This window comes from Oryza glaberrima, chromosome 12 (genome assembly GCF_000147395.1).
Source record: "Oryza glaberrima chromosome 12, OglaRS2, whole genome shotgun sequence".
Taxonomy (NCBI): Eukaryota; Viridiplantae; Streptophyta; class Magnoliopsida; order Poales; family Poaceae; genus Oryza; species Oryza glaberrima.
The window spans coordinates 2,096,584-2,236,667 of NC_068337.1; the positions used below are offsets into that span (position 1 = coordinate 2,096,584).

The 140,084-nt window shown below is 43.3% G+C and overlaps 14 protein-coding genes, 3 long non-coding RNA genes and 3 pseudogenes across 22 annotated transcripts; 6 read left to right on the plus strand and 14 right to left on the minus strand.

Moving 5' to 3' along the window:
• Positions 1-1,106: 1,106 nt before the first annotated feature.
• Positions 1,107-3,051, minus strand: LOC127757639 (uncharacterized). Its single transcript, XM_052283205.1, has 2 exons — positions 2,840-3,051; positions 1,107-2,425 (listed from the first exon to the last, which is right to left on the minus strand). Exon 2 carries the CDS (start codon positions 2,402-2,404, stop codon positions 1,652-1,654), a length of 753 nt encoding a protein of 250 aa, XP_052139165.1. The 5' UTR covers positions 2,405-2,425; positions 2,840-3,051; the 3' UTR covers positions 1,107-1,651.
• Positions 3,052-3,494: 443 nt separating this feature from the next.
• Positions 3,495-5,316, minus strand: LOC127756633 (uncharacterized). 2 transcript variants are annotated; one of them, XM_052281988.1, is made up of 4 exons: positions 5,168-5,316; positions 4,913-5,085; positions 4,550-4,751; positions 3,495-4,467 (listed from the first exon to the last, which is right to left on the minus strand). In XM_052281988.1, the coding sequence occupies exons 1-4, from the start codon at positions 5,177-5,179 to the stop codon at positions 4,393-4,395; spliced, it is 462 nt and encodes a 153-aa protein (XP_052137948.1). In that variant the 5' UTR covers positions 5,180-5,316; the 3' UTR covers positions 3,495-4,392. The 2 variants fall into 2 exon arrangements, with proteins under 2 accessions (XP_052137948.1, XP_052137947.1); XM_052281987.1 differs by having other exon boundaries at positions 3,499-4,467; positions 4,550-4,754.
• Positions 5,317-8,722: 3,406 nt separating this feature from the next.
• Positions 8,723-14,111, minus strand: LOC127757975 (uncharacterized). 3 transcript variants are annotated; one of them, XM_052283570.1, is made up of 15 exons: positions 13,849-14,111; positions 13,587-13,743; positions 13,130-13,281; positions 12,947-13,051; positions 12,726-12,853; positions 12,342-12,629; positions 12,004-12,182; positions 11,378-11,421; positions 10,946-11,023; positions 10,717-10,848; positions 10,508-10,632; positions 10,163-10,432; positions 9,903-10,039; positions 9,259-9,342; positions 8,723-9,169 (listed from the first exon to the last, which is right to left on the minus strand). In XM_052283570.1, the coding sequence occupies exons 2-15, from the start codon at positions 13,625-13,627 to the stop codon at positions 9,073-9,075; spliced, it is 1,860 nt and encodes a 619-aa protein (XP_052139530.1). In that variant the 5' UTR covers positions 13,628-13,743; positions 13,849-14,111; the 3' UTR covers positions 8,723-9,072. The 3 variants fall into 3 exon arrangements, with proteins under 3 accessions (XP_052139530.1, XP_052139531.1, XP_052139532.1); XM_052283571.1 differs by having other exon boundaries at positions 8,724-9,169; positions 12,369-12,629; XM_052283572.1 differs by lacking the exon at positions 13,587-13,743 and having other exon boundaries at positions 8,724-9,169.
• A 5,670-nt stretch (positions 14,112-19,781) lies between these two features.
• On the plus strand, positions 19,782-21,989 carry LOC127757927 (uncharacterized). The gene has a single exon (XM_052283519.1). It carries the CDS (start codon positions 19,812-19,814, stop codon positions 20,463-20,465), a length of 654 nt encoding a protein of 217 aa, XP_052139479.1. The 5' UTR covers positions 19,782-19,811; the 3' UTR covers positions 20,466-21,989.
• LOC127757349 (uncharacterized) lies at positions 20,604-21,911 on the plus strand. The gene has a single exon (XM_052282855.1). It carries the CDS (start codon positions 20,604-20,606, stop codon positions 21,909-21,911), a length of 1,308 nt encoding a protein of 435 aa, XP_052138815.1.
• An 848-nt stretch (positions 21,990-22,837) lies between the features above and the next one.
• On the minus strand, positions 22,838-24,030 carry LOC127757136 (suppressor of mec-8 and unc-52 protein homolog 2-like; annotated as a pseudogene).
• A 1,239-nt stretch (positions 24,031-25,269) lies between these two features.
• Positions 25,270-29,287, minus strand: LOC127757138 (uncharacterized). 2 transcript variants are annotated; one of them, XR_008013376.1, is made up of 4 exons: positions 29,128-29,287; positions 27,452-28,100; positions 27,305-27,346; positions 25,270-26,806 (listed from the first exon to the last, which is right to left on the minus strand). It is a non-coding gene; the product is annotated as an uncharacterized LOC127757138 (long non-coding RNA). The 2 variants fall into 2 exon arrangements; XR_008013375.1 differs by having other exon boundaries at positions 25,270-27,346.
• Positions 29,288-34,045: 4,758 nt separating this feature from the next.
• Positions 34,046-36,579, plus strand: LOC127757137 (uncharacterized). The gene is made up of 3 exons (XR_008013374.1): positions 34,046-34,417; positions 35,574-35,956; positions 36,193-36,579. It is a non-coding gene; the product is annotated as an uncharacterized LOC127757137 (long non-coding RNA).
• Positions 36,580-36,701: 122 nt separating this feature from the next.
• Positions 36,702-42,232, minus strand: LOC127757131 (uncharacterized). The gene is made up of 2 exons (XM_052282567.1): positions 41,511-42,232; positions 36,702-37,286 (listed from the first exon to the last, which is right to left on the minus strand). Exons 1-2 carry the CDS (start codon positions 41,788-41,790, stop codon positions 36,991-36,993), a joined length of 576 nt encoding a protein of 191 aa, XP_052138527.1. The 5' UTR covers positions 41,791-42,232; the 3' UTR covers positions 36,702-36,990.
• A 19,553-nt stretch (positions 42,233-61,785) lies between these two features.
• On the minus strand, positions 61,786-62,686 carry LOC127757130 (uncharacterized). Its single transcript, XM_052282566.1, has one exon. The coding sequence runs from the start codon at positions 62,596-62,598 to the stop codon at positions 61,819-61,821; it is 780 nt and encodes a 259-aa protein (XP_052138526.1). The 5' UTR covers positions 62,599-62,686; the 3' UTR covers positions 61,786-61,818.
• Positions 62,687-64,113: 1,427 nt separating this feature from the next.
• LOC127757134 (uncharacterized) lies at positions 64,114-64,869 on the minus strand (annotated as a pseudogene).
• A 778-nt stretch (positions 64,870-65,647) lies between these two features.
• Positions 65,648-66,533, minus strand: LOC127757132 (probable E3 ubiquitin-protein ligase RHC2A). Its single transcript, XM_052282568.1, has one exon. It carries the CDS (start codon positions 66,324-66,326, stop codon positions 65,760-65,762), a length of 567 nt encoding a protein of 188 aa, XP_052138528.1. The 5' UTR covers positions 66,327-66,533; the 3' UTR covers positions 65,648-65,759.
• A 1,339-nt stretch (positions 66,534-67,872) lies between these two features.
• LOC127757351 (uncharacterized) lies at positions 67,873-68,938 on the plus strand. The gene is made up of 2 exons (XM_052282857.1): positions 67,873-68,054; positions 68,677-68,938. Exons 1-2 carry the CDS (start codon positions 67,873-67,875, stop codon positions 68,936-68,938), a joined length of 444 nt encoding a protein of 147 aa, XP_052138817.1.
• A 1,938-nt stretch (positions 68,939-70,876) lies between these two features.
• On the plus strand, positions 70,877-74,748 carry LOC127757129 (protein TRAUCO-like). The gene is made up of 2 exons (XM_052282565.1): positions 70,877-72,550; positions 74,294-74,748. Exons 1-2 carry the CDS (start codon positions 71,581-71,583, stop codon positions 74,566-74,568), a joined length of 1,245 nt encoding a protein of 414 aa, XP_052138525.1. The 5' UTR covers positions 70,877-71,580; the 3' UTR covers positions 74,569-74,748.
• Positions 74,749-74,964: 216 nt separating this feature from the next.
• Positions 74,965-77,204, minus strand: LOC127757133 (structure-specific endonuclease subunit slx1-like). 2 transcript variants are annotated; one of them, XM_052282569.1, is made up of 3 exons: positions 76,954-77,204; positions 75,956-76,062; positions 74,965-75,441 (listed from the first exon to the last, which is right to left on the minus strand). In XM_052282569.1, the coding sequence occupies exons 1-3, from the start codon at positions 77,175-77,177 to the stop codon at positions 75,278-75,280; spliced, it is 495 nt and encodes a 164-aa protein (XP_052138529.1). In that variant the 5' UTR covers positions 77,178-77,204; the 3' UTR covers positions 74,965-75,277. The 2 variants fall into 2 exon arrangements, 1 of the variants encoding a protein (XP_052138529.1); XR_008013373.1 differs by having other exon boundaries at positions 75,296-75,441; positions 75,867-76,062; positions 76,954-76,993.
• Positions 77,205-78,678: 1,474 nt separating this feature from the next.
• LOC127757128 (suppressor of mec-8 and unc-52 protein homolog 2-like) lies at positions 78,679-85,997 on the minus strand (annotated as a pseudogene).
• Positions 85,998-103,584: 17,587 nt separating this feature from the next.
• On the minus strand, positions 103,585-107,803 carry LOC127756788 (meiotic recombination protein DMC1 homolog A). The gene is made up of 15 exons (XM_052282161.1): positions 107,496-107,803; positions 107,281-107,388; positions 106,311-106,402; positions 106,093-106,164; positions 105,961-105,999; positions 105,734-105,791; positions 105,603-105,648; positions 104,981-105,026; positions 104,831-104,892; positions 104,663-104,729; positions 104,489-104,581; positions 104,339-104,407; positions 104,168-104,246; positions 103,918-104,082; positions 103,585-103,676 (listed from the first exon to the last, which is right to left on the minus strand). The coding sequence occupies exons 1-15, from the start codon at positions 107,713-107,715 to the stop codon at positions 103,630-103,632; spliced, it is 1,263 nt and encodes a 420-aa protein (XP_052138121.1). The 5' UTR covers positions 107,716-107,803; the 3' UTR covers positions 103,585-103,629.
• A 3,075-nt stretch (positions 107,804-110,878) lies between these two features.
• On the minus strand, positions 110,879-119,412 carry LOC127757487 (long chain acyl-CoA synthetase 6, peroxisomal-like). The gene is made up of 23 exons (XM_052283003.1): positions 119,104-119,412; positions 118,537-118,597; positions 118,384-118,461; positions 117,831-117,902; positions 117,661-117,742; positions 117,398-117,503; positions 117,244-117,320; positions 116,773-116,817; positions 116,582-116,668; positions 115,227-115,316; positions 115,053-115,132; positions 114,854-114,947; positions 114,078-114,166; positions 113,857-113,945; positions 113,542-113,671; positions 113,332-113,450; positions 113,064-113,187; positions 112,892-112,978; positions 112,050-112,153; positions 111,886-111,971; positions 111,579-111,665; positions 111,396-111,482; positions 110,879-111,322 (listed from the first exon to the last, which is right to left on the minus strand). The coding sequence occupies exons 1-23, from the start codon at positions 119,261-119,263 to the stop codon at positions 111,227-111,229; spliced, it is 2,130 nt and encodes a 709-aa protein (XP_052138963.1). The 5' UTR covers positions 119,264-119,412; the 3' UTR covers positions 110,879-111,226.
• A 1,472-nt stretch (positions 119,413-120,884) lies between these two features.
• Positions 120,885-124,286, plus strand: LOC127756436 (uncharacterized). The gene is made up of 7 exons (XM_052281769.1): positions 120,885-121,119; positions 121,236-121,309; positions 121,551-121,659; positions 122,074-122,156; positions 122,308-122,466; positions 123,692-123,793; positions 123,877-124,286. The coding sequence occupies exons 1-7, from the start codon at positions 121,059-121,061 to the stop codon at positions 124,024-124,026; spliced, it is 738 nt and encodes a 245-aa protein (XP_052137729.1). The 5' UTR covers positions 120,885-121,058; the 3' UTR covers positions 124,027-124,286.
• Positions 124,287-134,731: 10,445 nt separating this feature from the next.
• LOC127757951 (uncharacterized) lies at positions 134,732-136,832 on the minus strand. The gene is made up of 3 exons (XR_008013565.1): positions 136,765-136,832; positions 135,646-135,698; positions 134,732-134,887 (listed from the first exon to the last, which is right to left on the minus strand). It is a non-coding gene; the product is annotated as an uncharacterized LOC127757951 (long non-coding RNA).
• Positions 136,833-140,084: the final 3,252 nt, after the last annotated feature.

The window sequence follows — 140,084 nt, forward strand, 5'->3', positions numbered from 1 at the left end:
CCCTCCCGCCGGAAGGAAGGAAAGGGAGAGGAGGGAAACGAGAGAGAGAGGGGAAGGAATGAGTGGTGGGGAGAGGATAAGATGGTAGAGGAAAAGATAAGATAGGACTTAGATTTTTTTTTAATGTATTTTTCAGGCGGACCACTTAAGAGATATTTTCGTAGGCAGACCTCTTAAGTGGTCCGCCTAGAAAAAATGATTTTCACAGGCGGATGACGAAAATCCACCTCGGTTTATATTTTCGTAGGCAGATATTTGGCTGCGAGGATCATACCCGTGTGGAAAAATAAAAGCCCAATGTCGCTAAAAGTCGTCTTCTAGTAGTGGTAACGCTGACCAAATAGAGTAAGAGAGTTTTAAATGATTGCCCTTTTTAATGAAACGTGCACGAAATGTGTGTGATCAGCTTCTTGTTGCATGGGAATCATCGGAGTCCATTTTGAATTACATGTGCAGGTATTGCATGGGTTCTTTATTTTCCAGGAAAGATGAGCATGCTCTACTTATTTATTTACATCTTATATAATTGGACTTATTCTATTTTCACAAATTTTTGGAGCAAATTAGGGATCACAACTTAATTTGGCTAATGTTGATAGTCTGGATTTGAAAATGTCCAGTGGAGAATAATTTAAATTCAGGGAGTAAATTGTGCAAACGTGAATGTAATCCACTAATGACTTGTTGATTGTTATTTTTTAACTAGATGCCGATGGTGATGTATAATCCAATCCTTTTCCTTTCTCACCAGCTGTTGCAACGATCAGGTGCAAGTGCAACAAGTAGCAATCTGAATGTTTATCTGTGTTGAGCTCGAATTAGGAGGGACTAGAAAAAAAAGAGGATCGAGGAGACGAGGATCATATGTCGGAAGACATATAGTATTAGATTAGAACAGCTAATGACAGACTGACAGTGGGCCACACATCATGTGTGTTTGCCTCATTAGAGCAGGTACAATAGCAGGCTATAAGCCAGCTATAAACATATTATAAAGAGATAACAGATAAGAGAGAAGAACAGCGGGCTACAGATCTGTAGCCAGCTACAGCACGAACTCCAAGATATAATGTGTGTATAACAAGTGGGACCAGATAATTATAGTATAGTAAGCAACTATTGTATAAATTGGCTATTACATTAACTATAAATGTTTTGGAGCTAATAGTGGACTATACTATTAAACTTGCTCTTACGTTACCGGTAATGACCATGCAAGCACATGGTAGCAAACAATACTGGTAGTTTAATCTTCTCTTTGACAGCTAAAAACTTTTAAATCATATAGCAAAATCACAAACAGTTTGAACCAATATTTCCTATTCAAAATATACGATAAAACAAATCTAATAATAAGCATATCTGAAGATCGCTCGATATTTGAATTTGGTGATAATTAAGACAAAAATGAACTTTTTCCAAACAAAAGACCTCAAGTCTGATAAATTAATTACAACCGATCGGTACGAATGAAAACATATAAAGTCTGCAGAGCCAACACTTTGCGACAAATAAAGTCTTACAGTACGATTAAATATGACTGATTCAAGCCAAAGTACTTAGCAGACAACTAAACTACGGCAGAAACAGTTTAGGGATCGCGACCAAAAACTATTACTGTTCATCTCAGGAATCATGCTCCTTTTTGCTGTTACACTCTTCTTTCAGTAGCTATTTTCTTCAGACCATTCTGCCAGTCATTGTCTTTTACCATCGACCTCAAGTCTTGCTGAAGGTTGTTAACACGTATAGCAACCTTTAAGAAATATCCAGCGCGATAGAAAAGATCTTCATGAATAATCTCTTGACTACCATCTTCCTTCCTGGGCTTCTTGGGCCAGAATTTATACTCAATATCATCAACAACGATCCCTAAAACTTGCCCATTCAGATTAAAAACTGGACCTGTGATTAATCTGCTCACAAGGTTCGGACTTGTGTCTCCATATCGGCATGCGAAAGTGAAATAATCCTCAGAACCTTTGTACACACTTTCAGAGCTATCGCTTGCTACTTCAAGTGACCTATGTATAATAAAACCGGGCATGTTGTGTACGGAATATTTTGACTCAGGGGCGATAGCAACCGCATATGAATGATCAACATCACCTTCAAAGAACTCCACCGTCTTGGAATTGGAATGATAATCAGTCATCAAGATGCATAATTCACATTGTCCGCTTGCACTTTCTTGTACATCTTGTTTTAAAATGAGGGATGCTGACTGTTTAAAACCATCGGAGAAACGGACAGACAGATTCGCAGCAGATGAAGTAATTGAGGACTGGGTGAGTATGAAAGTTTTTTTTATATCACTGAAAATAATCGAACCAATACAGTAATAGTCGATCCGTCCGACTTGTTCCACTTGGAGAGACATGTTTGAAGACCCTACGAAATTCATTCTCCATATTCTCCATTAGTCCTATACAAAACAGAAAATCATATCAACTAATTATCTCATAAACTAACAACACAATAGCAATTTATCCCAAAAGCAATATTATATATTAGTCCTATACAAACAAAACAGAAGATAAGGTGCTCTCTTTGAGCTCGCGGAGTCCCAAGTCCCAACCCCAGCCCTTGAACAAAGAACACTACAAGGCGCACCGCAGCTCGCCGCATCCGGCAGGTGCCTGTTGGTCGCGGAATGGAGTTTTGAGGAAAGTCAATGGCCAAATATAGTTGCTACACACAGATCTACGGTTCTTCATTGAAATGCAGTTTGGGGGGGGGGGGGGGGGGTGCAAAATTAGAGCAAAACACCATCACAAGATCAAACACCCAAGCTGAGAAAAGAAAATTAACGAAGTGATGAGTGAAGAGCACAACTTACGCGGCGGATTGACCTCCTTCCCTGTCTTCCGCCGAAGCTATCTCTCCACCGGTGAACTGAAACTTGGAAGAGAGGGACGGTGGGGAGGTGGCGACTACACAGATGGCGGCGGGGCGAGACCGCAAGACACTTTAGGGTTGGTGTCTCCGTGCCTGAGGGGCGTCTACCTTTACACTCTTGCCGTATTACATGAGTCGAGCGGGCGTTTTTTACCCGACGACGATTCAGGCTTGTGTGACCTGATCGTGTTGATGTGCTTCATTGACATTTTGATATGGCAAAAGTCTATCCTAACTCCCTCAAATAGGAATAACTTTATTTTTGCCTCCCTAATCTGTTGCACCTTATTAAGCCCCATCTTTTCGCTTATACTTATGCTTATCAGTCAAAATTTGAATTTTCAATTTTAAATTTGGATTTGATTCTGAGGATTTTTCATTGAACTTTATTTTTCAGCATTTGCTTTTAGATCGCTAAGAACATGTATATAAAAGTTTTTTTTACAAATTAATTTTCGTAGTCAGCTCCCTCAACAATAAAAACCGGGTATAATACCTCCTCCCCTTCCCACCCCCCAAAAAAAAGAAAAAAAAATCGAAAAGGGTGCAACTCTTCTGATGTGTCACGTCCTCGGAAACGTCCTGAGGCTCCTCAAATGAGGGTCGTCACTGTGAGTGCCCTTAGATTTGGCAATGCATGACCGGCAAAATAGTGGTGGCCTGACATATATTGGCAACTCTTATCACAGAGGGGAGAGCTACATCATTCACATCCGACGCTTAAACTCTTCAGAAATTCTCAGCAAACAAAAGATTTGCCTTGGATTCTACAATCTACAATTCTACATTAGTGCACGCGGTTAACCATCCATACTAATAGTGTCAACTACGAGAAGAGTGTCAGCTGAGTAGATAGATTACCACCAGAGCAACTCACTTATAAATGCATTACCCTTCCTGTTCATAAAGCACGGGCATAATTGACGGAGCCAAAAATTTAAAGACTAGAGCTAACTTGGGGCTTAACTAATACTATCCCCATTCCATAATGTATGACATTGGTTAGTTCAATTTTAAACTAATCAATGCCAAACAAAAACAAATAGAGTAATTCACTTGTAAATGTATTAGCCTTCCTGTTTATAAAGCACGGGCAACGGAGCCAAAAATTACTATAGAGACTGGGTTTAACTAATACTATCACTGTCCCACAATTTTTCGGAGCCAAAAATTACTATAGAGACTTAACCTGGGTTTAACTAATACTATCACTGTCCCACAATTTAGAAAAAGTTGTCAACGATAACTTTTTTTTTGAAGGAATTCTAGCTTTAAAAGCATGCAATAACTATCCGTAAGCTGTCCATCAGCTGAAAAGAACAAGATCTAATAGCTAGCTAACTATTGATAATTTCAAACATTAAAAATTACATAGACAACATATTCCCATGGAAAGAGGACATCAATAAAAATAACAAACAACCATGGGCGATTACATTAATAGAGTCTACACCCATTGAGTCCACATGCCCTTGCAATCCATAGCCAGTCCAATCAATCGTCTAACTCTGAATCATTTAGAGGTTTTACTACAAGTTCTATCATCTTCTCAGTGGTTATTGCAGCATCCTGAAAAAGGATGTCATAAAATATAATTAGGTGACAAGCAACAGTTAAGTGACTACCTTAAAAAAGAGCAGAAACAACTCACATTTGGATGCAACCAATTCTTCAAGGCCATGTGAACAGTAGTACTTGATCGAGCATACGCAACTTGGCTATTTGTAGACATTGAATATAGTACTCCAATAACCTTATCATCAAACATCACTGCAGATCCTGAGGCGCCATGTCTTGCAGCGGCACTGTAGACAACATCCTGGCTGCCCATCATTCCATTTTGGTTTGCCGGTCTTCTTTAAAACAAATAAAAGATATTAATGTGGCTACTATATAAGTTAGTATAAACTAGACAAGCTAACAAAAAAATAACAAAAAAAAATAATGTGGCTACTATATAAGTTAGTATAAACTAGACAAGCTAACAAAAAAATAACAAAAGAAAATAACTCACATGACTGATCCAGGAGATACTGAGGGGTCCAAGTTTAAAGCAAACTGTGACCCAAGGATATATCCAAGCTGAACGACATTGGCCCTATGCGCCACACCTTCTAAATCACCAAATTGAAGAATTGGGCATTCTCCACTCACTCCATTAACTTTAATAATTGCAAGATCATAACCCTGATGCTCATATATAGCAGCTCAGCAACATAATCATTTGTGTCCCTAGGTAGTCTGACCTTTAAAGCACCAGAGGGGTTACCTGAGATGACATGGTAGCATGTCATCGCAACATAACTTTTCCTTGTTTTACCAATAATAAAGCCAGTGCCGATGCCATCTGATCCCCTTCTGATTAGCACCACGCTTTTATAGTGGTTACTAAATGTCTCTTGAACTTGTCGCTCAATATCCATGGCAACTCAACTGCAAAATAATAAATCCCAATCATGAACCTATAGTGATGTTCATTTTAAATAAAAACGAAATATGAAAAATCAAAGAGGCGCTACAACTAGGAGCAAACATTTATAGATTTATACAATAAGACAACCTTTTGAAACAAAATAATAAAAAGAAAGCAATTAGCAGCATAGTACTGCAACGAGAGAGAGAGAGAGAGAGAGAGAGCTGCTGCAACAGTAGAAATAGCAAAAGAAAAAAAAAACAGCACAATGATAGAATATTCAATGTCTTAACCAAAGAGATCTCGTTGTTTGACCCTCTATATGGAGGTTGGGATGCAAAAATCGCAGCACTGCAGCGGGTCGTTGAGAGTTATGTTGGTCGGAATTCCCAATCTTGGATTGCGAGAGAGATGTGATTGGATCCCTTCTTGGCCTCTTCTCTATGTTACTCGGGGATCCATTTCCATCTCACTTTGTACACCTCCTACCGTACACCCTCCCTCGCTCTCTGGACAACAACCACAATGGCTGGGTACTCTCGCGCCACCCAAATCAAAGACCCCGCTACCCAGATGAGCCCGCCACCACTAGAGCGAGCTCCTCCCGGTAAGACAACCTGTGGGCTGCTGCTTAGGGTGCTAACATCCGGCAGTGTTGGTGCGGTGCTCAGTTTTTGCAAGTGTGCATTAAACAAAGTTTGTGCTCCATTTGATCCAGAGGAAGAGAAGAAAAATGAGAAGGGGAGCAGAGCTAGCAAAGCTAGGATTTAAGGAGTAAGGACCCATGCGGTTTAACTTCCTTGCCAAAGCAAAGCAAAGGTTTTCTTTTTTTTTTTTCTGTTCCACCCTACTCCCTCCGTTCCATAAAAAGTTCATCTTTGCCTCCTTCCATTTGTCCCAAAATAAGCTTCTCCCAGCCCGATCCAAGCTGCAAGCAAGCGGATCTACAGGAGTGAGCTGCTCACCGCCTGATACAAGCTGCAAGCAACTGGATTGAGCTCCTCTGGTAACCGGACAGAGACTGGCATAGCCAGGAATTTATGGTTGACTAGCCCTACATCACAATTTCACATTACATGCCAAAAATTTTTGAACATTGCAAGTATAAATTTGGTAAAAAGAGATGCAAATATAGCAAATAACATCTTATAAAACAAATAATCGACTAATGAAACAAGCAAGTTCAAAAGGTACAAATAATAAATATAGACTAGCCAAATACCTGTGCATTACACCAGATTCAAAACAGCAACAAACAAATTACATCCGTGTTGCAACAAATATTAGCTTCTTTGTATTAACAAACAGAAAGAAAAATGGCATAGTTTGTTTCAGTATAGATAGATGACTCCAATTGTGCTAACAATATGTCCTTTGATATGATTACAAAATATGTACTCTTCAATGAATTGTGCTGTCTATGTCATTTTAAATTACAATTAAAACCTAAAAAGTTTGTGGGTTTTCTTTAGTTGAATCAAGATGACAAAAGGTAAATCAATATAAAATTAAAGAACTTTAGTTTATATAGTACTTCAAATACCAGCTAGAGAGTAAAGACTACACAACTATTCTACAGAAGTACAGAAAAAAGCTGACCAAGCACTCAGAAACTTATACTAACACCATGGCCCATATTTCAGTGGTGGTGGTGGTGGTTGGCAGAACCACCAGCTCATAGTATAGAAGTATAGATAGTTCAACAGCAATATCCCCATTTCTCTTCATGTTTTACCAATCCTACAAACTACAGCGGCAGCAAGTCAGCATCCCATTCACTAATCACAGATTAGCAAATGGTAGTGGCAATTGGCAGAAAGTTCAAACACAATGACTAAATGGGAATAATGAAGCTATGAGCTAAACTGCTAGAGGTATAACCTGCAGGAGCCGGGTCGCCGTCTCGCCCGCTGGGAAGGACTTCACAGCTACTGAGTCCCACGAGCCGGCAGCCGTAGCGCAGAGGGCAGAGAGCAAGAGAAGAGGCTAACGGCGACGCCGCGACGGGCAGAGGCAGGCGGCACTGCGTCAGTCAGCCGGGGGTCCGGCTGTACCGCTGTCCTCGCGTCCCGAGCTCCCAGCGCCAGCGGCCGCGTTGGTCTGTAGCTGTGCCGATGCGGGCGCAGCGGCGGAGGTCTGCGCCTCCGCAGCTCGGGCCGGGTGGACGATGGGATGGGGGAGAGGCGGAGTGGCGGAGAGAGGAGAGAGGCGAGGAACGGCGGCGCCGTCACGCGCGTGCGAAGCATCAAGCAAGGACGCAGGCGGACGGCGCAACGCTGTAGTAGTAGGCCCTTGCCCTAGCGGCTGCTTTTTGCCCCAGTAATTGGGCCTGAATATGGGGTAACCCTTGCAGCTTGGAGGAAGAATGGAGGAAAAAGTATACCCAAGGTCCCTCATCGAGTTGCAAAATCGTCTCCAACCGTAAAACCATCTATACCACATCTCTCAACTTGAAAAACTGTTCACCTTCCATCGATATTTTTGATACCGGTTTTATCCGGCGTGACTGCTGAGTTAACGTGGATCTATATGGGCCCCATGTATGAGGATGCCACGTCATCTCTCTCTTTTCCCCTCTTCTCTCTCACTTCTCTTCTAGTCTAGGTGGGCAGGCCGGCCGACGGGGTGAGACGGGAGAGGAGGAGGTTCGGCGGCCGGTGGCCGGCGACCTGCGATGCGGCAGCGGCGGCGACCACGCGGGAGCAGGCGGGTCGGGCGCCAGATCGCCACTCAATTGTTTGCTTCTCAATCAGTTCTTTGCTCCTCAATCAGCCCTTCAGTCTTCGTATTCTTTGCCTCCAATCCCTCCTCAATCCAAATGCAATGGCTGCCCAAGCATCATGAACTCATTGATCTGGAATATCCACTCATTGATCGATGAGAGGTGCACAAGTGCATGGATAGCTTCATGCATGTCACCATCGGCATGCAGCGCATCGACGACAGTGTCGTTCCCACGATGATGCCTTCCACGGGCTACGAGCTCACCGTCCACGGTCACCCTGCTGGGATTCTGCTGGCATCACTTCAGTATCGCCGGCTAGGGAATCAATCACGTACTACTACGAGATAGAGTCAGATTCTTGCATTGCTTCGTCGGCGCCGCCGTGCTCGCTATCAAACTCAGCGACCGCTGCTTCATCCTTGCCATCTCTGACGACATAGCGGACTAACCCATTGTCCATCTTGCTATTGGCGCAGCAGCGGCGAGGGTGGCCTTTGAGGAAAACGTTGATGAATCCATCAATTTTAATTAAATGGAACGAAGGGCCGTTGGCGTGAACAATTCAATTCAGCCGCAGATTCATCAATTTTAATTAAAAGGAACCAAGGGCCGCTCGCGTGGACAATTCAATTCAGCCGCAAAATGAAGGCCCGCGCGATTAGTCTTTCGAGACACATGCAGAATACGTAAAACTCTTGAGAAAAAACTGAAACGAAATAAGTACGTGCAACTCTTGTGATGAAGGGAGTACAAAGGTTGATTACATATTTGTAGCACAAGAAGGGCATGGAAGACCATAGGCTATATGGCCCATTACAGTGCACGCTCGGACGTCCATCACTGGTCGGATGGCCCTCGGGCAGTCGGGCTCAAAAGGCAGAGCACTTAAACACTACTCAGAAACATTAGTAATAATTTATGAAACCAAGCACTATAATACATGCAACACTAACTAGACAATAATCATTGTGATAAAGTTAGAAACTAGGTCTCTCGACGTTAAACAGGTTCACAAGATAGTGATATGGGGATCAATTCAACACAGGATGGCCTCTTGTCTTCTTATTTTAGCTGCAAGTTTACGTTGGACCAGATCCTCAGGAAGAGTCCAATACGGCATAGGAACCGGCCATCTGCCATTCAGTAATTTGCCCACAATGTAATGTTATCCACAAATTTGTACGAATATTTAACGTGATAGTAGTGTAATGCATCATAATACCTATCAGGGTGAACACTATCATCTCCAGCAATCTTCCAATCAAGCACATCAGATGGATTACCATGGCTATGTTCAGCAACAGCCCTATCAAACACAACAAAGAATTCAATGGAAAATTATGATTTGACTGAACCTGCTTCAACAACAATTCAAAATTAATTGTTCTCACAAGTATTACAGGAGCACGTCCTTGAAACATGATAATTTACAATATCCCCTCTGTTTACTTGGATCAAGTTTTTGGCTTTTCAAAGCCAACGTGGCAGAACTTAAAAAATTAACTTCACAAAAGTCACCAAAATGTTAATCTAGTGTAATATTATGATAATTTACTGCATCATTTTATACATTCAAAACATGAATTTGTACAATATCCCCTCTGTTTACTAAAGGATCAAGTTTTTGGCTTTTCAAAGTCAACATGGCAGAACATAAAAAATTAACTTCAAAAAAGTCACCAAAATGTTAATCTAGTGTAATATTATGATATTTTACTGTATCATTTTATACATTCAAAGCTTAACATTTGAAATAATTACTATGGTCAAAGTCAATTGGTTTAACTACATGTGAACATCACTATTTTGTGACTGGAAGGAGCACATCATCAAAGCATTTGAATAACCAAAAAGATCTAGACATACCCTTTTGTCTTAAAATACTTCAGGATCTCGCGAATCTCACACCATGATAGGAATGCGGTGCCTTCTACACCCTCATCGTAGAAGTTCATGCCAACAAAGGTTCCATCGAAACAAAGAAGAGGCCCTCCAATGCCAGCCTATCCAGGTGAAATGGAGAGGTTATAATTGGTAATGCCAATCAAATAATCATAGTTAACTCATATTCTGATGCAACTATTTACTTCAACTGTGTAGTAGACAAGAAAAATAGAAGCTGTTACCTTAGTGGTTGTACATCCAGAGTAACTAAGAAATTTGCAGTCATGTGTGACAACAGTGGGAAATTGATGCCCTCTTGCAGCCATTAATCTGCCAGATTCGAAGATACGCCCTACAGCTAGTAATTTCCGACAGTTATGCCCATAAGGTTGAATTTTCACTGGTTGGCGAACACAGTGATCCTTCACACTGACTAGAGCAACATTGTAATGTAAATTATAATGTTGTACTGTCCCTACGGTGCGCAGATTATTTGGAAGTAACACTTCAATCTGCAAGCGACACAATTAAAACTCTTAGCAGTTCATCAAATGAACAGGGATCACAGAATATTTAGAAGCACCAACCCTCAAGTTTTCAGCAATCCTGTTTTCATCACTAGAATCCCTAAGTAAGTTCGCTGAAGTCAGAATAGTGGCACACTCGTTCCATTCAATAAAGAAACCCGTGCATGCAAAAGTTCGTTTATCTCCTGGATATCATAATTTTGATCATTAGTTAGTTATGATTAGAGTACAAATATGAAACCGTAAACAGCACAATACTGAAAAATCACCGTTGAATGAAGCAAGTGCGACAGTATTTTCGCATATGCTAGAGGCAACATCTTCACTTAGTTCACTCCAGACACCTTTACCAAATATGTCACCAAAAGGCTCTTCAAAAGTATAAGCCAAAATCATGCCATCTAGTTGAACATACCAAGTAAAATAGTTGTAAGTGGTACAGTAAGTACAAAAACACAATGCATGAAACTGTCACGATATTTACAGGGTTTTACTTACCTTTCGATTTTGGGGGCTCAGGATAGCCCAAGGATTCTAGATCCCCGTATCGATCCTTGTTAAGAACATCTCTATGTACTGGCGTATCAATATCAATAGTGAGTGATTAACACTAATATAGTATATGATAAGATTCAACTAAAATTCCACACATAATATAAGTACAGACGATCAATATATGATGATAACCCGAGTTGCAAACCACAATATATTGATTCTGCTTAACAATCCCATGAGCATAGGGTAACAGTATTAACTGATTGTCGCTAACTCCATGACAACCGTAAAAAGCTAAGCCCATCGATAGTTATCACAAGAGTGTAAGTGTAAAACCTAAAATTTACACCATTTATGTACAAATACAGAATATTAGAAATAACGATGAATTGCATATACCAAAATACTAGAAGCCTAAAGTATCACTGTGCTCACCTTGATGAGAGCTAGGCATCTCACCGCTGGGACTTTCTCCAACCCTGCAGAAAAATATCAACATGAGTAGCCAAAAGTAAAATTTATCAAACCAGGTCCAGCACAATTTATATGCAACACCAGCATGAATATAATTGTAGGAACAAACAATATAGATAAAAGAGGACCTGGAGTAGTATGGATATAAATATTTCAAGAAAGCAAGAGAATTGAACAAATGTTATATAAAACCTCCAGTGTCTAGAGGCATCATAATTCATAGCAGTGTGACCACTAAATCTGGACAAAATGTTCCTTTCTCTAATAAAATTAGACAAATATCATTAAACATTGAAACATGTGACTAATCTAGTACAGGGAGGTAGTGTTATGTGCCAATAGGACAGAGAAACATCTTGGTATAGGTGGGAGAGAATCATGTTGCATTATGGGAACATAACACATTGAAAACTGCAGAGGAACTACAATGTCAGAAAACCTACAAAAGGAACAACACCCAACTATCCAGATTATAGCAAAACCTAGTCCCATAAACTGTTTGGCATAAAGAACAGCTAAATTCATTAAATCACGTATGGCAGGGAGAGAGCAGGATATGTGTCCCATTCAAAATATGCAAAACATACCAGACTTCCTTCAAAGCCTCTAACCGCGCAGCAAATCTGACCTCATGATCGAGTATACAATTCACAAGCTGGTCAAGAACTCTATCCCCTGGCACAAATACGGTTCCCTCGGTAGTGAAGGAAAGGTTCATGCCAAGAAAGTCCCCATCAAAATCAAAAAGTGGCCCACCTTCATAAACCTGGCACCAAACAGAACAGGATTACAGGCAATACTAGTTGCATTGGACAAAATAAAGTGAAATGGAACAAGAAGATATGTAGGAAAAATCATCATCTTATTGCCTCAGAGGTATAAAACAAAAGGGATTAAATATTTTTGTTGTAGTGCAAGCGTGTACCTCACAGTAGTAAAAGAAAAGGTGTACCTCAGAGAATTTACAAGTGGACGACATAAGATATCCATTGTATGATTCACCAATCAATACCCCACTTGTGGTCATTAATTTGCCAGAGATATCACGGCCTAGAGCTACTACCTTGCTATGCGGTACAAATTTCTGAACATTGTTGAAAGGCACAGGACGAAGATCAGGTAAGTTCTCCACAATGACAGCAGCCATGTTGTGATCTAAATTATATTCTCTCAAAAACCCTATGACAACAGTGTCTTCATGGTGCACTTCAACCTATAATGAAGAATCAGGTGAAGAGTAAGCAATGATCACAACCAGTCAACTACCTTATGTAAGAAAAAATAGTAAAGGATGATTAGCAGCACCAACCTTCAAGTTATCATGATCTTTTCTTGCGTCATTAAAAGCTTTAAGCAAGCTTGCTGAGGTCAGCAATTTTATAACATGTCCATTACGGTGTACAGCTATGCCCAAGCATACAAATAACATTGTGTTTCCTACATAAGATTGTGATTTAAATCATTCATAATTAGCGGTGTTTATATATATGCCTGGAAAAGTAAGAAGGGTATAACAGCACATATAATCACCATCGTGCAGGGCAAGTGAAACAACACTTTTGGACAGATTAGATGCAACTTCTCCACTGAGCTCACTCCAGAAGACACCTTGATTCGATTCGCAGGGCAAGTCACCTAGTTACATACAACACAACCGTGAATGCTCAGCAAGAGATATAAGAGACATGCAGAAAAGAGGAAGGACCAGCAAACCTGAAACCAAGGACTCAGCTATCTCTCCTTCATTGCAAACTATGTCCTCCTTTATTCTATGCTTCTTTGAATACGTCATGACAAAATCAGTTTTTTCATCCCTCTTCAAGTTACTTCTGAGATCATAACGACCGCTCCGCATCTTCTCAGCACTGAAGCATAAGTTTTTTTAAAAGAAAAAAAGGTGCAAAATGTGGATCAGAACAGCAAAGCAGCATCATAAAACTAACACGGATTTACTAATTAAAAGGTCACAAATATAGGTTTTATGTCAATGATGATGACTTTCCTGTAAGATCCAAAATCAACTTTACAAAAGTATAAAAGAGTAAATACTCTTCACTCAATGAGTTTGTTGGACAGGACTCAAAACAGTTACCAGAAAATATACAAATTTTAAAATCCATAATGTCATTAGAATTAAGCACAATGTTTCCTTGCAATATCTTTTTCAGACCTCCAATTCACAAGGGGTAGATCCGTAGATGTATCGGGCATAGACAACGATAATGTTGATAGGTGTCTCCAAATATTTTCTTAGCTCAACTATTGAAATTTGTACCAGCCAAGGGCGGGGCCATGGGGGTTCAGTTGGGGGAGGGGGCAACCTAAACCTAGCGTCCAAATGATGAGAAGATAAGGCAAAAAGAAAAGGTGTGGTACAACGAAAGCGAGGGATGAGAAAGAAATAGGATGTGCGTCGGTACGGGTGTGCGCACCGGAGGGCGGAGGCGGAAGCAGCACGACGACGGCACCGCTGCTCGCCTGATGGAGATCGGCGGAGGCGGCGACGAACTCGCAGGAGATGGGAGTCGAGGCCGAGGGAACGGGTAGATCGACTTGGGCGCAAAGATTCAGAGGCGAGAGTATGCGGTGGACGCCGTCGGCGCCGCCGCTCCCGGTGATGGAGATCGGCGCGGGAGCCCGCGGGTGAAGGGGACGGAGAGGTCGACCTGCCCCGGCTCAGCGGACAAAATGGTTCTTATGTGCAATAAGGTCCCTCGTTTTAACATCGAGTTTGATTCAGATCATTTGTAAACGATAAAGTCCATTTTAACCCCCCACAACTATTATGTTTATCTAAAACACGTCCTTTAATTTAAAACTGGATTAGCTACAGTTCGATGGTTTGGTCCTTGCTGCCTCGTTTTCTGTTTATTCATCTGATTAATCTCCATTATAACCTACGAGACAAAGTGATTAAGTATATGATTAACGAGTAATATGCTGCATATGCATTGGAGCAGTGTTGTTGTACGCATGGAGCCCGAGCAATTACCCGTGGTGCCCGGCCGCTGCCTCCGCCACTGGGTATGGGTGTAATATTTTACCCGCGGACACGTCCGTCTGAAATCTAAGAACATAGCGGGCAATAGTCGTATATTATTATTTTTCACAGATAACCCATGCCTGATAACCCATGCCTGACCCGATACTTTTGTATTAGCTAATTTTAGCCCATCTCTTCATTCTTATGCCCCTTTCTCTTGGCCCATTAGCCATATACAAACCCTAAACCTAACTCCCACTTCGCATCCTCATCTTTTCGCTTATATTTATGCTTATCTGTCATAATTTAAACTAGTATGGTGGCCCGCGCAGATTGCACGGCTAGTACCGTTATATATTTTTTCACTTATTAACATATCTATTTTCACATTTTATTATTAAAATATATTAAAAATGGCAACATAATTTTTAAATTCTATATGAACTTGACCAAACTAACCAATGTGTAGTATTCATGTTGTATTGTATATATGTGATAGTTATAATTATTTTTTAATTCCTTATTTTAGTTACTCCCTCTATACCATAATATAAGGCATGATCAAACTTGACACGGTCTCTAAAACTATTTTTTGTCTTATAATTTCTCATATACTATAAGGTTTGTAGTAACAAAATTATAACCATTTGAAAGTAAATCCAAATGTTAATCCAATGATATAATTTTTAGCAAGTAAAATTCAATTTATATTGTACTAAATATTGGTCAAAATGTTTTGAAGGTGGAATGTTAAAATGCGTGGACGCCTTATATTATGGGATGGAGGTTGGAGGGAGTATTTCTAAATTATATTCCTATATAGACTCTAGAGTAGTCTAGACTCCTCTTCCAATATTTCTTTTTTTTCAGTTTCAAAGTTCTCCTATATTCCTTTTTTTTTAATTTGAAAGTTATGTTATTTCCATATTCTTTATTTTCAAATCCCGAATTACAATTATTTTTATATTGATTCTAAACTATTCTTTCCATATTCCTCATTTTTAAATTTCAAATTTCGGTTATTTCTAAATTGTATTCATGTATGGACACTATACTCTTCTTTCAATACTCCTAGTTTTTAATTACGACTTTCAATTATTTCTAAATTGTATTCCAATAGGTGCTCTAGAGTCTAGACTCTTCTCTCAATCTTTTTTTATCTTGAATTTTCGTTCTTTTTTAATTGTATTTCTATATGAACTCTAAGATATACTATTATTTTTTTTAATTTTTGACTTTCAGTTAATTCTAAATTTGTATATGGACTTTTGACTCTTCTTTTAGTATTCTTTTCTTAAAAAAATTGAATTCCACGAAATTGTATTCCTATTTAGACTCTAGACTCTTCTTCTAATATTTTTTATCTTTAACTTCGAATTTTAGTTATTTCTTTATTGTATTTCTATATGGACTCTAATCTCTACTTTTAATTTTCTAATTTTTTTATTTATTCTGATTTTTTATTATTTCTAGTTTTTATGCCTATATGGACCCTAGTCTCTTCTGCCAATCTTGTTTATTTTTAGTTTTGATTTTTTGTAATTCTAAATTGTATTTCTATATGGACTATAAAGTCTACTTTTAATTTTCTTATTTTTTTAGTTCTAACTCTGTTTTAGTTATTTCTTTATTATATTCCATATGGACTTTAACTCTATATTTAACTTTTTTTCATTCCAAATTTCAATTATCTCTAAATTGTATAACTATATGGACTCTAGTCCCCTCTTCCAATATCCCTTATTTTTTAATCCTGAATTTCAGCTATTTTTCAAATTGTATTTATAGATAGACTATATTTTTTTCTTTTCTCCGAGTAATATGAGAATTTATAGGCTGTGAGAGCAAACGTGGAGGCTCCTGTATTTATATGTGGACTCTTTTTTAGTTTTATTTAGTTTAACTTATGAATTTCACATAGTTTGAATTGTATTTTCTACTTTTCACTTGAACTCTCATTTTTTTTCTTTTCTAAAAATTGTATTCTTAATAGACTCTCTCAATTACTATTTTTTTAAAAAAAATCCATTTTCTATAATATTTTTTGAATCTTAATTATAGGTATTTATAAATTATATTTATACCTATATTATTTTGAGACAAATTATAGAGGCTAGAAGTTGATATATTTTGGGACGGAAGGAGTATTATTTAGTTCTAATCCAACTTCAAACTATTTTTATATAATACTCATACATGAACAATTTTTTTCATAATATTTATTTTCTCTCTCCAAATTTTAGGTACTTATTCTCTTAATATTATCTATTTTTTGCCTAAATTGTATTTCTAAAGGTACTTTTATCTCAATATTAATTATTTTTAAATTTTAATCCGAGTTTCGGATATTTCTAAATTGTACATCTACGTAGACTCTTCTCTAATTTTTATTTATTTTTTTATTCTGAATTTTAGATATATTGAATTGTTGACCACGTGGTTCTATTTGGACTCTTTTTTTCTCTAATTATTATGGATTATATTATGGGAGTTTCTAGGAAGTGGGAGCTAACATGGTGGCCCTTTTTCCTATTACATTAAGATAATATAGATATATGGATAAATACAACAGGGGAACCGTATCCTCTGACATTATATAGTAATGTCACAGTGTGACATTCCTTAATCCGCTCCATCCATTCTAAATCAACGGCCACATATTAATTGCTATCTAACTAATCAAATTAATTAACAGATTATGTAGGTGTGTACTTAATAGGTGGGAAGGAATTTTTTTTTTGTTAGCACTAAAGCAGTATCCTCATCTTCATTAAACATTAACCCATCGGCTTGTATATTCAGAATTGCGCCGTTCTGACGGAGATACCTAATTATCATCATGTGCTAGTAACTTGCGGATTCTTCCACCAGTCAACAACGATGTTTGTCTCTTGAAAATGCAATATTTGATCTAGGGACAATTTATAACTACACAATCCACTAATTAGTTTGATTAATTGCATGCCAAATAATCTATGACCGTTGATTATGGATGGTGTGGATTGAAAAAATGTCACACCATAACATTACTGTGTAATATCAGAGGATACGGTTCCACTACAACAGGAGTCTGCACATCTGAACCCGTCATCAGAGATTCGATTTGTTGCAACGGAGAGAATAGAGATAAACAGTGAGCCAATATTGGATAGTACCTGTCACATACATGCACGCTTGTGATTTGTGCTGTACACGGTTACTGTAGCCAGCTTAGGTAATTTTTTTCTTCATTGTCCAATCGGACATTGCACACATAAAACGTGATTTTTTTTTCTAAAAGGAAAAAGAAAGATTAGGTTTTCCTTTTTTTTGTTTTGGACGGATTGTCCGATTCGAGTTTCATAATATGCCTTTTTTTTTCTTTCTTCAGTTTTTGACTAATCCTAATCTAGTTCTATTTTTCTTTTTTCTTATTTTTTGGATTAATGTGAGAATTTCTAGGCCGTGAGAGCGAACGTGGAGGCTTCTTTTTCTATTACTTTATAGATATAATAGATTTTCAACCTTAAATTTAGAGTTCATTCTGGGTTTATTTTATCGAAGTTTATTTTTCAGCCTTTAGTTTTAGATCGTTAAGAACATGCATATAAAATTTTTATTTATAAATTATTTTTGTTTATAAATATGTTATTTGGCTTATTCCCCGACCAATCGACTAGAGCAAATTCTACATAAATATCACTTACATTACACATGAACAAATATTACGTCAAATCTGGTCATTATGGTCAATACCAAGCGGAATTTGGCCGGAATTGGCCAGTATTATTTGCACCGGGAGTATGCCGCTCGCTGTATACCCTTTTAATTAAGAGGTCTTTTACAGTGCTTGGAAGGTACCTGAGGTACCTCCTTAATGAAGTGTTATCCACCGTTAATCTTCAAAGGGTAATTTAGGAACAAAATTTTTTACACTGCATAAATCCATTCACCAGGAAGGCAAAGGGTAATGGGTACTCGAGCAGGTCGATCATGCACATTGATGAGACAATCAAAATCGATCGAACATCTTGAATGATCGAACTAACAGCAAGGCAGTCAATCTCATCTCAGGTTCGGATCATCAAATTAATCAGAAGTTTCAGAAGCACAAGGGCCTCAGGCTGTCAGGCAGCCGAGATCACAGCTACAGGATACGAAAGAAAAACGACACCAACTGACCAACTAGTGATGAAGCGATCAAGCGAACAATCCAATCCTGCAGATAGATTGACCAGATCGATCACCGGAGATCTCAAATCAATTGACGCGGCCCTAATCAGAACACCTCCTCCCGCGCCATCCGCCATGGCGATCATGGAAACGAGGTCCACCGCTTTTGCCATTTACCGAAAAATAATTTAATGAAAATCAATTATTATTTTACCCTTTCACCTTTCGTACGTGGCCCACTCCTTTAATACCTTTTTTCTAGTACCTTCTCTCTCTGTCCGTTAGATCATTATTGATCAAGGATTCTAATTAATTTAAAGCATTCGAGAAGATCTCTTTAAGATTATAGGTGGCGAAAGGATACATACTGGCTACTCCGGGCAATACATTTATGTTGTTGAGTTCGTTTTAGAGTTTGGCAATGACAATTTCGTGACACAGAGAACGAGACAAAACCATTATAAACTTACTTTTGTAAGTTTATTTGATCTTTCGAAGAAATAACAGTTCTTATAACAAAAAAGTTACACACGCCAAACATCCCGTGGGTTAAAAAAATGAAGATATAATATGGTATGATTATACGTTTGCATTGCTTGCTGATGCAAGTAGGGTATATTGGTATGCACTTCCTTCGCTTCAAAGGCCGTGTTTAGTTTCAAAGTTATTCTTTAAACTTTTAACTTTTTCATCACATCAAAACTTTTCTACACACAAACTTTCGACTTTTCCATCACATCGTTCCAATTTCAACCAAACTTTCAATTTTAGCGTGAACTAAACACACCCAAAATGTAGATACCTTTTGGGTTTAAATATGAACTACTCCGTTCAAACCTTCATTTCAAAATGGAATATAGATGCCTTTTGGGTTTAAATTTGGACTAGTAGCAGCATATACGCTCGGTGCACCATGGACCAGGCAGGCTGCAACGTCACTGTGCAGAGTAGAGTACAGAGCAGACCAATAGGCAACGGACCGAATCAACACACACATATCAGGTCAGAAGATGCGGGTTCACTGTTCCATGGGGACAGGGCATGGAGGCCAGCTGCAACGAGTAAAACAGTGACACGTAGCTTTGGCACCTCGCCCAACCCAATGTTTCCTTCCTGGAGACGGGGGTGGAGAGTGGGAGAGAGAGCGGAGAGACCAAGCCGAAACCCCAAAACCAAAACCAAAACCAAAACCCGGACCCAGGCAGGCGGAGAAAAACCAAGGACAAGGAAACCCCTTCCCTTTCCTGGAGAGCACGGGTGATGGAGAGTGGAGAGAGCAAGCCGAAACCCCCAAAACCCTCCTCCACCTCGCCGCTGCGCGCTATGTCCTCCGCCGCCGGGGACCACCTAATCCTTGGCCCTCCCGTCGCGGGCCTCCCCGTCGGGAATGCGTCGTTGTCAGCCGAAGCGGGCTCCACCTCCACCGCGGGACATGTCGCAGGCGCGGAGGTCGTCGAGCACTTGCGAAGTGGCGCCTTTGGCAACCCCTGCCTTAATTTCTTCGCCCTCGTCGACAGGGACACGCCGCCCCAGCACCTCCGCGACCTCCTCGCCGCCGCCTGGGAGCACGATGCCCTCACCGCGCTCAAGCTCGTCTTCAACCTCCGCGGCGTGCGCGACAACGGCAAGGGCGACAGGGAAGGCTTCTACACCGCCGCGCTCTGGATGCACCAATACCACCCACGCACGCTCGCCGGCAACCTCTCCGCGTTCGCCGAGTTCGGCTACATCGAGGACTTCCCCGAGCTTCTCTACCGCATCATCCACGGCGCTGATGCACGCAAGGTCGCTAAGGCCAAGTCCAAGGCCTGGGGGGGCGACCTCGCCAGACTGAGCGGCCGGAAGCGCGCCCGCGACGACGACGACGACCCTACGCCTGCGGCGTCTACCGATGCGGTCCAGGTCCAGCCCTAGCCCCAGCCCCAGCCCCAGCCCGACCACTTGCTCACCGACGCCGTCAACCTGGAGACAGAGGATGTCGTGGGGGAGGCGCCGGTGAAGGGCAGCCCCAGCAAGAAGGTGCTCAAGGCGGCCCGCCTCGCCAAGTTGGCCATGAAAATATACCATGAAGATGACAACTATCGTCTCCTCTTCAACTCCATCACCAGTTTCTTTGTGGACAACCTCCGCTCCGATCTCGAGCACCACAAGTCCGGCAAGCTGTCCAAGATCGGGCTCACCGCCAAATGGTGTCCCTCACCAGACTCGTCCTTCGACCAATCCACATTGTTATGTGAGGCCATCGCTCGCGGTCTCTTTCCACGCGAATCAGACGCTAGCTACGCCAACATGAAAGAGGAGCATTACATCTTCCTTGTGCGCCGCCGTCTCCGCCGCGAGGTTCTCGTGCCGCTGCGTAAGGACCTGGAGCTGCCCGAGATTTATATGTCCAAAAACCAATGGTCTGATCTGCCTTACGAGCGCGTGGCCTCAGAGGCCATGAGGATTTACGAGCACTTGTTCAAGAAGCACGATGAAGGGCGCTTCACGGCGTTTCTCAAAGACCACAAAGATAGCCGCGAGGCCGCCAAGCACAAGGCAAAGAAGGCGGCGCCCCAGCCACCCCTTCTGCAAGACATCATTACCTCGCTTGGCCTGGCATCGCATGCCAGCAACATCAAACGAAGGGAGGATGCTGCTCAGCAGTGGCGCACTTTGGTCGATCATCTCCGTGGGAAGGGATCTCTGTGCAATTGTATGGCGGTCTGCGACGTCAACAAGGGGGGGCTGGTCAAAAGTGAAGGCCAGAAGTTGTTGAAGATCTGTGTGGGGCTTGGATTCTTAATCTCTGAACTCAGTTCGCCTCCATGGACGAACTCGGTGCATGCCTTCGCTTCAAACTATTTCCCTCTTGTGCTTTCTGTTGGCAGCTATCGGGAAAAGTTGAATTTTATTCGCCAGATGCCTTGCGAAGAGAGGTTTAACCTAAAGAAGGTGTTTGAGGGGATAATTACAAGGGCAGTAACGAGTGGTGTTACCCCGGACAATATGGTGAAGACCATATTCATATTCACAGACAAGTTTTTTGAGAAGGCATCAGTGCGTCCGGTTGAGCTGATTGAACATGAAGATTTTAATCCATTGTCGCCGCGTCCGTGGCATGAAGAATATCGGAGGGTGTGCGAAGAATTCAAGAGGGTAGGCTTTCAGGACGTGGTACCTCAGATCGTACTGTGGAACCTTAAGGGGCCACGCTCTGCAGGCTTAACCGCAACTAAGGATGGAGTCATGACACTTAGTGGATACTCGGATGAGTTGATGAGATTGTTTCTTGAGAACAATGGGGTGGTGGAGCCGGAAGATGAGATGCTTGATGCAATTGCTGGGGACGAGTACCAGAAACTTCAAGTGATTGATTAGGATAACTGGTCTAGAGGTTTGAGATTATGAGTGACTAGGAGATCTATGTTTATCCTGACTCAGTAATACCTTTTTTGTGTTGGATGCATGAAATGTGACTTCTGTTCGTGCTTAATTAGTTTCTCGTATGCACTCATTTTCATCTATTTGTTTAAATGCAATGCTCCATTTGGTTGCGGAAGTTTTAGTTTTTAGAAGGGATTGAGAGTATGGAATGACGGTTATTCTATTTAGTTTGAGGAGCTACAAGTTATAGTAGAATAAGGATGAAGAATTAAGAAAAGAACTCCATACTCTTTAATAGTAGTAAGGTAGGGGGTGAGAGTTGAAACGAAATTAATTACTTACTTCTTTAAGTTTCCTAAGAAAATCTTAACCATATATTTTCACTTAAAATCCCGTCTCTATCTCAATTTGTTCGCATCATCTCTACCAAACAAAATAATAAAATTAAGAATCAAATTCTCTTATTAATCTCACCAATTCTCTCATCTAAACTCTTAATTCTCTTCCCTCGATTTATCAAACAAGTTCTTTTCCAAGTGTTCCTATACGCGTCACTTCTGATATGGGTGTGACGTTTGTTCTTATACTAGTATTATAATTTGGTGATAGTGTAGTCTGATTATCGAAGATATGGGTGTGCTGATGTTTGTTTTTATGCTACTTGGTGATACTGTAGCTAGTCTGATCATCGAAGAACTAAAAACAAACATTTATATCTTAACTCAGTAATTAGCATGGCTCAGTTTGCTATAAACGGTGATTTTTTTTTTACTGAAACAGAAAAGGTTAATTTACATCGACCAAAGGAACATCACGATTTTGCAAGCCAGCTGAAAATTAATGCTTATATCTCAAGCTCGTCTGTTTGGACAGATTAGGACCTGTAACCTTACGGGTTGACTGACACAAAGTTACTGCAAGATGGTGATTAGACAGAAATTAACGATAGTTATACTCATTTGACTTTTTCGCAGTATTGTTTTTCCATAACTATTTATGACAGGCATCTTCTGTAAATATTTTAAATGACTTACAGAACGCATACATTGTCATAGAAAAAATGGACATCTTGGTAATGTTTTTATTTCATCATAGAACAAAGCGAATTTCCTACTGTTCTATTATAAAAATGGAGATACCACATATTACCGCTGTTCCAGATCGAAGGCATGGTCATCCTCATCTACTTCTGTTCCAGATTGAACTGTACAGGGCCAACCTTAAATGAACGCTGGAGATTGCAACCGCCAGGTGTTCATGGCACTGTAATTCCCAGTACACATACAACTTTACACCTCCCGTGGGATAAACTAACAAAAGTGGCTAATAGCTTCTTCCCACTAGGTAGATCATCATCATAAGGCCCGCCATCATCTGTTTCATGATTCATCTTTCTCGCAAGTATCTTATTAATTTTGTGGAGATCATTTGTGAGCTTCTGGTCCTTGTTCTGCTTCCTCGTCTTCCTGCAATCCTGCATTTCCCTCCAAACAGGAATGCAGCCTTTGGCATGGCTTCCGGTCGTTATATTTGGCCCACTCCTCAGTCCCACCTATGCAATAGTACAACACTTAGAATGAGGTATGGAAATATAGGGCAAAAGATGAAAACGGTATATCAAATATGAGCTCAAGAAATCCGCACAGCAAGGGAAACAGGCAAAAGGTAAGGACAGATTCACAGAATACAGTACCCATGTCCATCTTCGACTAATCATCCTCATCATCGCTCCCTGAAATAAAATTAGGATCTTTCTCCATCCAGTGCATCCTCTTCCCTTAGCCGCTCAAGCCTTCAATTATCATGTTTGAAACAGAACCAAAGAACTCTTTATCTGCTTGAGTTATCAAGCTTTGGTTCCTGGGATATAGATGGGTCTGCTTTGTTGCATGTACTGTTCCGTATAGGCCATCTGTTGCTCACCAAACTGATAGCCTGACAACTCTTCTTGATATCCAGCAGTTACCATTCGGACTTGAACAGTATCGTTTCCAGTGACATCAGAAGAGACGTTAACTTTTATGAGATACAGGTCAAGATAGCACAAACTAATAGTTAATGGCAATTTCAGTATAAGATCATGACCATGGGCAAAAAAATATTTAGTTTGTATCAATCATTCAACGTGCATAGTTCAAATTTAATTTGGTTTGTCTCAAACTTCCAACATGCAAAATTCAATTTTTACATGTAGCATTGTGGAACCGAAGTTACTGAACATTAGTGGGATTACCGGTTGTGGCCAATCTTGAGCAGGGTCAGATGGTGGGACGGGCTTGTAGACAGGTTCAGCAAAACAGGATTGCTTCTAATGGTTATGTGGAGACTCATCCATACCTTCAGAGACAAGGCTGATTTATTTGTTAGCAGAATAGTCAACTTCATCTCCAACAAAATTGTAATCTTCATCTTCTCTAGCAATAGGCTGTTTCTCACTCCTGCTGAAATATGAAATTATTATTTTGAAGGGGTGGTGGCGACAGCATATGCTTTTGAACTTGATGTTTCAGAGTAGAACCTAGTTTGGCCAGGTCCAGCTACCTCATCGTAGTATAGCAAGCATAACAAGAATCAAGATACCTAACTTCAACAAGCAAAGCAAGTGTATATGGATGAGAAAGTACATACATTACAAATAAATTAAGCCAAATAATTAATTAACTCATGCAGAATATAAAGCAAACGAGTAAGATATGGCCATAAATTATTCGTTAACAGAACTTGCTTCCCTGTTTCCCTGAATCAGCAAAGAACAAAGCTAGTAGGACTGTAGCAGTACACAAAATACCCAAAATTGAACCAGCATCGAACAAAGCCAGTAGTAGTACATAAATACCAGGAGTTTAATTCTTGACAGAAGATTAGGGAATAATTGAAACAAGACTCAACCATCTTGGCAAAAAGTATAAAATTATACTTTCTATATTGCTCAAAATATAAACACTCAGATTCCAAACAAATTATTTCAGTATATTTTCACATACTCTCTTAACCAAGAACATTTTCCTATTGTCAGTTAGTTTTTTAATCAACTTCCGCTACACAAAATGCATTTTAATTTTCAAGTAACATACCTTGAGTCCCTTTCCTTTATCTTTTTCTTTAAGACTTCCCCAGATGATCCAAGTCAAAGGTATGACATGATTTTAGCAATCCTGTCAAGTACAGAACCATCCACACTGACAGTAACCATCTCCCGAAGAAGCAAGAAGAATGCCGAGGAAAACAATAATATTCAGGAAATCTCAACGTGGTATATGATGTATTTCCATAATACCTCTGGAACAGGGCAATCAGCTTTGCTCCTGTGAAGAGTTGTCGGAATATCATTGGTAAGTCCATCCTCCTGGTTTCATTAATGAAATTAATCACCCTACCACTTAAACCAATAGTTCAAATCAAAGAAGCGAATGATGATTCATATCTTTCTTCTCTTGTTTGCATGTTATGAAGTGAAGTGGGAGCTTGAGCATGTTGATCGTACTGCACTCCAGGTTAAAGCAGAGAAACAAACAACAAAACACATCATAGAATGCAACATAGTCATGCAATATGAGTACTGTAAAAGCCAATAAACACAAGCAATGCTATCATTTACATGCTAGTATAGAATAGATAAATTAGAAATTGAAATAGCAGTAATGTTTTTTTTACAATATAAAAGCACCATGGTTAGTACAGATGAACATGGATGAGTGATGAAAATAAAATGAAGGAAAATGGGAGAAGAGCCAATGCCTATAATTTGCACTTCGCTCTACATGACTATTCTGTCTGCAGTAACATGTAATCAACCACACACTCACGCGCATGCAATCATGTAAGCACTAAAAATGGGAACATTTGAAGGAGCTACCATATTGTAAATAAATGTCATGCGATCAGGAAGAAGCATTTCATTTAACTTTATGATGCTTTGTGGCTTTATGATCCATTGATAGACGTAGTGCAATGAACCAAGAATGGATTTAGTGTCCATATTATATTATATGGTCCATCACATAAGAAGCAAACATCAATTAAAACTAAAAGGAAATATACCTTTACAGTTGCCGTGCTGAATGAGATGCCTGATCTTCTTTTGTTGCCCTCAACAACACAAGTGCACAGGCTAAATATATAGACCATCTACTTAATAACTAACTTACAAAGGTGTCTGCGTCCAGACAAGGGTGAAGGACATGAGGCGATAATTTCATATTGGTATAGCTCAAATCAAGAGATGCATGCAACCAATTATTGTATTATTCTACAAGGTGGTAATGATGATCCTCACAATAGTGTACATGAAATAATGTTTCACTAAGAATGATCCAGCAGCCACTGTAAAACATATGTCTCATTTTTATCACTCGGAACAAAAATAAAGAAGGCATTAAAGAAGCATCACCATACAAATCCAACTACTTAGTTGTGCATAATGCTCTCAAGAAACAGGTTGGAAGAATCATGAATAACAGAATAATTTGGCTTGGCAGTCCAACAAGAGAAAAATGGATCTCTCTTAATCACCTCCAATTAAAGAAAGAGGACTGGCCCTAAAAGAGGTTGACAACTTGTTGTGTCATAAATAAACAATGGAATCAACTCCGTAATTTCCTATACTGAAGAAATATGACAGCAGTAATCACTCTTACCAATATATTACAGCATTTGAAATGAACCATGAATCTGACAGGTTGTCCACAATACTATGGATTCTAAACTATCAAGAAAAGGTATGATCAAATGGTATGGAACACTGAGACTAAAACAATAGTATGGTGGGGAGTACCTTGGCTGTGTATCTTTCCCACCCTCTGTGTCAGGCCTACTTTTCTATTTCACTTAGTACTTTGTGAAGTAGAGCATAGTCCAATCCAATGACCAGATGTGTATTTGCATATCACCTTTAAAACACAAAAGGTGAAAATTAAATGTCAATCAACATGGTAGTTCAAGCATCTGAGTCTTCATTTTCACAAGAATATATCATATGCTCTTAGAAAAAATGTCCAACTACAGTATCCACCATTAATATTCAGCTCTGCATAACTGACTGACTCGGTCCAAATACCAAGTACACACTAGCCCCTGATATTTCAAATTAAAAGGAAGTTAACAATCAAGCGAGTGTTCACTCTTCATAGTTCATATTCCAAATAAAAAATCTGGAATTGCTGCAGTATGTGGACATAACACAGTTCCAAAGAAAGATTCAATTTCTCATTTCCACAGAAGTCAGAAGCAACTATGTCATAATTTCAACCACTCATGCACATGTATGAGAACATGTCTATAAAGTACAAACAAATAAAGCAAGAAAAAAAAAGTTTATAGCATACAAGCCAAAGTGACTCCTTGTCCCCAAAAGGATGAAAAGGATATAAGACTGCTGCACAACCAACCTCCAAGATATTTGTTTTTCTCAATAGATATTCTGTGTGCATCTGCAAGTTGTAATACCAACAATTGCTGAAGTTAGAGTTCCAGAAGGGCATATGATAAACCAAACAAAAAAAAAAGTCAGACAAATGAAACCTGTGGCCAGTAACCTTAAATCAGTTCCAGGAGGTGCCACAGCATGAAATGAACCAAGCTCTGTATGTTCATACTCGGGGTTATCTCAAGGCACTCCTTAGCACGATCATGATACCTGGGTGTCTCTGGTTCTTCCTTTTTTTTTACCAGGAAACAGTAGGGGAGGCCCCTACGGTATATTAAAATTATATAAAAGAGTAAAGATTACAGGGAATTTACAAAATGTCTATCCATGATTGAACAAAAAAATTTTTATCATCTCTAAGTCCAACTAAATGTAGACTTAGGTCTGCCTTGAAAGCTCGCTTCCAGCTTGAAGTGGTAGGTAAAACGTTGTTGAAAACTAAGTTATTCAGGTGTTTCCAAATATTCCAGGCAGCAAGAAGAAAAACTTCCATGAAACAAAGATGTCCAAACAGTAGCCACTGATGCAAAATCATATCATGAAAATTCAAGTTGAAGTCCCATTGAAAGCCAATATAATTCCAGCAAGCAGAACTGAAGTGGCAGCTGGAGAAGAGATGTTCCATAGTCTCCCTTTGCCCAGCTTGACAGGATTGACATAGGAGAGAAGCACTGGGAGGTTTGCAATGTTTCCTGTCAAGAAGATCCATTGTGTTCACTCTGCCCATAATGTTCTCTGGTTCTTATTTCTTCTCCTCTCTGCATGGAAAACCAGGGAGAGCTAGGTTAGCCCCACTAACCTAATATCGAACAAGAGAGGAATGTCGGAAGTAGTTTGGTTGCATCTGATTTATCAACAATGGGTTCCCATCATAGCAGGGTAGTGCCAGCGAGAGAAATCATCAAAGCAGGGAGTGATGATTTTTATTGACCGCAGAAAAATGATATGGCACTTTGGTGGCCAGGTTTGATCTCTGGTTTAGCCAGGGTGTGAAGAAATCACTCTAGGTCAACGAAAAAGAATCTCATTATCACTCACTACTTGAACATGACTACAGATTTTGCAAGCTTGACTTGAAATGCTGCAAAAATGCATGAATTACCTCGTTACTACAACGGATCTGAGTACAAACAGCTACAATGGATTTGAGTACCAACTACCAACAGCCGCATTCCCCTAAGTGTAGGGAAAGCATGGGTCCTAGATATTTCCCAAACTTACTTGCAACTGCAAGGATCACTTCTTCAACCAATCCTTTGAATTGATTGACTCACTCAAAATCATCCATCCTGGAGAATAATAAGTAGTCAAATGTAGATGCATGTGTCATGATCGGAGGAAAGGGTCAAATTATTTATTAACAAACAACTGGTCACTATAAAGGTTATGTGTTCCAGCCTTCTCAAAACAATTAGCATTTGTTGATATTTACAAAAAGAACACAATGTGCTCTTTTGATCATCATAACTCCACGACAGTAAATATTTTTTTCTAGCAAAACATGTGTTTCTCCAGTCCTTAGATTTACCGCTCCTAGATGTATGAATGAAAGTCAATCAAAAAAAGACATGGGTATGTCAAGAAAAAAAATCCTAGATTAGTGCTCAGGTATAGTATTGTCATTCACATGAGCAAGACAAACTACAATCTATTTTATTGGCAAAATTCAGAGAGATCACATCTAAACATCTTGTAAATGTAAATTTTAACCAATCCTTTGATTTGATTGACCCAGTGCAAAAAGAAAACAATGTAAAAAAAGACAGATCAAATTGGCGGCAATACCACTGTTTTTGTCGGATTGTGGAGGGTGGACTACCACATGCATTGTAATTACACCTCCTGGAATTTCTACTCGAACACGGGACTCCACAAGTGTCCGGTTATTCTCCAATATCCTTCCGGCATTAATGAGCTTCAGGTCATTGACAGTTTTTGGAGTTATTTCCTTGTCTGTCATAAAAATGGCAAGAACAATCCCTTGAATAAAATAAATTTGGAATCCAATAAGGATAACAAGTATGAATTATGATTAAGTGAAATCTTTACAAAATTACAAAAGATCCCTTGAATGCAGGTCAATCTGAGGACCTCCAGAAAACATTAATTCTCATTCATAATCAATCGAGTGTCTCAGAAAAACAGAAATTGCACCATTTTCAAACTTCCAGTTGTAATTCAGTGTGTGTGCAGTCAATGAGGGCAAAAGTACTGCAGGAGGAATATCTTGTTTGCAGATACTTGTCTAGTTTACTCAGGCAGGAGCACCTCACCCAAGCATTGCACATCAAGAAAAGAACCCATGTCTAAGTGTGATAGTCAGTTTTTTTTCTCTGACAATTGTTGATCTATACATTTCCTCAGTTATACAGAAAATCAGCGGTCCAATGATATCAATGTAAACAGACACCCATTTATAATCAGCATCTTTTTTTGGCAAAACATCAGCCAGACTGTCATGACCCGAGGACATGAGTACATGACGGGATAAACACTGCCGGGAAGATAGCCGGGCGGCGTCGGCTCCTGGAGAAGGGATGTAGATTTAGGCTAGGGAGAAGAACATTGTTGAGAGGGAGAGATTAGACTAATTGATATTCGTTGCTTAATGCTAATAGACACAATCCCATCCTTATATAGATGGTATAGCTTGACCCCTAAGTAAGGATTCAATCTAATCTTATATCTAACTGAACTAATAATCTTATCTCTAACTTAATTGATATGGGCTGATCTAATCTTATCTCTAACTGAACTAATAATCATATCTCTAACTTAATTGATATAGGCTGCCTATGGGCCTCTGTCTTCCGGCCCAATGACCATGACACAAACAAAAGGTTGCTATTAGCTATGCAAAAGATTCTGCTGCCTGTCAGTAACTTCAGTGTCCCACATGAGAAGATAAATGGGGCCCTTGCTGATCATTATGCTTAAGTGTACAAACAACCAGATCAATCATGTGTTCGGTAGTGTCAATAGAAATACAGCTGTGGTTGAAATCATGATAATCACTTCCGTGCTGATGGTTTCACGCAAAAAAAATGATACATTAGCAATTGGTGTCCAGAGTTCATCGTTGCCGACTAGTCGTTTACTTGCGAATGGCCCAGCAATCATATTGACGCAAAGGAGCAAATATATGTTAAGTTCCATAGGGCTAGCAGAACTTACCTTCAGATAATGTAGGAAAGCAAATAGGTACACGAAAAGCGCATAATACTGTTATAAAACATGGCATTGTGCCATCTTCTTTGAGTCTTTACTCGAATTAAATTTGAAAATATACTGTTCATTCATTTTTTTTAGAAATATTCAGGATGCAAATTGTTTTGCAGAAATATACCATCGATCTCGCACAACCGTTGCGCAAAAGGGCGAGACCGCGCAGTCTCGCGGAACGGAAGAGCGGTCTCGCTGATTGAAACAGCGACACTGTCTCACTGATGCAATGATCTCCACTTTTTAATTAGTGATTAATTACCTAATTAACTATTAACTAATAATATTTAGTGACTAATTATCCTGATTAGTGATTAATAATTAATTAATTAATCGCTAATCATGATAATTAATCACTAATTGAACCGGTGGCAGTCCGGTATCGCTATTTCAATCAGCGAGACCGGCTTTCCCTGCACGATACCGCCCGCGATGTCATGCTCAATGGTCATGTGAGATCGACGGTATATTTCTGCAAAAAGATTTTCATCACGAATATTTCTGAAAAAAAAAGTATGAACAGTATATTTTCAAATTTAATTCGTCTTTACTCTACATAGGGCAAAGGAAGACGACATTGTTTCTTGTTTGGCCCATCATCGCACTTATTTATGATCTGAAATTCCGAATCATTGCCTAAAATGTGTCTTTCCGGTTCTCTGCCATATATATTCTTCCCACAATACAATATCCAAATTCGCGAGGTCAAGGTTTTTTTTATGGATGATGCAAGTACACTCAGAAGGGGAATTATCAAGTTCTAGAACACTGTTGAAGCTACGGGGAGAAGGACTAATTGCGCGCTACTCAGTTGGTCAGAATGTCCATTCAGAGAAGGATAAATTACCGATTTAACAGTCATCGGACACGAGCAAAACCACAGGAGAGGGTAGGAACAGGGAGGGAAAGAAACGCCCACACAAACACCAGGCGAGAAAAACGACGGCAGATCAGGTCACAAGCCCTAGTGTTTTCATCAAATCAAATATGCAGCAGATCAGGTGACAAAATCCATCTACTCTATCAAGAATCTCCTGCCTGACCTTGCGGCCACCGAGCGAGGATGAACTCCTTGAGCGCGGAGACGGTGGTGGAGAAGGCGGGGGCGCACGCCGGCGTGTGGAGGGGCCGCCAGGGACGCTACGGAGGCGTGGGCGCGACATGGAGGGGACGCGTAGTCGGTGCGTCGCGAAAGTGGCGGAGGCGGCGGGATGAGAGTGTGTGGGATGGGGACTGGGGACAAAGTCCGGATGCGGAGCGATGCGCGTCGGGGCCTCGGGGGAGCGAGAATGCTACCTCGCTAGGGGCGATCAGATCTGATTCTCTTTCTCCACCTAGTTTTCTTTTTTTTTTTTTTTGGCACCGCATTACTTTCCTATTTTAGTAAATTTATGCATCTAAAGTTTGTACACCTCAAATTTACACATCTCCACAAATTTTTTTTAAAAAAACAAAAAGTTAGAAAAATTTATATATAGAAATACTATATATAAAAAATTGAATTCAAATTCAAATTTGAATCGGATATGTAAACTTTGGGTCTATAAACTTTATATGTATAGAGATACTATATATAGAAAATATTTGAATTCAAATTCAAATTTGAATCGGATATAATTCAAATTCAAATTTGAAACGGATATATAAACTTTAGGTCTATAAACTTTATATTTATAGAAATGCTATATATAGAAAATATTTCAATTTAAATTCAAATTTGGATCAGATATAATTCAAATTAAAATTTGAAACGGGTATATAAACTTTAGGTCTATAAACTTTAGGAGTATAAACTTTAGATGTATAGAAATACTATATATAGAAAATATTTCAATTCAAATTCAAATTTAAATCGGGTATATAAACTTTAGGTCTATAAATTTTAGGTGTATAAACTTTAGATGTATAGAAATACTATATATAAAAATATTTGAATTCAAATTCAAATTTAAATCGGATATATAAACTTTTGACTTATAAACTTTTGGTCTCTAAAGTTTAGATGTGTAAACTTGAGGTGTATAAACTTTAGGTACATAAATTTACTAAAATAGAAAAGTAATGCGGTGCCAAAAAAAAAAGGAAACCAGGTGAAGGGAGAGAGGGGGAGGTGGGGAGCGAATCTGATCGCTACCCCATCCCCAGGGCGATCGATTGCCTATTAGGCGTACCCTCGGGGGAGGCGTGGAGGCACGGATCAAGGGGATTGCGTCAAGGAGATCTGGTCTATTTGATTCGAAGATCGGCTGGACAGGATTGGCCGTGCCTTGTCTAGGTACGAAACAAAACGTAATGAGATAAGAGTATGTTTGATAGAGTTTTAACTCTTAAATTTGAGATATTTAATTATTTGTCACTCCTATAAGTGGTAATTAATAATTTACCACTGTACTCATATATGTCACATATACATGATGGCCTATGCGTCATTGACTCTAAGTGGTGGCATGCTCGTCACTACGACGCAGGCCCGCAGCAAGGGCAGCGAAGCAGATTTGGTGGCAGCGGCAAGGAGGTCGATGGGCATAGGCAATGTTTGGCGATAGCCCTCTCCTGATCCAGTGGTGCGACGACAAGTAGGTGGCGGTGCCCTCCCGGGCCTTGCGTCGCTCCGTCATCCCAAGAATCTGCAAGAACCCCAAGATGCAGATTAAAAAATCGTTTTCTTTTACTGTTCTTGAGCTAGCAGAAAAAAGATTCGGGAATGGTTTAGTGTTTGTGAGCTCAGTTTGCTAACAACGTCAGAAAACGGTTTAGTGTTTGTTGTCCTCGAGAAAGCCCATGAGCAAGGTGTTGAATACAATAATGTTGGGGAGCACACTAGCATCCCCAAGGAGGACCTCCCGACAATAACCGTCGAGATGATACACTAGATGCACTCACTGGTGGGAAGGCCCACTTCCTGCGCCATCTCGGCGAGCACCTCCTTCTGAGACGCCAGCTCATCCCGCAGTCCACGGGAACGTCGCCGCCGGCTGGACTTCGAGGAGCGCCGTGGCCGTGTGTTATATGCCGCCCTCTCGACGGGACGGACAACGCCAAGACGGTGCTCCCTCCTGGCATCTATCCCCTGTCACTCGCAGGGAAGAGGCGAAGACCTGAGAGAAAGAAAGGGTAACTGATACGTGGGTCTGATATTTATTTTTATTGTTTTACTCACTAACATATGGATCCTATCTAGGTTTTTTATTTTTTAGTGTCACGTCAATACCACATGGGATGAAGATTAAGTCAACCCGCCACGTAAGTGCCACGTATGATGACACCGCTATTAATTCACCAAGGGACTCTATTTGTATCGGTTTTAGAAGTTGGGGGATGCGTTATACCCAGTTTTATGGTTGAGGGGTGAGATTCATCCAAGGGCAAGACTTGTGGGAGGCAAAATAGACTTATTCCTAGTAAGTAGCACTAAACGACCAGCCCACAAGCCCTAAACAGTCCGTGGTACCCTCCCTCCTCGAAGCCCACCAGACCAGCGCACACGCACACGCACACGCACACTACACTCTCTCCCTCGCCCCTGAACCGAGCGCCGCCGCCTCTTCTCTCGTCTCGTCGTCTCCCTTTGCTAGCTCCCCCCTCGCGGCGAGCAGGCGGCCGGTCGGCGGTGCCCAGCCCAGAGTGGGCGCAGGCCAAGGCGGAGTCTGGGCACGCGCTCGTCAACTGTTCCCTCCTCATTCGTCTCCATCCATCCATGTCTGGATATGGTGCGGCCTAGTGACTGGCTGCGCGGCGGAGGCGCTGGGCCCCTACCGCCTCCAACGAAGTCTCTCGCTACACGCCGTCGTTCCCTTGCGCTTCCAGCACCGCCGCCTCTAGCCCGCCTCCTATGGATCCGGCGCCAGATCCGGTGAGTGTTTACTCATTTACTAGAAAAATAGACGCCCCAGTTGGCGCCGGTTAGTTTATGGCCCTTGCATATTATTTAGAGCTCTTCTATAGCACAGAAAATAATTTGTATAATTTTTACATGGGTTAGTTATTTTTGTTACTATCTAACTTAGTTTAATTCCTACAGAAAGTATACACTAAAAAGACGTGTTAATGGATTGTAAATCAAAATAACATAGTAATAATAATATATGCTTGCCATTAATTTTGTTGGATTGAGTCTCTTTAAGTTTGACAAATAACTATATATACTATTAGTAAAAATAAAAGGAAGGATATGGTATCTCGAAATTGCTGTGATTTGTACTTTTCTATATGTATGAGAATCTATCGGAAACTAAATATTCTTAAAAAAGGATTTTTAGGAATGCAAAGTTTGATACAATATTGTTACATAATTTATATCATTTAATTTTGTTGTTTATTGTTTCTTTCTAGAAATATACTCTCTCCTTCCCAAAATATAGCACATTGGCCATGTCCAAATACATTAGTAGAAGTTGCTATATTTAGGGACGGAGAGCGTAGTATATTATAAATATAGTCATCATACTTGTCTCAATTTCTGAAATTAACCCATATTATATCGTATTTATCTACCATCTTTACCTGTAGTATATCTTATTTGTCGAATGATTTTATGCGTTATGTACTTTTGTTTTTTCTTCTTTTTCCGTCCATGCGCAATAAGCCCATATGTGTATATTGGGCCATACGGTCCTAGTAGAGAGAGCAGCCAGGGCCTGCCTTCTTTCTCTCTATGTTTTTTTTTCCAATGGTCAATATGTCGTTCCACCTTCCAGATTGATCTAGAGTGACCAAGTGCGAGAGACATGATTTCACCAAATCTCTTGCAATTTATAGTGCCAAATGGACAAATAGGATGCCAGCAAAACTGTCGGCTTTAGATTAGTAGATTTATGCTTAAGTCAGGTGGATCCCAGAATCACGGAATCGGCAAGTGTTTCTATGGTGCCTTGGCTACCCCCCCCCCCCCCCCCACACACACACACACAGAATTGAGCATCCTGAGCAACTAGTGCCTACTACAGTACCGTATTATCTAATTTGACGGGTCACTACATAAGTACATAAATTGTCTGTTTGTGCCCCAGGTGTATAATGGCATTTATAGAAGTGTGGTGAACATTGCCATCGAAAAAACTCCAGAAAGAACTATTCGGCGAAATGGTATTATTGTGGAGTGTGATCCGACCTATGCATATATTGTAGCAGATGCTCGTGCGTTTGAGGGAAATATTGCAGCTGATAAAATCACGGTTGACTTTCCGGGGGAACAATGCATAAAACCCCTTCCCGAGCACTGTAATATTACAAATGGATTGGTTGGAATCTATTGCTGTCCGGGTGATGAAAAGTTCAATACCGATCTTTTTAAGAGGGTCGAAATGTGCAATCAGCCGCTTCAGATGTCCGAAGCAGTGTATGTATATAATGGCTTATATGGGCAACTAATTCCAGGAAATGTCACACATATGTATGTATATCATCCCTGTCATTTTCAGCTTAATCAGCAGATTATTTGCTTCGTGCTTTGAAAAATACGTTCTCTCAAAAAAAACTTCTATTTCATTGCTTAACCACTTGTTTTAAACTAATATTTGTTAAGTTTATTTTTCAAAATATTTGATTTATTATCCATATAATCAAGTAAATAAGCTACAGCAATAGTCGTCTATATAATAATAAAATGCTGATTTTGTTTGTGCTCAGGACATTGAATGGACATGAGTTCTCGCACAACTGCGCAGTGAGTGTTTCGGCAGAGTTCGGGACTCCGGTGATCAACAAGAATGGAGAACTGGTGGGGATGAATTGTTCACTTTCATATCATCTTACTGCCAGAAACATTTCTGCATTAGTGGGTACAATTAGGGATATTCAGAATACTCTACGGAATAGAGTGTAATTACTAATGGGAATGAAATGTTTGGTTTCATATAATCATTGCCTCTGCCAAAAACATTTCCGCATTAGTAGGCACAATTTGGAATATTCGGAATACTATATGGAATACAGTGTAATTTCGAATAGTCTTGTGGTTAACTTATTTAGCATTAGATGAAACCTGTAATCCGAGACTATATTCTATCTCATGGATTTTATTTCTCATACTACTGTTCACCTACATTTATTGCCGATAATAAGAATGGAAAAAAAATCACCATTATGGATTTTTTGCCGTGACATTCACAAATCACAATGATACGTTCAAATATTTGAAGAGGGTAATTTTCTTACGAGTGTCTTCTCATCAACCCTCGCTTTGATGGAGAGAATTGTGTTAGGATCTAATCTAACTAGAACAATCACAGAACAGCAACAAGATAGATGGCAACGATTACTGATGTATTATGCACCAATCCAACAGGATTGAGCCTTCCGCCGCCTTCGCCACCAGATTGCCAAAAGTTGTCTCTCTAGTTCATCCCCAATTCATATATATAGTTCTCTCTCTCTCGCTCTCAACGTACAGCATACGCGACACGCCAGCTGTTACAACGAATTCAGTTACACGGCCCACTGTGGCCCATGGTACAGTGGGTTGGGCTTGACAGTCCTTGAAGTGCGCCGCAACGCGGGTTGATGGTCCATAACTCCTCCCTGCTCTGCATCTTCAGCTTCAGCTTGCATCTTCTCATCATCGTCTTGCTTTGCTTCCAAGCTCAGTTCTTCTTCAGTATCTTCCTCAGCACCGTCAGACGACGATCTGACAATCCCTTCCCCTTGAGTTTTGGCTTGTCCCCAAGCCAAAGCATTAGGAAATCTGGCCTTTAAGTCATGCAGATCCTCCCAGGTAGCTTGTGCTGGAATAGTGTCAGACCAATGAGTTAGAACCTGGTGAACAGTATGGTTACCTTTTTTTGTAAGACGATGATCCAATAATGCTATAGGATACTGGACAGCAGAGTAAGCTGGAGGTAATGGTGTTTGCACTGATGACTGGAACCCCTTTGCTTCCTTTAAAAGCGATACATGAAAGACTGGATGAATGGAACTTGTAGCTGGCAACTGAAGTTTGTAAGCAACAGTACCCAACTTTTCCAGGATTTGAAATGGTCCAAAATATTTGAAAGCCAGCTTGTGATTCGCTCTAGGGGCCACTGAACTTTGCACATAGGGCTGTAACTTGAGATAGACCCACTCACCCACTTGGAAATGTCGAAAACTTCTTTTCTTATCAGCAAAAAATTTCATTTGTTGTTGTGCACGATGCAGATGTTGTTGAACTAACTGTTGCATCAATTTTCTGTCATGCATCCAAGTTATCAACTCACTGTTGTCACAGTCCCTGATGCTGATCCCAAAATGGCGAGGTGGATATCCATACAGGACTTCAAATGGAGTTCTGTCAATAGCTGAATGGTATGAGTTGTTATACCAGTACTCAGCTAAATGCAACCAAGAAGGCCATTTAGAAGGTGCTGACTGGACAAAGCATCTCAAATATATCTCCAGGCATTGATTTACTCGTTCTGTTTGTCCATCTGATTGAGGGTGATAAGCAGAACTGTAATGTAACTTAGTGCCAGATCTCAAAAATAACCGCTCCCACAATTGGCTTGTAAAAATTTTATCTCTGTCAGAGATGATAATTTGTGGAAGTCCATGGAGCTTGTACACATTGCTCATGAAGGCCTTTGCTACATCAATTGCAGTGAAAGGATGTCTCAAGGGTATGAAGTGGGAGTATTTAGAAAATTTGTCCACTACTACTAAGATGCAATTGTAGTGACTGGACCTGGGAAGCCCTTCAATGAAATCCAATGATATAGTCTGCCAAGCACCTTTAGGGACTGGTAAAGGCTGCAATAGTCCTGGATACCTTGATCTATCCGGTTTTGCTTGAGCACAAATTTGACAATTGGCAAGTGTTTCCTTAATTTGGGATTTCATTCCATTCCAGGCAAATAATTGTTTGATTCTTCGGTAAGTCACTGGAAATCCAGAGTGCCCTCCTACTGGACAGGCATGCATCTCATTAATGATTTTAAGTTGCAAGTCAGGACTATTGCCTATCCAAATCTTTCCCTTATATCTCAAGACTCCATGCTGAAGTGAAAAATGAGGCTTAGAATCAGGGTTAAGTGTCAGGGCAGCAACTAACTGAGTAGCATGTGGATCAGTATCATAGCTCTGCAAGACTTCCATCAGCCATTGAGGGACACACTGAGAAATAGCATTGAACTCTTCTTCAGATTGCTGTGGTTTTCTAGAAAGAGCATCTGCAGCAGCATTAGTACTACCCTTTCTGTAACAAATCTTGTACTGTAAACCCAGTAACTTTGTGAAGGCCTTATGTTGCCAGGGGGTGTGGAGTCTTTGGTCTGATAGGTGCATGAGACTGTGGTGATCAGTGAGTATTATAAACTCAGCATGTTGCAGGTAAGACCTCCAGTGATCAACTGCCATGATCATTGCTAGGCACTCCTTTTCATAAGTGGACAGACCTCTGGTCCTGGGACCCAGGGCTTTGCTTATATAGGCAATTGGGTGCTTGTCCTGTGATAGTACTGCACCGATTCCATAGTCACTAGCATCAGTTTCCACCACAAAAGTTTTCTGAAAATTTGGTAAAGCCAAGACAGGAGCTGAGGCCAGAGATGTCTTAAGAGCCTGGAAGGCTGAATCTGCTTCTGTACTCCAAACAAAAGGAACACCCTTCCTTAAAAGATTGGTTAGAGGTTTACTTTCCAGACCAAAACCTTGTACAAATTTTCTGTAATAACCAGCCAATCCCAGAAATCCTCTCAACTTCTTAACATTGGTAGGAATCTCCCAATTGAGTATATCCTGAACCTTTTGTGGATCAGTTGCAACCCCATTTGCACCAATGATGTGACCCAAATAAGATAACTGTGACTGAGCAAAAGAGCATTTGCTTAATTTAACCTTCCACTGATGTTGCTGAAGTAGTTGTAAGACTTGTCTGACATGAGTCAAATGTGACTCAAAATCTGGACTATAGATCAGGATATCGTCAAAGAAAACCATGACGAATTTTCTGAGTACAGATTTTAGAGTGTCATTCATAGCCCCCAAAAATGTTGCAGGTGCCCCAGTCAAGCCAAAAGACATCACCTTATATTCGTAGTGCCCAGAATGAGTTTGAAAGGCTGTTTTGTGCTCCTCTCCCTCAGCCATTCTAATTTGGTGATAACCTGATCTTATGTCCAGCTTGGTAAACCATTTTGAACCAGATAGCTCATCTAGTAGTTCCTCCATCACTGGAACTGGGTATTTTGTTTTGACTGTAATGGCATTCAACTTTCTGTAATCTATTACCAATCTGCAAGTGTGGTCTTTTTTCTTGACAAGTATAGCTGGGGAGGAAAAAGGACTTTGGCTGGGTTGAATCACCCCAGACTTGAGCATCTCAGCTATCTGCCTCTCTATTTCATCCTTGAGAGCAGGATTGTGCCTGTAAGGTCTCAGATTAATGGGTTTAGCCCCTGGAATGAGGTTAATGCTGTGATCACAAGCTCTTCTAGGAGGTAATTCAGTTGGCTCTTCAAAGAGGTCAGCAAATTCTAACAACATAGGTTTGACTGAATCAGGAATAGTGCTATTCTCCTGTATGGCCATATTTTGTAACTGGATAAAATACAACAGTGAACCCTTCCTGTTCATGCCAGATAACTGGTTGTGTGTTATATGAGAACACTGTGCTGGCTGATTAGTGATTCCTTGAATTCGAACATCCCTTCCCAGGTATTGGAATTCCATCCATTTTTGAACCCAGTCTACCTTCATTGGGCTGTGCATTGTGAGCCTGTCCATACCCAATATGGCATCATAATTTCCCAGGGGTAGCAGTCGGAAATTACTGCAGAAACTCTGTCCCTGCATCCACCAATGACAGTCAGCAATTTCCCTAGTGCACTGCATGACACCTCCATCAGCAATTCTAACAGTTAGAGGTTGTTGCAACCTTCTAGCTCCCATCAACTTAAGTGCAATTTGTTCATCCACAAACGAATGTGTGCTGCCTGAGTCAATAAGCATGATCAGTTCCATTCCCTGCACCCAACCATTCACCTTGATAGATTGATTTGATTCAGTTCCCCACAGAGCTTGTTGAGATATGGTCAATAAAGTACCATGTTGTTCTGGTGATGTTCCCAATTCAATGTTATCAGAATCACTGTCAGTTTCAGGTTGTAACACTGCCAACAGTTCTTCCACTACATGAAGCTGAACTGTAGTTGCACACTTATGTTCTTTACCCCACCGTTCTCCACATACAAAGCATAGTCCCTTGGACCTCCTATAAACCCTCAGAGCACCCACCTTATCATCTTTAGCCCTAGCAGATTCAGTGCCCCTTCTGTCTTCAGATTGATTCAAATTGTTCTTAGTATGCTGAGTAACTCCCACAATAGGTCCAATTCTATTTGTTTTGAGCATAACCCCTGGGTCTGACCTCCTGTAATGACTGGCCTTAACACCTTCTAGAGCTTCCTCCTGCAGCAGGGCTATGGCACAAGCAGAATCTAAATCCTGGGGCCTCTGAACCATAACCACTACTCTTATCTCATCTTTCAATCCTTCCACAAACTTGGTGACAAAATAAACAGGAACTAATGATGAATCATAGGCCATTAGTTGGTGCATTAACCCATCAAATTTTTCCACATACTCACTCACTGACCCAGTCTGAGAAATATGAATCCATTGGCGAATCAATGCCTGATGCCTATCCTTAGCAAACCTGCTACACACCAATTCACATAACCCCACCCAAGTAATTCCCTGCAGTTGAGACCTAACAGATTTCAGCCAGAACGCAGCATTGCCCACGAAATTCAGAGTTGCAATTTTTACCCAATTGACAGGATGTGTGCCATAAACTTCAAAATATTGCTCACAATTTGATTTCCACATCTGAGGGTTATCACCATTGAATTGTGGACAAACCATGGGTGGAACATTAGCACTAATGTCCATGGGAATTTCACCTCCTTGATCAGACTTACTAGAATTGTTTCCAAAAGTAGAAGCAGAGGAAAACAGGTGAAGATCTCGCATACCAAATGGTGTGGTCGGTTTCGGATCAGCAACCTTGCCCTGAGGAACTTCTTCCTTAACTGTCCTCTGCATCTGTCCCTCCAAGCGGTTCACCTTGAGATTCAGCTCGAGCAACGTCTCGCCCAACTCCTCCACCTTCTTCTCAACCACAGGAATTCTGGATTCCACTGTCTTCTTGAGCTCTTGGTACTCCGCCCTCGTACGCTCATCCGCTTCCACCCGCTTCTTCTCGTTCCCCTCCACCAACTTGAGCAACACATCAAGCTTCCCATCCGTATCCATGGCGCTACTCCTGGATCTGAGGCCTGAACTTGTCTACTCTCCGAATTTCGCTAACCTGGAAGGGCAAGTTTCCTTTTCGCGGAATCCAACCGAAGTCGGTTCCAATCCCTTCCAAGGAATTTTACAGCAAAATCAAGAGGATTCGAGACAAATTGAGGGCTCTGATACCAGATTGTTAGGATCTAATCTAACTAGAACAATCACAGAACAGCAACAAGATAGATGGCAATCGATTACTGATGTATTATGCACCAATCCAACAGGATTGAGCCTTCCGCCGCCTTCGCCACCAGATTGCCAAAAGTTGTCTCTCTAGTTCATCCCCAATTCATATATATAGTTCTCTCTCTCTCGCTCTCAACGTACAGCATACGCGACACGCCAGCTGTTACAACGAATTCAGTTACACGGCCCACTGTGGCCCATGGTACAGTGGGTTGGGCTTGACAGTCCTTGAAGTGCACCGCAACGCGGGTTGATGATCCATAACTCCTCCCTGCTCTGCATCTTCAGCTTCAGCTTGCATCTTCTCATCATCGTCTTGCTCTGCTTCCAAGCTCAGTTCTTCTTCAGTATCTTCCTCAGCACCGTCAGATGACGATCTGACAAATTGACATTCTACTATTATCAAAATGAGACTTCGCCACGAATATCACTCTCAACTGGGGACTTAACCGTAATATTATTTTCTTTCAATTAAAATAGTTTTGTCCCTATTTGTTGATTAAATCATCAAAATATCTCCATCCTTTTGCGTCAGCAAGGTAGCAGTGGCCTGGGAGGGCAGGGTTCATGCTGCCCCCCCAGGGGTTTTTAAGTATTCACCACTCTTACGGAAAGACACTAAGACACTCTTCCAAATTTCTTTATATAAATGCCACAGCAGAGAGAGCTACTCTTTATAAATTACCAAATTTACCTAATTAAAATGAAATGTCAGCTTTGCAAGTATGAAATGAGACTTAATATGACTCTTTTACCCCTAGGTCAAATCAAAGTAATACTATTTATCATATGGGAGAAATTATTATGGGCAAATATTCGTTAGAATATGAGAGAAATTATATACAAACATTTGAAAAATATATTATTTATTATATCTAAAAATAATGTTATCATGGACCTGTGAACATGTTAGCTTAGTAATATATATTGAACTAGCGTGGATGCTTCGGTTTTGTATGGGCGTGACCATGTTAAATCTATTATTATATTGTGTTGAATTTGTTCAAACGAATATTTGCTCATGATAACCTTTTTTTTATATATATGATAAATAGTGTTTTTATATGATGGGCTATACCCGCAGATGGTATTTATAGAGTGTTGTCGAAATAACAACTGTATACGTCGAAGGATGTGGTTACTCAACGATGGTTGGAAAACAGTAAAGTGTATTAGATAGAGAATTTTTCTTGGGATCCCCTTTACATGGCCCTAGGGGTCTATTTATATCCTTGTTACAGGCCCCCCTATTAGGGTTTAGGTTTTACAGGGGAATTTACATGGTTGCTCTTGTGAAAGGGACATTTACATGGGTATACAGTGTCATTGGCATACATGGGCCTCTAATGGGCCTGGTTGGCGAATGCCGGCCCAAAGGCCGGCCAAAGCGGCCAGGATGGCGAAGTCACCCTCCTTCGGCGGGCACCCTTCGCCCAGGATGTACAGTCTTCACCATGGGGCTCCATCTTTTGCCGTCCTCGTTCCATTGTCTTCGCCATGTGGCTTCACCGCCTTCACCATGGGGCTTCGCCATGCGCATACATTATTCCTGTGGTTAGTAATGTGTTACAGCTTTCACACTCTGCGAATCGGCGAAGTTGGTATTATTCTTTCGCTGGGCCGGGTTCAACAGTGATGGGCTTTCCTTCGTGGGCTTGTCACTGTGCGGCCTGGTCAATGGGAATTTACCATTTCGCCTACCCTTATGACACGCGGCGGCTCGTGGTTGGGTGGAAGGTGAACAGTCGCCTGGGTGGGCTATATATATCTCCCCTTCCACTTTTTCACCGCCGCTCCCCCGTCATTTTCACCGCAAGATCACTCTCTTTCTCTCTCTTTTCTTCACAGCGCCCTTAGAGTCGCTAGGTCGTTCGCCCGTTCACCCTTTTCGCCACAGCGCACGCTTCTCGCCATGGCTCCTCGCAAACCGAATCTGGCCTCCGCGACGGGCCGCGATCCCGGCCAGATCGACAATGACAACACCGCCTTTTTAGGGGTTTCACTTGTGGATAATGACGAGTTGGCAAAGTTGGTCAGCTCTGGTGCGGTGGTGGAGGGGCAAGCTTTCGCCCCGGGGAAGGCCGTGGTGCCAAAGCCCGGCGACAACCGGACGGTTGTATTCGCCGTGTTCTTCAAGGCAGGGCTTCGGTTTCCATGCAACGTACTGTTGCCTGAGATCCTTCGCCTTTTCCAGGTGGAGCTTCCCCAGCTGAGCCCGTCGGCGCTCGTCCGCATCGCCATCTTTGACTGGGCGTGCCAGACCGCCGGATTCGAACCGAGCGCCGACCTCTTCGGCACGGTATTCTTCGCCACTGTGAACTCGAAGACGGTGGTCACCCCGGCCGGGACGAAGAAGACTGTATTCGGGAGCGTGAACTTCAATGTTCGCCCCGAGCGCTCCGATCTCTAGCCGGTGAACGCCACCATGTCGAAGTAGGATCACCATTGGATGGCAAAGTGGTTCTACCACTCCATCCCCTTCGAGGCTGGGTCTGATGCGGCGAATGCCCTCAGGTGGCGACGCGGGCCGATCTCGCCGAAAAGGAAGCCCTAGGTCGTCGTCGATGGCGCCATGGAGGCCCGGTTCGTTCTGCTACGCCGGATCTGCTCTCGCCTCAGCTGCCGTGACTTGGTGAAGGAGTTCTGCATGCTTCACATCTTCCCCCTTTCCCAGTCGTGGCAAGTCGAGATCGACCAAGACGAGGAGGTCGACGGCTTGCCGAAGCTTGTCATGCCTGCGGGGGCGAATGGTGAGTCTATGCTTAACCATACTTTTGTGCTTCGCTCTTTTTCCCGGTTTGACGCATGATATAGTTGCACCTTTCGTCCTCGCAGTTTTGACTCTTGCACAGGCCGACACTGAAGCCCGAAAGATGATCGGCGACGTGTCGGTCACTGAGTTCAGCCAGCTGCTCATGCGGCAGGCGGCCGGCCGGGTGAACCGGGTTTATGGTGGCGAACTGCCTCCCCGGGCGAACCCCCACAGGACCGATGACGATGCAGGGCCTTCACGCAAGCGGATGCGCGGGCAGGTAAAAAGGACCCCTCATAAGCGAAGGGCCCCCGACTCCGACGCCGATGACGAGGAGACCATCGAAGATGACGACGAAGAGGAGGAGGGGGATGTGGGGGAGACGGAAGCTGTGGGCGAAAAGGCCGCGGGCGAAGCCGCCGACAATCGCGCCGAGACGCCCGGCTACACTCCAACCCCGAGCCCCGAGCCTGTCGAGACTGGGGTGGAGTCGAACTGCTCCCCTCTCCGCCAAAAGGATGTGGAGGGGGCGAAGGCGCTGGTCGCGATCGCTACGGCCAAGGTGGTGAAGGGGGGTTCGATTAAAAAGACCTCCGGGAAGGGGCTCGTCGATGTCGGTCGCGTCTTTAGTGACGACGAGTCCTCGGAAGAGACCCCTACTTCGCCCGCCTGTCGGAGCTTGGGTCTTTCGACCGCTCCCGGCGTTAAGGTCGATGCGGGCAGGGCTGGTGGGAGTGTCGCCGGGGCTTCGGCCTCAACCGATCTGGTTGCAAAGACCGCGGCTAGGGTCTTCGGCAGCCCTGTTCGCCAGCCGGTTGTTTCGCCGCTCGCCCCTAGGAAGGAGAAGAAAACGGCGGTCGAAACATCCATTTCGGATTACTCCCTTGCCGTGCCCCACTTTGCCCCTGGCGATTTCGAAACCCGGGCAGAACTTATCCCGTTTGTCGAGGGGGTGAGCAAACTCGTTTCTCCTGCTGGCAGCTCGAGTCTGTTCACAGAGCTGAACGAGTTCGACGAGGGCTGCTCTGTCGTCAAGAGCTTGGCGGTTCGGGTACGTAGCTTGATTGTCGTTTTTTATTTTGATCGCCACCTTTTGACACCTTGTCTTTAACATTCGCTCTATCTCTCTTACCTTTGAACCAGATCCTCGCGGCCCACTGTTCGACCGAGCGAACCATGCGGGCTCGTCTTGATGGTTTGAAGAACCGTCTCCGAGCCAAAGACGACGAACTGGGCCGCAAGAGCCTGGAAATGGAAGGCCTCGCCCACGCCCTCAAAGAGACGAAGGCCGAGAACAAGCAGCTTCGGGCTGAACTGGAGGAGGGGAGTGAGGCGAAGGCGGAGATTGAGCGCCTCAAGGCCGAGCTCAAAAAAGAGCAGGCTCATTACGCCGCTCTGACTGACTACTACAACTTTACCGAGCCGAAGATGGAGGCTCTTCGCCAAGAGGTCATCGAAGCGGAGACGAATGCCAAGAAGGAAGCGCAACGGTTCGCGCGGGAGATGGCGAAAGCCACCGAGTCCGCAAAGACCGCTTGCCAAACTCTTCGCCTCGCCCTTTCTGACATGGGGGTGAGAATGCGCGGAGTCCCTGGCGAAGGTGCTTCCGCCTTCGACTTGTCCGAGTGGACTCAGCAGGCCGGCGGTGCGGTCTCGGACTGCGCCACTGCGTATGGCGACAGCTGTGCGCGCGTGTCCGCGACTTTCGCCTTGGGCCTTCTGCAGTAGTTCGGCTGCGAGCACGTCGCCGAGTTCCCCAACTTTGCGAAAGGGGACTGGGAGATTAGTGCGCAAGACGTTTCGCCCGCTCTGCGAGCTTGGCGTAAGCAGTTCTGGCAGAAGGACGGCCGCTCCACTGCTAAGGCGTGCCTGCTCGAGCAACTGGCAAAGGCGGAGGCGGCGAATCAAGGCGAAGAGCCAACGGCCGGCGGGGGCGGAGGCGATGCCGAGGATCACCCAGAGGTGTGAGGCCCTCCGCCTGCTTTTTAGATTTTGTGGCTTTATTTTTGTGTTCGTCGTGGAGGGCGAACAATGTATATTTGGCCGATGGCCCTCTGTCCTTCTAGTTGTAGCCAAAAGCGGCTTTTTTAACATATGAAATGAACGACCCTAGTTTAGCCAACTGTTGTGCTTGAAGCCTTCGGCATATGCGCCTGTATTATTTTCACGTTATCTTCGCATTATTTTCGCGTACGACAGTTTTTCCATTTCGCCCACTTTTTCATGTCTTAACTCAGCGTTTTTCCTATTTGCCTTTGCTGTGCTATTTTATCAGGGTGCTCGCCGGAAACTGTGTATTCGGGCCCTCTTTGGTTATTGGCGAAGTAAAAACGAAAAGTTCATAGCGGTGAAGGGTTTGCCGAAGGTGCGGTGTCCGTTTCGGCCAGTTTACCGTGAGATGATAATCAACGGCAACAGCTACAAGGTTTTGAAGGTTGCCAGCTGGATGCGGGCGCACCCCGGGCGAACCCTGGAAGACTACGATAGTGTCCATACCGAACGTCGGGAGGATATGGTTCGCTTTTGGCGAAACCATCAGAAATCCGATCGTCAGGAAGCAATCGCCTAGCGTCGTTATAGTCTAGTTTGTGTTTCGCCCCCTTCTCCCCTTAGGGTAGTGTATGACATTAGTAGTGACGACGAACCATGTTCGCCGAACCATTTCTTAGGGAGTGGGGATTGCTTTGGGGGCGAAGATGTAATTTATTTGTGAGGTAGGCCGTGAAGCCGTTGCTTTCTTTGCTTGTACCATGTTGTATGGCAGTATTCTTCGATCATTTTTCCGAAGTTAATAAACGTGTGTTTTATTTCCTTTTCGCTATTTTTCGCATTGGCACCTTTCGTGCTTTCGTTAGGTCGAAACATGTCGGCCCTTTGCGTATATTAGCGAAATAGGTATGCTGACTTTTTAGCTTTCAGCTTCCGCTTTCAATCCGTGACATTTCGTGCTGAGAGCAATTACGTTTTCACATGGATTGAGTATAACGGTGTTTGGTTGGTTTTTTTCGAAACAAGCTGTCGTGGTTTCAACGTTCGGCGAGCGATGCTTCGGCCGATTCGTTTCGCCCCCCTAGCGTTTTCGCTGATCGGGCGTTTGCTGTCACACCCTGAAGTTCTTCTCCCAAGCCTAAAGTAATTAATAAATGGTCTCGAGAAATTACCTGTGTAAAAGAGAGAGAAACCCTAATTGAATTAATTCAAATAATAATCGGAAATGGCATGTGGAATTTTTCTTGAGTTCTACATGTCAAAATATGCTAACAAGATTTTTAGTGGAATTTTCAGAGCTCTAGAAATAATTTTAGCCAATTAAAATTGAGCACAAGCATTATTTAATCCCTGGAAATTCATTTCTTTCTTTTTCTTTTTCTTTTTCCCTCCTTTTCTTTTCGAATGGGCCGCCGGCCCATTCTCTTCCCCCTCCCCCTCCCCGCTGGGCCGGCCGAAGGCCAAGGCCCAGCAGCCGGCCGCCTCCTCCCTCCTCCCTTCGGGTCGCCGACAGGTGGGGCCCACCTGTCGGGCCCGTCTCCCACCTCCGGCCGGAGCCGCCGTGCCCGCAACCGCCGCTCCCGCTCTTCCCCGCGTGCCCGCGCCCACGTCACCCTCACCCCGCACAGATCCCGCTCGTCCCGCAACCGCCGCCCCACTATCCCGCCGCTCCCGCTGTCGAGACGGCCGGGATTCGATTTTCGAATCCCGCCTCTCTCTCTCCTCCCCCACCTCCCCACGTCGGCCGGCGAAATCGCGGCCATCCCGGCCACGATCGACCCCCGCGGGTCTATATAAAGCGCCCCCGTCTCTCCGCTGTCTTTTTTGTTTTGCAACCACTCGCCCCCGTGCCCTCCACCGCCCTAGCGCCGTTGCCCTCCTCTCCACCGCCGCCGCCACCGCTCCAGTCGCCGCTAGCCACCGTGCCGAGCCGTGCCGTCGACGCCGCCACGTTCGCCGTCGAGCGGGCCACCCCGTCCACCCCTCTCCCGTCGGATTCCGTCGTCGGAACCCACTCCGCACCATGCGCCGGTGAGCACCGCCATGGCCGCCGCTTTCGGTCGGCTTCCTCACCCTCTTCCATCTTCCTTTCTCTCTCTAACCCATTTCGTTGTGTTCGCTAGGTGGTCCCGGAGCTCGTCCCGCCGTCGCCGTCGCCCTCCGTCGCTCGCCGTCGTCAATCGTCGTCGGTGAGGCCCCTCCTCCCCTTCCTCTCTCTCCCGTGCCGCTTAGCCTTGCGCCGCCGCCTAGCCGCTTAGCCACCGCTAGCGCCGTCCGCGTCGCCGCGACGCTGCCGCCCTCCGCCGTCGGCCGGTCGCCGCCGCTGCGTCGAGCCGCGCCGCCGCGCGCCATGGGCGTCGGGCCGGCTTGAGCCGGGCCCGTGCGGCCGGCCGTGAGCCTCCCCCGCCGTCCGATCTACCCTCGGGTAGATCGGGGCCGTCCAATCCCGCCGCCCGCGTGGCTGCCACGTGGCCGCCACGTGTGCGCCACGTCGGCGCCATGTGTGCACCACGTGGTGCGCCGTCTCCTTCCCGGTCCGTGGACCCGGTCCACCGCGGACCTCCCCCTTGAGCCGCTGACCCGTGGGTCCGGCATGTTGGCGCCGCCCCCTCCTTGATGACGTCAGCCCTGGGATGAGATATTGCGCAATAAATCAATTAAGGATTTATCTGTTTATAGTAAAAACACAGTGAATCTTCTAAAATTCATATCTAATTCATCCGAGCTCCGTTTAAGTCCATTCAAGTCTCAGTAAATTCATAAAAATGTATAGAATCCATTAAAAATGGTTTTGTTTCCTGTTTCAGTAGACTTATAGCATGTTTTGCTTGTGTGCTTTGTTTGTCGCGTAGATTTCGGCCGTTTCGTCGATCCGCGGTTTCTCGAAGACGTTGCTGTGGTTTCATCAGTGCGAGAGCAAGGCAAGTCATGCATCACAATTGATCATATTGTACCCAATTTACAAATGTCCCGCATTTCTATTAAATATTGCATTGTTTTACAATATTATGTGGGATGGGTCCTACTACTCAGCCATATATTGTTTACCTTATGCCATTGATAACTTGGGTATCAAAATGATTAGATGTTGGTTTAGGAAATGTTTAGCCATGCTTAGTTCAACTAGTACACAAAAGGGGAATCACATTAATGCATAGACTTTGATTATTGGCATAGTTTTGGATTAGTGCCACCGCAATGGTGTTAGTTTATTAAAATACACTACATGGTGGGCTGTGGGTGCATGGTTTTGCTAGTCGTGCCCATGGAGATTAAGGACCGGTTCGCGGGATGCCCTGGAAGAATTTATCGTTCTTACCACAAGCCAGCGTGGGCAACGGCTGGGCTTGTAGTGTAGCTTTCCTCTAGCCGACGTACCCAGGCAAGGGTGGGCGTGATGGAGTTGGGTCGGCCGAGGTGTCCGGTTGATCGGCTTCCGGATTCACCGTGGCACGAGAGGGGACTGCCCGCTGCCTTGCGAGGAGTGAGGGTGAAACCTGAGGTGTGGTGTGATTGGTTAGAGGGGGTTATGCGAAAGGTCCTGTCACGGCCTCTTTCCGGTATGTCGTGGTGGCATGTCGGCGCACGGGAACGTGTCGTGGGGCTGTGCCTTGTGGGTACAGTTGTACACCTCTGATCAGAGTAAAACTATTCGAATAGCCGTGCCCGCGGTTATGGGCGGTCGACCAGATTCACCGTGATTAGTCTCACCCCTAGTTAGCTAATGAACTGGTGTAGTTCAGGTGGTTGGTTGGACCTGTTGCAACGTGGTGTAGCGTTGGACAGTGATTGGTTAATATTGATTAATTACTTCAACTGTTTTACTGCCTTCAACTACTACTTTTAAATACTAGCTTTATGCAAATGAACCTCTAGCCTCCTTTGGATATATCCTGCATCATACCTCCTCTTCCTGTATGACTTGCTGAGTACAGTGGGTAGTACTTAGTCTTGCTCTCTTTTCCCCTACTCCAGAGCTAAAGTTCTTCTCAGTTGGAGCTGTCTCAGAAAGGTTGGTTTCGTCGCTACTGTCAGGGATGCATGTGGAATGGAGTCGCCCGCTGCAAGAGTCAAGTCTTTAGGCTTAGCTCGCTTTTTTCCTTTTCCGTTGCATTTGTAATCTTTTATATTTTTGTAAGACGTGGATCTGTATGTCAACAATTGTCGTTTGTGTACCCTGGTTGGTCCTGGACAAGGGTTTAATGCACATTCAGCTTAGAAATTATGGTTCGTGAATTTCTGGGCGTGACATTTGCCTTGGGGTTTTTCCACGAATTATCATTCACACAGGTAAAGAGGCGAAAAACACAAGGATTTTATATTGGTTCGTGCCTCCAAGGCGGATAATAACCCTACATCCATTTTTTTCCTCTCTTTTTTATTTTCCTCTTTTTTTGCATTTTTGTGCCGAAGGGCTTACATAGTGCCGAAAGGCTTACATAACAGTATTGTACATTTTTACAAGTTGGCAATTTGGGTGCCACCCGTTCTAGACATAGAAGCGCTTAAGTGAAGCAGCGTTCCAGGAATGGTCGAACTCTTCGCCTTCCAGCGTCGCTAGGCGAAAGGAGCCTGTCCTGGACCTGTGCTTGATAAGGTATGCTCTTCCCACTTCGATTCAAGCTTCCCGACCGCCACCGGGTTCGCCTTTTTCCTTAGGACGAGATGGCCAGGCAACAGCTCTATCGGGCGAACTTTTTTGTTATAAGTTGCCGAAGTGCTTGTGGCGTATTTGCGCATGTTTTCCAGTGCTTCGACTCTTACCCCTTCAAGGAGTTCGAGTGACACCTCGCGCCCGTCTTCGCCTCCAGAGAACATCACTCTTGTCGAATTAGCCCCTAGATCAGTCGGGGTCATTGTTTCATCGCCATAGAGAAGCATGAACGGGCTGAAATTGGTTGGTCTGGTGGGGGTCGTGCGAAGGGCACAGAGAACAGATAGCATTTCGTCTGGCCATTTACCCTTCGCCGCCCCCTGAAGCCATTTCTTGAGCGCCTCAAGGATTTTGCCATTTGTGCGTTCGGCCGCCCCATTTGACTGTGGGTGTGCGACCGAAGCGAACCTTATTTCCAGGTTTAGCCCTTCGCACATTTCTCTGAATTTGTCAGTCGAATTGCTTGCCGTTGTCAGTGATGAACTCCTTAGGCACTCCGAAACGGCAGACAATGTTTTTCCATACGAACTTCTGCACAGCTGCTGAAGTGATCGCACCGAGTGGTTCGGCCTCAATCCAGCGGGAGAAGTATTCGATGGCTACAATTGCGAACTTGTACCCATTTCTCGCCACAGGGAATAGGCCAACGATGTCTAGCCCCCATCTGGCGAAAGGCCATACTGGTGTGATAGGTTGTAGCTCGTACTGAGGTGCAGTTTGGCTTCGGCCATGCCGCTGGCAGCTTTCGCACTTCTTGGCTTGCTCGACACAAACTTTCAGCACGGTGGGCCAATAGACTCCCTGGCGAAACACTTTGGAGGCGACCGTTCTTGCGGCTTGATGTGCACCGCACAACCCCTGGTGTATCTCTTTCGCCATTTCCTCTCCTTTGGCGAAAGAGATGCAGCGAAGTAAGGGTTGGAGCACCCCGGAGCGATACAGCTGGCCAGAGATAAGCTTGTATTTTGTGGCTCTGAGCTGTAAGCGCTTCGCTTCTGCTTCATCCTCCGGGAGCCAGCCGTTCTTGAGGTACTTGACGAACGGTGTTCGCCAGTCCTCTGCGTCTTCGCCCAGTTCTGCCTGGTCGATTGCCAGGATGACTAGGCTTTCTGCGGGCACACTTGGTGCGTATAGGACTTCAAAAAAGATGCCTGGCGAATGCGGGCCTCCACAGGCGGCGGATCTCGCCAGGTCGTCTGCTTCCTCATTCTGGCCTCTAGGTAAGTGTTCGACCGTTATGCCGGCGAAGCACTTTTCCATAGACCGAACGGCCTCTAGATATTTCTTCATTCCTTCTTCTTTTTCTTCAAAAGACTTGTCAACATGACTTGCCACTATTTTGGAGTCTGTTCGAATGAGCAAGCACCGAACCCCTAATTCTTTTGCTTTTCTTACGCCCAAAAGTACAGCTTCGTATTCGGCCGTGTTGTTGGTCGTGCCAAACTGCAGCCTTGCGGCATATTGAATCGGCATGCCCCCTGGCGAAGTGAGTACTGCCGCGGCGCCCGCCCCCTTTTGCGAACACGAGCCGTCGGAGTGCATTACCCAAGGCTGTTCGACGGACTCGGGTTCGGGGGCGAACGCCGGTGTCCATTCGACCACGAAGTCTGCTAGGACTTGGGACTTGATGGCCGTGCGAGCGACAAAATGTATGTCGAAGGGTGATAACTCTGCCGCCCACTTGCTGAGCCGGCCGGTGATTTCCTTGCCCCATAGTACTTTGCCCAAAGGATACTGCGATGGCACAGTGACTTTGTGGGCCTGCAAGTAGTGCTTAAGCTTGCGCGAAGCCATCACTAGAGCGTAAGCAAGCTTTTCCATTTCGATGTATCTTGTCTTTGCCCCTTGCAAAGCTTCGGCGATGAAATATACTAGCTTCTGGCCTGACTCTGTCTCTTGGACAAGAGCTGCACTGACCGCCACCGGCGAAGCTGCCAGATAAAGCAGCATTTCGCTTCCTGGTGTTGGGCTGACCAAGGTGGGTGGGTTTTGCAGATACTGCTTTAGCTCATCGAACGCGACTTCGCATTCGGGTGTCCAGCTAAACTTTCCCGCGCCCCGGAGGGTCTTGAAGAAGGGCAAACCTCTTTCGGCTGCCTTCGAGAGAAATCGACTGATCGCCGCAATTCGGCCTGCGAGCTTTTGTACTTCGCGTACGCTCGACGGAGGCTTCATTTGCCGAATGGTGTCGATTTTCTCGGGGTTCGCCTCGATACCCCTTTCAGAAACAAGAAAACCCAACAACTTGCCCGCGCGAACACCAAAAACACACTTCTCAGGGTTTAGTTTCATACCAGCCGCGCGCAAGTTGTTGAAGGTCTCCTGTAGGTCGGACGCATGGTCGAGAGTCTTGTGGCTTTTTACGACGATATCGTCGAGATAAGCCTACACATTTCGCCCCAACTGCTTGAAAAGGATCTTATACACCAGCCTAGCGAATGGTGCTCCGGCGTTCCTCAGGCCGAAAGGCATTCTGAGGTGGCAGAACGTGCCGAACGACGTGATGAAGGCTGTCTTGGGGATGTCGGCCGGATTCATGTGGATCTGGTGATAGCCAGAGTACGCATCCAAAAAGCTCATGAGTTCGCAACCAGCTGTCGAGTCGACAAGCTGGTCGATCCGTGGTAGGGGGAAGTCATCTTTCGGGCATACCTTGTTGAGGTCTGTGAAGTCGACGCACATGCGCCACTTGCCTTTCGACTTCCTCACCAGAATCGGGTTCGCCAACCACTCTGGGTGATCGATCTCTTGGATCACCCCCGCCTTGAGCAGTTTTTGTACTTCGGCCTTTGCTGCCTCCTGGCGATCAGCGGACATTTTGCGCAGCTTTTGCTTCCTTGGCTTGGCACCCGGCTTGACCGCCAGATGGTGCATGATGAGGTCCGTCGAAACACCTCCCACTTCGTCGGGGCCCCAGGCGAAGATGTCAATGTTCTTCTTGAGCACCTTCAGGATATCCTCAGCTTCCTCTTCGCCTAGATCGCCCCCTAGCAGGACAAACTTTGTGGGATCGGCGTCGTCGACTTGCATCTTGATCACCTTGCCGTGAGGTGCAGGCTTCGGCATGCGTTTAGCATGGTCATGTGGTTTGGCCTCAACATTGTGCACTGTCCTGCTTGCTGCCAGATCGCCCTTTGATAAGGTCGAAGGTTGAAGCCCCTTGACGACGATCACACCAATTGGGCCCGGCATCGTGAGCTTGAGATAGTTATGGTGGGAGATGGCTTCGAACTTGTTCAAGGTTGCACGACTGAAGATGGCATTGTAATTGTATGGGATGTCGACGATGTCGAACAGTATCTGCTCTTCGCGCCTGTTTTCACTTATGCCGAAAGCTACCACCAGTTGTACTTGGCCCAATACCTGAACTACTTCGCCGCCAAAACCACGAAGCAAGGCTGGAGCCTGGGTGAGGGCTAGGGTTGGCAACCCTATCTTGGCATATGCTTCGGCAAAGATGACATCGGCCAAACTCCCCCCGTCAACCAGGATTCGCCGGACTTCGAAGCCAGCTACCTCGGCCGAGATCACCAAGGGGTCTTGATGTGGGAACAGCACCCCTTCGGCATCCTCTGGCTCGAAAGAGATCTGCTGGTTCAGGTATCGCGGGGCCCCTTCGCCTGCCGAAGTGATGTTGTGCACCATCCACTGTTGCATCTTCTTTTGCCGTTTTGACAGCTGATTCGGCGGGTCGGTCCTTGTAATCACTTGGATTACTCTGCGCTGCCCATCCTGGCGGTGTTCGGCCGGTGGCGCTTGCTCTTGAATAGCTTCGCGAGGTGGTTCGGCGACTTGTCCTTGTGGTGGCTTTGGATCTTGCACGTTGCCACGCTGCCGAATGTTTCGACATTGCTCGGTAGTGTGCGAAGAGCGCCCGTGAAAAGCGCAGTAGAGGTCTTTTCAGACCTTCTTGCGAACGGGTTGTTGATGGCTGCTTGCTTGTTGGGCGTCGAACTCCTTGCAGAGGGCTTGAACTTCTTCGACAGCCATCACCGCCTTGCCTGCACGGTCAGTTCTGAATTTCCTCCAAGTCATAGGAGCTTGGCCTGGTCTTGGCGGTTGTCCTTGGACCGGTGGTTGAGACTGGCGAACAGCGAGAGGAGCCGGTTCGAATACTTGCGCTTGTACTTGGGCTTGGACAGCGGCGATTGAGGCCTTGTCGTACTCGGCTTGGATCGCTTGGCGTCGCTTGGAATCCTCTTCGCCCCTCGCGTATCCGTCAATGATGCGGAGCAGGTGCTCGAGTGTCTGCGGCTCCTTGTTGGCGATTTTTCTTGTGAGTTCGCCCTCGAGCAGTCCGGCCGAAGCGGCGTTGATGACGGATGCCTTAGTGATGTCCTGCACTTGGCATCGTGCTTGCGAGAAGCGACGCATGTAGTCCCTTATCGACTCCCCCGGTCTCTGGCGAATGCCGAGTAGATGTTGCTGTGTCTTCGGCTCCTCATAGGTGCCTCGAAAGTTAAGGACAAAGACATCGCGCAATTGCTCCCATGAGTAAATGCTGTTAGCTAGTAAATTGAAGTACCAAGAACGGGCAATGCTGTCAAGAGCGAGATGTATTACCTTCGCCTTGGTATTCTCGTCGCCATGAGCGGCTTCGATCGCGGACTCGTAGATGGATAGGAACTCTTTTGGGTTAGTTTCGCCTGAATAGCGTGGGACGGGTGGGAACTTGAACTGGGGTGGGATTGGACGGATCTTGATTCCCCCACTCAGTGGTAGCCCCTTTTCGCCCCCTGCCCTGTTCACGGCACCTTGTTGCGGATATGGCGTGGCGAAAGGCGAGGTAACGGCTTGCGCGTAAGGTTAGGCCATGGTGTTCGGCTGCGGGGTTCCGATTGGTGGTGCTTGATGAGCCGCCATGGATGAGTCGAACGTTGGCTGGGGCCACGCCATGGCGGCCTGGTTTGGTGCTTGGTTCGCCCCGAAGCCTGGCGTTGGTGCTTGCGGCCGAACAGCTGGTGCCTGAGCAGCATTGATGAAGTCGAACTGCGGTCCCTGACTCCAAGGCGAAGCCCCCAGACCTGGCTGATTCGACGGCAACCAACTGGCGCACCCTGACTTGTGTTCCGGGTTGGATAAGTTGCTGAAGGAAAGCTTGAAGCTGCGCCTGCCGAGTCAAAGCCCCTTCTGCCATTGCTTGTGACACTTGGCCAGGCAGTTGTGGGTGTACTTGAACAGTGACCGGCTGAGCTTGCGGCTGCCCGCGAGGGGCCAGATGTACCGCTGCGATCAAAGGCTGCCCGACGAAGTATGCTGGCACTTGCGTGGCTTGTAGGTAGACTTGGGGTGGGACGTAGCCTGCCGAATACTGGAGGATTGGGGCCAAAGCGGCCTTGGCCCGCCTCGCTGCCTCGTACGCCTGTTGCTGTTCTTGCATCTGTCGAAGCATGCCTTGGAGTCGTGTCATATTCTGTCGCATGGCTTCCATGTCGGCTTCGGCTTGTGCTTCGGGGTCAGGGTTGACTTGTGCGGCGACGAGCGCAGTCGAGACCATTGCCGGTTGTGACGGAGCGGCTTGGGGCGCCAGCAGATGGCTTGTCGAAAGGATCTCCGCCCTGGTTTGGAGTGCCCTTGCTGCTGCGGCCGCCTTCGTCGTGTCAGGCGTGTTCGGCACCTGCCCCAGCGAGGCGATAGGAGCCGAAGACGGCAGCAGTGGCGCGGGTGCCGAAGCTGGTGGCGCTCCGCCATCTGGCGGCACTCCGCCATCCTCGGCGACGGGCGCCGAAGGCTCTACACCTCTTCGGTGGCCATCTCTCCCCCGGCTTCGCTTTCCTTTCACCTTGTAACCTTCTCCTTCACAACCCTCTTCGGTGGGCATTCGCTCTCAGTGGTTTCGCTCGGAGGTCCCCACGGTCGGCGCCAGCTGTTGTCGAAATGACAACTGCATACGTCGAAGGACGTGGTTACTCAACGATAGTTGGAAAATAGTAAAGTGTATTAGATTGAGAATTTTTCTTAGGATCCCCCTTTACATGGCCCTAGGGGTCTATTTATATCCTTGTTACAGGCCCCCCTATTAGGGTTTAGGTTTTACAGGGGAATTTACATGGTTGCCCTTGTGAAAGGAACATTTACATGGGTATACAGTGTCATTGGCATACATGGGCCTCTAATGGGCCTGGTTGGCGAATGCCGGCCCAAAGGCCGGCCAAAGCGGCCAGGATGGCGAAGTCACCCTCCTTCGGCGGGCACCCTTCGCCTAGGATGTATAGTCTTCGCCATGGGGCTCCATCTTTTGCCGTCCTCGCTCCATTGTCTTCGCCATGTGGCTTCACCGCCTTCACCATGGGGCTTTGCCCCGATGAACTTAACACCTTGAGCCTGAATCCTGACTGGTCGCACGGTTTCGGCAGATCTGGTCGAAGGGTCTCATGACATACTGCCAACATAGAGTATGGGGATCATTGGAGCTATGGTATACGCGAGATTGAAGTAAAAGAGACAAAAGACAATGATTTTTATACAGATTCGGGCACACATGTAATAGCCCTACTCCTGTTGGCCAAGCCGGTGTTGCATTTATATATGAAAACCACGTGATTACGATAAATTGTATATAAAATATTGCGTACCTATGTAGATATATCTCGCATATATCTACGAAATTAGTAGATTGATTTGAGAAATTAATCTACCAATTGTCTGTTTTAATACATACTTGTGTCTGTTTCCTGGTTGATGTTTGTGTACGCATAACAAGATCATGTATAAATTTCTCTCATATTTCAACGAATACTGTATACAAACTTTGTATATAATTCCCTCATATTTCAATGAATATTTGCCCATAATAATTTATCTCATATGATAATATTACTTTGACCCAAGGGTAAAAGAGTCATTTTAAGTCTCCTATCATACTTGCAAAGCTGACATGGCGTTCTAATTAGGTAAAATTGGTAATTCATAAATATTAGCTCTCTCTCCTTGTGGCATTTCTGTAAAGAAATTTGGAAGAGTGGCATCTGAAGAGTGTCACTTTGTAAGAGTGGCAAATAGTTAAACCCACCTCGCGCCGCCCTATCGCAGCACCTCCTCCCATGCCATCCAACCATCATCCCCATTCATGCCTCTCCATCGCCACCCTACTGCTCGCGTTCGCTGGTTGCCTCTCCGCCGCCCCTCCCCTTGCGTCGTCCGTCGCTGCACCTCCTCCCGCGCCATCCAGCCACCGCCCATTGCTCGCGCCTCTGTCGCCACACTGCTGCTCACGCTCACTACCCCGCCTCTACGTCACACCGCCACACAACCAAGGGCATTTTGGTCATCAAAGATGGAGGAAAGGGACAACTATTTTAATTGAAAGAAAATGACATTTGGGCGGAGCCCCCAGTTGAGAGTGACATTCTGGCGAATTTCAATTGTGGAGTGGTATTTTAGCAAAGCACCCATTTGAGAATGGTGGAATGTCAATTTTCTTGCTCAACATTGACAACCTATCATTTAGGATTTAGCTTATAAGCTTTATGGTTTTTTTCGTTGTATTTTATTTTTAAGTATTTGTTCTTAAATCGGTGTGTGTGTGGGCACACACATGTGAGCGGAGCTCAACTTGGCACAATGGCGGCCAGGGTCGAGGCGAAGACGGTGGTGGTGGGTCTGGTGACCTCTTGTCAAGCGCATGCCCCCGCAAACCGCCACCGCCGAGGGCGGCATGGAGAGGCACGGCGAACAACGAGGAAAGGAGCAGCGCGACGAGCGGAAGCTGCAGTCCAACCTCGACACGCCGGTGCTCACCCCGTAGTCGGAGCAAGAAAAAAGAGGAAATGGGAGGAGATAGAGAATTGATGCGATGAGGTGAAGGAAATGGGCCCACTGATATGTGGATCCCATTATTTTTTAATCTTATTATTTAACTAGCGTATGGGCCCACATATTTTGTTTTATTTTTTAAATTGTTGAATTTTGCTTAATGTGACACGTCGATGCCACGCCAGATGAAGACCAAATCAAATTAGCCACGTAGACGTCACGTCAGTTGAAACCGTTGTTCAAACCACCTTGAAATCTATATTGCACTGGTTTTTAACATATCGGGTGTATCGGTTCAAGACGAAAATCGAAGTCGCTGTCAAAGTTAAGGGTCATAAAATGAATTTATTCCATTCTTCCACTCGTCCAGAACTTGTTAAGGGTCATAAAATGAATTTATTCCATTTTTCTACTCGTCCATAACTCCACTGAGAGCGGGGCGAGCAGGCGGAGAGGCTAGGCCACACGATTCTCCTCTCGCTTTTAGCTTCCAACTCCAAGTCTCGCTCTCGCTTTTAGCTTCCAACTCCAAGCCTTTCTCCTCTCGCTTTTAGCTTCCAACTTGGTCAGGAACTAGGGTTTGTGTGATCTTCTGTCCAAGTCTCGCCGTGGTCAGGAGCTAGGGTTTGCGTGATCTTCGGGGGAGGAGGGGGCAAGAGAGAGTTTGAGGAAGAGGAGGAGAAGATGATCGAGGACTGGTGGATCCTCTCTTGTGGCATGCCATGGCGCTGGCCATAGCTACGGTGCGACTCCCCTACATACCCATGTCGTAGTGTAATATAGGTCTAGGCCCTTAGCAAATCCTGGGCCGAGGTAGCAAAGCTTGAGGGGGAGGGAAGCGGCCCTCCGGGCTGCTCAGCTCCCCCGATACGCAAGCCTTGAGCGTATTCTCGGAAAAAAAAAGTTAACAAAACGACTTGGGGCACCTCGCAAGAAATTTTAGATTGTGCCTAGTTTTCACTAAGGCAGAACTCATATAGTGGCAGAAAAGCATTACATCAAACAAGAGAACATTACAACAGAGTACTGTTTGGAAATCTAACCCAGTAAAATCATAGGTACAGCTCCAAAACAATCTGACATCAGTAAACTGCATTCAACCCACATTCTGCTTAGAAATCCATCTTCAACCGCCTCATATTTCTGTCGAAGAAATATCATCTCCAACTTGCATGCAAAAGCAAAACTCAAGAACAGTTCCCAATACCTGTTGCACAAATTGCTCAAGAAACACTTAAAGCATCTCCTGCCCTCTCCTTCTCTTGATCACTACAAAAGGTCAAGGTCACATAAGTTGCAAAATAAAAAAGGAGCAAACTCAGTAAGCAACAAACCAAATGTCATGCCACTAGTACACTGTTATGAATGTCCTGCACTTCAAACAAAAATCTGCACTCCACGGCATTTTGTTCATAATCAAACAAATAAAGAATTGGGATAATCATGGAGGCAATATCAACCTACGCATTTGTTTCTTGTAACCGAAGAACAAGTTTACAGAAATCACAAAAGTCATGAATATTCTTGTGAGCATCTGCCTACAAAATTGAATACTACTTGATCAGTAACTCTCATGTATTGCATCAAGTTAAGAATATGCCAAGTTTGACATGTTTTATAGTGGAGTTGCTAGCTACAGCAGATAATTTACTGTATAACTAGCACATGTACAGATATACAGGTTAATATTACTGAAACTGAAAGTAACCCCACAGTGGCACTACCAATTGTCATGCCCTTTAGCCCTTACAATATTTCTCATAAATCCTCTAAAAGAAGATGATCAATACACTGCTCTAGTCTAGGCCACTACATTTGTAAAGTTCTGTACATGTGCATCTGAAAAACATACATAGCAACATACCGAACTTATACGAATTCAAGAAATAATCTGAACTAGTCGGACCAAATATTTCTGAACATTTCAGAAATAATCTGTACAAATATTTCCGAACATATTTGAACATTTCAGAACTAATCTAAACAAATATTTCTGAACATTTCTGAATTGCTAGCTAGCACAACATTGCTAAACATTTCTAAACCAATCTAAACAAATACAATTTTCTTTGATGCAGAACAAAGCCAAGCAGGAGTCCAGCACATATGCGGTATGGTCAAGCTTAGCATTGGCTACATGATGATTATCAATTCCTTTAATTACCATGAATTGTTCATGTAGACCCCCCAAGCCCCGCTATCTAGTAGCATAAACAGTGTTGTTTACTCTGGAAAAATATAAAGTTCATTCCTTCCTAAGTTCCAATGAGAACTTCAGCCCTACAAGTGTCTTCAGAACAGAGAACAGCATGATTCATGATCCTCCTATAGTTTAGTCTATCTAGGTACTCTGGTGAATCCTGAAACATTTCGAACAGTCAAACATGCATGGTTGCTGCAATTTTTGAGATACAGCCATCAAAATGTAATCATCTCACTTAGTTTTCATAAAGAACTAGTAACCGTAGACTATGCTTCCAAAAGAGATCAAACCTTGCTCATTGGTGATAATGTTAGCGATATTCCTCCAAAATGACCAGCAACGATTCGGCAATGAGCTACTGTATGTCCAGTGTCCAGAGATGCTTCAGTAGTTCAGTGATTCAGTCACTCCAGTCCAATGTGTCCAGAGATGCTTCAGTAGTTCAGTGATTCAGTCACTCCAGTCCAATGTGTTCCTCTTCATCTCCTCCTCCCTCTTAATATCCTTCTTCTTCCTCATCTTCACCCTCGGTTTCATCGGCCGATGCTGCAAATGCTCAGCCTGGAAGGCAACCATCGCCCTGAGCACCCCCACCATCGTCTCCTCGATCTCTTCTCCCCTCCCCTCCGGCTCCAGCAGCCGCAGAGCCCTCGCGACGGCCTCCATAGTGCTCACGCACCCCTTGTGCGGCTCCTTCTTCACCACAAGCTCCCCCTCGAACATGCTGTCGCCGTCAACGCCGCAGTCGACGGGCAGCGAGACGGGGACGGCGAAGGAGGACAGGAACGGGAGGCTAGCGGCGTGCATCTCCTTGGCCTGCTTCCATGTCCCATCGAGCAGTAGCAGTGTCGGGTTGGCGCGCGCGGGCGGAGGCGTGGATCGGCACCAGGAAGCGAGGTCGGCGGCGTCCGGCGAAGGGAAGAGCAGGAGGACGGGAGAGCGAGAGATGACGGGGGCGGAGGAAGGGAGGAGGCGGCGGCCGGGGATGAGGCGGAGGTTGGAGAGGGAGCGGGCGAGGAGGGGGAGGGTGGAGAGCGGGTTGCGGCGGAGGGCGTGCGGGTGGTGGAGGATGACGACGGTGGTGGAGGTGGGGAGCGGCGTGGCGGGAAGGTACGGGCAGAGGCAGACGGTGGATGGGCGGCCGCAGCCGGAGCTGCAGACGGCGCGACCGGGAGGAGTCTCGTCGGCGGTGGCGTCGCCGGCGGCTGAGGGGAGTGGCTCGAAGTCCATCACGATTTTGGCCAGTAAAAGCTCAGCACTTTCCCATGTTTATTAATCTTGGCCCATTTCACTACTATGGGTTATATAGGCTTGGGCCGAGGTTACACTGGTACACAATTTTCCCTTGTATTTTTCATCACAAATAAAGGTTAAAAGAAAGGTTTAGTGTGTTAAGAATCCAAAAATAAACAACATGCTGGTTCTTTGAATTTAACGAACAAACGAAATTAAATTCTCACAGAAAAGAGAGTTATTTTCATATATTGTTCTTCTGTTGGCAGAGCAGGTAGAAATGGCTTACCCTTAGCCAATCCGAGATACAGGGCCCACGGAAGCAATGAGAGCAGGACATCCTCGTTAGCTTCTCTCCCACCTCAAAGACCTCCAGTTAAACAGCGCATGCAGTTGAGCTCCTTTGCCTCGCTCGCCCAAGCCTCCAGCAGCTCGGCCATGGCCGTGCTCGACGCGGGCACAGCACCGAACCCACTGTTCCTGTACGCGGGGACATCACTGAAACTACCATTCCTGTACGCCATCATAGTAGGTTGTATGGTGGTGGTGGTGGCGGCGGCGATGGCACCGTGACTATTCATACCAAAGTGAAGCTACCGGTTCAAGAGCCTATCTAAATACATAACCCCGTCACACCATTCGATCACCATCCCATTCTTATGGTAGGTGTTATCCACCGAATAGCTTTCCACCTCTTCTTCATGCCCATCTTTGCGCATCGCCCATAAATATGGCATATCATCTCAATTGTTTCTAGGCAAAATTTGCTAAGGACACTTAAAAAATACTCCCTCCGTCCCATAATATAAGGGATTTTGAGTTTTTACTTGCAACGTTTGACCACTCGTCTTATTCAAATTTTTTTGAAATTATTATTTATTTTATTTGTGACTTACTTTATTATCTACTGTACTTTAAGCACAACTTTTCGTTTTTTATATTTGCAAAAATAATTTGAATAAGACGAGTGGTCAAACGTTACAAGCAAAAACTCAAAATCCCTTATATTGTGGGACGGAGGGAGTACGTAATTAGCTGTGGGACATCGAAAAGATGTGAATTTGCTCGAGAACACTCCAAAATTCCGGTAATTTGCTGCTGGACACTGAACGTATTAAAATATAATATCCACTCAATCAATGAGAGAGAAATCACATAAAATGATAATTTTACCCTTATCTTCTTTTCCCTTCTTTCAGTGTGTTCCGAGTTCCGACGCTCACATGTAGCAAGCTCTATTGGCTTGCCCATGGTGGACAGGTGCTAGCGCGTAGTCGACGGCGTGGTTGTGTAGCATGCCGTTGGCACCGGCCTCGTCCCCACCCCCAAGCCCCCCGCTGACCGCCCGCGCGTGTCGCCGAGACGTTCCTTGGCGGCGGAGCTCCCATGGATTTCGGCGACAAAAGCAGAGCTAAAAAGTAGTCAGAGAGTAAATGATACTAATGAACAACTAGATGACCAAAGATTCAAAATTATAGTTGTAAACAGTGGGAGTTGTAAAACAAGAGCTAGTTTCAGAAAACATAAGCTAAGCTTCCATAGAACTCTTTTATATAGTACTGATCTGTGATCACTTGTCACTACACACACCAAGGGAAGGAGAGAAAAAGAAAGATCAGAAGCAGAGACCTATTGCTATGTCGAAGAAGGTAAAATTAAAAGCAGCAAGAAAGCAGAGGAAGGCGGCTGGCTAAGCTTGCTCCAAAAGTTCAGAGATTTGCTGCAAGCCCGCGAGAGCAGGGGGTGTCTCCGGCTAGTAGCCGCCAGCGGCGTTGGCTGCGAGCTTGATGGACGACGGCAGCGGGCTGCACAGCAGCGCGCGCGGCGGTGGCGGCTGCTCCAGACGCCTCCCTGCGACGTCGTAGTAGATCATGCCGGAGAAGTCCAACGACTGGCACTGCTCCTCCATCAGTATCTCCTTCCTCCACACACCGTCCTCCGCGTGGAAGCTTAGCTCCAGCCCGACCTTCCTCCTCCTCCTCGACGACGACGAGATAGCCTTCTTGCTAGCCTTCTTGCTGCCTCCGCCACCTAGGAACGGGCGAAAGGCACGATGGCGCGCGACAAGAAGGACACCGCGATCCCCACCCGTGACCGCAGGTGCAGCCGTCGCGCCGCCCGTGCCGTGGCCCAGGAACCCGGCGGCCGCGCCCCTCTTAGCCTCCGCCTGCCCTGCTGCATGCGGCGTGCCGGCTCTAGGCTCCAAGCAGTCGCCGTCTGCCAATGGGGTGATGGATTGGGGGGAATCAATGGAGGATTCGGTAGAAGAAGATAAGGGTAAAAATGTTATTTTTTATGGTTTCTCTCTCATCAATTGAGTGGATATTATATTTTAATGTGTCCAGTGTCCAGCAGCAAATTACCGAAATTTTGAAGTGTTCTCGGGCAAATTCACATCTTTATGATGTCCCACAGCTAATTACGCATTTTTAAGTGTCCTATAGCAAATTTTGCCTTGTTTCTAACCTTTAGATGATTAATCTATAGCCTAAATAATTTTCTTCATTTTCTTCTCTCATGAAGCCATATCGTCTTACTTTTACTTTTGGATTATCAATCTATATGCTATTTAAATTATCATAAACCACATCAACATAATGGTTTATAACCTTTTTCCAATGATCAATAAAAATACAAATTCTATGGGCTTAAGATGTCTAGCTATGATATTTTTACTGATTCATACTAATAGCAAAGCGCGGAGTTTCATATAGTTATTAGGATGTTAATGAGCATTCCATTTTGTGTAGAAATGGATCATGGGGTAGCATTAAGGAGTACGTTTTTTCTTCTCTGTTTGGTGTCACAAAGGCTATATTTTTTTTTGGCATGGGCTCAGATTTGTCGATTACTTTTTCAAGTGAAGCACAAAATGAAATAAATTTATTTGAATAGTTTTTACTTGATTTTGGTGACAACTAGATGATCAGGACCATTTGATTTTCATCATGGATATTGGGCTGGGGAAAATGATCGACTACTTTTAACCATTTCAGTTATCTGTTTTTCTTTTCAATTTTTCAGGTGTGGGATTCGTAATGGCAAATATTGTTCTCCGTTGCCAATCAACAAAAGATTTCTTGAGCGTTGGCAGAACAGTTCCTCCGTTGCCAATCACTCTAGAAGACACTTTCAGACAATAGTGTAGCTGATGGCTACTACTGCCCCGTTGGCATCGGGAATCGGCAGAGCGGGCAGAGATGGCTGAGCGAGAGCCAATCCAAGATGCAGGTCGCATGGAAGCAATGCGAGCAGGGCATCCTCGTCAGCTTCTCTCCTTGGTCGAAGCCCTCAAAGCACACAGCGCAGTCGCTCTCCCTCGCCTCGCTCACCTGCGCTTCCTGCAGCTCGGCCATGGCCTTGCTTGACGCAGGCACAGAGCCGAACCCACCATTCCTGTACGCATCGTCCTCCTCTACTACTCCATCCATGGCAGTGCCAGTGCCACGGGGCTGGCGCTGGATATGATCGTGAAGCTGTTGGAAGAAGGCTCTGTCCAATCGTATCACCCCCTCACTGATGGCCTCCCTCACGTCCTCGCGAGTGCTCTCGTGAACTTCTGCGAGCGTTAATGGCGGCGTACTTCTTGGACGAAACATGATGCTGGAGTAGCTACGGCTGCCAACCGTCCAGCTATTATGGAAGAAGCCGTGACGATCGACGTAGCTCTCGATGGGAGGGAAATCCCTTGGTAGCCCTCTTGCGACCGCAGCGGCCTCCTCCATCTGCAGCAGCAACACGCCGCCCTCCCTGCACAAGAGATCGACAAGGGCGGAACGCCGCAGCGGAAGCGAGCAGATCAATAGGTTGAGTTGGGGGGAATGGATCAGGAGATAAACGCGCCCCTACCTGCAGACTTTATAGATGAAGAAACCGATCGGACTCCGCGTCCCGGCCGATCGGAATCGAGAGAGAATCCGACTCGGATCCACCCCAAATCCCCAATCACACGGATTTACTGGAGTTCTATGGAAAACGGAAAACGGAGCAATGGATTAATGCGGAAAGCCACTGCAAATCGGACGTCCGAATTATGAGAAAAAATCGGACGGCCACTCCTCGCACGCATCATGCATCCCCAACATGCACCATGTACGTATCACTTTTTATCTATCAGCCTTCATATACACGCATTATTTCTCTCTCATTTATTCTTGTGAATGCAAATATCTTATCGTGTGCATTTTATTAACAAACTATAAATTATTTTTCTTACAAATTATTTATCCGATTTTTAATCTGATTGCCCCATTGAATTCGTTGCAATTAAATCTTTTCAAAGAGATCCCACATAATTATATTTTTAATAAATTATATATTTTTAATTACATTCATAACTGAAACATTTTTATATTATATATGAAAACAATGAGCTGTAACTGCTGAAACACCACAAAATGCCTAATGAAACATCAGAAAGTACCTGGTATAACATCAAAATAATACCATGTGCAACACTTTAAAATGACCTAGTAAAATATTAGCTGAAACATCACAAAATACCTCATGTAACATTTAAAGAACACCACGTGCAACATTAAAAAATGATACAGTAAAACATCAGTCGAAGACATCACAAAATACCTCTTGAAACATAAAAAAACACCTCGTGCAACATTTCCAAATGACCTATTGAAACGTTATTAAATACCTATTGCAACAACTAAAAAATCCATTACAACAAAAAAACTTTTTTAAAAAATTACCAAAATATAGTTAAGTGAGATCTTGTTATGAAGAGTTAATTGCGGTGAATACAATGGTATATTTAGATTACGGATTAGATAAATAATTTGTGAAATAAGATTATTTGGAGTTATTCATTAAGGAGTAGAAGCATGTGTGGTAGTAGAGGCATACGAGAGAGAATATATGCTACTTTATGTCAGAGCGGTAGAGGCATACGAGAGAGAGAATATGGGCTACTTTATGTCAGAGCAGTTACATAGGCTACTTCAAGAGAAAAATGCATACGCAATATAAATATGAGAGGGAGAACGATGAGGGATTGCGATGGGCACTATTATTAATCTTATTACACGGTTTAAGGAGATGCGCTCATGCGTCCGATTTTTTTCTGTTCGATCGGACGTCCGGATAGAAGCATTTTCGATTAATGCGTGGTTAATTAATTATTAGCTTAAAAACTTTAAAAATGAATTAATATGATTTTTTAAAACAACTTTTCTATAGAATTTTTTTAAAAAAACACGCACCGTTTAGCAGTTAGAAAAGCGTGCGCGCGGTAACCGAGAGAGTGAGGTTGGGATCATGGACTTAAGAACACAACCTAAACTGTCCCCGTGGCGAGCGCTGCAACAGTTGCACCGCCGCTTCACGGGCGCGCCGGCTTGCTCCATGGGCAGCGTCATGTCCCCCCTGGCCACGCTGCCTGAACGTGGCCGTTCCCCGGCCCGCGCTGCCTCGCGCTTCTGGTGCGAGCGTCTCTCGCAGTCTGTTGGTTCCGACTCGGATCCACCCTAAATCCCTAATCCGACTATGTGCCTTCGCATCCCGTTTGTTTCGCTCATGTGGTGGTTACGTGGTGGTGTTACTTGGTCTTCGTTTCACATGATGTTGATGTGACGCTTATGTGGCATTATTAGAATTAAAAAGTATAAACTTCACGTAGGTGCCACATAAGGGAAAGCGTCCTCCAAAATCGCTGAGTGAGTCAAATTACACCAATTTTAATAGTTAGGAGGTTGAGATATCCGGTATTGTGGTTGAGAGATACCAATAAGATACTAACAGAGAGTCAAAGCGAACTTATTCCAAGATTTTCGATATTGAAATTTAGGGATTCCATATAAACTCGACGGAAAAATGAGGAACGTCAAGTGAACTTATTCAGAACTGTCTACTATAGTCCATTAAGTAGACAAGGCCCATACAGCCCATCGGCCATCACAATCTAGCAGTGCTACACTGCTACTGCTCCCTCATCTCCTTCTCGATTCTTCTGCTCCTCCACCGAGAGCGGGGCGAGCAGGCGAGGCCACACGATTCAACACCAAGTCTCGCCGTGGCCAGGACTGAGCTAGGGTTTGCGTGATCTTCGGGAGGAGGGAGCAGGAGAGAGTTCGAGGAGGAGGAGGAGGAGGAGGAGGAGAAGATGATCGAGGTGGTGCTGAACGACCGGCTGGGGAAGAAGGTGCGGGTGAAGTGCAACGAGGACGACACCATCGGCGACCTCAAGAAGCTGGTGGCGGCGCAGACCGGGACGAGGCCCGAGAAGATCCGCATCCAGAAGTGGTACAACATCTACAAGGACCACATCACCCTCAGGGACTACGAGATCCACGACGGGATGGGCCTCGAGCTCTACTACAACTAGACACCGCGCCTCTGGTAATTTCAATTTTTCAGTTCTTGTTTGGCCCTTCCTTTGATGCTAGGTAAGGTTCTTGGTTGATCAAATCGTGTTGTGGATTGAGAATTGAGGACTAGGTACGCTTAATTTTGACTAGGAATCATGAATTGGGCGGCCTTTATTTGGGTATCAAATGTTCCGCTTTGGCCAATTGATTAGGATGATTCTTTCTGGTGTTGTAGTCATTCGTGTCCTCATCATTTGTCGAATAGAGGGATATGATGAATTCTCGCATGCTGACTGATTACTGGCGACGTAATTAGGAGGATTAATTGTGCGCTCCTGTAATTCTACATTCTTTGGTTCCAATGTAAGCTGTGGGTCAATCAACTAGACATTGATGACTGGATATTTGCTGGTACTGTTAGCTACAAAATGGGTTTAGATTATTTTATGATGTTTCATGTTTGTAATGACCCCTGGCAAATTGTGTTGTATTCATTGGTGTCCCCAATTTCCCCTCTTGTTATCTTTGTCAACTGTTGGTTGGGTTTTAGCTTTGTGGCTTTAGAAATTTGTGAGGATATGCTCAACACCGTGTGGTGCCTTCCCCCTCCCAGCCTGTATTTAGAGATTTCACTAATTCAGTCATTTAGTGCATTTTCCAATGCATAGCATTTGTTTCTTGTTTGAATGCATTAGAATATCGAGATTGGCAGGTTAATTAGGGTGTAATTTGAGAATCTCTTGGGACCTGAGTTAGTATAGGGTTGTCTTGGTTTGTTGGCTAGTTATGATTAATATGAATGAACATGTAAGTATGTAACCATGTGCCATAAATATGATGTCCAGGAAAGGAAAATCCTGGTAGCCGGTACATTCAGTACTGAAAAAAAAAATCTGATTTGCAAGTTTTGCTGTTCAGTTATTGTACTTACATTAGCTTTTTTATGTTGCATAAGACAGAGGTGCAGGCTGAAAACCATAGAAGCAAGCATCCTCCTATTTTATTATGTTGTATCCTTATAATTTCAAATAGTTTCATCTGTTTTTGGTGTTGTCGGTTGTGGCCAGTCACTCATACATCATTATTTTATCACATATTCAGTTGTTCATGCATTGCGAGTTGTCTAGTTGTTGATATTGGAAATTGTAGCTAAACGCACTGTGGATAAAATAGTTTGATTAGTGGTGTTATTCTTGTGTTGATGGTCGCATTATCCTTCATATTCCTGTGATGATGTTTAAACCTATAGTTTCCATTCCTTTGGCATGTAATGGGTTAGCATTGATATGCCAAAGTAACTTGTTGAACTTTGAGCATGGACACAAAAAAACCTGGCATATAGGCGTTTAAGAAATTGCTTTGTCCTTTTCTGTAGCAGCATGCTAGTATTGACTGGATATAGCTGAATGGTTATATGGATGAAGCAGTTAGCATTTGATCACATGTATAATGATCACACCTGAGGCCTGACAAATCTGGTTTTCCACTGGCTGCATCATAGCTTGTGTTAGTTACTGGAGAAAGATCTGAAAAAACGAACCACACTTGTTGCTGATTTTGTTCAACGAAAGTGTTCTCTATGGACTGCGGAGCAGAACAATTTATACAAATGGGCTAGTTGGTGAATGCTTGAATTCGAGTATGCCACATTGAACAATAAACTGGAGATGCACTCCTACCTGATATTGATATGTATAAGTATATGGACTATTTGTTTTGTTCCCCTATCTAGAATTATTCACTTTTATGCTTCTATTGTTGTAGGAAAGGCTAAATCAACTTTGGTATGCAAGTATGATACCAGGGAAACAACAAACCATTTCACATGTTACTGTTAGGATGTGTTTTTTTTTTTTTTTTTTTTTTTTTTTTTTTTTTTTGCTGAGACGTGTGATTATATGCTTTTGTATTTGTTTTTTTTATCTCAACTAATATTTGTTCAACTGCAATGCAGGCTGGTCTGAATTCTAGTCTCATGGATGGCGATCTGTTGATTATATGCCCATTTGAGCGGCCAGCGTCCGTTGCTCATATATAAAACTCTAGTGAGCTGTGTAGTTCGTTGTGCCTATGACTGCAAACTTCGAATATGTCGTTGTAGTATGATCAACCAGCAGATGTGTTGTATTTGAGGTTCTGCTACTCTCATAACATAAATAACATGTTATGAAACTTTGATCAAGTCTCAGTATCCTGCTCGTCCTAGTCTTCTTACTCCATCTGGCGTGCATTGCAACTTGGATTCTGATTAACTGTCTGCTACTCTTGAAAGCTGCACTCGACTGCTGCAGCTGAGCGCAAAAGGATCTTAACGATTAAACCTTGCTTCGAGCACCCAGAAGAGCAGTAGTACGGGTTGAGCCAGGGAGGAAACCCAGATGTAGTCCGATTCTAGTTCAATTTGCAGCCCAAGTTTCGGCAGTTTTTGATCGATTTTGCTAGCTCCAGTGATCGCAGAGATATATTTTCGGCGGTGTGCAGGCAGAAAACGGCAAATCGCTCTACCGTTTCCACTCGCGGGAGGCCGGGTGCCGGGTGCCGTGCACCGCATCCTCCTCCCGCTCGCGATTTCGCAAACCAAACCCAAACCGCGGGAGAGAGAGCAGCAAAACCACCCAAATCCCCAATTCCGACCCCAAATCGCACAGAAACCCTCCCCATGGCGGACGCCGCCGCCGACGACGATGCGCCTCCCTCCCCACCCCCTTCCGCGTTCCACCCCGCGTCCGCCGATACCCCCATGTCCGACGCCACCCCATCCGCCGCCGATACCCCAAATCTCCCCGACACCCCCGCCTCCGCCTCCGCCGAACCCGAGACCCCCTTCTCCGACGCCGCGCTCGCCGATGCATCCGATGCTGATGCCTCGGGCGTCGCCGCGCCACCCGACGACGACGGGACCAACCCGTTGGGCGGCGCCATGAAGCACATGGCCCTCGCGCCCCCGGCGCCGCCGAGCAAGAAGTCCAAGAAGAAGAACAGCAACAGCGTCTGGACCAGGCCCAACTCCCGCAAGGGCAAGAAGAAGGCCAAGCAGCCGGCCAACGCCCTCGCCGGCGGCAGCGGCGGCGCCAACGGCCGCCTCCCCAAGCCCTCCAGCGGCGAGGATGAGCTCGTCCTCACCCCGGCGCCCCGATTCGCCGCCGAGCGCAACGACGACGCGCCCGATCGGCCCGTGCTCCTCTCCCGCGTCTTCAAGTCCGACAAGGTCGAGGTCTCCGACGACCGCCTCACCGCCGGCAGCACAAAGGGCTACCGGATGGTGCGCGCCACCCGCGGCGTCGCTGCCGGCGCTTGGTACTTCGAGGTCAAGGTCCTTCACCTCGGCAGCACCGGCCACACCCGCCTTGGATGGGCTACCAACAATGCTGACATCCACGCACCCGTTGGCTACGATGTGTTTGGATTCGGATACCGCGACATGGATGGCACCAAGGTGCACAAGGCATGGAGGGCCAATTACGCTGACCAAGGCTATGGCGATGGCGATGTCCTCGGCTTCTACATTCATCTTCCTGACGGGGAGCTGTATGAGCCCAAGCAGCCCTTCCTGGTTCACTACAAGGGGCTTCCTTTCCGCGCAGAAGCTCCCAAGGCGGCTGAGCAGAAGACGCCGGATCCAGTTCCTGGTCAGTACCATACTACCATTGTGTTTGACTCTACACTTTTCAATAGACTAGTGGTAGATTGTCAGCCAGGAAAACAACAAATGCTATTTTTCATGAAACAACTTGGTATGAACTAGCAATTTCACAGATAAAATTCTGTGTAATAACAAGGATGCAGGTTTCATGATGTTATATGCAATACTTGGCATAATGTAGAATTTGTACCAATTACGGAATTACCAGTAGTAGATTTTCATTTTAAAGTGATTTAGGATTCAGGATTTAGGATCCTGTTCCTGGTGAGTGCCACCGGTGTTACTTCATGTGTTTTAGTGGACTAGTTGCAGATCACCGTGCTAGGAAAATAACACATGCTATGTTTCACAAAACAAATGGGTATGAACTAGCTATTTCACAAATAACATTCTGTACATAATAACAAGGGTGCACATCTGATGACGTTATATGCAATACTGTGTGCCAATTACCAATGGCAGAATTGCATAAAAAAAATAAGTGATTTAGGTTTTAGGCAGTGTTTTTATAGATGCATGGTTATACAACAAACATTACAACTTCCAATGGTTAAAGGGTGATAGTAGTGCACTTGTCCTTACAAAACTGAAAAGTACAGCTAATAAGCTTCATCGGTCTTTTGCATTCTGTATTGCTCAGTTTCACGAGTTTGTAGTAAATATCTCAATCCCATTGGTCAGCTTGGGGGGATTGTTTTGATGTTTCCTATTCAACCTTTGAGAAAATTCTTGATCCCTGTTTGGACACAAGGTTACCTACATGTGTGTCAGTAGTCACTATATCTCAATTGCACAAACTAGATAGTTTTCACTCACTTCTCTTGAAATCATTTCCAAAGCATAGTGTTCTGTACCAAGAAATATAGTTATTGCATATCTTCATCTGTATTATTGGAGGCGCTTAGTGCAGAAGCATAATGCCATAATATGGTAATGGTGAGTGCAACATACAGTTCATAAGTCAAAATGTACACCAGGAAAGCAAAGGAAGCAGCTTATGTTACTTGAGTGATGCTATCTTGAGAATGTAAACCAGAAAAGCAAAGGAAGCACAACATGAAAATGTAACGATTTGCTTCTGCAGCAGCCTTACAATATGCATAACTTCTTAATTTTCCACTCAATCAAAGACAAGAAATATCCATGAAATGTAACAAAATTTACCTCATTGTCCTGTTCAAGAGTATCTATATCTTCATCTGACGATACATTCTATAATATTTATACTGAACTATAAATACTTATATTTTTCCGTTCTGTGATTTGTCTACATCACAAGTACAACATAAGATACTGTACTAATCCTGATCTCAAGGTCTCCCTCCTACATCAAAGAGGTTACCTTGGGTGTTTTTACTTATCCAGTCAACATTCCACCTTATCTTGCATTATATTATGCCTACTTGAATATGAAAGACACTACAGTAAGATTTTAGTTGCCGCAAAGGCACTAATTGAAAAGTTTCAATATTAGATATTCAGTGCAGGTATCCTGTAATAGGTGCACATTAATATCTTCCACTAGATCTCTCTGTCTTGCCTACATGGTCTTTTTTGTTTAAACAGAAAAGGGGTTACTTGTTTGTTTTTCGCATACAAAGTCAGGGTCCTAACAATGATTGTTTTGCAAAGTTGCACTATATGACACTTCCTACTTTGTAGCATCCATTGTTTTATCTGTTCAACCTCTCACTGGTTTTTCATCAAATAATCCATTTTGCAAATGCAGGTAGCGAGATATGCTACTTCAAGAATGGGATATGCCAGGGCACTGCTTTTGTGGACATTCCTGGAGGGCGGTACTACCCAGCTGCGTCAATGTATACACTGCCTGACCAACCAAACTGTCAAGTCAGGTTCAACTTTGGTCCCAATTTTGAGTTCTTCCCAGAAGATTTTGGAGGTCGATTGATTCCTCGACCAATGAGTGACGTGCCTTATAGACCATTTGAGCTGGCGAATGGCGGGCCTGCTGAAAATGGTACTGCTGAAAAAAACATTTAACTGCAGTGAAAATTCTGCTTTAGTTATGTAGAATAGAGCATAATCATGTAATCCGGTTAAAGAGCGCGCAGGCTGATTGATTAGTTTGTCTGGTTATTAAATATTTTATCACTTGAGGTTCTTCTGGTTTGGCCATTTGACCTTCGTGTAGCAACGCATGGCTTCAATCTTTCCCATCAACGCATGGCTTTAATACTGTTAACACAAGATTTCGTCAATAATGTTTGACAGAATCTGATACGTCAAATATTTATGACACGCGCGGTCCGCTCTGTGTGTGTATCTGATACGTCAAATATTTGTGGCAATACAAGGATAACAGCATTTATGCTTGACGATACTCAATCTGGGTTTCTGGGGTAGCCAGGTAGTTTGGAGAACCTTTGAAGAAAAATATATCGAAATAGCAATATCATAAATGATAACATTTTGGACACCGGTGCAGTCTCCAAGTAAAGAAACACAATGTTTGCAAAGCACCGGACCCTTAATTTTCAATGTTTCATATCTTAATCTTAAATAAACAAATACAACAACCAGCTTCATCATTCTGCGAGATAACAGTGTTGAGCTTGAAGACAAGTGATTTTCAAACATAAATAAGGAATTTGAAAAGCCTATGCTGAAGCACACTCACAAATTACAAAGTAACAGGTGACTTTTTGCATAGTTTTAAATGCATGTACATACCAACATGAGAGAAATAACTTCAACTTGAGTGCCATTTGATTTTCAGATGGCTACAGGCCAGATCGTTTTTCACTCTGCTCAATGCCATATCTCGATGCTGCAGCAATGAGGTCATGCTAGGTTCACTCCTTTTGCGTGCCATTTTCCGGGAGATGTTCTTCCATTTTGATTCAAATTCACAGGCTGCACACAAATAATTCAGTAAATAGGAATTCTTACGTAGTAGTGCAAACTTGAAAAGGGAAACATTCATTTCATTTCGATGCAAAAGATGCAGATGGCACCTGAGTATCTAAAGCACATAGACAATGTTAATGTTTCTCTGTGCAGAAAAAGAGGTAACAATAACTAAATGTTTCTTTATGCCAAAGAGTCAATGAACATAGAAACCTTGATGAAACACTAATTATATAATACTAAACAAAACAAGAAAAGAAGTGACCAGTACAGACAGTCATGTTGTCAAATTGTTTTGGTATGGCTAAATAAACATAGCTTCCTAGGGTAACATGTCAGAAAAGTACCAACCTATGATACAAAATAATTTCAGAAAAAATGAAATGACTCCCTAAATCAAGTGAAAACTGGAAAGGAAAAGTTGCACTTACAAGCTAGAGCACTATATGGCTATACGCAATTCTAGTAACATCTCAACCAAGTCTGAAGCTGTTGGAAAATGATGGTTACAATCAATAACCTTCACTTCTGTTGACAAATCCTTCAATAAGGCATGCGAGATTCCATGGCCTTCCAGCAGAGGAAGCTTTGGCACCACCTTTTAACTCACCATTATGTTGTCTCAGGCTAGAAATAATAAAAATACTTTCATCAACACACGATTACCATTTCAACGTGGTACGACTAAAGATGTACTTTCTTTGTTTCATAATGTAAGACTTTCTAGCATTGTCCACATTCGTATAGATGTTAATGAATCTAAGCATATATATGTGTCTATATTCATTAACTTCTATATGAATATGGGCAATGCTAGAAAGTCTTACAATCTGAAATGGAGGGAGTATAAATTTACTTCTCATCTTTGTACTTTCTAAGTTCTAACCATGTTAAGTGCTATGTATTCCAACAAGAACCGATGATCAACACACAAAAAAAAACCCCATATATTGAAGCATGTATACAAGCCTGCCTGAGCAAGACAACTACGAGTAGAATATTTCAAGGCAACTACAATTTTATACACGAATAAAAGGACAAGCTTTGGTATGCCCAACGAGTAACACAGTTCTGCTTGTAAATCACAGCGTCATAAATTGAAGATAGGTAGAAACAAGAGCAGGCAACAGCTTATTCAGTAGAAAATATTATGCATGTTTAACATACATTGCTAAAAGTAGAACAAATTAAGGTTTAATCCATGCTCATTTTTTTTTTGAAAGGAATCAATCCATGTTCAATTATCTTCACTAAAGGGACTGAACAATAACCTGAGCTTCATTTGTTTTCCCAAGTCCTAAAAAAGTACTAAATATATGAAAATCGCAAGGATTTCAGTCCAATTGTCATCCGAATCATGTAACTTTCAGGCCTAATATCACATCTCATAGTGTTAACAAAACAATAGCGATAAATTGGGGGCAGTATTTCAATCACTAACTGGCGGAGCCACCATAACCCACAGAATCTTCTGAAACAGCTCTAGAAACAGTGAATCAAAGGGATTCGGGGAATCACCGGCGAGGGAAATCGGTGGTGACGCCGACGTAGGTGCGGGAGATCCGGGAGGAGGCGATGAGGTAGACGCACCAGCCCAACGCCGCCTTCCCCTTCGCGGCCTCCGCCGACGGATTCCCGGGCGCGCACGAGGCCGAGGCCAAGGCGGCGGCGGCGGGCTCGCCGGATTTGGGAGGAAGAGCGCGAGGGATCTTCGCCGATCGGAAGGTAGCGGAGAGATTCATCTCCCACCTCGCCGGCGAGGCGACGACGCCGTGGGGAAATTTTCGAATTGGGCTATTTTTAGCACGTGAGTTTTAGAGGGCCGTGGGGCGTGTTGGACATGGGCCGAATGGACAAATGGGCCGTACCGAAATGTGAGCCTAATTCGACACGGCCATTTTAAGCCTGGAAAACGTGGATTTTTTCATTTTTAAATTTATTTTTTTAATATTTACAGAAATATTATATCGGCAAAAAGATTTAAAAAATAGACCCTACCGCCCTCTATTTGCGCGGCAAGCTGACGTGGCACATGGACACATGACAATCGTTTTGGGAAGCTATGAATTTTGCACGTGGCCCCCTTGCTGCCCTCTGTCTAGACGGCAAGGGGCCACCGTGCAAAATTCGTAAGGGCAACAAGGGGCTCAGATGCAAAAAGAACTAGCCAATTGCTTTTTTGGCAGGGCCAAAATCACATTTATCCCCTTGCCGCCCTTACAGAGAGCTGCAAGGGGCTTAGCGCAAAATGCGCACAAGTCATGACGCCGTGTGCCACGTCAGCAGGGCGGCAAGGTCCATTTTTGTAAATCTTTCCGCTGATATAATATTTCTGTAAATATTAAAAAAATAAATTTAAAAATGAAAAAAAAAATCAAAAACGTGCATAGAAAATGAATTCCGGCATGCTTCGCACGTGTGAAAATATGTGATAAATCAGAAATCTACGTGATGGAATTCGGATGATTATATTGCAGAGGTTGCACGTGCCAAATTACCGTGCATATACTAGCTGGGAAATGGCATTCTGGTACGTGTAGGGAAAAGACTCGTTTGTGCCAACTCTGAAGCTGGGGTTTGGGTTGTCATGAAGGGCAAAAGAATTAGGCACTAGGTGAGTGTAAATCAGAGGGTGGTTAGGCAAAGCAACCCTGGAAAGTTTTTCCAAATGTGGAATGCAAACTCGCAGCATGAAAGATAATTGGGCGCTAATTGCCTCTGCATTACAGTGTGAGCATTTTGTGGATGAAACCATACGGATCGTATCCTCGCTGTTCCTCATCCGAGTCTGACACTAAGATGTTCAGTTAACAGGTTGATGTGAAATACTTTTTTCACGAACGTGCAGAAGGATTGCACGTCAATATATTAGAAGAAAACAATTATAGTTACACAACACAATCAGCTAGACCGGCTTATGTCAGAGGAAGGGAGAAAAGGCAAAATAAAAGGCTGAAGCTTAGAAAACTACGGCGGCTAAACACAAACTCCAAACAACGAGAATGGGCCGAGCCACGCTACACTCCCGACAAGTTCCCAAAAGCAGCAATACCAGCTAAAGCCACATATGACCAAGCCACCTACGGTTATGTTCCTTCCACAGTTGCCAAGAGACTAGGAGCACCAGGGAGTCGAAGCCAGCGCGGAGATGCTCAGGTAAGCAGGCCCTGCAGGATGGCTACCAGTCCTAGAACCAGTTTTTTCATTCGTGTCCGAAAACCCCTTCCGACATCTGGCTAAATGTCCGATGTGACACCCAAAATTTTTTTTTTTCGCGAACTAAACACACCCTTAGGTGGCATGCACGAAATGAGAGGATATCCCCTCGAGGGATGAAATCACTTTTCCATTTTAAAGGATATGACTTAACGCGTACATTGTCAGAAAATTGGGCATTCGTTGATGTTTTCTCTTTTCATAGTAGAACAAAGCAAATTACCGATTGTTCTGTTATAAAAATGGACAAACTACATATTTTCACCGTTCCAGCTCCCCATTCTTATTCCCTTCTGCACCGGCCAAAACGCTGAACATTACAACTGTCGTTTGTTCATGGCGCTGTAATTCCTAGTACAAATACATTTTTACACCTCTCGCAGGATAAACTATTAGTGGCTTGCATCAGGCGCGCTGCTTCTTGCCACTAGGTAGATCATCATCATAATGCCCACCATCATCCCCTCCATCTTTGTCACCTTTCTTCCTCGCAAGTATCTTGTTAATCTTGTGTAGGTCATTCGTGAGCTTCTGGTCCATGTTCTGCTTCCTCGTCTTCCTGCCATCCTGCATCTTCACTCCAAACTGGAATGCAGCTTTCGGCATCGCTTCCTTCTGGTCGTTGTATTTGGCCCACTCCTCTTCCGTCTCAAAGTCCCACCTATGAAGACGCCCCTTAGCCTGCAAAGGAATCATAGTATCATACATTAGAATGAATTTGGCAGAGTCAATCAAGGACCATATCATCCTAAGAGATGCAAGGCAGCTACAAGCTTATAGGAGAAATTTGGACTTTTACATCTATGTAATTTGGCAGTCAGCCCCAAATTTCTTGGAGAAAGTTACTGTCAGCTATCATAACAATCAGGGCATAGAACCCACTTGGTTTGCAGCCTATGCACACACTTTGGAAATCAAGAAACAGCAGGATTTTTTAAAGATGGCAAACTGGTATTTCAGACATAATTCAACAAATCATCGATGCTCTAGAACTATGGAGTAACCGGGCCAATCCCAACACCAGAGCAAAAATCAATCTCTGGTCTGAGACAATCAGATGAGGTTAATGTAATTTTAGCTTCTTGTAATTTTTTGTATATTTTCCTCCTTCTATCTCCTTTCCCTTTTTTTTCTTTTTTTCCTGCTTCACCTCTTCAGGCAACTCTGTAACCGTTCATTTCTATCAATGAAATGGCTATGAGGTAGAGCTGGCTCTACCTTCTTACATAAAAGAAAAATATATTAGAACGAATTTGGAAATAGATGGTAAAATATTTTTTAAAAAGTACAGTAAACATGAGCTCAAGAATTCCGCAAAAGCAAGTTATGTCTGCTATTGTGAAGGGAAACAGGAAAAAAAAAAAGCATTCAGAATACAGTACTCTCACTTACCCGGCCACCCATGTCCATCTTCGACAAATCATCTTCTTCATCGCTGCCTGCAATCTCATGATTATACTACTGATAACCAGGATAACACTCAGAGCAACTATCTGAGATAAAATTAGGATCTTTCTCCCGTGAATCTTTTTCCCTCAGCTGCTTAAGCCTTTCATCATCACGTTTGAAAACAGAACCAAGACCTCTATCTTTATCTGCTTGAGTCATCAACCTTGGATCCTGGGCTATATTTGGATCAGCTAATACATCATAGTCCTGAGTGCTTTGTTGCATGTACTGTTCTGGATAAGGCATCTGTTGTTCACCATACTGATAGCCTGACCACTCCCCTTGATATCCAGCAGCTACCATTTGAGCTTGAATAGCATCGTATCCATTCTGAAATCATAAGAGGCATTAACTTTTAGGAAATACAGGTCAAGAATAGAACATACTAATAATTAATGGCTATTTCAGTAGAAGGTACAACTATGGGCAAAAAAAAAAATTTAGTTTGTCTTGAACATTGGACATGCATAGCTCAAATTTTACTTTAAGCACAATGGAACCGGAGTTACTAAACACTAGCTGGATTACCGTTTGTGGCCAAGCTTGAGCAGGGTCCGATGGTGGGATGGGCCCATAGACAGGTTTCTCTTCAGTGAAATAGGACTGCTTTTGATGGTTATGTGGGGACTCATCCATATCTTCAGAGACAGGGCTATGGCTCATTTCCTTGTTAGGAACAGAATAGTCAACTCCATCTCCAACAAAAATGAAATCTTCATCTGCTCTAGCAACAGGAATAGACTGTTCCTCATTCTTGCTTAAGTTATTATTTCGAGGGGGTGGCGGCGGCGGCATGTCCTTTTGAAATTGATGTTTCAGAGAAGAACCTGTTTGGCCAGGTCTGGCTACCTCATCATAGTCACCACTTGCTAAACTGTTATTCCCTGCAATATAACAAGCATAACAAGAATCAGGATAATCTAATTTCATCGAGCAAAGCAAGTGCAGATATGGATGAGAGAGTACATACATGCAAATACATTAAGTGAACTAATTAATCCGTTCAGAATCTAAAGTAAACGTGTAACATATGGTCATAACTTAAATACCCAAACTTAAATTATTGACAGAAGACTATAAATCAATTGTAACAAGACTCAACCATTGTGGCAAAAAGTACCAAATAATACTTTTCTATTTTTTCACAATGTAAGTGCTCAGCTTCCAAACAAATCATTTTATATTTTCCTGATGTCACTTAGTTTTTCAGTCAACTTCCACTGCACAAAATCCATTTCAATTTTCAAGTAACATACCTTTTGTGTCCCTCTCCTTTTTCTTTTTCTTCAAGACTTTCCCAGATGATCCAAGTCGAAGGTATGACATGATTTTAGCAATCCTATCAAGTACAGAACCATCCACACTGACAGTTACCATCTCCTGCAGAAGCAAGAAGAATACTGAGGAAAATGATAAGTTTCGGGAAACTTCAATGTGGTATATGATGTATTGCCATAATACCTCTGGAACAGCGCAATCAGCTTTGCTCCTGTGAAGAGTTGTTGGGATATCATTGGTAAGTCCATCCTCCTGGTTTCATTAATGAAATTAATTACTCTTCCGCTAAAACCCATAGTTCAAATCAAAGCAGGAATGATGGAAAAAATTATTTGCAAATAGCATCAATCAATAGTACTGGACATGCTACGAGATGATGAGAATAGGTGATGAAACACCATTACTCTTACTCTCAGAAAATCATTTGGAAGGGTGAATCCAGCAAATGAAACCATTAGCATCAAAAATATGATCTAGTGATGAATTCAGACATGTAAGTTGGATTGTGGTCATAATGAAGGTTCTGCATATAGTAATCATTGAAGCTGTGATGCATCACAATCACAATTTAAATGTGCACAACATAAAAATCATTGCAGATATGTAAGCATGTAACAGCAATACTATATAGTCTATTAATATAATATTGGAAGAGTTTTTTTCATCCTTCCTCTCTTTCTTCTCTTGTTTGCATATTGCGAAGTTAATTGAGAGCTTGAGCATGTTGATTACTGTACTCCAGATGATGAGCAGAGAAACAGACAATAATATATCATGAAACATAGGCATGCATCACGCATATTATAAAAGCTGATAAAACATAAGCATGTTATCATTTACTACATGCTAGCATAGAGTTGACAAATTAGAAATTGAAATAGCAATAACGTTTTTTTACAAAATAGTAGCATCATGTTTAGTACGGATGAATTCTGATGAGTGATGAAAATAAAATAATATACATATCATTTTATTAAGGAAAATGGTCACCACCACCACAAAAATAAAAGTAATTAACATACAGAAAGCACTAAAATGGGGAACTTTGAAGGAGGTACCATGTTGTAAATAAATGCCATCCGACCAGGAAGAAACATTTCATTCGACTTTATGATGCTTTGTGGCTTTATGATCCATTTATAGACAGACTGCAATGAACCAATAATTGCTTTTAGTGTCCATTACATGGTTGATAATAGAAGAAGCAAACACCAATTCTTTTATAAATTAAAAGGAAATCCACCTTTGCAGTTGCAGTGCGGAATGAGACTGCCTGATCTTCTTTTGTTGACCTGTACAACACAAGTTCACAGGTTAAATATCAAATATGTGTATCCTAGTTAAATACTAACTTACGATGTGCATCCAGACAAGGATGAAGGACATGAGGCCAAACTTCATAGTGCTACATCCCAAATCATGAAATGCTTATAAACAATTATTGTATTATTCCAATGACAGTCCTGATTTTTTAAGATAATACAAATCCAGATTTAATACTGTACAGGAAATCATGTTTAACTGAGAATGATCCAGCGGCCACTATAAAGCATAGCAAAATTATAAATAATTCCAATGCACAGAATAATTCTGCCCGACAGTATTCATAAAGAAAATAGGAAACCATCCACCATAAAAACACCTACTAAAATTCTAACAAAAGAAAAATGGATATCTCTTAACTTCACCTCACAGTTACAAGGAGGACTAGGCCTAAAAAAGCTTGACAATTTGTTGTGTCATATAATAATTATTGGAATCAACTCCCCACTTTCTTAAAAATTATGCAAGTGATAATCACTGTAATATATTACAGCATTTGAAATGAAGCATGGATCTGACAGCTTGTCCTTAATCCATATGACTACTCCCTCCGTCCCACAAAAATTTGATTCCTAGGGTCGATCATTTGTCCCACAATAAATCGATTCCTATGCCAGAGATCGAGAAACACTAATTGCATCTTTATCATTTTCCCTGTGTTGTGTTGTCCAACACCCACCGGGTGAATTAAAAAAATGAAATCAACGCATCATCTCCAGTGAAGGGAGGCTGAGGAAGTAGTTGGGCACGAATTTCGCAGGAACTTTTTTTATGAAAAGTGCTAATCATGGTTGTACTTGATGAGGGTGTTTTGGTCTTTTGTTGCTTGGACTAAAACTGCATTGGGCTTCTAGGATTCAGTTTTACCTGGGATGGAGGGAGTACAAAACTACCAGGAAAAAGGTATGATCAAATGGTATGAAACTAAAACTGCAGTATTGTGGGAAATACCTTGTCTGTGTATCCTTCCCATCCTCTGCATCAGGCTTCTTTTCTATTTCACTTCGTACTTTGTGAAGTAGAGCATAGTCCAAACCTTTGACCAAATGTGTATGTTCCAAATCACCTTTAAGACACAAAGTGAAATTAAATATCAATCAACATGATAGTTCAGAAGAAAGACAAAAAAAATTAAAGAAAAAGTGCCAGCCATCTAAGTCTCCAAATCTACAACAATATATCATAGTCTTAAAAAATATGTCCAACTGAACTATCCACCTTTAGTTTTGAGCTATCGAACCTCATTCCTTGACTGCATACTACTGACTGACTAGGTCAAAATACCAAGTATATGATAGCTCTATATATTTCAAATTAAAAAGGAACCTAAAAATCAAGCAGCTATTTGAAACCGCGACAAGTTTGTGGACATAAAACAGTTCCAAAGAAAGATTCAAATTCTCATTTCCACAGATGTCATAACCAAACTATGTTAGAATTTTAACCGTTTGTGCAGATCTATGAGCATTTGTCTATACATAAATGAAGTGTTTAAAAAAACAAGTCACAACATAAATTGTTCCCAAAAGGATGAAAAGCATTTTCTTACAAGGAAAGAGTATAACACTGTTGCACTACCAACCTCCAAGATATTTGCTTTTCTCAATAGATATCTTGTGTACATCTGCTAGCCTGTAATACGAAAAATTGCAGACGTTGAGTTCCAGAAGAGCAGACAATAAACCAAGCAAAGAAAATGTCAGCCAAATGAGACCTGTGGTCTGTTACCTTAAATCTGCTCCGGGAGGTGCCACAGCATGAAATGAACCAAGCTCTGTAGGTTCATAGTCAGGGTTTTGATCTTCACGGCGCTCCTTAGCACGATCTCGATACCTAGGTGTCTCTGGTTCTTCCTTTTTCTCCTCTCTGCATGGGAAAATAAGGGAGAATTAGGTTAGCCAAATTGACTTGCTCCCTAAAACCCTAAAATGCCGGAAGTAGTTTTAGTTGCATCTGATTTATCAGTGGGGGGTTCCCATCCTAGTGGAGCAGTGCAAGAGATGACAGGGTGTCAGGGCCACACCAGTAAAAAAAATGGGGATTTTTATCAAGTGCACAAAAAACTGGTACTTAGGTGGCCAGGTTTAGTCTCTGGTTTAGCCAGACCCACGGGTGTGAAAAAAATCATTCTTGGTCGAAGAAGAAGATTTCTATTAATCAATCAGTTTATCACTTCCTGCTTTGACATGATTACAGATTCTGCAAACTTGACTTGAAATGCAGCCAAAAGGGCATGGATTATCCTCCTATGACTACAATGGATCTGAGTACCAATAGCCACTTCCCCTAAGTGTAAGGAGAGCATGAATCCTAGATTTCCAAAACTTCCTTGGTTTAGCACTTTAGTGTTTACCATTTAAACGCTGTTCTTCTGGATCAACAGCTTGTGATATGTATATACTCCTACAACAAAATATGATATAGAAGACTAGTACTACTACAAGTCTACAATACAGACATTACATAAGGGCAGTCGGGTAATTTTTTTCAGATTGGTAAAGGAATCACCACTGCACCTAATTATTTTCTTTTTATAGTAATGCAAGGCAGTGTATTGAAAGTGAACGAAAGATCTAGTTAAGTGGGATGGTTCAGTGAGTCAGGTCACTTGCATGATTCTTTAGACCCTAATCACTGTCTAACAAGGTGGCTATAAGATTAACTGCAAGAACAACGACTTCAGTCGTTTGTTTTGATTACAAAAATTCATGACACCATACTACTACATAGAATCTGGATCTCAAAAACTATTTTACAAGCAAACAGTAACTATACCATCAAATGTTGCAACTTCTTCTTTTTATTTTTTTGACAATCTACTTTTAATAAATTTCTCCTACAGTCCCAAAACATACAGATTTTGTTTCTACCTCGAATCAGTTACATCTTTCTAAGTGAAATGATACTTACTTCCGCCGCATCAGCTTCTCCTTGTAGTAGTTCTTCTTGGACGACATCTTGTCCAATAAGCCCTAGGAAGCCGGCGGTGCGCAGGGTCAGCGACAGGGCAATGAAACCGACGTGGTTAGGAGGCGGCAGCGCGTAGCCGCCGGAGACGAGGCAAGCTCATGGGCAAGGGGGCTTCTCGCTGGCGCTGAAGTAGACGAGACGACGACGACGACGGGGGAAAGCGGTGCGGCGGCAGAGAAGAGAGGTGGGGGAGCGCAGCGCCGCGGCGGCTTGGAAGGCGAGTGCGTGGAGGAGGGAGAGGGAAACGCGCGAGGTTGGCCGCGGCGGCGCCGGCGCCGGCGCCGGAGTAGCAAACGGTAGTGGATGGGAGCCGAGGCGGGTCGGAGGGAGGTGGGGAAGGAAGTCCGTCTGATTTGCGCTTGGGCCGGCCGCGAGCCTGTGGATGAAATGGGCTATTGGGCCCTTTCAGCTCCAAAGAAATCGGCCCGCTATCCGAACGAACGGAGGATTCGTTCGCGCGTTTGTTTGGAAAATTGCCTCCTCCTCCTCCCATCTGCCTTCCCTTGTCGATCGCACATCACCCCCACGAAATCAGCTGTCATCCGACGACGAGGAGGAGATCAACCACCACCCCACGCACGCCACATCTCCACCCACCAACGCGGCTGCCTCCTCCTCCGCCTACAGGCGCGCTGGATTGGACAATATTCCCCGCCTCGACTCCTCGAGCCATCCAGGGCCTGTGTGAGGTGACGGTGGCCGGCGCGAGAGAAGTCGAGTGTGCCGTGTGTCTGCAGGATTTCGTGGCGGTGGACAAGCTCAGGATGATGCCCTGCTGCCACACCTTCCACCAGCGCTGCATCTTCGACTGGCTCCGTCTGGCGGCTGCGATGCATCTGCTCTCTCTGCCGCCGCCCCCTCTGCCCACACAGCACAACAGGAGGATGACAAGATTGGGTGCCCGGAGCCAGGGGGGGAGCCAGGTGTGGGGCAGCTTGGGCCCGGGCCCCACACCTGGCAGAAAAAATATCAAGGAATTTACTAATTTTTCTATTAAAATTCGTTCAAGAAGTTTATACTCTAGTGATTAAGCCCTACTCTTGATATAATCCTGGCTCCGCCCCTGCCCGGAGCTAGGAGCGACCCTGCTGATGAACCGGCTGAGGATCCCCCGGGGCTCCAGCTAACAAGGCAAATAACAAAACCTGAACAAAACTCCCTGCCACAGTTTACCAACCCAAGGACACTCGCAGCTAGCACCCAAAACAGAGACCAATCCCTACTCTTGCTAGACGAAGGTCGTTGATCGCTTCACGAACTCCAGGGTCGGAATTTCTTCAGCCTTCAGAAGTGGCTTCCACTGCAACAACAGACAAATCACGCGCAGGGGAATTGCTAATGGAGATGAGACAAGTTTGCATCTAAAAATCATATCATTTCTGAAAGACCAAAGCAACCAACACACAGCTGCAACCGCAAGTAACATGCATCTGATTCTAGTTTTTTTGGAGCTATCATTCCCAATGACTGTGGCGAAGAAATCCTCAAAACTTTGAGGTAATCTAGCCCAACCACAAGCATCTCTACAAATACAAGACAGCAATAGGGCAGCTAAAGCAAATATGCACAGCATTTTCAATTTCACCACACAGTTGACAAAACTCTGAACCTGCCCACCCTCTCTTCTTCAGTTGAGCAGCTGATTGAATCCTATCTCTAATAGCCAGCCAAATGAAGTGCTTTTGTTTTGAGGGAGTGGGGGAACTCCACAGGGCAAAGTGATCATATTATACATTGATTTAGGCGAATAGGCCCCTTTTTTTGTCTACTGCCGGATCAGTATATCAGGTTCATCGGACACTACAGGACTGTTCTCTCAACTAGGGAAGATAACTCCAGCCATTTTTCTAGATCCCCAGAGTTGAAAGACCTTCTGAGAGACAGCACACCCATCCCCTGGGTAATCACCTCTCTTAGCAGCAATGTTTTGTTGGTGCCAAATTATAACTTAGGAAAGGTAGTTTTCGATGGATAGTTTCCAACCCAGGTATCTCTCCAGAAATAGTTGTGATCCCCCCTCCCTGCAATCCAAGTAGAACCCATCTCTTGACTCTGATCAAACCTTGCCAGAATTTCAGCTCTCATTGTTGTTAGCTGTAGCCATGCCAATTATGCTAACAATCCTTGTTCTGTTGAATTGAATAAGTTTATGCTAAAAGATAACTGAAGTCTAATTTAACAAGAAATGCGTGTAGCAGATGTTGGGTTTCTTTTGTGGTTTAACTAAATATTGCAGACTGGGGGACTGAATAACTGGAGTATAGAGAAATTAGGCCAAATACTTGAAGGAAATATCCCAGGATAAGCAACAAAAGAAGAAATGTTTGAGGTTTGATGAAAATAATTAGGGACCTTTTTAACTGACACAACAGTTTTAAGACAGATTGTATAAAATGTGCACAAGAAGGTATAAAGAATTTAGCTTATGGGGAAACCGACATGTTAACAACTCCTCCTGACTCTCAATAACCCCTCCTTCCTGTTCTGGAGTGTAAATCCTATCCTTTCTTCTTCTACCATTAGCCTTAGCATGGAAATACTTTACGTTATTATCACCATGATAAATCTTGAGTTCCACTCGAGACACTCACGACTATGATTGATCCGATTTTTCGATGAGTTGAAGATAACTACGATTTGAGAGAAACGTTGACGACCCAACTACAACCATACGAGATGTTGTTGTGTTGCGCCTTAGCGATCGATACACCTTTCCGTGGGTTGTTGATCTAGCCAGTGTAGATCAACCTTATTCCTGCAAGCAAATCGAGGAAACAAGTAAGAACTAGATAAAAACAATCTGAATTGCAAAATAGGAATTAAATACAAATGATAAATTGGGGTTCTGTAACGAGCAAATCAGCGATCTAATCGACCACAGGATTACACGGCAAAGTAGTGAAGCTAAACTTTAATCTAAACAAAAACCAAAAAACCCTGAAGAGATACCTAGCTATTTAAGGGGGTGGGAGGATGACCAAGGGGTCCCTATGGTCGTGCTCCACCTGGATGGGGTGCACCCCACATGGGCTCCACTTAGGCTGGGGTCCCAAATGAAGTTACATGCTTATAGACCCATTATGAGTGACGTAACACTTTGTTCATATGATTGCGGCCAAATGAAGTTACATGCTTATAGACCCATTATGAGTGACGTAACACTTTGTTCATATGATTGCGGCCGACTGAGATGGAATTTGGAGATGAGGTTGGATCAATTTGAAAGAGGACTCCGATAGCTTTCCATTAAGTACTCACGGGCCCAAAACGGAGCACATATGCACACCTGGCGGCTGTTTGAAATCAGCACTCTAGCAGGTGGCCGAATCGGATTCCAGCACTTGGTGGATTTTATCGTGATGTCTTCTTGTTGATTCACAATGTGAGCAATGATTGTATCTATAGTAGTCATAGTCACATCATCCTCCCCTTCTTCATGGAAAAATGTCATCGGTTTTTCCATATGGTGTTCATCGCGTAGTGCATGATCTTGCCCGTAGAAGTGTCTACAAGAAAACAAACGCAACAAAATTTTATCATGTAATATCATTAGTTCTTTAGCAAATTGTATTAATCTCCTATGAAACAAATGTACCTAATAATTGGGATGTACTGCAAAGTATGTAGGAACTACATCGATATAATTCTCTTGCAGCTCATCTCGCTCCCCTTCTTCATAAACAAAGCATTGACATGATACTTTTTCAGTGGCACAAAGTAGCAACATTGAGCGATCTTGTCGCTCCCCTTCTTCAAAACCAACCTATTTCTTTAAATCAAAACAAGACAAACTCGAGATAATATGATTAGCAATAACATCTCCCTAGCGTGCATGTTTTATCCACATCTACATGAGGTTCTAAATCCGAACAGATGTAAACTCTATGCACCAAATATATTCCTTTACCATTATATTCACCAAAGATATGAAAAATAGCATTAGTCGGACATGGCAAATTAGACTTAGCAAATAATTTCTCCTTAAAATTATCGAGCTCACAAAAGTCATCAAACCGAACATAGCCCTAAGTATTTAAAGAAGAAAGCAATTCACGTTCCTCTACTTCATGAGAAATGTGAACAACATGCTTAAAATCAGCACAGAAAGAACTCACACTAGAAATAGCACGGTTATTCACTAGTTGTGGCACTGATATAAGTGAAGCATTATCACACAATTCTTTTTTATCACAAGGAACATCAAACAAATCAACTTGTGACAAAAGAATGTCAACAATTGGTTCCACTAATAGTTGCTCTACCATAGCATGAAGAGTGGACATGTGCAGCTCATCTTGAGAATATCCACCTTCATTTATCTCAGCACCATTTAATTTACCTTGCAAACTTTTTTCAAACATTGTAGGTGCTTCATACTTCTCCGCTTTCTTATCAAGAACATTAGTCTCCTCCTTTTGTTGATTGTTTTGAACTCCCTGCAAAACGTTAGTAACAGGAGACACAAAAGATTGTTCCTCCAATGTTTGCACATCATCATTGCACAAGGAAATAGGAGATTCAGAAACAACAGATAAATCACATTGTTCATGCTTTCTCGTATTTGATATGAAATCTTGTAAAATTTTACTCTTAACGCTACGAGCAAGCATGAATAAGTGTCTATGATTATATGCCACATTAGCAAGCATAACCTGAACTTCAAAATTGAGCCCATTGAAAAATCTACGCATTGTGTTTTCATTGCACTCTTTTAGACCACTATAGATGATACAAACTTGAGTAAATTTCAGTGTGGTCCATGTATTTTTTACCCATCTTGCAGCTTGGATCATTTCTTAGCCAAGGTTTTCACTTTGAACCACTTAAACTTACCATTTGTTTCACTCTAGTCCACCTCTCGTCTTCTCCACGTCCAATGGGCCATCAGAGATGCGGCAACACCATTGCTTCCCCCTCTTTCTCTCTCTGCTATCTGCTGCATCGTGCCCAACTCTGGTGGCTTGATCTGTAGGGAGAAGGAGTAGTGCAGCAGTGCCCAACTCTTGTTGCCTATTCTAGAGGGAGGAGCTAGCGGAGCGTGGGGTCGAGTGCACAGCTCGCACACCAGAGGTGCTAGTGATGAACATGCATGGGCTGATGGACCTCGAGCAAGGGGAAGGGCGGACATTGGACAGTTTTGAGCTCCTTAGCTCATCCGGCATCCGCACAAGCATATTGCCGATTTCTATGATCGGCAATATATTTTATGGGGTGCGCTAGATCAAGGAGAGATAGTGATACAAATAATTATCCTGGTTCATGCCCTCAAGGTGAGGTAATACCCTACGTCCAGTGTGGTTGATTCTCTGTATCGGTGGAAAAATGGTCCCAGAAGAAATCTTGGAGATGATCCAACCTCCCTCTCCTCTCGAGACCCCTGCCCCCTCTTATATAGGATGAGAGGGGAGGGTTACAAGGAAAGTATACAGTTGATTGCAACTAGATCTCCGTATTCTATCTATAAAGATATGCATGATCCCCGAGAATTATATCTTATCCCGGAAATCTCTCTTTCTTTATTTACAAGTACGCCGCATGGGCCTAGGGATCTTGGCCCACCCTATGTCGTACGGCCCAAAGGCCTCTCCTTGGGTACCCGGGTACCGTGTATCCCACAGTAGCCCCCGAGTACTTAGCTTGACGAAGACTCAGAGGTTGGTGAAGCCATCTGGTGGAGACAAGACTGGCTGAGTACTCATCTCAATATTGCTGAGTGAAAATTGTTGCAGCCGAGTGGTTATCTCATCAAGTAAGGGTTGCATCCGCTAAGGGAGCACAACCCTCAGTCAGTGGCGGTGAAGCAGCCATGGTGCATGGGGAGGAAGTCGCCAGGCATCGACGCAGACGTCCGGCTATCCTCCGCAAGGAGCGGATCACTTGGCGGCGGCGTAGGCGGTTGGCTCGAAGGTGCAAGCTTCCGATCGGCAATGCAGTAGCCGTCCTGCGCGGGGAGCGGATCACCCTGAGGCGGTGTATGCGGTCGGCCCGAAGGTGCAAGCCTCCAGTCGGTAACACAGTAGTCGTCCTGCGCGGGGAGCGGATCACCCGGCGGCGGCGTATGCGGTCGGCTTGGAGGTGCAAGCCTTCGGTCGAAAACGCAGTAGCCGTCCTGCGCGCGGAGCGGGTCACCCGATGGCGGTGTATGCGGTCGGCTCGGTGCAAGCCTTCAGTCGGCGACGAAGTAGCCGTCCTGCGCGAGGAGCTTGTCACCCGGTGTCCGCGAGTAGTACCCAGGCAATGAGGGGTGTCAAGCCCCTGAGTCTGTGGTGAAGTCGGCAAAGAGCACCCGGACGATGAGTGAGGCGAAGCCCCCAAGTTCGTGGCAAGGTCGGCGAAGGGCACCTGAACGACGAGGTAGGCGAAGCCCCCGAGTACGTGGCAAAGTCCGCGTAGAGTGCCCAGACAACGAGGGAGGCGAAGCCCCCGAGCTCGTGGCGGAGTCGGTGCAGAGCGCCCGGACAACGAGGGGGCGAAGCCCCTGAGTCTGTGGCGGGTCGGTGTAGAGCGCCCGGACAACGAAGGAGGCGAAGCCCCCGAACCCGTGGCAGAGTCGGTGCAGAGCGCCTGGACAACGAGGGAGGCGAAGCCCCCTAGCCCGTGGCGGGTCAGCGAAGAGCACCCGGACGACGAGGGAGGCGAAGTCCCTGAGTCCGTGGTAAGGTCGGCGTAGAACGCCCGGGCAGAAAGGAAGGCGGAGCCCCCAAGTCCGTGGCGGGTCGGCGTAAAGAGCTTAGACAACGGGGGAGACGAAGCCCCTGAGTCCGTAGCGAGGTCGGCGAAGGGCACCCGGATGACGAGAGAGGCGAAGCCCCCGAGTCCGTGATGAAGTCGGCATAGGGCACCCGGACGACGGGAGAGGCGAAGCCCTCGAGTCCATGGTGGGTCGGCGTGGAGTGCCAGGACGACGGAGCATGCGAAGCCCCCGAGTCCATGGCGAAGTCGGTGTAGAGCGCCCAGACAACGAGGGAGGTTAAGCCCCCCGAGTCCGTGGCGAGGTCGGCGAAGGGCACCTGGACGACGGAGGCGAAGCCCCTGGATCCGTGGTGAGTTGGCGAGGAGTGCACGGACGATAGGGGATGCGAAGCCCCCCGGGTCCGTGGTGAGTCGGCGTGGAGTGCACGGTCGATGGGGGATGCGAAGCCCCCGGATCTGTGGTGAGTCGACGTGGAGTGCCCAGACAACGGGGGATGCAAAGCCCCCGAGTCTGTGGCGGGTCGGTGTAGAGCGCCCAGACCCGCAGGTGTGCCCCGGGCACAGTCGAGCCGCGCCAGCCGGGTAATGGATGAAGTTCCCAATGTGCGGCGTAGTGCCCCGAGCGTGCGTGCAAACAAAAAGGGGAAACAACTGCAGCAGCATCAATGAATTAAATACATATGTATCTACGTAGATGCAAAGTCAAAGAAAAGCATGGAGTATTTGCTTGCTCCCAGATAATCATCGGTCACATGCATGTGGCCCATCGCATGCATGTACTGCACAGCTGCACACAATCGAGACGGACGGCCTGATCATGCTTAACCAAGCGACGTCACGCGATGTCGTGCGCTGGCAGCTGGCGGCTGGCGGCCGGTGGTCTCGCACTCCCGCGTGCGGCCGTGCGTGCCCTCGGTGTGGACAGCTTAAGCCGGTACATACTCCGATCGTAGAAGCCGTCGGCGACATGCATGCAAAAAATCACAGATTAATCCGGGATTAGCAACCGGCAAGATTAGTCTAAATGGAACAAACAGATGCATCTATATGCTTGCTGTATAGATGCATGTGTGATTGTTGATTAAGCCACGCATGCATGTGACTGGATCAACACGTCTTGCTTGTGTTTCCAGGCCGCCTGCGATTGGCTTCCCATATATCAGACACGATCCGGCGTGGCTGCATGGACGGCTTGCGCGGAGACGTGCATTGCCCACGGCTTGCGCGGTTGGCGGCAAGGCCGCCTCGCCTCGCTTCGCGGTCGCGGCGATTTGCAGTACGGCCAAAACCTGTTGATCTCGTCCTGGCAGCGAACTGCTTTTTCCAACGTGCGGCGGATGGCCAGATCGTCGGGACATGAAAGCAAGAAATACCCGCGCATCAATCTATGATTAGAAATTAATCAAACCATAAAAACAGATTGAAACGACAAACCCGGCGATCGGTGGTTGAAGCCATCTCCTTAAAGAAACGATCTAGCACCCCCATACCTGGGGCGTCAACTGTCGATTTCTATGATCGGCAATATATTTTATGGGACGCGCTAGATTAAGGAGAGATAGTGAAACAGATGATTGTCCTGGTTCAGGCCCTCAAGATGAGGTAATACCCTACGTCCAGTGTGGTTGATTCTCTGTATCAGTGGAAAAATGGTCCCAAAAGAAATCTTGGAGATGATCCGACCTCCCTCTCCTCTCGAGACCGTTGCCCCCTCTTATATAGGATGAGGAGGGAGGGTTACAAGGAAAGTATCTAGTTGATTGAAACTAGATCTCCGTATTCTATCTATAAAGATATGCATGATCCTCGAGAATTATATCTTATCCCGGAAATCTTTCTTTCTTTTATTTACAAGTACGTCGCATGGGCCTAGGGCTCTTGGCCCATCCTATGCCATACGGCCCAAAGGCCTCTCCTTGGGTGCCCGGGTACTTGTATTCCACACATAGCTACATAAGCGGTGGCGCTGCCGATCCTGATGCATTGCTTTGCTTTGTTCTTCTCACGGCAGCTTGACTGCGCCATAGCCCCAGCTACAGGCACACGAGCGGCAGAACAAGGCACGTAAGCATCAAAATTGGCTGCTATTTGAGTCAATTGTCTGGCCATGCGAATCGTCTTGCTAGTTGCCACTGACCTCTCAACACATAGCACATAGGAGCCATTGGTTTAATCTAATCCAGCATGATATATGCCGTTTATCCCCTTGTGCATAGTGCTCACCTCATCTTTCACCCTGGTTGAAATAGCCATGGTAGCAGCTCAAGGCAGTACCCCACTACACCTGGTCCAAACTGCTATGTTTTGGCAAGGTTAGATGGTGATATATGAAAAGTGTTGATAGACCCTTGCCCATTGTGCAACTATGGTAATGAAAAGGGGTCCAATCTGAAATTTACTCTACAAACTTTAAATTCATGGATGTACTCTCTAACAGTTTTATCACCTTGTTTCATATGTTCTAATTTCTCCAAAAGTGTACATCTGTAATAAGAACTCACAAAATATTTTCTCATCAAGGTTTTGCATTCATCCCAAGTTTCAGGTTTGTTACTCACATAACTCCACCAAAATAAAGCAGAAGAGGTAAACTTATTACTAGCAGCCTTAATCATTTGAGCATGAAAAAAATCATATTTATTAAATTCATTGTCTACTGCTAGCTCCCAATCAATATAAGCAACATAATCATACTTCCCATCGTAGAATGTTAACTTAGATTCAACTCGTGCAAAATTATAGTCAAGTACCTCTTATGAATCATGTGGAGAAGTCGTCATATCTCGTCGAAGGTGGAGAAGTCGACATTGAGCATAACCATATCGTATCCCATTGCTCAATTCTGCCATGGTTAATAGCAAACAAGAAACACACATAAGAATATGCATGCTCCTATCAGCTACTAGGTAGTGGAAGCTCAGATATCACACACACTCAAGCTTTTTACCAAGTTCTTACAAGTTTTTACCAATGCAAGCTAGATGGTGACATACACCGACTCAACCAAGCACCCTAATGAAGGTTGAATGTATCGATGCCTTGGCAAACACTAGCTGTACGACTGCAATCAAATCTGTGGAGCCCTGGGTAGGCTTAAATATGTAGCAAAGGAATAGCAAATGCTTGTATCAGAGAATGCAAACTTGAATAATTGTTCAAAGTCAAGTATTGTGCTTGTCCTAGGCTAGAATGTAGTAGAAACACGAGCCTAGACACAAACGGTACCACAAGATAGCACCAGAAACAACTCAAGCACACACTGATATATGAAAACAAAATCAAATATACAATTGATTTTCTCTTTTCCTTCTTTCTTTCTTTTTTTCTTTCTTTCTTGGGCACATATGCACACTTGGCAGCTGTTTGAAATCAGCACTGTAGCATGTGGCCGAATTGGATTCCAGCACTTGGAGGATTTGATCATGATGTCTTTTTGTTGATCCATGATGTGAGCAATGGTTGTATCATAGTAGTCATCGTCACATCACACCCCCCATAATCTCCTTTTCTTTACTTCTTTGAAACCACTTAATTCTTTGAGAGAATCCCTTATATGCCACTCTAAATTAACCGGCTCCCTTATATGCCACTTTAAATTGGCTTCTCCCTTTTGTGCCACCGGTTCAAGTTTCTCCTCCCTTTTAAGCCATTGCCGTCAGTACACCGTCAGTTGACCGTTAACTTCATTGTAAAAAGACGCATTTGCCCTTGAGAATTAGTATACAACCAATAATAGGTATTTTAGTACTAATATATCTATTGGATACAACATATGAAAATTGATTTTTTCTGCATCACATGCAATTTTAGCCATTACCATCACAAATAAATTTTCAATGTAAGCATGAAACATGCAGTTTTCCAACAATATTTTTAATATAAAGAGCATTTTTCACTGGTTCTGACAAAATTTTGTTCACTCAAAAAGGATTTAAAATAAATTAGTTATGATTTTTTGAAGTTTACACATTTTTTAGTTGAGAGGGCATATTGGTCATTTACGAAAAAAACTAACCTTTGACTAACAGTCAACTAACACTATAGTGGTGGGAGTAGCATAAAAGGGTGGAAAAACTTGAAGTAGTGGCATATAAGGGAGAAGCCAATTTTGAGTGGCATATAAGGGAACTGGTCAAATTCTAGTGGCATATAAGGGATTCTCTCTAATTCTTTCCTCCCTTATTGTGAATCTCAATTGTTCCTCCAAGATCTTTTTTCCCTCTTGTTTGGGCATTCATACCATTACTTTCATACCACTTGTCAATCTTATCCAATTGCTCTAGAATTTTCTTTTTCTCTTTCTTGTAGACACTTCCCAATTTAAATTCCAACCCTCAAGTGCTTTCCTCATGTGTTTCATCTTTCCTTGCCATCTTTCAATACTACCCCTGAGTCCCATGTTCTGTCCACACCTTACTAACTACCTCATCTGTGTCTTCTCTAAGAAACCAACTCAGTTCAAATTTAAAACCAGAATGAGTAATAGGATTTTGCCCTGTGTTAGCCGACCCTCTCCAAACTTCTAACTTCTGCCGTTGGGACACTTACACTCCAAATCATTTGAAACTAGAACCTTATCCAACTTTTCATAGGTGATATTACTCTGGTTCTTACAATAAGTGAAATTCATCCCACCCATGATAATTTCTCTCAAATTATGTTATTCAATAATAACATTAAAAATAAAACTTTATCTATTGTAATTCTCCTTACCTATAATATTGAAATCCCCTACCAGCAGGGGGTGTTTTTGTTGTTAACAAATATGTACAAGCTCAATTAGAAATTTTTCCTTCTGCTTATTCCGAACAGCCCCATACATATTACTGATTCCAAACAAAATCATCCATTTTGTCTTTTAAAAGAGGTCACGCTCTTCTTCTTTCATTCACCCCAACTAAAATAATCTTGAAACTTGTTTGGGGAGCTTATAGTTGTTGCAGCTTTCCCAGAATCAAAAGCTCCCCTAAACAATCGAGCTTTTGGTCTAGATTATGAGAAGCTGTACTTATAGAATCCAGAAAATGAACTAAGTTAGAAGCCGGAAGATCCTCAGAAACTGGCTACGAACCTGGCTACCAACCAGCTACTTATTAGAATCTTAGCTTCCGAAACAACCCCCTTGATGAAAAGAGAATATGTTTAATTAAGGCATCCATACGCAAAATAGGATTGAGCAATTGATCAAGTAGGAAATCCAAAATTAGTTGGGCAGGCAAGGTTAATTAGAACAAATTATGACACTCACCTCCTTACAATTGATCAAGTAGGAATCCAAATTGGTTGGGTAGGCAAGGTTTAATTAGAACAAATTGTGAGACTCACTTCCTTACAAAATCTTCGTCTAATGAGTTAATTGATCAATCACATAACTCCATACAGATGAGTCAACGCGAAACATGAAACCGGGCCTAAATTATTCAGTAAAAACATATGTAATCTCACTTATGAAATCAGGAGCACCATCACTGCTGAAAATTCCCTGAGCTTTTCTTGCTTGTAGAAAAACTCTATCTTGAAGAACAAGAGGAGAAGTCTTTCCTATATGTGTGTCCATGACTCATAACAGCCCAACCAACTAAATACAAATCATGGGAACAATCATACCCATATGTGCTGAATGCGGCATCCTGGTGGTTGGCCACGTCATCGGCTCGATTAACTGAAACAGAGTACTCTCCAATAGAATGTGTCCCAGCATCAACACCACTAAAACCACTGCAATGTCGTCGTGCTCGTCACGGCATCACCATGTCCGGGCTCCCCTCCATGCCGCCGCCACCTTGAGGTCCTCGACCATGACCCCTCCCAATAGCGTCTGCCTCGAGTGTTTCCCCGTATACCATAACCGGTTTTGTCGACGCTGCTCTCCCGATAATCCCACAAACCATGGCCTCTCTACCTGAGCTGACCAACAAGCAATCTACGGGCATTGTAGCACTTAGACACTGGACACCTCCACCGTCAGCGGCTCGCAGCGAGCGGCACCCGTCTTCTGCGGCGTGTCGATGTTGGTCTCCTTTCAGGACGCTGCTGCGGCACTCCAACTGGTCGCCATCGCGCACAGCGCCGCCCTTCGAGTAGTAGCCGCCTCTGCCGGAACCAATCCTTGAGCAATCCACGTCGAAGTTAGCACCTCTATTGGAGGCGCCCAACAAGTGGCCCATGTTCACTACAGCGCAAAGATGCTGCAGGTCTCCTTTCAGGGCGCTGCCGCAGCGCTCTAATTGGTAGCCATCCCACGCAGTGCCTCTCCCAGCGCCGCCCTCCGAGTAGTCACCATAACCCCCGTTCACTGCAGAACAAAGATGACGCTAGTCTCCATTCCCGGCACCGCCCTCCAAACGGCCCATATCGTCTACAATGCCTCCACCCCGACCTCCACCACCTTCAGCCAGTATTACCTTGGTCTTCACTGGATCGCGCCACCGGGGGCTTTAGGTAGTGCGTAGATGGCCTTGCGGATGACGCTGGTGGTGCACTCCATGGCCGGTGTCGATAGAGGTAGGTGAATAGGTGGAATGCAACTTGGAGGGGAGGAAGAGGATGGCAGAGGCAGTGGAGTTGGATAGGGAGGGGAGGGGAGGCCTGAGGAAGAAACAGTTTGAACTACAAGTTTCTCCTGGGCAAATGTTTTTCAGGGAAAGGCAACGTGATAATCGATCATTTTTGGTAATCCTTGATGCACCGGTAAAGCTAACAGAACTAACTTGATCAGGACAAGTCGATCACCCGTCGAGAGGAAATTTGGTTTCCAGCCCACGAACTTCTTGGCAAACGGTCTAACAAAGGCTGAACATCCTGCTTTGTTAGCTGTCGGAGGGAGAGCAGGAGGTCGAGGTAGGTGATCGGGAACTGATCGAGCTGACAACACGGGATGGACTGGACGAGCGCGGATGCTCCTGTGAGCATCTGATCGTGGTGATAGTGTTCTTGGGTGAAGTTCACTTTGAGACCTGTCGCAGCCCCAAACAGGTCCAAAATCGCTTTGATTGCCTATGTGTCTTGTTCCGTTGGTTGGAGGAAGATCACCGCATCATCGGCATACAACGAAATGGCCGACAACCGCAAGGCAGTACCAGTCCCCCTTAACGTCCCTGAAGCCATTGCTGTGGTTACCATGGCTTGCAAGACGTCCATGACGAGCACAAAGAGCAAAGGCGAAAGCGGATCACCCTGGCGTAGTCCCCTCATCAACTTAATTGATTCACATTCCTCTCTATTCAGCCCCACCGTGGTGTGCACCGTCAGGAGAAGCGAGCACACCCACCTCCTCCACTGCACCCCGAAACCCCTGTACTGTAGCAACCTCAGCAAAAACGGCCAGGATACCGAGTCGAACGCCCTGGAGATGTCAAGCTTGAGCAACACCATCGGTTTGTGCCCCCTGTGATAGAGCAACGCCATGCCCTTCACAAACATGAAATTCTCGTGAATTGAACGTCCTCTTATGAAGGCGGACTGAGTGTAAGGAATGAGCTCTCCCATTTAGCCTGCCAGTCTAGTCACCATAACCTTTGTAGTCAACTTGGAGAAGCTGTGAATTAGACTGATCGGGTGGTAGTCCTTCAAAAGGGCCGGGCACCTCCTTCTTAGGAAGAAGAATAATCATTGTCGAATTAAGCATGTCCAAATTTTGAGAGTTTCCTTGGAAAAACTTGTCCAAAGCCCTCATCAAGTCTAGTTTGATTATACCCCATCAGGTTTGAAAGAAGAGACCAGTGTAACCATCGGGTGCAAGAGCTCAATCCCCCGGCAACTCTTTTATTGTTCGCCACATTTCCTCTTCCCCCACATCACCTTCCAAGCCCGACAAGTCTACTTGTTTTAGCCCAATCGCCTGCAGGTCGATGGTAGCGAGGGGACAAACCAAGGAGAGCACAAGGATGGGGAACCCAATTTTGTGGTTCATGGTGGTACTGGCAACGGGAGGGGCAGAATCAAAACTCAGGCAGAGGCGCTAATGGTGGTGTCGTGGTCGTCGACTCGAGTACAGTGAAGGTGATGATCAAAATTTTGCCCACTATTTTATGCGATTGATATGAGAATTTTTCTACTTTTAGATTTAGACGCTAGGCATGGACGAGAGTGGGCCGAAATATCAAGCAGAACTGTACTAGGATTACGTAAAAACCAATAATCTAGATCGTCTATCAATCCACGTGGGCATGAAATCAGCGACCCCAAGTGGGACTCCTGCATTCACATGTTCCTACGTCACCCTTTCCATTCCACCTGCAGACCCGATGAGCGGCGGGCAACAGGGCAAGGCATCGCCGCCACCAGGCTCAACGAGCTGCTAGCTCGGTGGCAGAGAATCGCCAGTAGAGGCGTGGGGTTTGACCGCTTGCGCACACCCGGCATCCATCTTGATCTCAGGCAGCCAGTCCGAGTGACCCCTAGGCACTGCATCCTTATACTCAGGCGCCCGATGAGAGAAAAATATCGGGCGCCCGCATGTCTCATTCCTTGTCACTCGGGCTCCCCGTGCCTCTCTCACTCATGTCGCCTCCTCTCCCCCATCGGCGCCACCTCCTCTCCCACGAGCTCCCTTGCCCACGCTACCTCCTCTCCCCCGCCGACCTCGCCTGCGTCGCCTTCTCCGTCGGATCCGCCGCCGCTTTTTGTCTTCCTCAACGTCGACGGTGGCTTTGTCCCCGTGGTGGCGGCCGACGCGGAGGACAACGCACGCCCGACGAGGTGGTGGTGGCGGCGGCAGTGGTGGTGGAGGAGGCTCGCCGGCTCCCCCTCTCCCAGGAGCACTCCCTCCTTATCTCCGCTGCCCTCCCCCTCTCCTGCCTTCTCCAGATCCAGTGATGGGGGTGGTGGAGAAGACCGATGCGAGCAACCCTATGTTCATCGGAGAGTAGGAAGATGCAGTTTAGACTAGGTTTTGTGTTTTTGTGTGTGTTTCCGCTAGTGTGGAGATTATGGGTACCACATACCCACATGGCATAGATATCTGACTGGTTATAAGGGATACTTTATGCAGTTAGAATATGTGTAGTAAAGGACTCGGTTGTAATGTTAACTTGTGTATCAAGGAAACATCCGATAGTTCTAGTCGGTTATGATTGTAATTTATCTCTAAAGGCCTAGTCCGTAAAGAACATGGGTTGTATGTTGTAATCTCGGCTCCTCCTCCTATATAAGGAGGGGTCCGAGTGCTCTTAGGGGCATAACTTTTCTCCCAGATCATACGATCAATAATACACTCGGTAGATCAATCCCTAGACAGGAGTAGGGTATTACTTCTCATCGAGAAGACCTGAACCTGTATAAACCTTGTGTCTCATAACCCATCCACTTTTCTAGCTTAATTGCCCCTTTTAGTATTGCCGAAATCTTGTTTCGACAACTAGTGTACTCGTGATGTTCTTTATGTTTGGATCAAATGTTCCAATGGATATTTCGATAGTGTTCCATATTTCTATTTTCGCCTCACCAGCTTTGTTGATGTTTCAATGGTTCAAAAGCAATGTTTCAACTAATATACTCGTGATGTTTCTTTGTGTGTGAATCAAATGTTACGGTGGATTTTAGATAGTGTTTAATTATTTCACTTGATATATACGGGGTTTGTTTTGATGTATACGGATTTTATGTGTTTCAATGACTTAAATCGTTTTGTTGTATAAGTTGAACCAAATTGTTTCGTCTAGTGATCTTACCGTGTTTTAATTTTTTTTAAAGAATATTCTTTCGCTAAGTGCTAAAACAGCGCCCGGTGCCCCCTCATTTGTATGCGCCTCCATCATACCAGGATCCCAGTCGGAGGTTTGGCAGCCTCCTCTTCCTTCCGCCGACTCGTTTCATCATCTCCTTCGTCGATCGCGTCGCCGCCGTCGTGCTCCTGGCCGGAGAGATGAAGATCCATACAGAAGTATACTATCACAATGGCCCCCCTCTTCGATGAGCAGGGGAATCTTATCTATAGCCACCTGGTTATTGGCGACCGGAGGCTTCCCCTGAGGGTGGAACAAAATCCGCCGCCGCCGCCGGAAGCTTACGTATCATCATCCGAAGACGTGTATTCATCAATGTCATCTGGCAACGAGGAGGAGATCAACCACCCCACGCCACAGATCTCCGACGAGGCGGCTGCGTCCTACAGGCGAGCTGAACAAGGCCATCCAAGGCCTGCGTGAGGTGACGGCGGCCGGCGCGAGGGAGGAGGAGTGCGCCGTTTGCTTGCAGGATTTCGTGGCGGAGGAGAAGCTGAGGATGATGCCGTGCTCCCACACCTTCCACCAGCGCTGCATCTTCGACTGGCTCCGGCTCAGCTGCATCTGCCCTCTCTGCCGCCGCGCTCTACCCACACAGCACTACAGCAGGAGGATGACGACAAGCTTGGGTGCCCGGAGCTAGGAGCAACCAGCTGATGAACCGGCCAAAAGGCTGTATTTTGTTCCTCTGTTCACCTAAATATCCTCTGCATTAGGCAGATTGGTGATTTGTCTGTTCCAAGAGTTGTGTTGTACAGACTGAGACGATGTTTTATCGTCCCATCAATGTAAAGCTAAAGCTAGAAGCATGTTTCTCTATCGATCTATTCCAAGATCGAGTAGTACTTTTCAATTGGAAGCATGTTATGTATCTCCTCTACCGAATATCAAACTACAAGTACAATGGCATGTTCATTCCAACTCTCTTTGTTGTTAGCTTAGCTGCAACTATGCCGATTATGCTAATGATCCTTGTTCTGTCCAATTGAAGAAGTGCATGCTAAAAGATAACTGGAGTCTCTTCTAACGAGAAAATGCTTGTCGCACATGCTGGGATTCTTTTGTGGTTTAACTGAAGATTGCAGATTGGGGGACTGAAGAACTGGAGTATAGAGAGATTAGACCACGTCCTTGAAGGAAAAATCCCAGGATAAGCCGCAAAAAATAATTGTTTGGGGTTTGATCAAATAATTAAGGACCTTATAGCTGATACAGCAGAATAAGTCAGATTGTATAAATTGTGCACACGCGGGTATAAAGAATTTAGTTTCTGGGGAAAGTTACCATCATGTAAACCTCTTATATATTTTTCACTTAAGACAATACTGTATTTGTTTCAGTACAACTGTTGATCTCATAAGCATAGAAAAATACCCATTTTAAGGTATAATCGTCTGGATAAATGAGGTTGCATATTTCCTCGACAGTGGCAAAGTAGCAGTAGTAGTTTAGTCAATGTACCAAACCTATATGGCCTATGCAGGAATTTACTAGGAGAAACCTGAACAATTTGAAGACAGGAAGCACCCTCAATGAACATTCAGTCTTTCGCATCCATTATTCCACCTGATGTTACCTGGAAAACGTGTTATTGGTCAAGGGAAGCAACTATTTTACACCACACCATTAATAATCTGTTATGCAAAGCTTTTGGACTTCCAGTCACCGAAAACAGCATCTGCAATTAACTAAATCACAAGAGTTTGAGGAGCAAGTCTGAACAAAGAAAGAAAAACCAATCAATATTTTAGCAACCTACTGAACCGAAGTTACCAATTGCACAAGAAGTTTTGGTAAACATGTATATGTATAATACAAAAGGATATAGCTTCTCCCTCAGGCAGGTTAGGGGCATCAAAGATCTTGCAGACACGCTGCTCTCCTTTGCCTTTCCTCAGCATCAACCGGATGGTAGCTGCATGCGCCAGCACGTGGCCTCCCGCTGGTTTTTTCGGGTCAGTTATGAACATTCCACCACCTGGGTCGGCAATCACTGAAACAAGGAGGACACTTGTAATTTGAAATCCCTTATGGTGTTACTCTTTCTTGGGATATACAGGATAGTCCTGAAAGCTCACCTTGGTTGGTGATGTACACTGCAACATTGAACTCCTCAGCTATTTTAGTAAGGCGGGAGAGCATCTGTGCCAATTTTTGCTGCAAGTTCAGAGTAATTAGTACATAACTTTAGGCCTTCAACTACTTTATGATTTTTTTTTTGTTTCTACCAACACATATATTGACAATACCTGGCGCTCTGCAAGTTCACCCCTGCCACTGAAATCGACACGGAATAGTGCGATCACAGAATCCACAATCTACTCAGGTAAAACAACCACATAAGTAACTGAGATACACAAATTTATCAATGTTCTTTTATGTTATGGAGCCATGCCTACCAGAAGCCTGAAAGGCTCTTCAGCCATCTTAGCGGCAAGGCCAAGGAGAAGGTTGTACTGGTGCTCATAGGTGTATGCACGAGCATATATGATCTAAACAAGAAATAAATGGAAATATAACATACAGCTTCATCTGTTAGGCCTGAAATGGTAAAGACAAATTAAGAGCCATACATTATCAAGAACAGCATTGGCATCCATCTCAAATCTCTCAGCAATCGGCACAATTCGTTCAGGCCGGCTGAAAATTCCATTAAGGAAACAAGTTGGGGCGATATGGAAATGCAAATAAATCCATTGAGTGAATCAGCTGAGTTATTACTCAGTAAATTCAAAAGATACAATGTTCCCTCAGTATCAATGTAAGCAACCTTCCCGTTCCCCCCATGCATGTGGATTGGAAGCTGCAGTTCACAAACAAAAAATAAATAAAATTATTCATTGGATCTATGGTAGTAAGGTGTTGATGACAAAAATGTGTCGGAAATGAACCTGAGTGGAGACGCATAGAGTGTGAGCCAACTGGGTCTTCCCTGATCTGAGGACCAAAAATAAAGATGACAGATTACAAATTACAAAGCTAAGAAGCTGGAACCAAATTGACGAATGATGAACGTTAAATCAAAGTACATCAAGGGTCAAAGTTTGGCTGGTTCACATTAAATAGTAAGATGTTTTATTTATGTGCTACACAAAGCCAAATTGTTCCAAGCTGCAATTCAAGGAATCATTCTATAATACATCAACTTTGTCGCAAAACAAGATTATCTCAGCTAAATTTAATGTTTAGTAGAACCAATTTAGTATTAACATCAAAGAAAACAGTTTCAGACAATATTGATGTGTATATGCCTGAAGTTTACACATGAGGAGTATTAAGTTCTCAGTGTTAGCAGAATACAAACATATTTAGGAATTTACTGTATACACTGGCATGAATAAATGATAAAAATGGGAGCACAACAGAATTAACTTCAACCAGAATACTAAACATATTGCTAAGCTAGATTTTCACCATATCTATTAGACAGATATGGCCACATTCCATTGGTACAACCAATCTGCAGTTGTAATCCAGGAAAAAGAATCAAAAGGAACAAGAACGTCTACGCACCGAAATTCTCCAAATGCCTCTGTGATGCAAAGTGTTTCAATCCCTCCTTGAAAATTTGAAGAATGAAAATAGATTAGAACAACATAATGCAACAACTGATCATAACATAATCAGAGGACTATATATGCTACCGCCAAGCAGCTTGTCAAGCGCCTGGCTCCCAGTGGTGATTCGAACAACAGACTTCCGCTTCAAAAGAAGAAAAAGAATAAACCAAACAGCCCAGGGAAGTGCACAGCTGGAGTAACTAAAAGCTCTAGAGCATCCATGAAGCAAGGAATAGTTTCCACTTAGTTTGCTATAACACCATATCCTGTACACTAGTATGCTGTATGCAGATTAGCTCCTATTTCCTTACCTTAATAAGGAGATCACTTCCTGTTATGAAGCCCTGACTCTGAGAAAAACAAATATAGCAATTTCAGAAGAATGTATCACACAGAATTGACAGTGAAGCTTTCAGACTTTAATAATGAAAAGAGAACCACACCAGAAGTTTTTCGGCTGCTTCGCAGATCTTGTCTACCTTTGCTTCAGATAATCCCTTGATTCCTGTCAGGCTCTACAAGATGAATCCATATATTGAAACAATATCAGATAAGCATACTGTAAGAAAGAAATAGAACAAACGAAAGAAGATGGGTGTCATAAACCAGAAATGGAACAAGCAGGAGATGGCATGAAGGTTTGGGATCCCGAGTTCACAACCTTCTTTGTATGCATCATGAGGCCATTGCAAGTGTAGATACCAGCATCCTGCAGCTTCTTCACATCTCCAGAGTTTATCCCTTGCGAGATTACTGTAGACAAGTGCACCAGAGATGAACAGTAATGCAGGAACTATGCTCATTAGTTTGAATTCACGGCAATGAATAATTTGCAGGAAGAACCAAATGAAGCATGAAACACAGGCAAATGTCAGGATCACACCAAACAACTTACTAAAATTGAACTCGCTAGAGTTAGGGAGCCACCAGAAAACGTAAAGTGCAAGAGGAACTCAAGCTTAATCCCTAAACCTCCAAGTGCACCCATACACAACTGGTTCAACTAAATGCACTCCAAGTGCACCAAAACACACAACTGATTCAACTAATATGCAGAAAATGCAAATGTTTAAACTAGCCGGTGGAGAATTCCGACGAGTTCCAGCGATCATTTTGACGGGTTAATGCAAAACGCGTGTAAATTTGACTAAAAATGGGGATAAATTCGAATCGATCCTCTCATAGCAAGCGATGTGGCGATCCACACACCGATCAGCAGGAAATAGCCCAAAAACAGAGATCAATTGTGGAGCGGCGAAAATTCCAGAACAAATTCGTCACGAGACGAGGCTAATTTATGTCCAGAACGCACGAAATTGGGGGGAAAACTAGAAGCAACCCAACACGCACATCACAAAGCATCCAGACGCTGCTCGCAAGCAGAATCGAAACCAACAAAAAAAAAAGTGGAAACGTACTAATGCTAAATCTCGTTTACTTCACCGCGAATCAAGCATCGAACTACAAGTCGAACAGCGACTAATTGAAAGGCGAGGCAGAACGAGCACTGCCACTCGCACGCGCGAACACACGCGAACACACACGAACGCACACGAGCAGGCGCGCCAAGCAATGCAGTGCGGGATACGAGACGGGGGGAGGAAGGGATGGAGATGAGGCGGAGGGCATACGCTTGTCGATGGACTCGAAGCACTCCTCCTCCTCCTCGATCCTCTCGGCGTCCATGAGCTGGAGCTGCCCGCCTTCGCTGTACTGCTTGGACGGCGCCATCTGCCCACCTGCGTCGAAATGTGCGATCAGGGGAGAACCCAACCAGAATCACCCAAAAACCCAAGCGAGAACGGCGAGCGGAGGCGTCCGCCGCGGCGGAGAAAAACCTCCTCACCTGTAGGCGGAGGCGGCGAGGTCGTCGGAGCGGAGCGGGGGCTTGGAGGAGAAGGAAGCAGCAGAGGAAGACGACGAAGTGGTTGTGTTGCGCCGTTGCGTGTGTGAACAGTGCGGTTGCTCCGGCTGCGACGGTGGGCTACTTGGGCCTTCTGGAAACTGCTTGGGCTCGTCTTTCTATTGGGCCTTCTGCGGGAGGGAGCAGTATTGGGCCGTTTCATCCAGCCTAGCAGAGCTGGATGAATATATTTTAGAAGTATGTTTGTTTTGTATCGAAAATACTTCTATATTTTCTACAAACTAGATCGCTAACAACACGTATATACCAAGTTTTATTCATAAATTACTTTTTGTTTATATGCCATTTTGGCTCCGATGGTGTTGAAGCATACCCACAAGGTTGATCAAAAGAAGGCCGGAAAAGAGGCGAAGAGCGGCAGCAAATGCAAGAGCAAGGGGAAGGAAGGCAGGAAGCGGCTACCTCCCAAGGGCAGGAAGAGCATTCAATAACATATTGGAGACACTTTGTCAACTTGATCCCCATTATATGCAGATGATGTTTGACGAAGAACAACATGCAAACACACCAAGCATTTCTCAGCTCAACGACGACAGCGTAGCTAGTAGTGCAAGCTGCAGCCCAGACAGGGCCCTGCCGTGTGGTGCAACCAGGACCAGCAGCCACTGTACTCTGCTGATCAATTGATGACGATCACACAGCCAGCCTACACGGAGAATCTCCATTACCAGCAAGCCGAGAATATTAATAGCAGCGTTGCATGCATTTGGAGATGATCTAGACTAACGTCATATACTGTCCATCCTGACTATATCTTGCCACATGGAAATATTGAGGGTTATGCTCATCAGTATCAAACAGACAATATGCTACAAAATGGAAACATGGAGGATCATCCTTCGTATAAGTGGTACGATCAAGATAATTTTTTTTTAGAAACGCGGTACAAATATAGACGCTCATAACGCACGCACACTTATCCCTATAAATATACATGCACATTCTATCTCTATAAACACCTTTGGAACAGTGGGCCGGTATATCTTGATATTGATGAAGTTATCACAAACATCTTGTTGTCGATGGGTTGGATCAAGATAATGGTGGTGCATTTGTTCGGAGGATTGGAGGACGGATTAATAGACTATATATTGATTAATTTATGGCAACCCCGGCCGTCTTGGAAGATCAAGAGATAGGTTGTGATGAGCTTATACAAGAATGCATGGGAAGTGATAATGGTGATGAGACATATTAATGACGAATTGCCGTTCTTTGATGACACATAGTAAGATGGGCTCCAACAGAATAAGAGAGCACAACGCCAACGGGTGTGCAGTGTCCTGAGAGCAAGTATAATAGAGGGCTATAAGAAGGCTGAATGCTGATGTGGATGAGAGAGGAGAGGAGAGAGATGAGAAGCGAGCTATAAGTTTACAGCCGGCTTAGGCACAAGAACCAAGAAAATCTGTGAGACAGACAGGTGTACCATATATTTATAGTGAAGAGTTAACTATTATATGAGTGAGCTGATAGATAGGCTATAAGTAAGCAGCTGGCTGTATTATTATCCTTGCTCTGAAGAGTGCTGATGGTCACTAGAGTCTTTTAAGCGATCGGTACGTGGTTTTATGAGGTTCAGTCTTATCTAATCTGTTTTCTTGATGGGTTAATTTTCGCATGGAAACACTATTGTTTGTTAAGGGAAGTAAGATGATGGGGAGGGAGAATTTCGTTTTTACAGTAGTAGAGAAACTAGAAAATCAGGCAGCACGCCCTGTCAAAAGTATATCCTATCTAATAAGAAAATGAAACCCAGCATCTCAATTCTGACCTCCCCAGATAACACAAACACGACATAAACATGATATGATAATACCAGCGAAGCGCTCTCCGTCTCGTTGCAGCAGGTGGATGCGACCTCAGATTGAGATGTAGGAAATGGAGGAGAGGGAAGCGGAGGGGAGGTAGTACCTCATTACATGGCCTCAAAGAGGCAGAGGGAGCTTGTATCCGGCGCCGTACGTCGGCAAGCTTCGACCAGGCCTCCAGATGCAGTCAATTTGGATAAGATGAAAACGATGAAAGCTGGGTTTGGGGTGTTTGTGATTTGTGAAGGTTGAAATGGAAGTGCAAAGGTTTCAGCTAAAGCCGTACTGGGTGCTTGTGTAGAGAGGACTCAGTTGCATGGGAAACTGAAACGCTCCTTTCTTAGCCCTTCCAAATTTTTTCTTCAAACTTCCAATTTTTTCCATCACATCGAAACTTTCCTACACACACAAACTTCTAACTTTTCCGTCACATCGTTCCAATTTCAACTAAAATTTCAATTTTAACGTGAACTAAACACGCCCTTATTCAGTATTAATTCAGTATTAATATATTGGATTGTTCCCCTTCCCAAGGGCTCCACAAATTTCTGGATTATTCCATTTTTTATTTAACTTTTTACATGCATGTTGACTGAACTAATACCAGTACTACTTTCCACACTTATCTAGAGCCTTAAATAACATATATGCAATCCAACGGTGAATAATTTGCCACAGTTATCATCCAACGGTTCGTTTTTATCTAATGACGTTAAGGGAAGTAAGATGATGGGGAGGGAGAATTTCGTTTTTACAGTAGTAGAGAAATGGCCGTCTCGTTTATCTTCTAACTTTAAATTTTTGTATGAACTTTGTTGTTATTTGTGAGAAGGGATCATCCTGTTTATCTTCTACTTTTGTTTTGTTTTTTGTTTTTTGTTTTTTTTTTTGCCCGTGAACAACTATCTAAATCTAGTACTGAATCTAAGTAGCGTCTTCCCCTAACCAAACTGATTAGCAATGATATTTGTTTACTAATTTATTTTAGTCTTGTTTTGTCCATGAAAGGGCACCTGTATAAGGTATTTCATCTTAAACTAACCATAATTTGAATTGACATATAAAATCGGGAGGTGAATAATGTTAATTTTTTATTGCAGACATGTTTAGTTCTTGAGAGGGGAATAAAAGGTACCATTGCATTTTAAACTAACAATAATTTCAGTGACCTGTACAATTGGAAAGTGAATATATTTTTTTTAAAAAAAATATGGCAGAAAGAATAACAGACCACTATCAGTTTAAAGCTTTGGTATAACAGTCTACGAAACACCACGTCTGCGCAGGAGGATGCGTGATGGTTAGCTCCACGCTAACCAATAAACAGCTGTCGATTATTTGCTTTCATGCGAAATGTGCCTTCATCCAGAGAAACCTGCTCTAATATAACAGCTGTGCAAGTATATTGCCTGACAAAATGCCTCGGTCTCACAGAAGGATCAAGACATGTAATATAAGAGGGAAACAATTCCATAGTTTCTATTGATATGATAGTCAGGTGAAATTCAATAGATCCATTCCATATGAATATTGCTTGGCAAGTGGTTGGCAGAATGCCTCACAGCAGGATTAAGAGGGAAAGTTTTACCTTATATTCCTATGATAGTCAGGTGAAATTCAATGGATTCATATATATGACATTTAACATGTCTACATCTTTTTTCATTTCATCTTACAGATGTACATAAAACAGGCTATTCTTTTACCTGATCATCCTATTAGATGATTATCAAGCATTCGTGGACATATCCAACAGAGTTCATTCACAGTTGCCTTCACTATACCAAGCCAGTCATTTGTAGTTTGTTGCTAGAACTTTTACTTCGATTGTCACTCGGGTAGTTACAGCTTAGGTTTTATTTGTTCTGCTTGGCGCAGTTGTGCATACATATCTGCGATTTCTTTTGCAAAGTATGCCTTAGCTTGCGGTCTTTTGACCTGCAAAAGTCATTGAGATAGAGAATTAGTACCTGGTGTAGAAATCTCCTCCAACTTGTATTAACGGGCCTACCTTGAAAGTTGGGGTGAGGAGACCATTTTCTAATGTGAAAGGTTCAGCAACAAGGGTAACAGCTTTGGCAAATTCAAAACCTCTTAGCTGGTGCAGCAAGGAAAGAGAGATTAATAAGGGAATCATACACATGATTCATAACTTATTAAGAGCATGCAAGGTTATGAGAAGTGAGAAGTAAACCTGTGCTTCCTTTCCAATAGAGACCATCTCAGCCAGGACAGCAGATCTTGCTCTCGGATCAGCACAAAGCTGTCTTAAATCCTCGTGCTACAGGTTAGAAAGGACATAACATAAGTAGCCAACGAAGATGTAAGGAGTTTTATTTGTGGGTGTTCTGTTTTTATTTATTTATTTATTTTGACAAAGAGAGACATAATTTGTGTAGTGAACTGGCAAAGAGGTGCAAGAAGAATATAATGTTCCGCTAGTTTGGAGAAACCAGTTGTGCAGTTGCAGAATATCTACTCTCTAAGGTCAGCATATTTACCTGGATTCCCTCAGATGCAGCCCAAGCCTTCAACACATCTGGTTCAACTGCTACTACGGCAACCAAAGAAGAGTTTAAACTATCACCTGCATCCGAATCAACAGCTTAGAACATATATGGCAAATTATTGGTAGTTATAACCAGTATAAGGACATGAATATTACCATATATAAAGGACTGCGCAATAAACTTGCACTTAGCATAGACATTCTCAATCTTCTCGGGAGCTATGTATTCTCCTTGAGCTAACTTGAAAATGTTCTTTTTCCTTGAGACCATTAAAACACAATCAATTAATAATTTATTTAATAAGAAAACTAATCAGATCAAATACAGTTCCAGGGGCTTAAATTACCTAAGAAAATGTGTGGAAAGAGGATAATAAGTAATTAGAGACAAAAGTATTTCACAATAGGGTTGTGGTCATTTCTCAAAAACATCCATGTGTTACAACCTTCCTAGTTGAAGGCTACCATGTGCTGTCTGCTACAATAACAGTGGGTAAGATAGTTTTGGTTTGCTCTTTGATCAATAGCTAAGAAGGTTTAACATCTTGCTTTCACTTTAGTCTTTTAGCACAGTAGTTTTGAACTTACCAAGTTGTTATTAGATATCCCTACCATCTTAGTAATATGGTATGTATTCAAAATTACAAATGACAGCAAATTCTACAAGTTAGACCAAATAGCATTGAACTTTCACATATTAGAGTTTTATCACCAACCATGCAAATCTCAGCTAACAAACAATACACTGAGAAGAAAATAGTACAAGCTAACTTAAGATTTCAAGTATGCATCTTAACAATTTAATTTAGCAACTGACTAATTTAGGTATCATTACGAAACTGCAGCGAAGGTAAAAGTGTAGATTGATCAGATATACATTTTTTCTCTATATAATGTAGTATAAAGGAACGAAATAGATATTATACAACAAAGGCACAAGGCCATCTCAATTCAAAAGGAAATTCTTAAACATGAAACACTAGATCATTCAGTTTTACCTATCTATAATTTTTAGACGCCCTCCAGGCATCCACAAACCTATGTCTCCAGTGTGTAACCAACCATCCTCGTCAACGGCCTCTCTACTGCAGGTTTTCAAATGTAATTGCTGAAACTCATCAAATATTTATGAATTTAAATAGTAGAAGATAGAAATATATAGTAAATTACGTTTGGATTTCGTCTTTATAGTAACCACAGAATATCGTAGGTCCCCTAACACAGATTTCTCCACGAGGATATGGTTCATCCTCAGAGGTGTAATTCATTTCTGGGACATCCACTAGTTTAATCTCTGAAAAATAGAAACAGAATTTGCGTTATGGAAGAGTGTGAGAAGTGATAATGTACAAAAACAATAACAGTGAGGAATCACTGTGAACAAAAGGACAAGTTATTTATCCAACCAAGTCTAGTTAAACCCAAACACAGATCTTACCACAAGATGGATTTGGAGATCCGACATGACCAATTAACCTATCACCAATATTCATTGCAGAGATGATACATGATGTCTCTGTCATTCCATATCCTTCGAGTACTTCACCACCAAAACATCTGTTAAAAAATTAAAACAGTAGTATATTAGTTAATCCAAGTTCTAAATAATAATCGTGCTACCCCAAGGGCATATATGAAGACAGCTTACATTCTTAGGAATTCCATTACATCAGCTGACAATGGAGAAGCGCCTGAAGTCATAAGCCTCACACGTCCACCAAGCCTAGCTTTTATTTTGTTAAATACCAACCTGTCCCACATTGGGGACGGATTTCTCCCTAATAACCCAAAATGTAGAATTAACATTTCATACATGTAGATGTAGTGGATAAAAAAGTGGCATGGTTCCAATTTTCCCAAAAAAATGGGATATGACATAAGTCACAGAAAGCATGTAGGAACTGTTTTTAAATGAGAAGTCATTGCAAAACTAAGACACTTAATATCAATGAGCTGTTCTTACCATTAATAATCGCTTGCCTCTTAGCATTGTATGCAGCATGAAACAATCTTTCTTTCAACCCTCCAGACTCCTTGACAGCATTTGTAATTCTACAAAATGATAAACAACTAACCACTTAGCTGTACTGAAAAGAGGAGAAAATGCTAACCTCAAAAAGGATATGACTAGAAATAGTTTTTCCCAACATGAAAGTATCTAAGTTACGGGTGTAGTTGGATTACGCAGCATAAATTCTATTATATAGCCGAGGCACACTAGGAAATACTGTTGGTCTCAATGCAGCCAGATCATCCATCAGCTTCAAATTATCCTAGAAACAACAACAATATACACATCAGATATATGGCAAAGAATCCATTGAATGTAAACGACTATTATGGCAAAGAATCCATGTAGTAAGTAAGATGGATATTTGATCTAAATGCATATTTGTCAAGTGTTGAACAAAGTTATTGCTACTGGCAAACACATAAGATATAACCCTATATGGATCTAATTGCTTGCTGTGCGCAAGGAAATCCAGCAATAGGTTTACAATATGACGGTACGATGGTGAGGAAAGGATGATGATGAGCAACATAGAGCTGAAGTGAACTAGCATGAGCCAACATAATGCATCCATTTAAGATGATGAGGCCATAACAAATACTACAATGGGATTATCAGAATATTATCTTGTAGCCTTGTAGGTGAAAGGTCCAGCATAAAATGCATCTGTTGTGTTCAATTAACCTCTGAATGATTGTCATATAACAGTTTGAAATATTGCACTAGGTGATTCAATTCTGCTCCTATATCTAGGGGTAACTTATGGCAGAACTAGCATTAGAAATTACTTTTCCGAGTGGTTTAATTCATTTGTCCCCGGTTATTCATATTTACCTTTGCTAGGTCAGAACTCAGAAACCCCATTATTCTACTGGTTTTATTATTTACACAAACAGCAAATGCAAATAACTACAAAATTAACAACCTAAATGGTTTTGGATCTGCATACCCCTTGGTAGAAACCAATGGCAACACCATAGTGAACCACTGAAACCTGGTTAACTCTCTCATAGATGTGAGCTAAAGGTAGATATGAGATATACCTGCAAAGACATACCAACATGATTATAATTCAAAACATTACCAGATGGGATAAATTTATTAAGCTATGGCAGAAAGAAACAAATCTAGATTTAATGTAAACTCACACATCAGATGGGTAAAACTTAATGACTAGGCTTGATCCTGCTACATTTGCAATTAAATTCCCATGAGAAAGAACAACTCCCTGAAATAAATATGACATCGTCACAGATTGGAAGGTTGAATTAGAAGAGCTCTTTGAATGAAACTAAAAATAATCAGAAACATGAGTTATTTACCTTCGGTGTGCCAGTAGTGCCACTAGTGTAACAAATAGTGGCAATATCTTCAGGTTTTGGAGGGCGAAAAGATTGAGAACTCATCTTTCCCTGAGTTGAAGATTGAAAGATCAGAAGAACAGTGAGCAAAATGTGCTAGCATCCTTTAATCTAACAGCAAAGATAATGTATATGGCTGGAAATAGATACACACATACTTTTTATTTTGCAGGCCGTTGATGCAAAACTAAAACTAAGGCAATATATATCCACCATGCACATACTATGTGTGTCCATAAGAAAAGAATTGAGCAAGTGTGCACACCGCACACTGCTATAGCACATAGACAAAACTATGATTTGTGTTAGAGTTTGTGTCGAATATGTATACGTAGTCGGTTACAGTTTAGGACTTGGAGTTGTAATAGGTATTAGGACTAGAGTATGAGTCGGACTCTATCCTAGGATCTCTCATAAATAGAGGGCGTGCCTGTTGTAACCGCATGGCAACTTAGCATAGCGAGAGGGAGCGGCTGCCGGCGGCTACCGGCCATGAGTCGTTGTAACTCTGATACGCTGTATATGCTAGATCGGGGAGGAGCACCCGTAATCAGTGCCCCGGAGATGTAGGCCTCGGCTGAACTCCGTTATCAAATATCATGCCTCGGTGTCATCATCGTGTTTGGATCTCCTATGGCATTTTCTTCCGTGGATTGGTTTCCGATGTGATTTCGGGGCCGGTTTTATAACAATTTGAAAGGAAAAAAAGATGTTTACTCCATGTGGTAGCCCTACAATTTGTTATTATGTAATGTTTACTCCATGTGGTAGCCCTACAATTTGTTATTATGTAAGATTGTCATTTAGCTTTCAAGTTTACTATACATGAAAATATGAAATGGAATTAGAGAGCTAACGTATGCATACGTGCATTGCAGCTGTCAACTGGATATCCAATATTCATGTTCCCAGTTTTCACCCCAAAATATCAACATGTCTCATACATACATAAATATAATTGCATAACAAATGTGTTTTCTAACGGAAGTGGAAACAAGATGTCACATCAACTTTGTTTGCCATGGATAAATCTTTTGGAAACAGTACTAAATTAATCAGTGCAAGAGTGCAGCCAAGTAATTCGTATCCCAAGAGATTTCATATAAATATTGAACCATATGCCCATACAACTTTGGAACTAGATATGTGGTTCTCAAGGACTACAGGTATGCATGTAAAGTGTTTTTTTAACAAGTTTAAATGCCAGTTGGTTGACTGACATTAGATAACAGATACTTTTTTTTTATGAAAAAGAGAACAAATACCATAAGCAAGAAGTAGTGTTAGTAAACTTAAGGGCCATTTAGCAAACTCACCTGGCTAAGTAGTCTGGAGTAAGTTATAATTTCCACTCCAGTAGCTGTTGGGGTAGATGGCATATTTGCATTGTCTCCACCAATTACCTATATTAAACAAGTTTTTTAAAAAAAAAAAAGAAAAGAAGAGAGATTCTTAAACAATCATGGCCGTTCATTGAATATACTAACTATAAATGGTTTGAACTTACCACTATAAGACGAACACACGGCATTTGAGTTATAAAGCTTAGTAGCTGCAATAAATAGTTACACATAAGCAGAACATAAGTACACTTCGTTCCATAGAATATACCATGATAAAATTCAAGATTAAATGCTAGGCAGTGTTACCAAAATTGATGTAGTGTTTGAAATAAGAAAATGGAAATAGGATCAGAATCCACATAGAATGTATTTCATGATCAGGCCCCAGCCCAGCACTCAGCCCATTGGTTGTGTGCATGTGGATATGGTCCGAAAAAAACAGTATTTGATGTGCATGCAGTTTCTGCAGGATGAGATCAGCACCTGAAAGCACAGATCTGTTTCCTGGAAATAACTAGCTAGTTCCCAGAATCACTAAGTTAAGGACCAGTATGAGCAGTGACATGAAAACTGCGACTTTTAATGATTGTATAGACTAGTAACTATACAAGGTTGAGATAAGGGTTAAAGCTCACAGTGCTTAGTGTTTGAGGCACACAGAAAATAGCTTGTACTGTCGCATGGTTAACAATGAACTGAACTGCATCTGGACCTGTATAAACAATACATAAAACTTGTTGCTAGATAAATGAAAAGGAGATAGATGATCATTATGTGATGAGTGCATACCTAGAGTATCATAAAGTGGCACGGATACATATGAATATGCCGCACAGGCATGATCAACTATGGTCCACTCAGGTCTGTTTATAAAATACAAACCAATGCGCGCACCCTGGTTCAGTTTTAGAAAATTATTTAATGCAAGTTTAAAAAAAGGAATCTGTAAGTGTAACCACAAATGCTATATCATTATGGCAATGTGTGACAAGATCTGCCTGTTAGTAGTTAAAATCAGAAGGACGGTGCTTGTTGAGATCATAATGACTCACTTCAGGTATTCCATGGTAAATAAGACCAGAACCTATCGCAGTCCGGCTTGTACTAGCTTCTCCATATGTCATCCATTTGTAGCTGCAACAATTCATATATATCATTTAAAAGATTTTAACAAAGCTACAAAAGGCAATAATGACATATATATCCAGGAACCAATTCTTACTCCCCAACTGTTCCATCAACACAGACTCTTGTGCCCAGGTATCTACAGTCCCTAAAGGTTTCAACTGCATACCTGCACAATTTTGGGTATATTGCCTGAGAACTTATCACAGCACTTAAATTTGAACACTAATAGTTCTCTTGTAAAACATGTAGCCTGCAACAGGCATTTAAGTTTACCAGTTTTCATAAAAACATCAGATAAAAACCTTTGCATTCAAGTCGTTGCATACAAACATTTTCCAACTCCAAGGTTTCAATAAAATAACAGACTCACTTGCGAATAATTCTTTTTCCTAATTAGATTATATTTTCCTAAAAATCTTCCTGATACAATTCAGAAACAAAAAATATGGGAGATTCCTAAGGAAAACATAACTAGCATTTATTTTGCTTAATGGTATGTAATTACACTCAAAGGTTTGCTGACAATTCAAGACAAGAATTTGATAAATCGTAGCATAACATTGGTAAATAACTGAGATTTGTCGAAGTTGAGATTAACATTCAGAAATAGAAGTTTGATGCTCAAGTCAGACTATGAGGATTCTTACACAAAGTTATCATGAAGCGTTCCAATGTCTGGGTTATCAGGGAATCTATTTATTAACTTAAGAGGTGACTTCGCGGATCTGCAAGATGGAAACAGAAATTTTGAGCCATGACATAAGCAAATGCAGTATAACATATACTACTAAATAACCTACCTGTACACATTCCACTTTCCAGTTTGCAACTTCTCAGGGAGTACAGCACTGTAGCCCTGCACTGGAGAAGCTATGCACATTGAGTTGTAAACTTTAAAAAAAAAAAGCATTGCTATGTCAAGAAAGATAACTTAAAACATGCAGAGTGCAGTTGAGAAACCGCAACTAGCATGCGTCGGCGTACTTAAAAATAGGAAAAGAAGCATCCCAGTCAGTTAAAAGCTAACGAGCTCGGAGCTAAGCAATTATTTTAGACGGTTACCGAGCTCAGCAATGGAATTATGGCATAGATGCCCAGTCTAAGCACAAATTCAGAAAGAGGAAGCTATCTCTACAGCTTAAGAATTGGGAATTTGGGAGTGGTTGCACTTGTTATTCTCCACTTTATCCACTTTACGCTCGAGCGGTGCGCGCGCCCAGTAGGCCCCACGCAATCCAACCCCAAGATCCAAATCGCGGCATCAATCATGCACGGGATGGATAAAATCACAAATGCATACCACATCACTAGTAAGTAGCAAGTAGTAGTGCAGACGAATAGACGATCGATCGATCGATCGTACGTACCGTGCGCGTACTCGCCGGCGGTGGGGTTGGCGGCGAGGTCAACGCCGCCGGACTCCGTCGGCGGCTGGAGGTGGCCGGAGACGGCGCGCAGCCGCCGCTGGGCCGCGCCCATTGGGGCCCTCTCCTCCTCCCGCTGCTGCTGCTGCCGCTGCCGCGCCATGCCCTTGGCTCGCACTAGTCGTCTACTACTCGTCTCCTGTTTCTCCGGCGAGGCGTTGCGTGGGAAGAAGGCGAAGAAATTTGTGGCGCGTGGGAAGCAGAGGACGAAGCGTGGGGGACTCCGACTCCTCGTCTTTTTTCACTAGTGGAAGTGTACTACTAGCGTTTAAGTAAAGTTTTTTTTTAAAGAAAAGGAAATGGTGGGTTTGAATTTGGAGAGGATTTGGGAGGATAAATAAGTTACCGGGAAGGGTAGGAACTAGGAATCGTAGCTTTCTAGACGAATCCCATAGAAATCTCCGGTGCTTTTTGTAGTTTTTTTTTTGTTTGCCTGTTTGGTGGCACGCATAGTATATTTATCTGTTTTATCTTATCCGTTTTTCTTTTTGAGGGCAATTTTTATCTTATCCGTTCGTGCTGCTTGCGTCGTGTGCGCCGGCCCTCACGTCTCGTCGTGTCGTGCGGTGCGGCTGCGGCCGGCGGTGTTTGCTTTTGTTGCGTTGGTATGTGGATTGGATGCTTTCTTTTTTTTTTTTTAACGCACCGACATAAGACCGGGCCAATTTCATTATATGAAGTAGAAGTAAAAGTATTTACAAGGGATTGGATGCTTTTTGTTGAATTTTTTTCCCCTCGTGACATTGCCATGGCATCATCACAGGAAAACGGAGTACAACAGAATGGTGCTTTGGTTGTGTCCAACTCCAATGGGATATTGTATCGTTTCTGCTAATGGGAACAGGAGAGGATCTCCTCTCTTGCTAAAAAAAGAAAATACTACTAGGAAACTTGTGATGCCAACTTTGCCTAGGTGTCTTCTGTTGATAAGAAGGTGGAAATCCTATCTTAAGCTTAACATATATAGATACCACATCATCATTCACTAATTAACAAGATGTCACATCATCATCCACTGACAATCATCACATTTAAACATCATGCAAACATGCTATATCTTTATATTTTTTTTTATAATTTAAGAGCTTTTCAAATACAAACATGTTAAATTATCATCCAACATAATTCACGTAATGTTTCAATGTATATCTTCATACAAAGATGCCACATCATCATCCACTAACAATCATCACATTTAAACATCATGCAAATATGTTATATCTTTATAGTTTTTATAATTTAAGAGCTTTTCAAACACAAAAATATTAAATTATCATCCAACATAATTCACATAATGTTTCAATGTATATCTTCATACTAAATTCCCGCAGCAATACGCGGGGTTTCACTTAATTATAAAAATTAGAGCACTGCTATACGTACTAAATTTCTTTTACAAAACTTTTACAAACAATAAGCTCAACCATTTAATGTAAGTAGATAGAAATAATAAAAAATCGAGATGTACTCACAGTGTAACACGTGGTGTTATTAGTAATAAAAGTTTAAGTAAGACAAGCTACGTATAGACTTTCCTAAAAATTATCTAGAACACTGGCCATGAGCAGCCATGAGGCCCATGAATGGGAAGCAAACCTGGACTTTGCTGTTTCTGGTAATTGGGCTTTTCTGTTTAGGCCCAACTGCTAATATCAGCCCACGGGTATCCGGTGCCACGTATCCGCATATTCCTCACCACTACTCTGCGTGCGCATCGCTTCTCTCGAACACGATTCCCCAATCAATCGCCCCACCATATTTTAGCCCTAGAAACACCACGACGCGCAATCCATCCACCCCGCAATTCTACTCCCTCTCAAATCCTCCATCGCCGCAGCACTTCGAGCTTCGAGGCCGAGGAGGGGGAGCGCGACAAGCCCGCGGGAAGGGAGTCCACCATGGCGGATCTGCTGAGGAGGGAGGAGGAGTTCTACGCCTCCTTGTTCGACTCCCCCAAAGGTGACTCTCCTTTTACCTTCGAAATTGCCCCCCGAGGTGTCTCCTAATGCAAGTTAGTTTTTTTTTCTTTTTTCTTTTTTTTTTCACACTGGGCGCCCTTTGGTTTGTGAACTTAGGCGGCGATGCCGTCAAGTCGCGTGGGCAGATGATTGAGAGGAAGATTGAAGTTCTTGAGGACATGGCCACCAAGGTGAGACGGCTCATCCTGTTAGAATAAAAAAAACTGTTAGCTTGTTCCTTTGCAGCTAAATGAAGGTGGGTTGTTAGCTTATGGTTAAATGAAATTATGGTTTCATCCCTGTTGCAAAGAAATGGATAATGATCTACGGAATAGCAGCTAAAAATAATCTGTTATATTTGATACAGTATGTTGTTATATTTGACATTAGGAATATGCAGGTTGATGGTTTACAGATTGTAATGTTACACAGGTTAGTAACCGGAGATCTCGTAGGTGGTTGAATGATCGCTTGCTCATTGAACTTGTCCCCCGTCTTCATGTTGAAGAAATCAAAGGCCTTTTTGCTCCTCCACCATGGGGTAAGCTCCAGTGCTGCTCACATTTTCTAACTCCATATTGCAGGTCTTACAGTCTGGCCATTGAATGTTCAGATTTGTGTAGGGAGTAGTAAGTTCTCTAGAAGATGTGAGCCATGTTATGCATACTCTTTACGATGTGTTCACATTGAGAATGAGAAACAATATTATTTTCCTTACTGCATGTGCATGTTAACTGTGTGTCATTAATTAAAAATATATAGATTTACAGGAAGGATGTATGCTATCCAGTTTCCCTGATTGTCACACTTTTTTTCCTTCCAAGTGCTTATGTTCAGTTGTGCACTTTAATTGTGCTGACTGTTTACTGCAGGGAAATTAGTATTTTCGATGTATTATTACAGAGATGTTCCACATCTTTTTTGTATGTTATACTTATCTATATTCTACATGTAGGTGAGGAACTGCCCGTTTCTGCATTTTGTAGGACAAGTGATGGTGAATGGGATGCCTTCAGGAGTATTGACATGGACGTTGAGGTATGCTAGTGCGTCAGTAATCTGTGTTGTCCACCTTGAGTTGACAATAATATATCAAACCGACCGTGTAATGAGAAAAAAGGGCCTATCATCTAGATACCATGTGAACTTTTTAGGGATCCATTTTGCTTACTGTGCTTTTTATCTGTAGGCACGATTGATGCAACAGATGAAACAATCTTCTACAAAACAGAAGAATCATGTGGACAGCGATGAATTGATTGCTCTCAATGCTTGGCATCGTATAGATCGCCAAACAAGAGAAGCCATAAAGAGAAATTTCCTCCCAGATCTGCTTGACATATATGAGGTATGCCTTTCTTTCTCTTTGATTGTACTCTTTAAACCAATTGCCATACTTTTTGTATTTCTGTTTGCCACAATGGTTACTAGATTTGTTTAGTTGGGAGCTGTTTTACTACTTGATGCATCTTTCTGATTTTGTAGTTTTAAAAGATCAAACACCTTTTTTATGAGCAAGTTCGAACAAACAATTAGGTGCAATTTAGGGATCCTTACAGTGTTTTTGGTTGTAGCGTGGAATTGCATTACACACCTATCTTATTACACCATTAACCATTTTGGCTTAAAAGATTTTTCTGTAGAACTCATGGTAAGGTAAGGACCATATAAACATACATCTAGAATATTCCTTTACAACATGATTTAAACTTTTGAGGGTCTTAGATCAGCACCTATCTTATTACACAATTAACCATTTTGGCTTAATTTTTTTTCTGTAGAACTCCTGGTAAGGTAAAGGACCATCTAAACATGCATCTATAATATTCCTTTACAACATGATTTACACTTTTGAGGGTCTGAGATCATCACCTATCTTATTACACCATTAACCATTTTGGTTTAAAAGATTTTTCTGTACAACTCCTGGTAAGGTAAGGACCACCTAAACATGCATCTATAATATTCCTTTACAACATGATTTACACTTTTTGAGGGTCTGAGATCATCACCTATCTTATTACACCATTAACCATTTTGGTTTAAAAGATTTTTCTGTACAACTCATGGTAAGGTAAGGACCATCTAAACATACATCTAGAAATATTCCTTTACAACATGATTTACACTTTTGAGGGTCTGAGAAAATCTCTCCTGGCATTGCTAGCCCTAATAGCTGGCTTACAAGTAACAGTGCAGGTACCTAAGCTTTTTAGATGATGTTCTGTTCGCTCTTGCATCTGTCTCTGCAATTTGGAATGGTACTGTATAGTTATCTTCTTAATGAAAAGGAAGCAGTCCTGTTGCTCAGGCTTCAGGCTTAAACATGGTGACCTGATTGTCTGTTATTGCTACTGTGAAATGTGTTATTATTCTCAGAAATGAGATGGTTGAGTGCTTATTTTGCCAACATTTATCAGTCTTGTGAAACTTTTGATGTATACACTCACGTGCGACGTGAATGCAAGTGCAAGTTAACAATTACAATATGATTGTGTTTGAGTTTCTTTACATAAAGTACTTAAGAAGCCTTAGTTATTTGATATTGGTGAATCTGCTTTTCACATTTGCAGGACCGAATTAGGGCCTTCATTGAAGATGCTAGTGGTAAAGATGTGCTTGTACTGAATGTCCAGGATCCGTTTCAGAGGTTGCTTCTGCATGGTGTATGTGAGGTAAATATTTTCTCAACAATTCTTGAGAACTTAAATTTTCATCCAAACATTTTAAGTTCCAGTCACAACTTGTCTGTATGCAGTTCTATAACGTATCATCTACAACCACGACTACCATGAGAGATGGAAAGCTGTGGAAGACGACAACAATTAAGAGGAGACCGGGAACCGGTGCTCCCTCCAGGCTCACATTAGTTAGCTTTCTGAGGATGAAGAAGAACGGATCCCAGTAACATGTGGTTGCTTCAGGACCAGAAGCAAGAATTTATCAGATGCTTACTGCTGTGCCATGTATTGGCACAGGCGATCCTAAATCGGCTAAACGTGCCGATTTAGGTTCTATTTAGGATGTACACATGTAAATTATCATCTATGTTTTCATTTGATCATTTGATAACATTTTTAACATGTTTGAATACAAGAGATTGGGTCACTGGTTGTGACTTCCAAACCCTGGTGGTGTTAATTTGCATTAGAGTTGGATTAATAGCAAGCCGTGGTGCGTTGCTGAGCTGCATAGATAGGGCTGCCGGACCAAGAATGACACGCCGTTGCCGTCGGATGAAGAATATTTAGGGCTCAGATCTCTGGCTTCCAAAGACACTAGGGCCATGTTTAGGGGAGCTTGTCCTAGCTGCAGCTTTTTCTAAAAGTTGCATCTGCTAGAAACTGCCCCAAACAATCCATAGCTTCTTAGAAGCTGCCCCAAATAGTCTACAGCTGAGAATCTGTAGTTACACATGCTGAAAAATGAACTAAGAAGTCAGAAGCTATGAATCAGTAGTTACATCAGTAGTTACAGATTCTGAAAAATGAACTAAAAAGTCAGAAGCTGTAGAAGCTGGGTTTCATCTGTATGAAAAATGAACTAAAAAGTCAGAAGCTGTAGAAGCTGGGTTTCATCTGTAGTTACAGATTCTGAAAAATTAACTTGTTACAGATTCTGAAAAATTAACTAAGAAGTCTAGAAACTGTATAACTAAGAAGTCAGAAACTGTAGAAGCTGGGTTTCAGAGTTTTTCCAGAATATCAGAAGCTGGGTTTCAGAGTTTTTCCAGAATATCAGAAGCTGGCTACTAAACAGCTGGTTTTCAGAGCTTTTCCAAAATATCAGAAGCTGGCTAACAAACAGCTGCTTCTCAGAATCTAAAACTCCCCAAATAGGCCCTAGAGCATGGCGACAATCTTGTGAAATCAAGTGCAGTATATGTAACATTAACTAGACAAAAGTCATCGTGAATTCGTCATATGACTTCATAACTTGAGAAACAAGGCCTCTCGACGTTAAACAGGTTTGCCAGATAAGATATGGAGAATAATTCAGCATAGAATGAATCGGAATCCTCTGAATTGAACTGAACGTCAACGCTTGACAGATCATCCGGATGACACCAATACGGCATAGGTACCGGGGATGAACAATTAATTTTAAATTTTATTGATGCAGGTTCAGTCAAATCATAATTTTGAATCAAATATATATTTTGTTGTGTTTAATAGGACAGTTGCTGACTACATCAGAATGAGTAGATGGTAGCAATCAGAGTTCTAAGGCCAAACAAACCACACGGAGAATAGCATTCTTTCAGATAACGGGTAAACTTCCATTAATACTTACTCCCTCTGTTTCAGGTTATAATACTTACTCTCTCTGTTTCAGGTTATAAGATGTTTTAAAGTCAAAATTGCTTTAAGTTTAACTAAGTTTGTAAAAAAAAGCAGTAACATTTTCAACCCAAGACAAATTTACTATGTAAATATATTCAATTATTTATTTGATGAAACTAATTTAGTATTATAAATATTACTATATATTTATCTATAAACTTAGCCAAACTTAAAATAGTTTAACTTTGATCAAAGTCAAAACGTATTATAATCTGATTAGGGCATCCACAATATACTTCAAAACTAGTCCATAGCCAATAAAATAATACATTCAGCTATCTAACCACATTGTGGAAGTAGTCCATAGGAGAGAAATAGCAAAAGTCATCCATAAGCATATTGACTACCCATATAGAATAAAATATGTCATTTGTCTTTATTTCCTCTCTCCTCCTCATACTACTTACTAACCATATACATTGTGAATGTTACAATAGTTAAAATCCACAAATGTGGGTCCCATCTATATGGACTACTTTAGCTATATACATTGGTGTTGCCCTTATAATCTGAAAGGGAGGGATTAAAAACTAAATAATGCTCATAATTTTGGACAATGTTTTTTGACATACTTATATAAGTTTTAAGCATCGATATCCTTCAAATGGTATTTTGGAAAATCATGTACTAGATTTGGCTTAAAGAGCAATTTAACACAAACTTGTAAATTGTTAAGCATTACATATATTTTGCAATTAGTTCAGTCACCAACATTTCTTTTTCAAGAGCTGTCCGAGTATTTATGACCATAGGAGTAAGAGAAATATCTTCTTTTAGACATACCGTGCAAAAAAAGTATATTTTATTTGCATCATGAATAGGTAAAGCAAAAGTAACTCTTTCAATCCATATCAGCAAAGCCATCCCACTAAGAGCACCCACAATGGTAAAATAAGGTGCTATCTATAAAACATGTACATCTCAGCAATAGACTAGATTAATAGTAAACCACTTCAATGGTATGTCTACATGGGTATCTATAGCTCTCTAATCCATTGCCTCGTTTTTCTCTATAGACTATCTCCAGGTTAGTAGATAGCTTTCCTCTCTCTCTTTATTTAATCTCTTCCAAGTAGAAAAATATGCTGACATGGATCTCTTGTAGAGAGCCTATAAATAACCAGCACTCCTCACGACATCCCTATTGCACCCCCAGCGTTTAGAAAGCATAACAATCCGTCACGGCTGGACAATTGACTCCATGTCCTTTTCTTACACTGACCAAACTGGTCAATGGCGCTCTGTTGGCCCATGGGGCAGTAGCAGTGGAGGCGATACAACCACGGTGAGTATATGAATTTTTTTTAACATGGAAATATAACATAATTAAGAATGCCCTTTTGAATTATATGTCAATTTTCCGTGCATAAAGCATTCTACTTCATATTTTTCTATAATATTTTTTTCTAGAAATACCTTAACACTATTTTTTCTACAGTATGCATCAATTATATTGGTATTGAAAATACTCCCTAATTCCTTATACTTCTCCCCAGAGGAAGCAACAGTGGTTCATGTAGAGTTTGAATATCATTAATTGCACACCCAAGGTGAAATATTAATTCGGGTTCCACTGTGGTTTATATATATACTAGATTTTGAACATGATGCATCCATGGCCAACAAAATAATGTTCGTGCCGTTCACAATTGTGTCGATTGTGTACTGTGACGACGATGCAGATCCAGCTGGGGCCATCGGAGTACGTGATGGAAGTGTCCGGGACGTACGGCGCGTACAACAGCAACGTGGTGGTGACGTCGCTGAGGGTGGCCACCAACCTGAGGGCGTACGGCCCCGTTCGGCCGCGCGGAGGGCACGTCGTTCACCGCCAGCGGCCGCGTCGTCGGCTTCTTCGGCCGCTCTGGAGAATTGCTCGATTCCATCGGCGTCTACACGGCCTAATTGAAGCCCCCTCTCGATCCAGGAAATTGTGATACCATTATATTGCTCGCTATCTTGTGTATGCATGTTTTTAGTACTATGAGTCCTCTGCTGTTCAGTGCAGTGTGATATGTTCTGTATGTGAGAAAATAGTATTAATTTCCTGATATATTTTTGCAGGGATATAAATATTCACTCTTGTTCTTGAGTATATTCAGACTAGCAAAAGTGCCTGTGCGTTGCACCGGGTGATTACGGAGTGTGTACATTGAAAAAAAAAATGTTGCTTAGGGACCTAAATCAGACTTTCTCCCGGACTGGCCGGCCGTGGGACGGCCTCTTATGTACACATGCGGGAGCTCCCCACCTCCCCGGGCCGCAACCTGGGCCTGGGCCGGGGAAGCCTCCCCGCGCGCGCCTCTACTTGGGCTGAATTCGGTTCGGCCAGTGCCGGCCGTCTGATCTTAGGGTTTTGATCGGACGACCGGCGCCGACGTCGAAGGGACAAAACCCCATCCCTCCCGGCGCCGGTGAAAACCCTAGCCTCCTCGCCCCCTCGCCCGAAAAGAGAAAAGCAGCGGCGCTGGCGCATGCCTCCTCCCCGGTGTGCGCACTCGCCCGAGGATGAGTGCGCTGCCGTCAAGCGGCCTTGCCCCCGCGCCCCTCCCTGTCGTCTTCCGCGCAGTGCCCCTCCCCATCGTCTTCCGCGCGGCGCCCTCCCCTCCGCGGCGGCCCAGCGGCAGCGGCACCCTCCCCTCCGCCGGATCTAGTGGGAGGGGAGGCGGCGGCGGCCCGGCGGCCTAGATCCGGCATGCCGGATCTAGCGGGAGGGGAGGGGACGCGAGGCGATAGCGGCCCAGCCTCCCCTCCATCGGATCCAGCAGGAGGGGAGCCGCGGCGAACCAGCATCCCTTCGACGGCAGCGAGCGACGGCGGCACCCTCTCCTTCCAGTATCGTTTTTCTTCTTGTGTCCTTGTCTTCGATTCATACGCTTCAGTTTTATTTGTGTGATAGAATTCCGACTGGTTTTTTTTGTTGGGGAGGGGGGCGAGCGAAAATCACCGCACGGATGAGGTGACGAAAGAAAAAATACGAATCTCTTAATTAGTTAAGATATGCAACATATGCTTATATTTTAGAACAAAAATTGTATATGAGAAATTTGGACATGTATGTACCATCCGATTTTGTAATTTCGTATGCACCATAATTCAGGATAGAAATTGGATGGCAATAGTTAGTACCCGTTAAGGGCTTCTTTGGAATATGGGATTCAGAAAAACAAGAATAGTAAAAATGCGGGAATAATGCCTCGTTGAATCCTAAAGGAATTTTAACCACAGACATTTGCAACAAATACCGTTTGGCAACACTACTGGAAAACCATACAAACTTCAAGACTTAAAGAGAAAACATGAGGCTAGAGCTGATGTTGGTTTTCTTCCAAAATTACTACAAAATAGGTTATTTCATAGGAATTTTAAAGAAATCTTTTAATAATAGATTTTCATTAATCCAATCTCTATATCCACAAAGGATATACACAGCTAAAAATATATATGAACTTAGACTCATATCTTAACAAAGAGGACAACTACTTAGACTCATATTTCAAAGGGTCTTATGAAGGCTAATCCTTTGTTCTAAATGACCTAGTACGATTACTTTTCATAGGATTTCAATTCCCCTAGATTTTAATCTCATTGTTCCTTTGTTCCAAAGGAGCTCTAAAGTCTAACCGTGGGAAATTCCTCCATTATGAGAAGGCGAGATTTCTATATTTTAGAAAATTTTGAATGTTAGATACAAGTATAACTGTATTTTATAATGGAGGGAGTAGCAACTAGTGAGTGTAGGTATCTGGCCTTTGGGCTGCCAGACCATGAAACTAAAGACAGGTCGTTGGTCCTGCAACGGCCGGGATGAGAAAGGAAGGAGGAGAAAACGGAACAACCACGTGGAAACCTGAGTACAGGACGATTCTCCCTTCTCCAATATAGGCAGACCCAGGTGGCCGACTGGCCGGTCTGTGCCCGGTGGTGGCTATGGCCGGCAACGAAAGATGGCAGGAATTGCTCCGACGAGCCTATCGTCAGCGAGCAAGCGGGTTTGTCTTTGTCTTGTCCCCCGTTGGTTCTGGTCTTTTCTTGTCGAGGCGCCGGCCGCAAGACCAGCCCAGCCGTCCCGCTGGCCTCCCTCGCCGCACCGTAAAGTTTAGATTTTAGTAGAAATTAGAAATGATATAACTAAAAAGTTATATGTGTATAACAGGTTGATGTGATAAAAAAAGATTGAAGTTTGGATCCAAACTTTAAATCTAAACACAGCCCTCTAGGCGAGCGGCCGGCTAGCCTACTACAACTACAGATGCAGCCCCGCGAGCCATTCCACGGTGCACATGACACCGTAATTCCTAATTCGCGCATACGCGTTGGCAGCGCGCACTTTCGGCCCACATGGCCCACGCGGCGCAGAAGCTGGCGTTAGTTTCTTTTTTCTCTCTTTTTTTCCGTGAAATCAGGCGCTAGTTTTGTTTTTCCGGTAATCGCTCCTTTTTTTTCTCTCCACACATGCGCGTTTTGCGATATTTTATAAATTAAATATTTCACCTTCAATATCCATTGAGGGTTTTGAATTTGAGTTGAAAGTTTCTTAAATTAAAGTTGAATGTTTTCAATTTTGATATGAAAGTTTTCAAATTTAAATCAAGTATTTTAAATTTCGAGGTGATAGTTTTTAAATTTGAGTTAAAAGTTTTTCAAACGTGAGTTAAGCTTTCAAATCTTGACTTGAATTTTTTAAATTTTGAGTTGAAAATTTTCGAACCCAAGTTGAAAGTTTTTCAAGTCTAAATTGAAAGTTTTTAAATCCAAATTGAAAGTTTTTAAATCCGAGTTGAAAGTTTTTAAGTTTGAATTGAAAGTTTTTAAATCTAAGTTGAAAGTTTTTAATCCGAGTTGAAAGTTTTCAAGTTTGAGTTGAAAGTTTTTAAATCTTGGCTTGAAAGTTTGAGTTAAGTTATAAATTTCAAAAAAATCTTGACTTAAAATTTCAAACCTATGTTGAAAGTTTATTGCAGTTAACTCTCCATATATATTCCAATTTTTCACGTACTAAAAAAAAACTAATCATAGTAATTAACGCTAATGATGGTAATTAGTGGGACCGCGCGCGGCCACGCTAGTTAAGCAGCCGGCGCGCACGCGCCCATTAGGAACCCCCACGAACACGCGATCGTACGTGTTTGAGAGGCACGCAAGCCACGCGACCCAGCTAGCTGCTGGGTGCAGGAGCGCCCATGACGGGCGGCATTGACGTACAGTACAGTACTACTACTACTACTACTACTAGCTGTATTGGCAGCAGCGGCGAGCACAGCCTCTGTAGTACAGTACTCCTATATACGGACGTTGTGATGGTCATGGTACGCGGCGTGCAAACGCAAGTTGCAGTCACACAGTCACGGGAGTTAGATCGTTAACTACTGACACCGTGACACGCGAGTCACGGGATGTTGCCGCGGTTGCACGACGCGCGTGCCACACCCCATCCATTGACTGCCCAGGGCGCAGGAACAACAACAACAAATGCCGGCCGGCGTGCGTGCGTGATCCTAGTGTACAGGCTAGCTAGTACGGAGAACATACTAACCCACACGCCTTTGTGAATCCGCGTGGATTTCCTGCCCCGATCGAGGAGCATTTGCCGCCGGCAGCATCCCGCGGTGGCCGCGTTGCTTGCGATCCGGACCGAGCGCTGAGTCGTTGTTGTTATGTGAAGTTAAACGGGAACCAGCCAAACTGCCAAGGCATGCATGATGCATATTTAGGCCTCTCACGTTGCAAGTTATGGGGCCCGTACCCTTAGCTCAAAAGATTAGTCCAAAGACATCTACCACATAGTATAAACACCCATATATGTATAGCTTAATTGGACGGAGACACTGATGATGAAGGAAACGAAGACGACAGTGGGCGTGAACCCAGGCTTTTGGACACGGTAACGGAGCAAAATTTATTCCTCAACTACCCCTCTCTCCAACCCAGCTCGCAGGCGGACACCTCGACCACTTCGCTCTATCCAACCCCTCGCGGTGGCGGGGTACGTCCCCGACGGCGGTGGCTGGCGCGGCGGCGGCGGGACGCATCCCCGGCGGCAGCGGTCGGCTTCGGGGGGTGGCGGCACGGTCTCGCCCGCCTCTCGCCCTTCCGTCTGTGGCTACGGCGCCGGATGTGGCTGCGGCGCCTCCTTCCCTTCCCTCTTTGTCCCGATGGGAAGACGACGCGACGACGACGGGAAGCTGGCTTCGAGGTGGTCAGCATCCTCCTCTGTGTCCCCGCCTACGACGCCGTGCTGATGCCGCTCGCCTGCCGCGTCACTGGAGTCCGCCGCTCGCCCGCCGTGCTGATGCCGCCTCGCAGCTGCAGTGGCTCGGCGTCGGCGGAGCCGCCGGCGCCCACAGAGGAACCGTGCAGGCGCAGCACCAGCCGCCGCCACCAGGAGGAGGAGCGGGTGGGCCGGGCCAGCGGCGGTGGCGCGGAGGAGGTGCGGGTGTAGGTGCGGCGGCGGCTTGTCCTGCACCTGCTCCTTCTTGTCGTCAGGCGAAATTTCTTGGAGAAGGAGAAATGTCCGCTGCTTTTCTCAGCTTTCATCTTTGTGTGCATATACTAGTTCGGATTGTTTCTTGGAGAAGGAGAAATTTCTCGTCTTGGTGAGTTGGGATTTGATCTTGGGATTGAATGAACTTGGTATCTTGTTTGGGATTTTGTTTTGATTTGATTGAGTTGTGGCCAATGACGACGACGACGCCGCCGGCAGCAGCAAGAACGTCGGCGCAGACTGGATTTTTGGAGGGCGAATTTGGGATTTCTCCGAGCGGCTGCGGCGCAAGGACACGCTGCGTCAAAGAACGGACGCCCACAGCGCAGGCGACGCCGGTTTTCCTAGCCGCGCGTGGACTCGTCAAAGCGTGGTACCGTGTCGCTATGTTTGGGGACGAGGGGCCAAGCTTAGTCGCGATTCCTAGCTCCACCTAAGCGAAAATCCTCCATGGCGCAGGTAAGGCACGAGCCAGCTCACCGCCCTGTGAGAAGCTTTAGGTGTGTTTAGTTCACGGCAAAATTGAAAGTTTGGTTGAAATTGGAATGATGTGATGAAAAAGTTGGAAGTTTATGTGTGTAGAAAAGTTTGGATGTGATTGAAAAGTTTGAAGTTTGAAGAAAAAGTTTGTAACTAAACTCGGCCTTATATTGCGTTGACGCTGATCGGCCGCTCTCACCAGTGCCCTCTTTAGTTCACACCAAACTTCCCTCAAACTTCCAACTTTCCATCACATCACATCCAAAATTTTACTACACATATAAACTCCCAACTTTTTTTCTAAACTACCAGGTTGTGTTTAGTACAGCGTAAAGTTTGGATTTTGGTTAATATTGGATATGATGTGGCTGAAAAGTTGTGTGTGTATGATATATTGATGTGATGGAAAAAGACTGAAGTTTGGATCCAAACTTTGAATCTAAACACAACCTAACTTTCTCCAAACTTCTCCCCGATTTTAGAAACTAAACATAGCCCAGGTACACAACCCTGCAGTGGTCCACTACTAACAGTAGTACACACTATAGTAGCTAAGGGTGTGTTTGAGGAGAAGGGGATTGAGGAGATTGGGAAGATACGTAAAACGAGGTGAGCTATTAGCTCATGATTAATTGAGTATTAACTATTTTAAATTTCAAAAATAGATTAATATGATTTTTTTAAAGCAACTTTTCTATAGAAAATTTTTACGAAAAACGCACCGTTTAGTAGTTTGGGAAACGTGCACGCGGAAAACGAAAAAAAAAACTCACTCTCTCATAGTTTCTGTCCAGACTCCAGAGTCAAGACAGCTTGTGGTCTCGATGATCTGGACGTTATTGTCACGTGCAATTCTCTTTTTTTTCACGAGTACTTAGGGCATGTACAAAGGTAGAGTCGGATATGAGCTCTACGTTATTTAAAGACTAACATCCTACTCTAATCATTAATGTATCAAAATACTTTTTCTTACTTTTATTTCATTTCTTTCACCACCATGCAACAAAATTTGCTCTAGTAAATGCTAAGAGTCGACTCTGAGCCGTTGTCATGCATAACAACCATGCTCCTTTCTATTTCCTCCATGTCACCAAATTTACTTGCATGTCAATAGAGAGAGACCACTAATAAACACCGTTGTACATGCCCTTATACTAATTAAACGCGTGTATGTACAGGTTTGGGGCTGATTGTTCTTCCATTTGTAGCCTCAAATAAATCAGGCGAACGTATTAACTGTGGTTTTCTGTGCTGCTACCATTCTGAAGAGACTAATTTTATTGTCCTTGAGAAAATATCAAAAGGTATCAATTTTTTTATTATAAAATTTAGTACCTACAAACAGTTTTAATGTACATTGAGATACTAACAGTTTTAATGTAAAATTTAGATATCTCAAGTTATTTATTTAAGTACTACTATAAAATTTCTCATCTTAACAAACCATTGATCAGTTAATTTCGTACCTATAAAACATGATCAACATCATGATCACATCAATTGGTTTTGGTTGGTGCCCTTAGTTAACTAGTAATGTGTCCGTGCTAACGCTACGGTGATATTAGTAATGACGATACAGGTATAACATGACATATGTGTGGGTGCACATGATAATCAAATTCTCACAAATTGGTATAGAAGGTTCTCCACTATAAGTTATTTTATGAGACAACCACAAATGATAAAAAAAATACTGAACGTACATAAAAATGATATGATAATGAGGTTTATTTAATCACCGATATCTTCTTATAGAGTCTTAATAATCTACTGAAATGCTCACATTTGCTGAAAAAGGGAATTACTAATGAAAAATAAATTAAAAATATATTAAAGAGCCTTTACAAACACATGGTCGGTGGGTTGTAAATATTCCATCTAGATCAAGCATTTTAAGTGAAATATGGTTTGTGATTTAAAAAAAATGTAACATGCATCTATACTGCACAACAGACTCAAATCATAGTATACATTAAGAGTTATCTCCAAACAAGATGGTTAGCGGTCTCAGTGGCAGAGTAAGATGCAGAGCAAGGTTATAGCTCCTTCAAAAAGACTATCTATACAAAAAAGAATCACAAATTTCAGATATGCATATTCATATTGTCCACTAAATTTTTTGCTTACAACTATGATTCTTCCGTCACCATCGCATTGGAGCAGAAAAGAAAGTGCAGCATATGCCTAAAACCTTGTTGTACTACTTCATCAAAAGTTATTGTTGTTGACTTCGATAATTCAGAGTTCCCATCTTCTCCCCTTCTTGTATTGCATTGCATAATCTCGCATAGACCATAGTAGATATGTTCCGTCTTCTTCCATTCTTGTGCCAACTCCTAAATTTTCAACAAACCTTGCTGTAACACTTTGCTCTAGAAGTCCTTCTAAAGACTCATCTTTTTTGTCACTGGGAACCCACAATAGCTCTTTGATTGGCACACTTTTCTATTATCACTTTCTACCTGCATACTTACAACACCCAACTAATTACCACTTATCAGAACACCTGGTAATAGCAGTGTACTGTTAGTTTATTAACCAATTATTTTTCTGCAAATGGTAGCACAGTGCTTAAAATACTAAAAATTTAGCATATTGTGTATATAGGATTAATTAGAAGCACATTAGATTTAATAGACAATACTGGAACCTGTGGCAAAAAGGAGTTAATTTGACAAACCCTTTTCTTTTTATGTGCATAAAAGATATCTGTGGAAGATAATTTGTTCTGGTTTGTCCTCTTACTTTATATCAGATTATTACTAATTTGTCTCTGCAATAATGTAGTAGCCAGATTTTAGAGATATACAGGCAGGGTGCTGAAATGGCACAAATCTCTAAATAGAGCAATCATATTGTATACACCTGATAAATTTGTCCTCAATATTCTTTACATAAATTTTATTCAGTTTCAGGGACATGTTCAAGTTCAGAGAATCATTAAGAGCTTGTTTTCAGCCGTAAATTCAGATTTCAGACACATCCAAAATGATCTGATTTTATTCTTTTACTTAAAAATTCACTTTGGAAGCATATTTTGTGCTATAAAAATCAATTAAAAGGTTGAAGGACAATGAGCGAGGACAGCTAGCAAACCTCAGCTCAGCTCAATTGACCCGACTTCATGCATCAACGGCCAAGCAATTACTCCTAAATTTGTACATGAACCTGCTTGTTCTGATGAGGAGTAGGCTCCATGAAAGCTGAACTTGATGCCCACCTATCTGAGACCTATCCAGCACATGGATGGTATCTTGATCTTCACCAGATGACCTGAAAATACAATAATACAACCAAGCAACAAAAGATCAGGACAAATATGTATTAGGTAAAGATGGTTAGCAAAGAAACCATGAAGGATTTATTAACCAGCTGTTCAAGCACAACTTCATACAAAATTGTAATATAAAAAGCATGAACTTCCTAAATAATCTTCTTTGTACCAAGCAGTCCTGAAAGTTCCAAATTGACTGGTCTCTATCTAAGAGATGGAAGGGCAGAGCTTTTTTATGGTTTTCATCTTTTCATAAGATCAGCTAAAAAAGCTCAGTGTTGCATAGATATATAAAGATAACCTAAAGAGATACAAATAATTCTTGGTCATGAGGGCACGAGTCTACCATCATAGGCAGTAGTCCATAGAGATGATCATTTAGATAAATAATTCATTGGAATAAATAAAAATACAAAATCATAAATCAAGCCTGCTCTCCAGGGACAAATAATCTGGTAAATTTATAAGACGTAAAGAAGCATGTGCATTGCACAAACTTATTGTGCCATGCAAACCATATACTTCCTCCATCCCAAAATGTAGCTACCTAGTATAGGATGTCACATTATCCAGTACTACGAATCTAGACAGCCTCCCAAAAATAGGAAGTGCATTTCATACCAACCAAGAAAATAGTTCGCCTATAATAATGACTCAACTCATATATTCTATTTATATACAAATCAAAAAAATAATTTAAAGAAAAAGTATATATATACAACTCATATACTCTCTAAATTTCTACATCTCTTTTATGACAGGACCTGATAGGTTAGGGGGAAAATGCAACATGCTGGATAAACAAATACATGCTGGATTGAAACCATTTAAAATCAAGCAACTTGTTGATTTTTATCTTATTGCAGCAGCTACATTTTACAACTCGCGAATGGAAAACCTCAAAATCATTAGAAAAACTATTTTTATTGAGAAAATGATTACCTAAATAACCAACAGAAATCAGGAAATGGACCTAATAAAGTGGATACCCAGGCAGAATGTTTCCATTCAAATAAAAAAAGAAATATCTTGTACTTATAGAGCATAAAAAAACCCAACTATTACCGAGCAAGCACCTGAACAGCTCCCCTTCCATCAGTCCCAGCACCTCCTTTGCTCCCCTCCTAGCTTCTGTAGAAAACAATTTTGCCAATCAGAACTGATGTTAGAACAGCAAAAGAAAAAAAAACTGAGAGAAGGTCATGGACCCATCCAAAAATAATAATAATATATGATTCGATGCTTCCAAATGGTTAGCCTTGGATCAATCATAAGGTTGAAACCGTAATGGTATGGTTGAAAGCACAACAATAGAATCAAATTATTTTACTGTAACCAAATTGTTGTGAGGCATATCCCTACGAAATCTGGAAGGGAACGCAAATTAGCTGGTGGACTAACAGAGGTAGATCAGGCTCGCTAACATCTAATAGTTTGCTCTTGCATCGTAGTCAAAATCAAATAGGCACAAGAAAAATAATGAACTGGGATGGAGAAGAATCAAACTTGCCGTAGAGCTCTAGACACCGGACGTCAGGGCCCGGAGAGGACCGAGCGCGCTACAGAGACTAGCGGGGATAGTGGTCAGGCGGCGCGGCGGCGATTTGATGAAGTCCCGATGGAGAGCGGTCGGCGATGGGATCGGCGACCACTTGATGCGGTGCGACGGCGACCGGCAGAGATGGCGCGAGGCGGCGAGACGGCGCTAGGGCGAGTTGGCGCGATGGGCAGAGGGGCCAGATGGGGTGGCGATGAATGCGCGAGGGCGAGCATCGGGTCGGCGGCGGTGCCGATCTGTGCAACGGCGAGGGCGAGCGTGGACTGGCGGCTGCTGGGGATAGGCGGCGACCTGGCGGAGGTGAATCAGCGACGGCGCAACGGCAGGGGAGAGATGAGGGCATCCTGTGTCGGGGCAATGGAGAGCGTGGCGAGCCGGCGCCCTTGATGATGGAGGATTGAAGGCCTCGGTGGCGGCGGCGGCGCACTTGACGACGGAGCGGGAGGGGAGAGAGAGGCGTGGATGCGGTACGGGATGCGGAGGAGGCGCGACGAATGCGGAAGAGAGGGAGATGCGGGAGAGGATGCGCGGTCGCGCCGATGCGGCGTCGATTGCGGCAGAGAGAGACGGGGGGTGCGGGAGAGGAGGAGGAGCGACACGCGTGCATCTGGGACGTCCGATCTTAACTCATCAGATGATTTTACATTGTTAGATGTGTGATATGAGCAATGATGAATGAGTAAAACCATTTGTTCAACTATAGGGTAGATTAGTACCGAATCACACACTGTTCCCAGCTGTGCTCACACTGCAATAGTGCAAATACAGGTGTGATCGATACTGTACACACGAACGTACTGCTGTTTGCTGAGGCCCACACACGTACGTACGTACGTATATAAATACACTCGGAATCAGGAAACATAATTTGATGTCCCGCCGCGTATGTATCGATCGTATTATTGTACGTACATACGCCGATACGCGTGGTCCCTGAGGCCCATGACGACAAGACCAGAAGGCGCTCATCAGCTGTACGTACGACTGTGGCCCAAACGAGCGAGGAGGCCGAGGCCACGGGCCTTGGTGAGCGCCCAAAGCCGGCCGATCGACTGGGCAGCCTAGCAGCTGGTCCAGGCCAGGGCCCCCTGCTAGATGCCCATGAACAATCATCCGCTTCCATTATTACACTTCAAATCAAATCATTCCGAATCGGCAAGAGGAAAATCGTCCGTCGCCACCTTCGGCAGGTTGGAAATTTAGAGAATCTTTTGGGGATGAGCTGAACTGCTACCTCCGTCCTAAAATAAGTGCAGTCGTGAATATTCGTGCTCAACGTTTGACTGTCCATCTTATTAAAAAAATTTATGAAAAATTTAAAAATATTTAGTCACTTATAAAGTATTATTCATATTTTATCATCTAATAGCAATAAAAATATTAATTATAAAAAAAATTTAAATAAGACGAACGGTCAAACGTTGAACGTGAATAGTGTAAAACTGCACTTATTTTAGAACGGAGGGAGTAGTTTTTGGTCAATATTTTGTAGTAGTGAAATTTTAGCGCCTTTTAAAGGAAGCTAGTAAAAGAGAGCGATAAACCCAATAACCGAATCACATCATCAAAGAGCATCTCTAACTATGAAAAAAAAAGGTTCGAAATGGTCGAAAAACAGTCTCAGGATGTGCTATTTAGTCTACTTTCCCAACTTTGATCATCTCCCATGTTTTTCGCGCGTGTGCGCTTTCCAATTAAACAATGTGTTATATATATATGTGTGTGTTGCTTTAAAAATCATATTAATCAATTTTTTATTTTTCTTTTCTATTACTTGATTAATCATATGTAAAACCGTCACTTGTTTTGTGTATAATGGGGGAAGGGTTCCCAACTCGAGCCGGAGAACACAGCATCAATCATATATTTCCTCCGATATGGAATCAAAAACAGTATAAGAGACAAAATTATATGGAGGAAATATTTCTACATCAATCCGAAACTAGTAATGTGTGTTGAAAATGTTAGACGACTACAAAATCATATATTTTATTCAACATAACTACATAATATAATAAATAAGACACAGAGACAATTGTGGACGATTGTAACAATGACTTTAGGTGCTGGCTGGTAACGCCATAGATCCCGTGGCATGGCTACTCATGTTGTGGGTGGCCGGTGGGCAGAGTAGATGGATGTGGTGGAAAGCCTCATCGAGGGGCTAGCTCTAGTTGATCCGCACCAGTGCCACATCACGGATTGCAAGGCTGGACGAGAGAATGAGGGTAGGGACGGATCATGGGCTCCAAAAACGCCCCAAAACTAGCGAGGGTGAGGTGTTTTCGGGGCTCTGTAAAACCCGGGAGTTGTTTTGAGCGGTCATTTAAGGTGGGTTATGGACTTGAAATCCTCAAATTTGACTGTAGGGAACATATACGGCTTCTATTGGAGATGCTCTAAATTAAATCAAATCTTTTCTATAAAAACAAATCTATTGTAAAGTGCCATCTAAGCAGTATAAACGTTGTACTTGCAAATGTTGATGTGCATAATTATGACTGCTAAGTCTGTTGAAATCTCGTCATTTACATGATGGGTCATTTCGCAAGCATTCACTACCGCGAGATAGCCGGGGATCAGTGGCGGACGCAGCTCTAAAATATAGATGGGGCGGAGAACAGAGAAGTTCACTCGATACACTGGTAGAGAAATCATCTTTGGTCGGTCGACCCAAATCCACAATAGTCCCGGTTCCATTAAAAACCGGGACTAAAAATCATTTTTAGTCCCGGTTAATAAGAGGAAGATCTTTAGTCCCGGTTGTTGTTACCAACCGGGACTAAAAATCATCTTTAGTCCCGGTTGGTAACTCCAACTGGGACTA

Bases quoted from the DNA above. Each gene is read 5' to 3' on its own strand.
- LOC127756788 (XM_052282161.1), bottom strand. From the start codon at position 107,715: ATGAAACGGCCCAATACTGCTCCCTCCCGCAGAAGGCCCAATAGAAAG. The intron at 104,582-104,662 runs GTATGGCTCTTA...TTTCTTGTTTAG, and splicing joins CCAATGCTGTTCTTGATAAT to ATCATATATGCTCGTGCATA. The intron at 104,247-104,338 runs GTATTGTCAATA...CTGAACTTGCAG, and splicing joins GTGAACTTGCAGAGCGCCAG to CAAAAATTGGCACAGATGCT.
- LOC127757975 (XM_052283570.1), bottom strand. From the start codon at position 13,627: ATGCCCGATACATCTACGGATCTACCCCTTGTGAATTGGAG. The intron at 13,282-13,586 runs GTCTGAAAAAGA...CTTATGCTTCAG, and splicing joins CTACCCCTTGTGAATTGGAG to TGCTGAGAAGATGCGGAGCG. The intron at 11,422-12,003 runs GTATGTTTTGCA...ATTTTTCTGCAG, and splicing joins GAGGCTTTGAAGGAAGTCTG to GGTTGGAGAAAGTCCCAGCG.
- LOC127757487 (XM_052283003.1), bottom strand. From the start codon at position 119,263: ATGGCGCGGCAGCGGCAGCAGCAGCAGCGGGAGGAGGAGAGGGCCCCA. The intron at 115,133-115,226 runs GTAAATAACTCA...TATTTATTTCAG, and splicing joins GCACTACTGGCACACCGAAG to GGAGTTGTTCTTTCTCATGG. The intron at 111,972-112,049 runs GTAATATTCATG...ATTCGGATGCAG, and splicing joins TGCGCAGTCCTTTATATATG to GTGATAGTTTAAACTCTTCT.
- LOC127757639 (XM_052283205.1), bottom strand. From the start codon at position 2,404: ATGAATTTCGTAGGGTCTTCAAACATGTCTCTCCAAGTGGAACAAGTC.
- LOC127757927 (XM_052283519.1), top strand. From the start codon at position 19,812: ATGGAGAGTGGAGAGAGCAAGCCGAAACCCCCAAAACCCTCCTCCACC.
- LOC127756436 (XM_052281769.1), top strand. From the start codon at position 121,059: ATGGCGGATCTGCTGAGGAGGGAGGAGGAGTTCTACGCCTCCTTGTTC. The intron at 121,120-121,235 runs GTGACTCTCCTT...TTGTGAACTTAG, and splicing joins CTTGTTCGACTCCCCCAAAG to GCGGCGATGCCGTCAAGTCG. The intron at 121,310-121,550 runs GTGAGACGGCTC...AATGTTACACAG, and splicing joins TTGAGGACATGGCCACCAAG to GTTAGTAACCGGAGATCTCG.
- LOC127757349 (XM_052282855.1), top strand. From the start codon at position 20,604: ATGAAAATATACCATGAAGATGACAACTATCGTCTCCTCTTCAACTCC.
- LOC127757133 (XM_052282569.1), bottom strand. From the start codon at position 77,177: ATGAATCTCTCCGCTACCTTCCGATCGGCGAAGATCCCTCGCGCTCTT. The intron at 76,063-76,953 runs GTGATTCCCCGA...TATTATTTCTAG, and splicing joins ACCACCGATTTCCCTCGCCG to CCTGAGACAACATAATGGTG. The intron at 75,442-75,955 runs GTTATTGATTGT...ATTTGTGTGCAG, and splicing joins ATTTGTCAACAGAAGTGAAG to CCTGTGAATTTGAATCAAAA.
- LOC127757351 (XM_052282857.1), top strand. From the start codon at position 67,873: ATGGACTTAAGAACACAACCTAAACTGTCCCCGTGGCGAGCGCTGCAA. The intron at 68,055-68,676 runs GTCTGTTGGTTC...AGGAGGGAGCAG, and splicing joins TGGTGCGAGCGTCTCTCGCA to GAGAGAGTTCGAGGAGGAGG.
- LOC127757132 (XM_052282568.1), bottom strand. From the start codon at position 66,326: ATGGAGGAGGCCGCTGCGGTCGCAAGAGGGCTACCAAGGGATTTCCCT.
- LOC127757129 (XM_052282565.1), top strand. From the start codon at position 71,581: ATGGCGGACGCCGCCGCCGACGACGATGCGCCTCCCTCCCCACCCCCT. The intron at 72,551-74,293 runs GTCAGTACCATA...TTGCAAATGCAG, and splicing joins GACGCCGGATCCAGTTCCTG to GTAGCGAGATATGCTACTTC.
- LOC127757131 (XM_052282567.1), bottom strand. From the start codon at position 41,790: ATGGATACGGATGGGAAGCTTGATGTGTTGCTCAAGTTGGTGGAGGGG. The intron at 37,287-41,510 runs GTATGCGAGATC...ACACTATTCCAG, and splicing joins GAAACCGACCACACCATTTG to CACAAGCTACCTGGGAGGAT.
- LOC127757130 (XM_052282566.1), bottom strand. From the start codon at position 62,598: ATGGACTTCGAGCCACTCCCCTCAGCCGCCGGCGACGCCACCGCCGAC.
- LOC127756633 (XM_052281987.1), bottom strand. The intron at 4,755-4,912 runs GTGAGTTATTTT...TTTGTTTTAAAG, and splicing joins GTATCTCCTGGATCAGTCAT to AAGACCGGCAAACCAAAATG. The intron at 4,468-4,549 runs GTGAGTTGTTTC...ATCCTTTTTCAG, and splicing joins AGAATTGGTTGCATCCAAAT to GATGCTGCAATAACCACTGA.